Source organism: Moschus berezovskii, chromosome 11, assembly GCF_049115385.1.
Source record: "Moschus berezovskii isolate FMDL1 chromosome 11, NW_MosBer_1.0, whole genome shotgun sequence".
Classification (NCBI taxonomy): domain Eukaryota; kingdom Metazoa; phylum Chordata; class Mammalia; order Artiodactyla; family Moschidae; genus Moschus; species Moschus berezovskii.
In genome coordinates this window covers 61,524,808-61,668,986 of record NC_142470.1, presented here as the reverse complement: position 1 = coordinate 61,668,986, position 144,179 = coordinate 61,524,808, and the positions used below count along the sequence as shown (strand labels likewise).

General features: G+C 48.0%; 1 protein-coding gene and 1 long non-coding RNA gene across 10 annotated transcripts in view; both read right to left on the bottom strand.

Annotated features, from left to right (window-relative positions):
- Positions 1–25,757: 25,757 nt before the first annotated feature.
- NCK2 (NCK adaptor protein 2) lies at positions 25,758–140,736 on the bottom strand. Of its 9 annotated transcripts, XM_088841382.1 has the most exons (7): positions 140,162–140,400; positions 74,233–74,409; positions 59,940–60,044; positions 58,407–58,570; positions 51,428–51,669; positions 38,195–38,904; positions 25,758–26,960 (listed from the first exon to the last, which is right to left on the bottom strand). In XM_088841382.1, exons 5-7 carry the CDS (start codon positions 51,651–51,653, stop codon positions 26,766–26,768), a joined length of 1,131 nt encoding a protein of 376 aa, XP_088697508.1. In that variant the 5' UTR covers positions 51,654–51,669; positions 58,407–58,570; positions 59,940–60,044; positions 74,233–74,409; positions 140,162–140,400; the 3' UTR covers positions 25,758–26,765. The 9 variants fall into 9 exon arrangements, with proteins under 9 accessions (XP_088697508.1, XP_088697506.1, XP_088697507.1 ...); XM_088841380.1 differs by lacking the exons at positions 58,407–58,570; positions 59,940–60,044; positions 140,162–140,400 and adding exons at positions 98,014–98,130; positions 140,503–140,735; XM_088841381.1 differs by lacking the exon at positions 59,940–60,044.
- A 1,517-nt stretch (positions 140,737–142,253) lies between these two features.
- Positions 142,254–144,179, bottom strand: part of LOC148776165 (uncharacterized) — a 5,278-nt gene continuing 3,352 nt past the window's right edge. Inside the window, exons 2-3 of the long non-coding RNA XR_016038583.1 lie at positions 144,175–144,179; positions 142,254–142,520 (exon numbers count right to left, since the gene is read on the bottom strand). The exon at positions 144,175–144,179 is cut by the window's right edge and continues 66 nt beyond it. This is a non-coding gene — a long non-coding RNA (uncharacterized LOC148776165). The remainder of the gene's footprint in view (positions 142,521–144,174) is intronic.

Below are 144,179 nucleotides of genomic sequence, written 5' to 3'. Positions count from 1 at the left end.
CTTCCCTACTTTGGTGCAAACTCTCAGATTCTCTCCATAGATTCTCATCCTCAGAACCTTCATAACATGGCAAAACCAGCTCCTGACTGTTGAAGGCAAAAGGAGAAGGGGGCAGCAGAGGAGGAGATGGTTAGACGGCATCAGTGACTCAATGGACGTGAGTTTGAGCAAACTCCAGGAGATGGTAAAGGACAGGAAAGCCTGGAGTGCTGCAGTCCCTGGGGTTGCAAAGAGTTGGACAAAACTGAACGGCTGAACAACAACAAACAGTAAAACCTACTCTGTCCTCCAAGAGGAAAAAAAAAGGTGTAACTTCTTCTGTGTATGTGATTCTTCCATGATGCAAGGGCTGCTGATGTCAGAGGCGATGTCGATGGCTTTATTTTCCGGCAGCTGGAGGTAAGCCCCTGGCATGAGCTCAAAAGCAAACGGCAAGGCCCCTCCTGATACCAGCTCTGGATCCAGGTGTGGGGCCACGTAATTAGAGCAACATTCCTGTGGTTCATCTCCTGTGGCAAGGCAGCTCCCATCAAAACCAGACACACCAAAACAGAGTACCAGTCAGGCTGGTCTCCTTTCAGATGCCAAGTTCTCATGAACACTCTGACCACACATCAGGGAGGTGGACAGGGTACGTCTGGGTGGCCCCAGGTCCCCTGCTGTCTGGGTCTGGTCACAAGAGGAAGAGTCAGGGACACAGGAGGCACAGATGCCCGGGGCTCCTCTGCCCAGCTGCTTGCTTCAGAAGGGCCAGCCGAGGGCACTCCTCGCACCCTGAACACTCTCCCCAGAGCTCTTCCTCTGTCACCAGGATCTGAGAGACTCTTTACTCAGAGAATGGCTAGGGAGTCAGGGCTCCGGGGGGCAGCATTTATGTCATAAAGATGATCGAGGTTGGAGGTGATGTGATGAAAATGGATGTCAAGGAACAACAGGAGGGAGCCCTTTCTGTGGATCAGTCTAGAAAAGAGACAATAAAACTAAGTATTTCCATTCCTAATCCCAGGTGGACATGACAGACTTTTCCATTTTACCAGAGTGCGTTGCTGTGGACAGACAGATGCTGAAAAACTTGCCCCAAAACTCTTGAAATGTAAAACTAACTCAGACCTTGTGTCTGAGGCTGTGAGGACAACGGAGCCATTTCTCTGCCAACTCTGATGTCCTGGTGAACACACAGCATGGTATGGTGAGGTATAGGGGGCATAATTCGCACCATTTCAGAAGACAGGAAACTGGCAGTCAAAGTCTTGGTGGGTGCCCTTGACACAGGCAAGAGAAGCCTTCGGTGGCGCAGTGGTAAAGCATCCACCTGCCAATGCAGGAGACACCAGAGACTCAGATTCGATTCCTGGGTCAGGAAGATCCCCTGGAGAAGGAAATGACAACCCACTCCAGGATTCTTGCCTGGGAAATCCCATGGATAGAGGAGCCTGGTGGGCTATAGTCCATGGGGTTGCAAAGAGTCGGACATGACAGAGCATCTGAGCACACACATGCACACACACTCGACACAGGCGAAAGAAGACTTGGGTGCAATTTTGAAAGGTTTGACAAATGCAAATGAAACCTTCCAGAGGCTGGCCACGAATTTTGGGTAGAGGGAGAAAAAAAATTTTTTAATCAAATACAAGAAACTGGTTGAGAGGAGCAGATGTGTTACTAAGAGTTGCAGTTAATCACTTAGCCATCATTTCCTGAGGACACCTAAAGCCTCTGCTTATAGGTTAGAGATGCACAGATCATCGACCTCAGGAGGAAATGCTGATTCAGGGTAGATTCAGTCTAAGTTGATTCTGAGTAACTCCAAGATCCAAGGGCATTTTAAACACCACACTTGCGTCACTAACTACTCAACAACTTTCTACCGCCTTTCTAAGTTTTTGAGTACCTTTGTAGCTTCTCACATTTCTGATTTACCTGTATTTTAAGAAAAAATAGTATTTTAAAGATACTCTGTTCTTTCTTATCATCTTAAAAATATCTTTCTTTCCCCCTCGAGGCTGATTTCGTTTCTCTAAGGTCACCAGGGAAAACCCTCTGGATTCTGAAAGCTCACTTTGGAAAGCCAGCCCGTGGTGCTAGTCCAGTCTCCAGGTGCAAGACCCACACAGCCAGGAGGCAGGAAGGTCAGACACCCTCACAGCCTCTCTGATTGACCCTGTGCCTCGGGGGGCCCTTCACCCCAGCGTCAGTGTGAAGTGAGGATGGTCCATCCTGATGCCTAGCCAGTACCCACAAATATTCTTGGGCCTGATGAATCTACCTGTGCTTTCCTGAAAGGTAGAAACCAGCTTCCACTCAGGGACCCCAGAGGTGAAGCAGGAGCCTGGTGGGGTGTCCTATAGCAGAGTTATATGCAGACAGCATTTTTCTAGCTTTCTGATTCTCAATAATCATTATGCTGCTGCTAAGTCACTTTAGTCATGTCCAACTCTGCGCAACCCCATAGACGGCAGCCCACCAGGCTCCCCCATCCCTGGGATTCTCCAGGCAAGAACACTGGAGTGGGTTGCCAGTTCCTTCTCTATTGAACAAATGATTAGGCATTTTTCACATCTCAGGATATAAGACCAATACTGTTAAATGGGGTCACAAAGAGTTGGACATGACTGAGCGACTGAACTGAACGGAACTAGACAATTTCAAAACTATCCTGGGACTTCCCGGTGGTCCAGTGGTTAAGACTTCACCTTCCAGTGCAAGGGGTGCAGGTCTGATCCCTGGTGGGAGAGCTAAGATCTGAATGCCCTAAGGCCAAAAACCCAAAACAGAAAAAACCAGAAGTAATATCATAACAAATTCAAACAAGACTTGAAAAATGGTCCACATCAAAAAAATTTAAGAAAAAAAGCCCCTCCTGGAATCTCTACTTTTCTTAGTTCCTTCTTATGGATCCATCACTCCAGAATTTGTCTAGAATTGTTAAAGCAGATGAATCTGTGAGCACACTGCACCTCATCGACAGGCCAGCAGGTGTGGATGGAGAGGTGGGGCTGTTCTGTGTTCCCCTGTGCCCTTTGCTTGCCCCGAGTGTTCACCCAAAACCAGGCACCAGCCACGTACGGCCTGGAATCGCTGCATCCTGCATCTTCTCCTTGTGAGGTGCTAGAGACCCCTGTTTTCCTCCCAGCTTCACAAGTTCTGGAGCGTCTGTCCCCAGGATGCTCCCTGCAGACCAGAGCTGCAGGTTGGTGCTGTTCCTCGCCTCCCTTCCCAGAGCAGAAGTGTCGGAGGGAAGGAGGTCTGGAGTCTGGCCCTGTCCACATCGTGTTGTGAGTCCCAGTGCTCAGCCTGGCCAGGCGTTCATTCAGTCAACGTTCTAAAGTGGTGTTCAAATGACCTGCCACCACTTCCCCCACTACTGCTCCATCCGGGCATCTTATCTGAGCTCCTTAGCATGTCTCCAAGTCCAGGAAATAAAGAACAACTTCAGTATTTCCATTGTCACCAGCTAAATCCATCTGTCCTTCTGCTCCTCGTCTGAGTCACCTCCATCCTCAAGGTGAGGATGGGCACATCTGGCAACTCTGGAAAATGAGCCCCCAGAGCGCCTGAGGCTGGGTCCAGTCAAAGCCCACAGCTCAGGGATTCCTAGTTTCTTCAGGACAAATCAGGGTCTGGAAAAGCCCTTCTCATTCTCCTGCAGTCTCTCCAACCTTGACCTTGCTCACCAGCCCCCAGGGGCTGGTTGCCCTTGGCATCTTGTACTTCCTGCTCAGGGTGTTTCCATTCTGTCTTCCAGAATACACAGCCTTGTTCCTTCCATTTTTGTTTGTTTGTTTGTTCGTTTTTTAAGTGTTCTTGACCTTACCCTTGCTTTCCAGCGACATTCCCATTGATCTTGAGAGATGGGAGCTTTGCAGATCACACAGTCCTCTGGTGACATCAGCAGGTGCCTGGGTCTGTGGGAACCTGGGACATGCTGACACCATGTCAGTCCCGGGGAAGCAGGAAGGAGCTCAGAGATGGACACAGCTAGCTTGAAGCAGGAGGAAGGGGAAAGGATAAGACCTGCTTTCCGGGCCACGTGCTCCTCCAGAATGTAAGTCAGGGGAGGGAAGGGAGGTGATGCTCTGGGATGAGGACTGGAAGATGCAGGAGCCGGTCTGGCCCCTCAAGTGGAGAGTCACAGGCTTTCCCTCCCTGCAGTGAGCAGGTGGCTGGGTCTCCCCTCTGAGCCCCCGTCCCTGCATCCAGCAAGGCTCTGTTTGCAGAGACAAGGGCCCCTGTGAATCCTCGAAATGAAAGTGGAGAGGGGGCCTGAAGATCCTTGCTCAACTCGAGGTTTGTGCAGCTCAGCCGTGGATCCAGGCCTTGACCCAACCAGGCAGAGTTGGTGCTCATTAAGGTGAGGAGGCAGCTCCTCAACCCCACGCTCTCAGAAGACAGGAAGTCACAGAACGCTGGATATTATGTTTAAAAAACCCCATGGAAATAGCGACCTGTCATATCGAAAGTATGAGTGTTTGATGAGAAGATAAGACAGATAGTGGAGGGTGGGGCCTCAGCTGCCACCTTCCCGCTCCACTCAGCCTCTCACCAGTCACCAGCAGGCTGTCCCCCAAAAGGCACGGAGCCCCCTTCCAGGGTCCAGCCATGACTTTGACTCATCTAAGTTCACTTCCGCTGAAATAAAGTTTTTTTTTCAGATGTTAATTTGAGACTTGTCACCTAGCAATCTCTTTAAGCCTGTCAGATGGCAGCTGTGATGCTGGGCAGCCCTTGCCTCCATTTCCTCAGACTCCTTTGAGAAGGCTCGAAAAAAACCAACAAGAATAAGAGAAAAGTGGTAACTGAGGCAGGGTGTGAGCAGAGGGGGCAGCTTGGGGCTGGTGTGCCTGGGGCAGAGCAGGCAGGAGGACCAGGCTCCCAGGGCTTTGGGGACCCATCCTGAGAGCTGCGAATGTTCTTGGTGCTTTGAAGTCCCCGGACGGTGGTGGGTCCTTGTGCCTCGGTGGGGAATCAGATCACATAGCAAGTCGAGCTCAGGCCTGTGGGAGTTCAGAACTGTAGGCACCTGGCTGGGCTTCTCCAGCTGCTTGGACAGCTGACCTTGTAAAGGGAACACCTTTAAGTCCATCCCATGCCACTTTAGGGCTTCCAAGGTGGCACTGTGGTAAAAAATCCGTGTGCCAAGGAAGGAGACCCAGGAGACACAGGTTCGATTCTTGGGTTGGGAAGATCCCCTGGAGGAAAGCATGGTAACCCACACCAGTATTCTTTCTTGGAAAATCCCATGGACAGAGGAGCCTGGCAGGCTATAGTTCAGGGGGTCGCAGAGTCAGACACGACTGAGCATGTACACATGGCGCTTTCACTCTGGAACACAGAGCAGGAAGGGCTTGTTGGAGGTCTTGCAGCCGGGACCTCACTGCCCAGGTCATGATACCTACCATCAGGCCTGGCCTGATACCTACCATCCCACATTGCCCTGAAGTGATTTCTTCTGGGTCTTCACATGTTTTTCTCCAGACAGCCCTGGAAGGTTGGGACCTTCTGCTGCAAAAGGAAATCAAGATAAATTGATCAGCAGCTTGGTCTTGTAGGATCTTGAGGGAGAGGGTGTCCCAGTGAAAATGACAAAGAGCAGTGGGTGGGGAATGGGAAGTGTGGCTGGGTGACCCCCCTCCCCCGCTCATGAGACCTCCAGCCCCCAGGAGGAAACAGTGAGTGGTAAGAAGGCAAAAATGCAGAAGGAGGGGTGGGGGAGGCACTGATTCTTTTCTCTTATAGGTTATTACAAGATATTGAGCACAGTTCCCTGTGCTGTACACCAGGTCCTTGTTGGTTATCTATTTCATATATAGTAGTGTGTATCTGTTAATCCCAACCTAATTTATCCCTCCCCCATCCCCTTTGGTAACCATAAATTCACTCTCTGTGTTTCTGTTTTTGCAAATAAGTTCGTTTGTATCATGTTTTAAAGATCCCACATGTATATGATATCATATGGTATTTGCTTTGTATTAAAAAACAGAGACATTGCTTTGCCAAAAAAGGTCCGTCTAGTCAAGGCTATGGTTTTTCCAGTGGTTATGTATGGATGTGAGAGTTGGACTATAAAGAAAGCTGAGCGGCAAAGAATTGATGCTTTTGAACTGTGGTGTTGGAGAAGACTCTTGAGAGTCCCTTGGACCAGTCCATCCTAAAGATCAGTCCTGGGTGTTCATTGAAAGGACTGATGTTGAAGCTGAAACTCCAATACTTTGACCACCTGATGCAAAGAGTTGACTCACTGGAAAAGACCCTGATGCTGGGAGGGATTGGGGACAGGATTAGAAGGGGACGACAGAGGATGAGATGGTTGGATGGCATCACCGACTCGATGGACATGGGTTTGGGTGGATTCCGGGAGTTGGTGATGGACAGGGAGGCCTGGCGTGCTGCGGTTCATGGGGTCTCAAAGAGTCAGACACGACTGAGCGACTGAACTGAACTGATTTACTTCACTTAGTGTGATCATCTCTAGGTCCATCTGTGCTGCTGTAAACGGCATTATTTCACTCTTTTCTGTGGCTGAGTAGTATTCCATTGTATATATGTACCACATCTTATTGTCCATTCGTCTGTTGATATGCTGCTTCCATCCTTGACTATTGTAAATAATGCTGCTATAAACTCTGAGGAGCATGTATCTTTTTAAATTAGAGGTTTTATCTTTCCCACATATCTGCCCAGGAGTAGGATTGCTGGGTCACATGGTAGCTCTTGTTTCAGTTTCTTAAGGAACCTCCTTGCTGTTCTCCATAGTGGTTGTACCAATTTACATTCCCACCAACAGGATAAGAGGATTCCTTTTTCTTCACAGCCTCTCCAGCATTTATTGTCTGTAGATTTTTTTGATGATGGCCATTAACAGACCACCTGTCTCTTGAGAAACCTGTATACAGGTCAGGAAGCAACAGTTAGAACTGGACATGGAACAACAGACTGGTTCCAAATAGGAAAAGGAGTACGTCAAGGTTGTATATTGTCACCCTGCTTATTTAACGTATATGCAGACTACATCCGGAGAAGGCAATGGCAAGCCACTCCAGTACTCTTGCCTAGAAAATCCCATGGATGGAGCAGCCTGGTAGGCTGCAGTCCGTGGGGTCGCTAAGGGTCGGACACGACTGAGCGACTTCACTTTCACTTTTCACTTTCACACATTGGAGAAGGAAATGGCAACCCACTCCAGTGTTCTTGCCTGGAGAATCCCAGGGACGGGGGAGCCTGGTGGGCTTCCGTCTATGGGGTCGCATAGAGTCGGACACGACAGAAGTGACTTAGCAGCAGCAGCAGCAGACTACATCATGAGGAACGCTGGGCTGGAAGAAGCACAAGCTGGAATCAAGATTGCCGGGAGAAATATCAATAACCTCAGATATGAAGATGATACCACCTTTATGGCAGAAAGTGAAGAGGAACTAAAAAGCCTCTTGATGAAAGTGAAAGAGGAGAGTGAAAAAGTTGGCTTGAAGCTCAACATTCAGAAAACAAAGATCATGGCATCTGGTCCCATCACTTCATGGGAAATAGATGGGGAAACAGTGTAAACAGTGTCAGACTCTATTTTTTTGGGTTCCAAAATCACTGCAGATGCTGATTGAAGCCATGAAATTAAAAGACGCTTACTCCTTGGAAGGAAGATTATGACCAACCTAGACAGCATGTTGAAAAGCAGAGACATTACTTTGCCAACAAAGGTCCGTCTAGTCAAGGCTATGGTTTTTCCAGTGGTCATATATGGATGTGAGGGTTGGACTGTGAAGAAAGCTGATTGCCGAAGAATTGATGCTTTTGAACTGTGGTGCTGGAGAAGACTCTTGAGAGTCCCTTGGACTGCAAGGAGACCCAACCAGTCCATTGTAAAGGAGATCAATCCTGGGTGTTCATTGGAAGGACTGATGCTAAAGCTGAAACTGCAATACTTTGGCCACCTCATGCGACAAGTTGACTCACTGGAAAAGACTCTGATGCTGGGAGGGATTGGGGGCAGGAGGAGAAGGGGATGACAGAGAATGAGATGGCTGGATGGCATCACCGACTCGATGGACATGAGTTTGAGTGAACTCCGGGAGTTGGTGATAGACAGGGAGGCCTGGCGTGCTGTGATTCATGGGGTCGCAAAGAGTCGGAAACGACTGAGTGACTGAACTGAACTGATGAAGATAATTTTTACTTAGAAAATTTCAAAAAAAAGAAAATATTGGGGATTTCCTTGGTGGTCCAAGGATTTTCTTGGTTAGGACTCTGCTTCCAATGCAGGAAGGATTTTGAGTTCGATCCCTGGTCAGAGAACTAAGATTCCACATGCCGCCAAAAAAGCAAAATAAAGAAATAAATTAATTTTAAAAAATAAAAAGAAACTAGGTTTTAAAAAAGAAAATATTTCAATGATAATTTTTGGCTACATGTTGAGATAAAATTATATTGGTCTATTGTTTAAATATATTGTTAAAATTAATGTCAAATGCACATGGCTACTGGGAAATTTAAAATGACATCTGTGCGTTGCACTGTTGTCTATCAAACTGGCCCTGATCTAGAAGGAAACTGAAGATCCCCATTCACGACTTTTTTGAATCTAAGACTCCAGCAAGGAAAGGCCCTGGGGGGCTTCCAGATTTTCCCTGGAACCATCAAGTCCTTCTGGTGGTCCAGAGTCAGAGACACCCAAGCAGGTGCTCCTCGACTCAAAAATGTGCCTCCCACAGGGGCCCCTCTCAGAAGGACCTTGGACGAGGCCCCCTCGCAAAGCCCCGAGCCTGCCTTCCGGTGCCTGGTTCTCCTTGTGCTCTGAGGTGTGTCCTGCAAAACCATGCTAGCAAGCTCCGAGGGGGCTTCTCCGGGTGCGGGAATCCTCAGGGCTTTTGTACATCCACCGTCATTGTTGTTCAGTCTTTCAGTCGTGTCCAACTCTTTGTGACCTGCAACACACCAGGCTCCCCGTCCTTCAGTATCTCCCAGAGCTTGCTCAAACTCGTGTCCATGGAGTCCGTGATGCCATCCAACCATCTCATCGTCTGTCACCCCCTTCTCCTCCTGTCCTCAATCTTTCCCAGCATCAGGGTCTTTTCCAATGAGTCAGCTCTTCACATCAGGTGGCCAAAGTACTGGAGCTTCAGCTTCAGCATCAGTCCTTCCAGTGAATATCCAGGGTTGATTTCCTTTAGGACTGACTGGTTTGATCTCCTTGCTGTCTGAAGGACTCTCAACAGTCTTCTCCAGCACCACAGTTTGAAAGCATCAGTTCTTCAGTGCTCACCCTCCTTTATGGTCCAACTCTCACATCTGTATATGACTACTGGAAAAACCATAGCTTCGACTACATGGACCTTTGTTAACAAAGTAATGTCTCTGCTTTTTAAAATGCTGCCCAAGTTTGTCATAGCTTTTCTTCCAAGTGTCCTTTAATTTCATGGCCACAGTCACTGACCACAGTGATTTGGGAGGGATTGGGGGTGGGAGGAGACGGGGACAACAGAGAATGAGATGGCTGGATGGCATCACCGACTCGATGGACATGAGTTTGAGTGAACTCCGGGAGTTGGTGATGGACAGGGAGGCCTGGCATGCTGTGACTCATGGGGTCACAAAGAGTCGGACACGACTGTGTGACTGAACTGAACTGAACTGAAGAAAATAAAGTCAGTGTTTCCATTGTTTCCCCATCTATTTGCTGTGAAGTGATGGGACCAGATGCCATGATCTGTGTTTTTCGAATGTTGAGTTTTAAGCCCGCTTTTTCACTCTCCTCTTACACTTTCATCAAGAGGCTCTTTAGTTCCTCTTCTCTTTCTGCCATTAGGGTGGCGTCATCTGTGTATCTGAGGTTGTTAATGTTTCTTCCGGCAACCTTGATTCCAGCTTGAGCTTCATCCAGCCCGGCATTTCACATGATGTACTCTGCATAGAAGTTGAATAAGCAGGGTGACAATATACAGCCTTGATGTTCATGATCATGGGAGATCTCAAAAAATATGTGTAATTTGTGTACCGGGAGTACGAGAGGGAGACTCATAGCAAGATGCCTAATTAATTTAACTCAGGGAAAATAAAATCAATTTCCAATAGGCAGCTTTAAGACTTTCAAAGTGTTGGATTGAGGATCTTACTCAGCAATCATCTGTATTATGTCATATCCGGGCTCTGGGCCTTCCAGAGTTGGGGGGTGGGGAGGATAAGGTCTGTGGCTGGAGGATAAGGGGGCTGCCAGCGGACTGGGGCTGTTCGGCTGGAAGGGACCCAAGAAGTTCATTTCCTTCCATCCATTTTGCTAACAGTGGCTGCTACGATGTTCCACCCGAGTCCCTGCCCTCCGAACCCCCTACCACTCAGATCCCTCCTAAAGGCTCCATTTGGACTCAGAGATGCTTACAGCTTCTGCTCCCAGCTTCTGTCATCAGGATTCTACATCTGGCCCATTTTTTCAAAAAACAAATGCCACCTTTGTGGCAAGGCTGGCCTTGCCACTCCAGGCATTTTGTTACTCTTAGTTTGTTACCCTCAGCTTTGGTTTCATCATCACTTAACAATCGTTTATTAAAAGAGCAGGCACAGTCTGCACCCACTCCAGTATTCTTGCCTGGAGAATCCCATGGACTGAGGAGCCTGGAGGGCTCCATGTCACAGTCCATGGGGTCACACAGAGTCGGAAACGACTGAAGCGACTTGGCACACACAATCTGCACTCGCCTTCTGAGATGGCCCACACTATTTCTCTCTAAATAAATCCACTCCTCACCTAAAAATATAAAATAAAAGAGCAGGTACATGTGCCAGGCTTAGGGCTAAGTGTGGGCCAGGAAGGCAAGCTTCTTCTGGGTCTGCACATGTGGACAAAATTGGTTGATTTGGATTTTTAATAAAAGCCCTCATTGGTTGAATTCATTGTTCCTTTTTGTTTCTTTCATCTTCATGACAACTGAGTGCAAGTCCGGTCCTAATTCATGCTGGACCTCATCTGCCTCCAGCACCACATCACTTTGGAATCTTTCCCCACGGTCCTGAGATGGCGGTACCCAGCCTTGGAGGGTCTGCCCTTCCTTGTCCTTGGTGTCCAGTCCCAGAGCAGGGCTATGGCCAGACACACAGCTTCCTCTGCCTCTGAGCAGGCCTGTGGCCGTGTGGATACAGCAGAGACCCAATTTCAGCTGACAGTCTCACTCTGCAGGGCAGGAAACAAAAGAGTGATTCAGTTCTTGCAAAAACTGGCCAGATTTCTACCCAATCGTTTTCCTTCTTGAAATCACTTTTCATGTTTCCAACCCAGAAATGAATTAGAAGGAAAATGAGTTGTTGCGGGTGTGTTTGGCATGGCTGGTCCCCCACAAGTAAGTGCGTTTCTGAGTGAAGCTATTGATTTCCGTTTCTAGGGTTTTCAGATGTAAAACAAATGTTTGATGTATTGTGTATAATCTGCCCTGTTATAATTAAACAGCCTCTCACTGCTTTAATTGGAGAAGTACTTCATGGACTGGTATATACAGGATCCTTGGGAAGCTGCTTTTATGTAAGTTTGACACAAGAGAAAATGGTCATGAGCCTTTGTTTGGATTTCTTGGTGCCTGTTCCTCCCTGCCTCCAAGTTCCAGTAACTGCTGCTTCTTGCTGGCTTTGAGGTGATGGCCACGTCCAGTGATGGCCCAGCACACATGGGCATCAAGATGAGTCTCCGATTCAGGTAAAATAGCAGATTCCACTCTGTTCTTCTGTAACACCATCCTGGGCACAATTGACTAAGAGCCACATATGTGCCAGAAGCTGGTCACAGTGGTTAAGATGTGACTTCCTATAATTCTAAATATGCTTTCTATCATCTACTTCTTTCTTTTTAACGTTTTATTTTATACTGGAGTATAGCAGATGGGACTTCCCAGGTGGCGCTGGTGGTAAAGAACCTGTCTGTCAGTGCAGAAACATGGGTTTGATCCCTGGGTCAGGAAGATCTCCTGGAGGAGGGCATGGCAACCCACTCCAGTATTCTTGCCTGGAGAATCCCATGGACAGAGGAGCCTGGTAGGCTCCAGTCTATGGGGTCGCAAAGAGTGGGACACAACTGAAGCGACAGCCCTCATGCACGCATAGCTGGTTTACAATATTGTGATAGTTTTAGGTGGACAGCAAAGGGACTCAGTCATAAACATATGTGTATCGATTCTTCCCCAAAGTCCCCTCCCATCCAGGCTTCCACATAACACTGAGCAGAGTTCTGTGCCCTATACCACAGGTCCTTGTTGGTTATCCATTTTAAATACAGCAGAGTGTGCATGTCCATCCCAAACTCCCTAACTATCCCTTCCCCCCATCATTCTACCATGGCGACCATAAATTCATTCTCTGTGAGCCTGTGTCTGCTTTGTAAGTAAGTTCATTTGTATTATTTCTTTTTATATTCCCCACATGAAAGATGTCATATGGTATTTCTCCTTCTGTCTTACTTCAGTCAGTATGACTCTCTCTAGGTCCATCCATGTCGCTACAAATGGCATTATTTCATTCTTTTTAATGGCTGAGTAGTATTCCATTGTATATATGCACCATCCACTTTCTTCTGCAGCAAAATGGGGATGCTGGATTCTGGCCAGGCCTAACCACCTGGAATTCACTCTCGCGCAGCTCAGAGAGGCCCAATTCATGCTTTTTGCCCAAACATTGGTCCGTCCAGGCCCATGTTTACCAGAACCCCAGGTTAGGCCAGGCCTGAGGTGGGACACCTCTGCAGTCATCATCCCACTGACCCTCTGGTCTAGCCTCACCACTCAGCTGCATCTGGACATCGGCTTCTGCCTTCGCTTCCCAAGACGATGCTCACACTGCAGCCGTGTTCCTCAGGGTTTGCTGCGAGACAGAGCCCACATGAGCTGGTTGAAGCAAAAGGGGGTTATGACAGGCTGTGAGGTGGCTTTCAGGATGCTAGGGAGAGCAGGAGCAGACTCCAGGAGGAGCAGATCTCCAGAGCCGCCCAGCAGACCCAGCTGCATCCATGGTGACCAGGTGGGGCTGCAGGGCCAGTGTTCAGCCCACACCTGCTGGTCCCAGTCCACCCACCCACTCTCCTCACACAGCCATGGAGGCATTGTGGCCACCTGACTGGTTCCAGATGAAATCTCCCCACTCTGCATCAGAGGGTGGACCCAAAGTGATGCCAGCTTCTGGCCGGATGTGGCCAACAAGAGGCACTGGGGAAGGCAGAGGAAGGAGCCCCAGGCCTGCCTCCAGCAGTGGCTTCACCCGCTCTGTCACCACCTCCTAGAAGCCTGCCAGTTGAGCACAGCTCCCTCATTCTGTAACACCTCCTCCTCTTAGATCCCAGATAATGGAATTGCCTCACCAGAAAACCTGATGGGATTCACAAAAAAGCTGTTAGAATTGATCAGCTTAGAGAAGCTGCAGCATACAAAATCCAGACAGAAAAATCTTATGTACCTATATCCTAGGAACAAACGATTGGAAATTGAAAACCAATTTCATTTAATATCACGTCAACTATATTAAGTACTTACCAATACATCTGACTGAATATGCAAAAGATCCATGCCCTGAAAACTACAAAACCTTGCTGAGGGAAATTAAAGAAGATTTAAATTGATGGAAATATAGACCTTATTCATAGGCTGGAAGGCTTGATTATTTTCAGTTGATCTATACATTCAAAACAGAGCCAATCAAAATCCAAACAAACCTTTTTTTATTTTCGTAGAAGTTAACCAGGTGTTTCTAAAATGTGACTGGAAACACAAAGGACCTAGAATAGGCAGAATAACTTAGAACAAACTTAGAGAATTAGTGCAGCTGCGCTGTGCTTAGTCACTCAGTCATGTCCGACCCTTTGTGACCCTGTGGACTATAGTCCACCAGGCTCCTCTGTCCATGCAGATTCTCCAGGTGAGAACACTGGAGAGGATTGTCATGCCCTCCTCCAGGGGATCTTCCCAACTCAGGGGTTGAACCCAGGTCTCCTGCATTGCAGGCAGATTCTTTACTGTCTGAGCTACCACGGAAGCCCAAGAATGGAGTGGGTAGCCTATCCATTCTCCAGGGGATCTTCCCAACTCAGAAATCAAACCAGGGTTTCCTGCATTGCAGGTGGATTCTCTACCAGCTGAGCTACCAGGGAAGCCCAAACTAATGCTACCTGGTGTCAATAATTATTACAGAGCTACTAGATCCCGTGGAGGAGGAAACTGCAACCCACTCCAGTATTCTAGCCTGGAGAATTCCATGGATGGAGGAGCCTGGTGGGCTATAGTCCACAGGGTCACAAAGAGTCAGACATGACTGAGCACAGAGCACAGCGCAGCATACTAATTACTATACTGATTATTACAGAGACAGTGTGTTACTGGCATAAACATTAGCAAACAGAACAGAGTTCAGAATAGACCCACCATATACAGACACCTTATTAATAATCTTGACAAAGGGGCAGAGACAACCTGCATTAATGTGGTTATAAAACACAGCTCGGAAAATGCTGACAAACTTCTTTTGAGAAATGGAAATTCCTTTTTAATGGAGTTGCATTTGTCTACTATTTACTTTAAGATTTCCACATTTTACAAAATTTTTTCCACTTCAAATTCACAAAAATATTGTTTAAGGTATCCTCTAAAAGCTCTGCCTTTCACATTTTTCTCTTTATTTTGCCTGGGATTGTATCTCCTGTTACAAGAAAGGGATAGGGGTCTGGGGTGGAGGGCTGGCTGGTCTGTCCCCTTCTTGGATTTGCAGTGCCCTCTCCTTCTTCTCTCCAGATGAGAATCTAGCAGCTCTTCTGGACCTAATATCTGCATAATGTGGGAAGACTGCTCTATTCTGGGTTTTCAGTTTTTAACATTTTCTATCAACTTCCTGTGGCAACAGACCAGCACCCTCTCCTCCATCTCCCTGACCTTGGGACCTTTTTTCTCCCCTTTTCATAGTTTACTGCTAGTTCCCCTTGTACATCTTATAGTTTTCTTATCTCTTTCCTCCATTCTAGAAGATTTTCTCAAACTACTGCCTAGCCCCTCTGATAAATTTTTTAATAAGGACACCTCATTTTTTACTTTCCATTCCTGCTCTGGAGTGTCCTGTCCCTGTCAAGGCCACACTGCACTCCGAGGACAGAATTGTTCAGGAATGAGAGCGGGGCAGGGGCTGGAAGGAGACAGAGGGACCCAGCTGGGGGACCTGGGGAATTCAGGCAGATAAACAGCCCAGAGCAACTCTGTCCCATAAGATACAATGCGACCCAATTATGTCATTTTAAATTCTTTCATAGATACAGTTTAAAAGGGGAAAAGGAAGAGGTTGGAATTTACTTCAATACAGCATTTTCTTTAACCCACTATATCCAATACATTTCATTTCAACATATTATACTATTACCTAGACAGAATTTCAATGTATATTATCAATATAGAAACATATTAATGAGATTTTTTTCCATTTCTCAGTGTGTCTTCACAACTGGGTGTGTAATTTACACTTCAGCACACCTGGACTCTCCACATTTCTTTTGTTTTAAACTTTTTATTTTATATTGGCGTAGAGCTGATTACCAATGTTGTGATAGTTTCAGGTGGATGGAAAAGGGACTCAGCCATACATATACATGTATCCATTCTCCCCCAAACCCTCCTCCCAGCCAGGCTGCTATATAACATTGAGCAGAGCTCCCTGTGGTATACAGGAGATCCTTGTTGTCACCCATTTTAAATATAGCAGTGTGCCCATGTCCGTCCTAAACGCCTTAGCTATCCCTTCCCTCCATCATTCCCCCTGGGAACCATAAGTTCATTCACTACGTCTGTGTAGACTCATGACATTTCCAGTGCCCTGGAGCTGCATAAGGCTAGTGCGGGCCAGGCTGGGCAGTTCAGGTCAGCTGCAGGCTCACTTACTTCAAAGCTGCCCTGGCTCCCCCAGAATGCCGTCCTGTCTTTGTGGAACTCAGCCCCAGCTCTGGCCCCCCTCCTGGACTATCACTCCTTCCCAGACCCCTGTCAGTTGGGCCTGCCCACCCTGCCTTGGACACCATCTGTATCAGTGCCCTTGCTCCGAGTTTAAGCCCTTTGAAGGCACTGGCTCCCCAGGGCTCACCCAGTCGGTCTCTTTACCAGGTCTGGTTCTGACTGTTATCCTTGGGTTCCCTGTACACCCCAGCCTCACTGTCCCAGCCTCCAGACTTTGGGCTGCTGCACAGCTGCCCAGTTGCTCAATCTGGCTAGAAATGCTGTGGCCTGAAGGTTTCAGGAAAGGCCGGACGGGTCTCAGCCCTAATATCCTGAGCCTGGACCTGGCAGGTGACCAGTTTCTGCCCAGCCTCTAACTCTGGTGTGGGGCCTCCCAATTCCGGTCACAACTGGCTCAAAAACTGGGGTGGGCTGGAGGCTGTTGTGTCCAGGGCCTGCACTCTGTCCCTCAGTGCTGGTGGAGGGAAGCCAGAGTCTGGAGGAAAGCGGCAGCAGGAGGTGGGAGAGGTGGCCCCAGGCCAGGCATGCAGGAAGCCCCGCCCACCCAGGCTCTGAGGGAGGGGCCAGGCAGGTGTGCCTGATGACTCAGCCCTGGGCCCCACTGCCCTCTGGATGACTTATAGCTCACACAATAGACTGATTGTGTCACTGCCTTTAACTGCGACTTCCATTGCTACCCAGGGACTCAGCCCGGCGAGCTCGAGGGACAGAGAGACGGCTGTGAGAGAAGCCTTTGTGTAAATCTGTCCTCAGGAAGGACCCAGGGTCATGGAGAACAGAGATGCCGGGAGGAAGAGAAGCAGGTCTGACGGCTGGTCTGTGAGTGTCCAAAAGTAACCGGGAAAGCTCATCCAGTCACTGTGGATCAGTTGTACATTTTAACTGGGTTTTCAGACAAAGGACCTTGAAATCTGAAGTCTAAAAGAGGTTAGCAAGGTCCCAAGATACTGCAATAATTTTTAACCTAGTGGATAATTTGAATGTATTTCCCGTTTTTTTCCCCATTGTCATGTACAAAGGCCTACTTGAGACTGCCCCTGGGAAACCCTACAGGGTCTTGCTCTGTTTTAATTTCTTTCAATTTTTAAAATTTATTTTAAACTTCTAATTTTGTATTGGGATATAGCCGATTAACAATGCTGTGGTAGTTTCAGGTGAACAGCGAAGGGACACAACCATACTATACATGCATCCATTCTCTCCCACACTTCGCTCCCATCCAGGCTGCCACATAACATGGACCAGAGTTCCCTGTGCTGTACAGTAGGTTCTTGTTAGTTATCCATTTTGAATATTTGCTCTGTAGGGTCAAAAAGAGTCAGACATGACTGAGCAACTGAACACAAGCACAAGGTACAAGATGCCCATTTAAGGGTGTGGCCCTGGCAGGACACGGGTGGGAAGAGGCCCCTGCAGAACGGGCCACTTTGGAGGTTGGCAGCTCTAATAAGGTGGAAGCCACTAGAAGTTTCCAGGAGCAGAGAAACAGTCACTGGGCCCCTGGAGTCCCTAGGAGCACTGCCTGGGAGGGGATAATGGCACAGCAGAGGTGGAGCTTAGACCCGTTCACCCACAGGGGGTCTCAGCTGGAACCTAGTCAGTGGATGTCTGGGCCGGGACTTCCCCCATCATATAAATCCCCCAGTTCAGTGAACCCAGATTCCTCTTAGGAAAGTTATGGCAGCATTCTTAGGGATGACAACGATTTCTTTTCTTAAGCCTAGGAAGATTTTTGAATTAAATATGTGTATTTGTTTATTTTTATTTATTTTGGCTGTGCTGAGTCTTCATTGCTGCACACAGGCTTTCTCTACTTGGGTGAGCGGGGACTACTCTTCACTGCAGTGCACAGGCTTCTCATTTTGGTGGCTACTTTTGTTGCAGAGCGTGGGCTCTAGGTCAGCAGGCTCAGTGTTGTGACTCACGGGCTTAGTTGCTCTGCAGCATGTGGGATCCTCCTGAGCCAGGAATGGAACCTGTGTCTCCTGCATTGGCAGGCTGACTCCCAACCACTGGACCGCCAGAGAAGCCCAAACATATAGCTGTTTAATTGAATTAAATTATAGCATTACTATTTTTGAAACAAAATCTGTATATATTGGGTTTATGTATTTACAAAATTTGAGAATTTGGCCTGTTGATTTAAAATGTATAATTGATTTTAGACTTTTGAATTTAGGGTGGAGTCAATGGCAACCCACTCCAGTGTTCTTGCCTGGAGAATCCCAGGGATGGGGAAGCCTGGTGGGCTTCCGTCTATGGGGTCACACAGAGTCGGACACGACTGAAGTGACTTAGCAGCAGCAGCAGCAGCAAATATATAAACAGAGCATTTAAGAGAGCTGAGGGATTAACCATATTTATAAGTTTAAATAATTAGATTTTCAAGGATTACTTAAGTATTTGGAAAGGTTTGCTAATTATATAACTTAAGCACTTAGAAAAGGAAATTTAATTAATAAACATAAATGCAATTTAAAATACTTAAAGTTTATTTAATTCAATTTTTTAAATGAAAATAGACATTAATCAAAGTAATTAAAAGGAATTGCTCGATATTGAGTTTGAAAACAGAATAAGATTTGTAAGTTGGATTTTAAAATTTAAGGAAGAACCAGGATTTGGTAACTATTTCTTTCAACTGAACTAATTTCCTTTTGAATAATCTTTCTTTTCTATATTCAAAAGCCTTAAGAACACAAAAAATCTCCCACTGTGAGCCTCATACTTCTTAGGGAGACGGGAGCCACCATGCAGACATCCTATCGCTATTTGGGTCACCAAATCTATGTACCAGCTGTATCCACTGTTCCCTTCTCTTTCCAGGTACCAACAGAGTCTGGTTCCCTCATCATTGTGCAGTCACCCTCCCCTGCTCACTTTACCCTCTCTCCACTGGGGGGACCTTCCCCACACCACCAGCTCTGCCCTAATCTATACACAAGCCAGCACAGGGGCCAGCATGCAATAATTGGTAAACTGTATTCTATGCATTACACCCATGGATTAAGATACATAAAAATTAATCTTTCAAGATAGTGTAGTGCTGAGTGTTCTTGTAATTGCCAATGAGGATATGTAGACACTGAAATGTAAACTTCCACGGGCAGTTGTGGATGTGAGACCAAATTCTAATAGTGTGGCATTTTCTCCAAGCCTTATAAAAGTGTCACAACTGCCATATGGATTAGGATGGCTGCTATCAAGAAAACAGAAAACTACAAGTGTTGACGAGAATGTGGAAAAAGACTTCCGCCCTGCAGATGAGAATATAAAATGGTACAGCCACTGTGGAAATAGTATGGAAATAGTTCCCTGCCAAATTAAAAATAGAAAACTATCTGACCACATGATCTGACAGTTTCACATCTGTGTGTGTGCCCCTGAGAATTAAAAGTGGGATATTGCACACCCATGTTCATAGCAGCACCATTCACAATATCCCAAAGGTGGAAGCCACCCAAGTGTCCAGCAACTGATAGACAAATAAAATATATTATAGACACACAGTGGAATACTGTTGCTCTTGCTCAGGTGCTCAGTCATGTCCCCATGGACTTTGCGACCCCATGGACTGCAGCACGCCAGGCTTCCCTGCCCTTCACTATCTCCTGGAGTTTGCTTAATGTCCATTCAATCAGTGATGCTATTATGCAGCCTTAAAAAGGAAGGAATTTCTGACACCTGCTACAAGATCCATGAATTTTGAGGACATTATGCTGAGCAAAATAAGCTCACAAAAGGACAAATACAGCATGATTTCATTGTTATGAGGTCCCGAGAGGAATCAAATACAAAGAAACAGAAAGTAGATGGTGGGGACCAGGGGCTGGGGGAGAGTTTCAATTTTATATGAAAAAGAATTTCTGGAGATGGACGGTGGGAATGGCTGTACAACAATGTGAATGTATTTAGTGTCACTGAGCCAAAGACTTAAAAATAGTGAGGTTGGTAAAGTTATCAGTATTTTACCATAATTTAAAAAAAACTCACAATGGTCACAGGCCACATTTAGTGCCTAGTTTAAAGGATTTTCTGGGGCTTCCCTGGTGGTTCAGACGGTAAAGAATCTGCCCACACTGCAGGAGATTCGGGTTCCATCCCTGGGTCGGGAAGATCCCCTGGAAAAGGGAATGACAACCTACTCCAGTATTCTTGCCTGGAGAATTCGGTGGACAGAACCTGGCAGGGTCATGTGACCATGGGGTCACAAAGAGTCAGATACGACTGCGTGACTAACACACACTTAAGAATTTTCCAGAGATCCTGTGGGGATTAGATAGGTATGAAATAATAGCTCTACTGAACGAGACCCTGGCTTATTCCCAGATGACATGTGATCTTATCAGAGATGGAGACACAGGGGCCTGATAGTCTGTCCCATCCAAGGTTTGCATGAAATCAAAGTACCCCTGGGACCTAGAATACACTCTCTGGCCAGCAAGTGACTGTGCCAAGGCCTCCCTTTGGGTATTCTTAAGGTGCATTTGGTTTAACTCTCATTACACCAGAGAGAAGGACGTGACCTTTATATTTTATTCTTGTTGTTCAGTAGCTAAGTCCTGTCTGACTCTTTGAGATCCCATGGACTGCAGCATGCCAGGCTTCCCTGTCCTTCACTATCTCCCGGAGTTTGCTCAAACTCATGTCCATTGTATTTTATAGGTTCTCTTTTTCTGTTAATCAATCAACAGATATTTGCTAAGAACATAAGACATACAAAGAGCACACTGCTAAGAACTTTGAGAAAAGTTTTTAGGTTGAACCTTAAGACACTGCCAACATTCAACCATTTTGATCTGTGGGGAAGAAAGGCAATTTCATATGTTAAACCTAAACTAGTCTGATGGGAGAGAACCGATACAGAGACACAGAAAGGCTGACTGGCAGCCTGCAAAGACAAACCTGAGATCTTCCGAGAGGGGCTTTTTGACCAGGAAAACAGGTGAGCTTGGGACAAGGGTCCGATGGGCAGTCACTTGAGTTACAAAACACGGTCGCAGAGGGAGGCAGAGTGCCAGGTACAGGCTGTGTGTGGAATTGTGAGAACGCAGTTTGGATCAGGAGATGCTGAGGAGCAGAGAGTCGAGGGCAGTGGGAGCACACCTGGATCTAGAGTCTGGACGGCCATGGCTCCACGGGGAGGAGGGAGTGGACGGATCCAGGAGTGAAGGGAGGACATGGAAGCCCATGTCCAGGAAGGATGGGCGGTTGAGGGGAGGAATTAGGGAAGTCAGAGAGGCTAGCAGTTCCCACTTAGTGCAGCAGAGCACAGAGGGAACAGGGAGTAGAGCGTCATGTGCCAAGGAGAGGGGAGAAAGAGGTGGTGCGGGCCGGAGTGGGGGTGGCATACTGCCCGAGAAAGGCAGGAGCAAGTGATTCAAGTGAGGAGGAGGAGGATAGGAGCAGATGGAGTAGGGCTGGGTGTGCTCAGTCACTGAGTCATGTCCAACTTTTAGCACTGAGCCACCAATGTCCTCTTTCATTAGGACCATTTAGCAAGTTACACAAAGTTTCTCAGCATTTTACATTATTGTGCAAAGCAGCTCACCTTCTCTACATTAATGATGTTTATCAGTTATAAGATCTCCCCTAAATGACTGACAGCAGCTCTGCACGTGCAAAGATTTTAGGACTTGGCAAAGATCACACCGCTGGAGTGATCTGGGTCAGGCTCAGGCTTACATCCAGTGTGGACACCAAGGTCGTAGGTTTCAAAGAGCAGGGAGGGAAGACCGCTGCTTCCTTGGCCTTGAGGCTTCCACAGGTCCTGACCTGTTCTTGGAAAGCCCCAGGTCCTCAGCCATCAATGGGAGCTCAAGTACAAGGCTCTGGTCCTCTGGTTCCCAACTTTGGTTTTAGAACCCAGTTCCCAAGCTGAGGTGACATTGCTTAGTTACTCAGTTGTGTCTGAATCTTTGCGAATCCATGGACTGTAGCCCACCAGGCTTTTCAAATGCACATCCCTGGCCAAGGAGGCCATGCATTTTAAGACGCTGTCACAGTGAGTTTTTATATAACTGTAGGGCTCATCCGTCTTCAGCAGTGACTTATGGTCAAGTCACAGGATCCCCCAAGGAAGGAACACAGACTCTCCAGTTCGCTTGTGAAACTCAGAGCTGAGCTGGAGAAATGAAAGTGGAGGGGCAGGCAAAGAGGATTTTTTTTTAAAGCTCATTCTCGAGTCCACTGGCCTAATCATGGGCCATGACTTGTGTCCTCACTGGACTGATCAGCCTTCTGTCGATTTACTTTGTGGGGTTGGGGTTAGGCAACCATCCCAGGGAGTGTGTAGGAAAAGCATATCAGAACTCCTATTTTTTAATTTCACAAAAAGAAAAACTTAATTGTACTAACATTTAGTGTTGTTTGCTATTTTTACCGATATTATTAAATATTGTACAATACATGTAAATGTGTAAATAAATATACACAGTTAAAAGAAAAAGCCCATTCTAGTCCTGATGATCAGACATTTCTCTCTGGAGGACCCCAGAAAGGGCAGGCTGTAAGGCAGCAGGTGTGCACACAGGGTCGGGGGTCAGGACAGTACCTGCCCTGCAAGGCCCCACCCTCCGGGAAGGTCCGGGAACCCCTGCCCTCCAGGTTGGAACCTTAGCCCTTGAGGAGCCTGATCTCCTGGCTGGAGCTGTCACCCTTCAGGTCTGAGTCACTATATCTGGCCAGGGGTACTGTCTGCTGGGAGAGGGTGTATCACCCCCGCTTTGATGATGGCTCAGATGGTAAAGAATCTGCCTGCAATGTGGGAGACCCAGGTTTGATCCCAGGTTAGGAAGATCCTGGAGAAGGAAATGGCAACCCATTCCCGTATTCTTACATGGAGAATTCCACGGGCAGAGGAGCCTCTGGGGGGCTACACTCCATGGGGTCGCCAAGAGTCAGACATGAGTGAGCAACTAACACTTTCCACTTTCAAGTCAACATCTACCCCATGTCATGGTGTCAGGAGGGTGGAGCCCTCACGAGCACCCTCGTCAGAACAGCCTGGGAAAAGCCGGCTTTCTCTGCCATTGGAGGGTTCAGGGTGGATGTCTGCAAATGAGCAGGCCCTGGCTACAGCCTGACCGTGAGACCTGGTAACCTCAAACCTCCAGCCTCCAGAACTGTCAGGAATAATTCCGATGTTTCTAAGCCACTCGGCTGCAGCATTTTGTCACAGTGACAGGAGCTGAGACTCAGCAGAAGTCTTCAGGACATTGGTTTCAACTTTTGCCTGACCCTTGATGGCTACGGTGCTATCAGCTCAGGCTGAGAAGGGTGGGGGGCTTCATCCCACACAACAGAGAGAACAAAGGGGTCTCCGCTCAGGAGAGGGTGACTTCCAAGGGTGTGGGCTCGCCAGTCAGCCGAGGTGAGGACACAGGGTGAGGTCAGGATCAAGCATGGCTCTGGGCAGGAGGGGCGGTGGCTCCAGGATGCAGAGTCAGCTGGAACCTTCTTGAACACTGGAGAAAGCTGAGTTCTAAGCCGAGGTGGGCTGGCTCCAAAACCACGGAGTGAGGACTACGCTCCAGAGGGCCTCCTGGAGCCAGGGCTCTGGATGGGGCTCCCGAGGAAACTGACAGGGATGAGGATGAGGACGGTGCCACGTGGACCACTTGACTCAAAGAGGCCTGACTGGTATCTCCCATGGTCCTGGGCACACGGGACAATCCCATCCCGAGCGCCACACCAGTCAACCCCGCACAACCCCGTGAACTAAAGAGGTGAAAGCAGCCCTCCTGACTTGTGAGCCAACACTCAGAATGGCTGGATAATGTGCTTAAAGTCACGGGGCCAGTAAGGATGGCCTGGCCCTTCCTGGGACAGGAGATGGCACCTGGGCCAGGTGTTAGAGCAGAAATACTACATACACGAGTCACAAACTTGCTGATGAAAAACACTGGATTCTAGGGAGTAGCTGGCCAAAACCAGACCCATATTTATTGAAAAGTAGAATTTTAAAAGACAACTTTCCAACTTTGTTACACTCTCTGTCTCAATTTTGGCATTCTGGTGCTGGGTGGTAGGAATGGTGAAAGATCAGATCATGAACCAGTCAGCACATGGAAACCAAAGACACAGCGGTACGGCACCACAAATGCTTTGCAAACGTCAGATATTCAAGAGATATCAAGGAAGGAAACTGCAAGAGTTGTCCAGTTAAGAGTTTCCTTTGAGAGGCACTTTGGGAGAGCAGATGGACAGCTTGAGCACCCAAGAAACATGAATCTGTGGCATTCTGCAGAAGCCACGTGTGGGGATCCTGGTGGCTCTAGACTATATGTCACAGGCTCTTCCTGGAAAATAAAGACACATTTAACGCAAACATATGAGCCGAGTCACACAGACCACAAACCACCAAGTGTTACTGTCCTCCAATGTCTGTGCAAAGAAGGGAACTACAAAACTTGTCCAGGGAAGCTCTGGGTGTGCAGAAAGGTGACAGCACAAATGTACCTGGACAGACTGCTGGTGATCCACACTTCAAACCACGCGGGGCCCTGCTGGACACCCCTAACCCCCTCACGGAACCTCACAGATGCAAATCCTGATCCACCCCAGGGCCCTAGAGATCCCCCCTCAGTTGTCTGAGATTAAAAATAGTCCATTACAACCATAAGCCTTAAAGAGGTTCCTTAAGCCAAAACTTGTGTTTGTAGTGTGTCCTTTATTTCTTCCTGAATGGCTGTGTGTATCAGTATTTTGGTGTCCAGGCACTCTCAATATAAAGGGACTCCTGCATGAGGTCAAGGTGGAACTCAGGACGGGAAGATCCAGAGCTGGGAGGAAGTGGGATTTCCCTGACAAAGCCCAGGATCTACCTGTTTTGTCTAAGGTGATGGTCTGCCTCACTCACCTAGAGGTCCATTCTTATGTAACTGGGTGCCCCCAACCTCCGATTCTTTAGTTCCTAAGTCACGTCCGACTCTTTTGAGACCCCATGGACTGGAGCCCACCAGGCTCTGTCCATGGGATTTTCCAGGCAAGAATACTGGAGTGGGTTGCCACTTCCTTCTCGAAGGGATCTTCCTGACCCAGGGATCGAACCCACATCTCCTGCATTGGTGGGCAGATTCTTTATCACTGAGTCACCTAAGCCCCATCAATTTCAGGTACCAGACACCAAATTTCTAATTTATCATCAAACGTATAACAAAGGCAACAACTAGAGATACAATGAACTCGCAGAGAGGAGCCTCCCAAGGCCGGCGTTGTGGGGGGTAGGTGTGGTCCTGAAGCCAGACCCTGGGCTTGCCACCTGCTCCAGGAGGCAGCAGCCACACCCTCGGTCAATCATCTGGTGACTCACCTTCTCCATCTGTGTGATGGGTATGATCGCAGGACCACCTCAAGGAGCTGGGACAAGGATGCTGAGTCCAGCAAAGAGAGAGAGATGAGCACATGTCTGCTGCAAGCCAGTGCTCTCTGGCTGTGTATTCCCAGTGCCCAGCACTCAGAGGGGCTGGACAATGGCTTTCCCAGTGCACGAAAGGCAGGCAGGAGAGGGGAGAGGAAAGCTAGAGGAGAGAAGGCTAGCTGGTAACAGTCTGGTGACGCATATAATTTCCAAAGAGTAATTTTAAGACCAAACTTGAGATTCTGGCTTCTCTTGGAGTCATGCTAATTAAAATTTATTATTTCAAGATACAAAAATGCGGTGGTAGAAAAAGAAAACACACAAGTAATAAGCTTGTTAGAAGCCCTCCCTCAAAACGGTCCCCTGGGGACACTGAGTGCTCAAGCTTATAGGAACCCCTTCCCCACTGCTCAGTCCAGGCTTGCCAAAAGATGAACACACACAGGGTCTCGTCATAATACTTTTTTATTACAATATCCAAAAAACTGAGTATGTAGTTTAGGAGGTCTCAAGACCCCTTCCTCAACTGTAGGAATGTGCCATCTCAAGACTGTATATTGGAACTATAAAGGAGTTCAGATGTAAAGAGAAAAGAAAATGCAATTTCTTCATAAACATTCTGTGTCTCTTACTACCAATCACATATCCTTTTGTAAACCCTGAAAAATTTCCCTGTAAAGCAATTACTATATATATATATTTTGTGTGTGTGTGTGTGTGTGTGTGTGTGCGTGTGAAGTGTGGGTCGCTCCCCTCCCCAAAGATCACCTGTTTTCCTTAATCATCTGCATTAGTGTCAACAAATGGCTACAGGTACATATGACGTTGAGAATTAAATACATCACTGTGAGATTGAAACGAGCCGAAGGGCACGAGGAAAGAGCACTCTGCTGATGGCACGTCAGGGGGAAATTTCCGAAACCACCGTCTCCCCCGGTCTCTGGCCCCTCTTCTGCAAACCAGCACTCCGGGACCTCTTCTCTTTATTGCAAGCGCAGCCCCAAAGGCACTGGACAGCATCTTCCCTCCCGTCCCGCCCGGGGGTTCCAGTATTGCTAAGAGCACCCGGGGTTGTCCCCGGAGAGCCTGGGAGCCATGGGAGCGCAAACGACACAGATGGAGGGCTGCTGGGGTCAGGACTGCGGGTCCCCAGGCAGGTGCCGCCTGCTCTGTGGCTCACGGACGTAAGGGCGGCTCTGGTGTATCTGCATGGCACCCGAGGTCTGTAAGGGGGTCTGCTGGCGCGAGCGGTGTGAATGGACTAAGGCTGTCTCCCACGGAGGAGGAATAAAGTGAACCGACTCGCTCTGTCCACCTCCCATCACGAAAACCAGCCGGGAGGGCCCGGGATGGCAAAGAGTGGGGCGGGTGGCAAATAACCAACCTGGACAAAGAGGGGACCAGGCGGAGAGAACAGGGCCTGCAGGAGAGCCCGGCCAGGGCGCCTTCCCGGGGCGTCACTGCAGCGCCCGGACGAGGTAGAGCTTCTCCCCATGCTCACTGGTGAAGATGGGGGCCTTCTTATAGTGCTCCACCAGCTCGTCCATGGTGTGGAAGCGCCGCTGCCCAATGCAGTAGACGTTGTCCACCAGCTGAACCTTGAAATGCTTGTTCTTCCCTGATGCTTTGAGAGACACGGAGAAGTCACTGGGCTGTGGGGGAAAGAGAACACACACAGGTTACCACTGGGCTCTGTGCACCGGTTGGGAAGCCTGGGCTCCGGTCCACACCCAGGGCAGCCACCTCCTGATGTTTAGAACCACCCGGAGGCTGGTGAGATGCTTGTATTCTGGATCGAAGAAAACTGACACTGTACTTAGTATTTACGGTGTAAAATGTACTTTCGCTATTTGAAAACTGGAGGCTTGTTCTGAAATGTACAGCACCGATGCTAACCAATGCATGTTTTTTCATTTCCCCAGCTAGTTCTTGGATTTGTAGAAAGTGGTCTGTACATAGGCTGCAGCTAGAAATATACTTCCTCTGGCTTCCACCACTATTAGGAGCTCAGCCAACAGCATGGTGCTGGCCCAACTACAGACACCAAGTTCAATGGAGCAGACAGATGAATGAATACAGAAACCGTGGTGTGTATATATGCAATTGGAATGTTACTCAGCTATGAAAAAAGAATGCATGCAAATGAGTCCTAGTGAGGTGGATGAACCCAGAGCCTGTTACACAAAGTAAAGTAAGTCAGAAAAGGAAAGACAAATACTGTGTATTAACACATGTGTATAGAATCTAGGAAGAACCTATTTGCAGGGCAGCAGTAGAGACAGGCAGAGAACAGACCTTTGGGCACACTGGGGTAAGGAGAGAGTGGGAGGAGCTGAGAGAATAGCATGGAAACATACACATTACCATATGTGTACAGGAGCCAGTGGGAATTTGCTGTATGACACAGGGAGCTCAACCCAGTGCTCTGTGACAACCTAGAGGGGTGGGATGCGGAGAGAAACAGGACGGGGCCTCAGAAGGGAGGGGACATATGTATACCTGTGGATGATTCATGTTGATGCGTGGCAGAGGCCAACACAATATTGTAGGGTAGTTATCCTCCGATAATTGTATTTTTTCTATACTTCTCTATACTGTACAATTATAATCTTTGATTAAAAAAAAAAAGTCAATGGAACAGAAGAGAGAGCCCAGAAATAAATCCACACTCTCGGGGTCAATTAATCTGTGACAAAGGAGGCAAGAATATACAACAGAAAAAAGACGGTCCCTTCAATAAGAAGGGCTAGGCCAGGTGGCTGACCACAAGTAAGGATTGAGACTGGAACCTGACGGGTGACACAGACCCAGTCAATGAGATGGAAGGGTGTCCCACCCTGCCCCCGTCCCACTGTCACTCCTGTTCTTGCCGTTTCTGAGCCACCCTCTGTCCCTCTCCCTGCTCAACCATTCCTGAGGGTCTCAGAGCGCAGAATGGCCACGTGGAGATGCCTCTGCATCCCCAGACCGGATAAGCTCCACTCTCCTTGGCTGTGTTGTTACTGTCGCCCAGTCGTGTCTGATTCTTTGCGACCCCATGGACCACAGCCCACCAGGCTCCCCTGTCCATGGGATTCTCCAGGCAAGAACACTAGAGTGGGATGTCATTTCCTTCTCCAGGGAATTGTCCCAACCCAGGGATCAAATCCACGTGTCCTGCAGTGGCAAGTGGATTCTTTATCACTGAAACACCTCCTTGGCTACTGTTCAGCAGAAGACATCCTGACACATCTGTTGGTCAGGGCTGCGTCTAATCCATGGCTGTGTCCACAGAGAGCTCAACAGATGGTGGGAACTGTATGATCCAGGTCTAAAATGAATTCTGAGCCCAGACTTTCACCCTTCCCCAAACCAGGAACTCACTGCTGGTGACGACCCACCACCAACCCAGCCCCTGCTCACAAGTCTCCCAGCAGGACAAAACCAACAAGCATCCCTTCATTAGTTTTTACACTGACTCTGCAAATGTTTGATCAAAAGTGAACAGATCTTGCAAAATGAGAGACAACTCCATATAAACCAATGACAACTCAGGGAAAGGGGTGTCTGGGAGAACCCAGATCTGGGGTGAGCCGCTGGCCCCCAATAGTCACAACCGTCAGCATCACAATATTGTAAAGTAATTATCCTCCAATTAAAATAAATACATTTTTAAAAAGTATCACAGAGCTATACATATTCAGTTAGTTAGTAACTGTGTGTCCCTTTGCCCAAAATAGACCAAATAAATCTTTGAGGGGAAAACCTTATCTTATCTCTATACTAAAGCCAGGGCCCAAAGCCTTTGGGGAAGCCCAGGAAACACTGGGGGGATAAAATTTCAGGAAGAGATGGAAAGATCTAGATCCGTTAGGCTTTGGGTTGTGTGTTTTTTTTCCAGAATCACAGCCATTAGAGGATTAGGGGCCTGCAGGGGGTGGAGAGGGGTATGCAGAACTTGAAACTTATTCCCCAAACTTGATCTCTTATGCCCCTTCCGCCAAAAAAGAAATGAGTCATCATGAATGATTCATCGGATCAACCAGCCATCACTGTGCACACTGCTATGTTTAAAACAGATAAACAACAAGGACATACCATATAAAACAAGAAACTCTGCTCAGTGTTATGTGGCAGGCTGGAAGGGAGGGGAGTCTAGAGGAAAATGGATACATGTATATGTATGGCTAAGCCCCTCTGCCATGCACCTGAAACCATCACAACATTGTTGATTGGCCATCGTTGTTTAGTCGCTAAGTCGTGTCCGACTCTCTGTGACTCCAGGGACTGTAATCTGCCAGGCTCCTCTGTCCATGGGATTCTCCAGCCGAGAATACTGAAATGGGTTGCCATATCCTCCTCTGGGGGATCTTCTTGACCCAGGGATCAAACCTGAGTCTCCTGCATCTCCTGAATTGGTAGGCGGATTCTTTACCGCTGAGCCACCAGGAAAGCCTCATTAACTGGCCATACTTTAATACAAAACAGTTTAAATAGTCTAAAAGGCACAGAAGGACGTTTTAAGTAATCAATTGCACAATTCTCAAATCAGTGCTATTTTCACATTTACACAAGACTAATCAAGATGAATGTGAGCTGGCCCCAGTGTTATCAGTATTCCCACCCAAGCTGGATGCTGTGTATGGTTCTGAAAACAGAACAAAGTAAACAGGTACTGCCCGACAGGTGCTCTGCACAGGATGGCCTGAGCATGAGCCCCTTGGCCCAGTCACGTGGCAGTCAGTTCTGGTGGGTGAAGACTCGAGCAGTCACCATGCCCTGTGTCCAGCAGTACACACATGTTAGGGACCACTCAGTTTTCTCTTGCGGCTTCCAGTTTTCAAGAAGCAATGTGTAGTTTCAAGATTTGTTCATTTTTAGAAACATATACGTTCTGTGCCAAAAGCCTGTGCCTTCTGATAAAGATAGAAGGCAACTTCAGTTTTACGTTTAGGACCAGCCAGGCACTGAGTTAGTTTTAGAGACTCTTTAATCAGTTTATAGACAAAGCGGCATCGTACGGAGGGCGTGCGTGAGACGGCGTCACTATGTGATAGACTCAATTTTACTTATGCCCCACAATCAGCAGATGACTTTCTGCATTTGCTTTTAATTTAAGTGCCTTAATTTAGCCTCCTGATGTGTCTCCTGTACATATGCATTACGGCAGTAAAACTGGTCGCTGTATCAGAGACAGTAATTTTTAATTTTGTGGGCTCCTGAGCAGAAACCTTGACATTAAGGACATGGGAGGAATTAAGTTTACACCAAGCAGTGCGTGCCGAACCTTTGGAGAACTCTCATTCCAGCATCTCTGTGCTTCTGATCGATGTGCTAAAATGCACTGTTACACGTCACCAAGTTCTAAAGGAAGCCTGAGGATGAACTGGGCCAGGGCTTCTCAATTTGTGCTCCCAAGTCCAGTAGCATCACCTGGGTGCTTGTCAGAAAAACCAAATTCTCAGGCTCCACTGCAGACGCCCTGAATGAGCAGCTCAGGGGCAGGGCCGTCAGGGGCTTCAGATGCAGTTTGAGATCAGGTCTGAGAGAACCACGCACAGTGCTTTCAAGTGCTCAGGGCCATGAGAACAAAACAGGAATGTGATTCATGTCCTAAGACGCTCCTTGAAGGAGATGGCTCCACGACAAAGCCCACCCCCAGGCTGGGGAAGCCTATCTGACTCTGTCCTGAGGGGTCAGACCTTGCTTTAGATTCTCCATGCAGGGGGCCCCCTGGGTGGCACAGACAGGATTCTCAAGAAGCCAGCCCCCTGGATCTGAAAAGAAAAGGGGCTGCTCCAGAGGTGGGGGGTGGGGAGCGGATCCCCGAGAGGTTGGCGCCACCAGTCTTGGTCCTTACAGGCTCGTCTTTCCCAAAAGCCGTGGGGAAGTCACGTGAAGGATGGAGCCACACTGGTCTGCACTGGCCATGGGCGCTGGGCAGGAAGACTCAGCGACACTCTGAAACTAAGCGTGTCACAGAAACTTAACGGGTGTCTGCTGGCTCAACCACACTGAGAAGAGGACTGAAGCCCACGAGCCCAGCAGCTGGGGTGGGACTGACTTGCCGTCACAGGTCCCGAGAGGTCGGTGAGACGCCTCAGACACCAACTCCGGTGGGCAAGTACTTTCCTCGCCCGCATCTTGAGACCAAAATGTGAATACTTCTTGCAGAGTTTCTCCTGCAAGTCGAGAAGGAACTGTTTTCAAAGGACAGGCAGTAAAGACTCCTGGCGGTGGAGAGAAGAGGTGGTCTTGCCGGCCTCCAGGAAAGAAATGTTTACTGAGAGCCGAGCGGAGCAGAAGGCAAACCTTCCTCCCTCCATCCGGGCTCCTCAGCTCATCTCATTGGACAAGGTGTTTCCCCTTCACTGGCGGAGAAACCACAGAAAAGTGAAGTCGTGTCTGACTCTCTGTGGCCCCATGGACTGCAGCCGCCAGGCTCCTCCGTCCAGGGGATTCTCCAGGCAAGAATACTGGAGTGGGTTGCCATTTTCTTCTCCAGAGGATCTTCCTGCCCCAGGGATCAAAGCCAGGTCTCTTGCACTGCAGGCAGATTCTTTACCATCTGAGCCACCAGGGAAGCCCCCGAGAAACCACAATCAGGGCAGAAAACATTCGCTGGGAGGGCCGGAGTGTGCCTACTGGGGCTGCGGGCCCCCCACCCCTCACTCTGGGTTTGCCTGTGCCTGTGTGCTGTTAAAAACAAGGGATACGGTTCAAACAAACCCTAGCAATTTCTATGATCTTTCCTTCTTGCTAACTGACTGCAGTGATCAGCAGATTACTGGGAGCAAAGCCTGAATTACCTCTCTTCTATAAATGAAATGGAGCCCTCCAGCCTAGGAGACAAGTCTGTTCACAGTCCTTCTGCAGTTATGGCTAACAAGAAATGGAGTAGGAAGACGGAAAGGATTACACTGGTGCTATTAATACATGTGCCAGCTGTACGCACCTTTCTCATATATTAAAATTTATTAGATCCATTTCTTTTTTCTTTTTAACATTGATTTATTTGGCTGCTCTGGATCTTAGTTGCAGCATGCAGGATCTAATTCCCTGATCAGGGATTGAACCTGGGTCCCCCACATTGTCAGCTCGGAGTCTTAGCCATTAGACCACTAGGTAAGTCCCAAGATACGTTTTTGTTTTTTTTTTTAATTTCCACTACAGCTTTTAATTCTTGGGGGGAAACATTTCTAACAGGTACTTGTGAATTTACATGAGAGCAGTATATCCATAAAGAAGGCTGAGCATCAAAGAATCGATGCTTTCAAACAGTGGTGCTGGAGAAAACTCTTGAGAGTCCCTTGGACTGCAAGGAGAACACATCAGTGAATCCTAAAGGAAACCATCCCAGAATATTCATTGGAAGGGCTGATGCTGAAGCTCCAATACTTTGGGCCCCTGAAGTGAAGAGCTGACTCATTGAAAAAGACCTTGCTGCTGGGAAAGATTGAGAGCAGGAGAAGAAGGGGTGACAGAGGATGAAATGGTTGGATGGCATCAACTCAACAAACATGAGTTTGAGCATGCTCCAGGAGATGGTGAAGGATAGGGAAGCCTGGCATGCTGTAGTCCATGAGGTCACAAAGGGTCAGACACAACTGAGTGACTAAACAACAACAGCAAGTATATCAATAAACATTTACATCAAGAGAGCTAATGATCTGGAGGTTTTTATGAAAATGTTTCTGAATACTGTTCAGTTCAGTTCAGTCGCTCAGTCGTGTCCGACTCTCCACGACCCCATGAATCACAGCACGCCAGGCCTCCCTGTCCATCACCAACTCCCGGAGTTCACTCAAACTCATGTCCACAGAGTCGGTGATGCCATCCAGCCATCTCATTCTCTGTCGTCCCCTTCTCCTCCCACCCCCAACCTTTCCCAGCATCAGAGTCTTTTCCAGTGAGTCAACTCGTCACATGAGGTGGCCAAAGTACTGCAGTTTCAGCTTTAGCATCAGTCCTTCCAATGAACACCCAGGATTGATCTCCTTTAGAATGGACTGGTTGGATCTCCTTGCAGTCCAAGGGACTCTCAAGAGTCTTCTCCAGCACCACAGTTCAAAAGCATCAATTCTTCGGCGAATTTGACAGTTTTCAGGTGGCTCAGTGGTAAAGAATCAGCCTGCCAATGCAGGAGATGAGATGCAGGTTTGATCCCTGAGTTGGGAAGATCCCCTGGAGTGGGAAATAGCAACCCACTCCAGCATTCTTGCCTGGGAAATTTCACCAGAGAAGCCTGGTGGGCTACAGTCCATGAGGTTGCAAAGAGTTGAACAGGACTAAGCTACTGAGCATGCACACACTCACACTTGCACTCTAGTTTGAAAGAGCTGTTTTTCAGTTCCCACTGATTTACTGGACACTCATCTCTCTTCATGTTACACTTGCAGCCTGAAGGGAGATTGTCTGGACCCCTGGTACAGCAATCCTGAGCCAGAGGCCACCAAGTCTGACTTGAGTTCACAAGCCCAGGGGTCAGTAGGCGCAGAGGAAGCGTTGGGCATGCTGGCACCTCCTCTGGCTGCTGCTGGCCCCCCATCACTCTGAATCTACACACACATGCTGGACAACTGCATCATCAGTGAATGTGGAGAATATTTTCTAGGGTCTCATGCAGTGCTGGGATTCAACGGCCGACAGAATGACACACCATCCACTCCAGTGCTGACCTGGCTGCCATGGCGGCAGCACAGCCATGTATGAAGGCGGTTACACCTGTGAGCACAGGCCTCATCGTGGGACCCAGGAGCACGGCTCATGGAGGGTTTCCAGATGGAAAGGAGGAGGAGTGAGGTGTGAACGGCGTGTGTGCCTAGACTGGGCAGGGAGGGGGTGTTGGGGGGATGGGGGCAGCTGTACTCTACAGTTTTCCAGATGTGTGCGAAGGTCCACAGGAGGAGAGAGCAGAGTCTGGGCAGCATGCAGGAGAGGGCGATGGGAGGTCTCCTCCATGGACCAGGAGGAGCCACTGAGCCGCCCTCGGCCACATGACTGGGATTACCCCAGGGCACCCAGTGACACAGCCCAGCCACCTGCACCACCTCCTCCTGCTCTCGCTACAAATCAGGTTTCAGGTAACAAGCAGCCCTCTGTTCCACTTTCTACAGCATCTCCCTCCAAAAAAGGGGATTCAGCACTCTTCACCTTCTTTTACACATAACACAGCAGAGATAAAACTCCATCCAAAGCCCTTCATAATAAACAACACAAAAACACAGGGACACAAAATATGGGGAAATAGATGATCTCTTTGGGATCTTTAACATCTTACAAAGGAAAACGGCTTCCTACACCACAGGCTGATGTTTTACAGACCTCAACCTAGTTGTAAGCTAGGTTTCTACAGCCACTAAAAAAATAAAACACTGACAGTTTACAGAGTACACAGAAATTTAGTTACTGGTGAATGTAACAGTTTCCTAGCCGCATCCACAGAATAAGTCTGAATAAATACATAAGGATTTACGATGAGCATTAGATGAGAAGGCAGGTAGGAATTTTGAATTTTCTAGATTTAATGAGATCTGGATGGAATATAATGATTAAATACAAAGAACTGACACTGTTTCATCTTTAGCTGCTAAAGGTAAATGACAATTAGAGGCGAGGGATGAGAGCAAGAGAGGGGAAGAGAGAAAACTCGATACTGAGATGCAAGACAGAAAAGGGCCAGCGCAGGGTCATGTGGTTCACTCACTGGCTGATAAACCATGTCTAATACACGCCTCTGAAATACCCACACATCACTGACCCCGGATATTGTAGGATATGCCAATGCTTTGCTTGTTGTTCTGAAATATGTCCATCAGCTCCCCCGCCGCCCAAGCACAGATTTCCCAGAACTCAGATCTTTTTACTTTTCAATACAGAAAAATACGGAATATTTTAAAATGCAAAGTATTAAGCAAGAATCTTGCTCATTTATACTGAACTCGCTCGGGATATTTAAAAAAATGAAACGCATCTTGAAAAGGCACTCTAAAAAAAGCGGCTATGCTTACTGAGGAGTCACAGGTCCTGCAGTGACCAAAGGTGAGCCCTGAGCACAGGGACCTAGAAGAAGGAAAAGGAAACTGAATGGGGTGCCTGTGGGTCCTGCAGAAACGGGACCCCGAAGCCGGGTCAGGCTGTGGAGCGCCGGCTCACGCAGCTTTGAACGGTAAGCTCTCACCTTAGAGATGCCAGAGTGAACAGGAAAAAGACAACACATGGGCGGAAAGAAGATGGGAAGGTGCTGGCAGGAAGCAGAGGCAGTGGAGGCAGGAAACGGACAAGCAGACTTGTCCATCTGAACGGCTCCTCACAGTTGCAGAGGACAGGTGGGCAAAGACCTGGTTACGAGCATGAAGACAGTGCAGCCGGCTCGCCCTGCCATCAGGAGAAGAGCAGCAGCACGCCTGAGAGTCCCTGAGCATCTCTTTGGCACAAGACAGGCACATACACAGCAGATAGCACCACGGGTAACAGCGGGTTCCAGCCAGACAAGCATCCAGCACACCCTTGGGCCACATGGCAGCCTTCAGGCCGAGCTGGGGCCATGGCAGGGGCAGAGCTAAGCAAGTCCCAGAGAGCCTCTTCCCCACCCCGAGAGCCAGTGGCCCGGCACACAATGAGCTGTCATAGCTCAGTTTTCTAAATTAAAACAGAAGGAATAAAATGTGGAAAGACTCCCCCCCATAAAATGGTTAAAACAAACAAGCAATACTTTAGTTATTTAGAAAAGGCTTTCTCCTCTCATAACCCGAGACAAATGTAACACTGTTGCTTCCTCAAGTTCCTGGGGGTGGAGTACAGATAAGAAAAGTACCCTCCTCTACCTCTAAAAGGACCTGGTCCCAAGGTCTGACAGTGACCATGGCCTGCCTGTATGTGCTTGTTTCATGGACAAGTCACAGGTTTTCTCTAAGCCAGTGATACTCTCTGCCTCCTGCTAAAGACTTTCCCGTTCCCTGGTCCCATACAGAAGAACCTGGGGCACTGTCTCCACTCTGGGGGGCTGCTTTTACCCCTCTCCTTTCTAAGAAGCCTCTTTAAACCCAACGTTCCTAAATCAGGACGCGACTCCTTGACTATGAAGCATCCTTGTCCCTCGATCACCTCCTACTGTGATGGGGTTTCTGGTGCTTTCTTTGAGTTTCTGCTCAGGGGGGTTGCAAGTGCTCTGGACCCGATTCTCTGAAGCCTCCTGATCTGTGCATGGAGCAGACCTCATATGAGAACAATTTAATGTGATGTCCTGCCAGAAACCATTGACTCTGGATGAGAAAAGCTCATTGACCAGATTTCAGATGCAGCTACTGTCTAGATCCCATGTGCTCACCACCACGAGCTGCTGCCACCACTGGGGGGCTGGTTTTCACCCCCATCACAGCTGCCCCTCTCTGTCTGAAGGGAAACCACTTCTGTGGGCTTGAACTCCCTCTAGATCAGTCAATAGGAATCTTGACTGTGCACTTAGTAATCGTGGTATCAACCTTTTCAGGGGACAATTACAGTACATAGCATGGGCTGACTAGTCTTACAGGTTGCATTTATACAATTAAACTGAAGTCTATAGGAACCAACAGAAAATGATCACACTGGACTCCATCCTCAAAACTTTTGCTTCACTCTGGCAGGTGTATTTGCAAAGACTGATAAAACCAGCTTAGTACCTCCACAATGAAAACACAAAAAGGTACCTGGAATGACAGCTCAGTTCCCCCAGACAGACTTGGCCACACACCTGAAACACAGACCCCAAATCTGTGCTGGAAACAGGTATGCTCCAAGTCGAGAGGCCTCATACCACTGACTCAATTTGTACACACAAACCCCTCTCTTAACAACTGTCCTTTTCCATTTTAGTTCTGTTCCTGAGTGCTTTAGAAGCTTTTCAGAGATAAAGTCAGTGGTGCCTGTGGCAGAGACGTACTGAGGATTACACACTTTAAAAAGAAAAACACACCAACCAACAAGATTGTTTCAGAAACAGGGCGTCTGCCTTGCTGAGAACATCTGATGCATCTCAGACCCACAGAAGAAACAAGGTTGGGTCATCAACACAGGAAAACCAGGGGAGAAAATGATGTTTGGGTCTGCAGGACAGAACAGGGGTGACCCCACTCAAGAGGCAGCAAAATCACCAAAAGCTGAGACACTCTGTATTTGCCATCTCACCTACAAGAATGCACCTTGTGGAGCAGAGGTGCAGCCGAGGCTGGGCAGTCCAAGTGGATGTCAGCATAAGGTGGGGCTGGGGCCTCAGGACACAGGCTGTATAGAGCATCTGTGTTCATCCTGCATAACATGAGCCCCACATACCACTGCTGTCTGAGGTCATTCACACATCTCCACACACTTTCATGCTCTCTGCTTCCTTCCTGTGCGCCACCCACCCACCGAGGGTTCTCTGTCCTGAGGAGGAAGCCATCCTGCACAGCCAGTGCATACCCACACATGTGTACACACCTAGATGTGTGTATACATGCACACCCAGATGTGCACACGTATGTGTACACATATCCACACCTCTCCATCCACCCCACCCCACACTCACTGAGTATTCTCTGTCCTTGTAGCACACACACCGAGATGCACACCTGTGCACACCCAGACACGTGTACACACCCCTTCACCCACCCTGCCCCACACTCATCAATGACTCTGTCTTGATGAGAAAGTCACCCTGCACACCTGGTACACACATACAGAGATGCATACACACATGCACACACACACATGTGCAGACGTGCACACCCCTCCACCCACCGTGCCCTGTACTCACTGAGGACTCGCTGTTAGGCAAGAAGAAGTCGCCCTGTATGCCTGGTGCACACACAGAGATGCCCACATATGTGCACACCCAGACACATACACACGCACAGCCCTCTGCCCACCCACCCCATCTGGCACTCACCGAGGACTCGCTGTCCCGCACAAGGAAGTCGCCCTGAACGCCCCGCGCGTTGAGTGCGCACTCGGCCTGGTGGCGAGTCACGTTCCCGTAGTACCACTCGCGGCCCGCGAACCGGCCGGCACGAGCAGGCCCCGCGGGTCCGGAGCCAGCGTGCGGGGCCGGGCCCTCGCTCAGCACCACCACGTAGTTCTTGGGCACCAGGCCGACCTGGCCACGCGCGTTGCGGCAGCGCCACCACTCGGGGTCGTTCTCGGGCTTCTCGATCACCTCCATGGTCTCGCCCTTGTCAAAGTTGAGCTCCTCCTCAGTGACCGAGCTGAAAGGGTACAGCGTCTGCACCACCTGCAGCGCCCGCGCGCCCTGCCCATTGCTGAGCGTGGCGCCGGGCCGCAGGCTTGAGCCCCCGGGCGCGTCGCCGGCTGCCTCGTCCAGCTCCTCCAGCACGTAGTTGGACGGGAACCAGCCCACCTGGCCGTTGTAGCTGCCCCGCCACCAGCCGTCGCTGCACTTCTCCATGACGGTGACGCGCGAACCCTTCACTAGCGACAGCTCGTCCTCGCGCTCCGCTGCGTACGCGAACTTGACCACGGCGGGGATGCTGAGGTCGTAGATGCGGTCGGCGCCGCCACCGTTGGCGGGGAACTCCGCGTCCGTGCTGGGCGTCGGGGAGGCATCGCGTGCGCTCGTCTTCCGGCGGGTCCTTCCGAGGCCTGTGGAGAAACAGCAAAGCTCAGCGCAGGGAACGGGTTCAGCAGAGTGGGACCCCGCAAGGGCTCCACGCAGGGCTCCACCAAAGGGGCAGCGCCTGCACACTGATGCAGAACGGACTTGGCCGCCCTGGCTGGTGACCAGCCAGTCACCAACAGAGATAACAGTGGCCAAATGCCTGAAAGCTGGGAATTAACATATCTGATCTCTGCTTTCCTCGGAAAAAAAAAAAAAAAGCCAGAGCACCAGCAAACTAAGAGGATAAAACAGTGTAAATGAAAATGATAAGAGCAGCCATATGCCACTAGGAGGAAAACAAACAAAAAGGCATCTGTACAGAAATATCTTCTGCATCAGGACAGAGGTACCTTCTGTGTTGTGGGTGGGAAATTGGACCAAATGACCTTAAAGACCCTCCCTAGCTCTCAGACCCCTCAAGCCTGTCCTGCTCTGCCGGCCACCACCTGTCCTCCACTCTGGGGACACTCGGCATCCTCCCAGGGTGGCAACAGAGCAGTAACTCTGGGGAGAAACCCATACCCTTCTCCTTCCTTCCCTTCTTTCAAAACTACACAGATTTCGCACAAGTAGTGATGAGTGATTTAGAAAAAAGAGCGCATGCAGTAAATTTAAGGCAGAATTTTTCATATTCTGGTGGCAAACCCACAAGTGGATCAGAAAATCAGTTTAAGGGGGTCTGAGCAGCCTGTATGTATGCACTGTCTTCTTTTTAAAAGGAAACAAGACAGAAGATGTCAGAGTGCATCAAACATAGAACTGCTGCTTCAGTTACATATGTGAGTCTGGGCCAAGGTGTCACCCGAAACATCACTTCCTGTGCATGAGGAACACAGCTTGAAAAGCCCTAGGGTAAAAATGATTTGACCTGCTTAAAATGCACAGAATCCCACAACCTTTTAGAAGTGAGCCCAGGGAGGAAGGCACGATGCCCGAGTTGGGGACGTGCCCCTGGACTGTGGGGTTGGCTGTGCTTCTTGGGCTTTGAGAGGTGGCCATTTGCCCACCATGCCTCCGAGCTACACCAGCATGGGAGCTTCCACAGTAGGGAAACTGTGGCCACTGGCAGATCTTTGTTTTTTTCCCAAAAGGACACCAAAGCATGTCTATGGATAGCTTGTACTTCTTTCTCCCTAATTCCCTGCAGTAAAGACAGTTTGGGCTTCCCTGGTGGCTCAGTGGTAAAGAACCCACCTGACAATGCAGGAGACTTAGGGTTAGATCCCTAGGTCGGGAAGATCCCCTGGAAGAATGGCAACCCGCCCAGTATTCTTCCCTGGGAAATCCCACAGACAGAGGAACCTGGCAGGCTACAGTCCATGGAGTCGCATAGAGTCAGACATGACTGAGGGACTAAACAGCACACAGACAGCTTGGTCCTGAGAATTCCCTTTGTTCCTACTCCCCTGTCGGGTGGGGAGATCAAAGGAATAAAAGGAGGTGTCATGATGGCCTGAACCATGGGGAGCTGGGCGCTGGCTTCCAGAGTGGACCCACCTAGGCTGGCATTCTCTGCCCCAGACACATACTCAGCTCAGCACCGCTGTCACTCACTCGCTAGGTGCCCTCCCTCCAGAGGAAAATGGACTGATCCCTGGATGTGCTCAGCACCAGACCCATCAGCAACACCAGAAGCACTGTGAGGTCCTCCTCATGGGCGACTGGGGCCCCAGGCCTGCGGAGCACACACCCACCTGCCCAGCGCTCTCTCCCTTTGCTGCACTCAGCTTCTCGGGGCCTGAGGCCTGGCTCAGGGCAGGCACTCAGCTAATGTTTGCCTGGTTAACAAGCTCCATTTTCTATCTCACCATCACAAGTTCATCTGCCTCATCAGTCCTTGAAGACTGATCTCTCTTGGGATACACACCTGGGCTGCCAGGAGAGCTCAGGGTAATTAGGAGCAGCCTGATACCCACCCCTGCCCCCCACCCCCAAGTACGTACTGCTGACCCCTCCATATGCCTTGAGATCCTCCCCTGTCCAGGCACCACATGTCTGTAAGCCAGCAACTCCGCAGCCAGGGCAGGAGGCCCTACTCTAGCCAGGCTGTGTCCCCGGAAACTGAGGGCACCATTTCCTGACCCTCTGTGCCCCCACTCTCCCAAGTTGCAGTAAACCCTGGTGGTTTTACTTTTTTTATTCCCAGGCATGTGGACCTTAGGCTTACACCTTACCCTGCAATGAAACGTGCTATTATATGCCATATGGAGCCCCAAGTTCAGGAAGGGGATGTCCAGGACCGGAGGGAGGAAGGAGAAATGGATGGCTGTCGGATGGATGGGACCCCCTCATCCCTGTGGTAAAGCCACATGGCCTGGGTCAGGCTGACGGGACAAAGGAGCAAGTCACCATCCATGTGCCCTTTCCCGTGGGCAGACTTGCCAGGAGCTGGCACAGAGGGAGATGTGTCAGGGCAAAGCACACCATCACAAGGATCCACGAGTCCAGAAGCAGAACTTCCATTCCTGCTCCTAAGAGAGCCTGTTCCCCCATGAGCAGGCAGGCAAATAACATTCACTGAATGTGTAAGCCTGAAAAAAAGAACTGGTTCAGAAGCACAGGATTTTCTTCCAAATGTGAAAGTCAAATGGTAGCACAGATGCCAGGGAGAAGAATTTTTGAAAGGTTTTCATTATAAATTGTAATTTAAAATACATATTTAATACCTCTCAACACATATACCCGATCCATCAGCACGAGCATCTCTGAATGTGACGTGCCTTGGGGAGTGGGGCGGTGGTTGGGAGGTGGCGAGCATTCAGTATGACCTTCTGAAGCGCCACTTAGCGTCTGTCACTGGCAGAAGCGCACAAGAGCAACTTTTTGAGCCCACACCTGCTCAGTAAAATGAAATACAATAACAAAGAACGGAGTGCCCACAGGGTCAACACATCTGTGGGGTGAATGGCTGGCATACAACGGAACCCCGGCTCTGACCAGGCTCCAAGCTCAGCTCCTGCCCCACTGGCTTGTAGCCTGGTGGCTCTGCACTCTCTCTACTGGGTATCTGCATCTGTAGCACGAGGGTGTCAGTGGCCCTGCAGGGGTGGGTGGGGCAATCGTGAGGGTCCGAAGTCTGAGGAAAGCATGTGTGCAGTGACCAGCGCACAGTAGGAGCTGTACAACTGTGGCCGTGGTGTTTACTGCTATTATCAGTCCATACGCTGTTTTCCTTTCTGGGTGAGGACGAAGGTCCAGTCGAGAAAACAACAGATGGTGCTTTCTCCAGAGATGTGCACGTGTCTATGTTTCCCTAAAATGCTCCTGTGGGGCTGGGTGGGTGGGAGGTGCACAGTTGATCAGTCCTGCCTGCTGGGTTGGGAGCTGCTGAGACACAAGGGCCCCTCTGAAGTGTCCAAGGAAAAGATGCTCCTCAGTGCAAAGTGGGCCTTCAGGGAGGGAGTAAAAGAGACACCCCATCTCCCAAGGCTCTCGGGCCACAAGCCGCTCTGGACGAGGCACACGCTGGTGACGAGCCACACGCAGGCTCCAAGAGGGGTCTTAAGGGGGCTGGGCTCCAGACCCCAATTCCCGCCACCCACCCTGGCCCGGGGCTGCTCCCAGCTGTGCCGCGAAGCACTGTGCTACCCTGGACAAGTATGTCAACCTGTCTGATTGTCACAGAAGAGCTCTGGGTCAGGTCAGCTCTAGGGTCTTGCCAGGACTCTACAGAGACACCAAGCTGTCAAATGAACCTCACTTTCCAAACTCAACTGTACACACTATGCTACAAGAAACAGCCACAGAAGAACTGTAAGTGGTCCACCTGGCTCCTACGGCCAACTCTTGTCACTAGAGTTTGGCTGAGCATGTGGGCTAACATGACAGGACCATTACCTCACACCAGTGCAGAAGAACACCCCGACCCCTTCACCACCAATTCACGCTCCACTATAAATGCCCACTTGTAAATTTCCCAAGTCAGACACTCAACTGTTTTGCTCCTGAAAAATCAAAAATACAAAATCGATGAAGGTTGCCCGCAAACAGCCACCCCAGGACAGCTGGCTTCCAGGAGGAAACGTAGGCACAGCCCCAGCCTGAACACTCCCCAAGACATGACCTCCAGAGGCCTTCCAGCTGTGAGAACCACTAGGACAATCCAGACGCTCACAGAATCCATGAGTTCAGAAGCAGAGAAAGGAAGCTGAGAGTTGAGAGAAAGTGACAGCAGCCTGGAGAGATCAGGGAACGACTTGGAGACAAAGATGACGTGAACAAGTGCTCGGTGAGGAGCAAAGGAACATCCAGCCTGCCCAAAATCACTCATGCTCGACAGTCAGACCCTGACCAGCTCAGGTCAGCAGGAGCCCTCCAGATGCCCACCTGCCCTCCCATACCTAGAGCAGTGGTGGGTACAGGGCCGGGTGTGCAGGAGAGAAGGGGCCTGCTTGGCCAGCAGCCCAAGGGGCTCTGCAGTCAGCTCCATGGAACCCGCCCTGAACAATGTCCCCCGCACCCACAGTGGCCCCCGGGGACAGGCGTGAATGTGTAATCGGGAAAAGGAACGTTTGAGACATATGCATGGGGTCTAAAAATGAGCCAGGCCATATGGGGAAGCACAGATAGAAACACGGCAAGAAGGCTTTACTGAAACTCACTGCATTTTTAGTCAACGTTTCTTCTAAAACTGAAGGCTCCCACTTGAGTAACTTGAGTCAAGAAAGGGTGCTCTGTAGAAAAATGATTATTTTAATAAGAAGCAACTTAGGTGCCAGTTGCTGGGAGAGAAACTGGGAAATACCTTACCTGCTGTCCTCATCCCTCCTCCTGGCACAAGGGGCCAAGGGATGAGGCATCTGGTTTCGCAACCCCTGTGTCACCGCACACCTGCATCTCCCCGGCCTCTCAAGGGGGCAGCCCCTCCTTCTTCCCACGGCCCCTCCTGGCCTTCCTCCCATTAGCATTCTTCTGAACAATCTGTCTCTATTTTCTCTCTAATTATCCACCCACTGATCTGTTGTGAGTTGTTTTACATTTTTTGTTCTAAATACTTGGACGCTCATGATATACGGAAACAAATCCAAGTTTATTTTGGGTGCTGGCACCACAGTGTCTGTAGACGTCTCCACTGTCTGTGGGCACTGCATTTGGCAGGTCATTTGTACTATGAATGATCTCGTGAGACGGAAAGCTAGAGAGTTCTAAATTATGGCACGTTATATGTAATTCAGGTTCGCACAACTGTATAGATTATACAGCAGAGACTGAAGAGGTAAACCTCAAGTGTTAAAAGTGGCTCTGAAAACCCAGAGTCCTTGCTATAACATGGTAAAGAGATGATAATTGGAGAAGCTGGCTGTTGAAAATCAAACTGAGATCTCTCAATATTCTTTGCACGCACTACATACAAACCTAGGGGGTGGTTTGTTGTTGTTCAGTCCCTCAGTCATGTCTGACTCTTTGTGACCCCATGAACTGCAGCACACCAGGCTCCCCTGTCCTTCACCATCTCCCGGAGCTTGCTCAAACTTATGTGCATTGAGTCTGTGATGCCATCCAACCATTTCATCCTCTGTCGCCCTCTTCTCCTTTTGCCTTCAATCTTCCCCAGCATCAGGGTCTTTTCCAAGGAGTCAGCTCTTTGCATCAGGTGGCCAAAGTAGTGGAGCTTCAGCATCAGGGGAGTGGTTTGGTTTTGTACTTTTTTGAAATGGAAAAAAAAAAAAAAAGTACTTTTTTGTACTGGTTTCTTAGACGGTGACTTCATTTAGGAAGTTATGTTTAAATGACAGGTAGAAAGAATATCAGTAATTTTCTTCTCCTTTACGGACATTCAACCTAGAAAACCAAACTACTTATAAGACAAATGTAAAGAATCAGCTTCTCCTCGTAGGGTGTTTATAGAAAATACAAAAACACTGAGCATCCTGGCCACTGACCAAGCAAGGAGGCATGGACCAAACTCATACAATAAACCTTTTCCAGCATGTGTTGAAATCAGGCTTCGGCAGAAAGGGCAGATACTTGAGCACCAACTGCCTGGTGACAGCCAGTACTGATTCCAGCAGGAAGTCCTCTCGCAATCTTATTTTGACTCTACGTGTGTACTGAGCAAACAGATGCAAATACCAACAGTCATTACTTCTGGGTGGTAAGATCACAGGTGATTTCTGTTTTATTCTATTTTCCAAAAATGTTTAAAATAAGTATGCCTTCCTTCAATGAACAGTTTGATAAAAGACAGGCGTTTCAAGGAGATGACAATTCTGAGGGCTACCTGAGTGCAGAAATCATGTTGTACCAAAAGCCTGTGAATGGCAAAGACAAGAGAATGTGCTTGCTGCCAATGAGACTGCGGCCAAAATGGAAAACAATTTACAGAAGAGGAGGAGGTGTACTCCTGGGACATTTGGCTGCTCAATCATTTTCATTAACAGCTCCTGCTCCCCTCCATGTTAAAGGAACCGGGCTGAGTTATTGATAAGTGAGTCACTCGGGGCCAAGAATAAAGGATGCTCACGAAGTAGCTAGCCCTCTATAGTCCCAGGGGACAGCACAGGTGGGAGAAAACCAACACAACCTTGCAGATGGGGCCAGGGGTGAGTGGATGCACCAGTGCTTCCAGAAGGATAAAAGAGGAGCCGAAGGGCACTGTCCAGTCCTTTCCAGTGGCCCACGGGGGACAGCACCACTGTTCCAACGAGCCCCACGCATCTGGGCCAGGGTTGCTCCTCCTCCACCCACACTCAAGACCCAGGGGCTGAGCGCTACCCTTCCTTCCGTCCTGCTGGGCTCCACTCCTGACGTGCACATAGCCAAGGACACAAGACTGGTCCCACAGCACGTCTACACCTATCTCAAAGCCTTTGGCTATTGTTCCCAGAGGTGACTCAGCAGGAACCAAGGGGCTTAGAGGGACTTCCAAGGGACAGAGAGAGGGAGGGACAACTCCAGCTCAGCCTGAGATAATCACGGACCACGGCATTCCTTGCCCCGGACTCATTTGGACAGACCACCTGCTGCCTGCCTTGCTCAGACCTGCCAAGGATGCTTGTGACTACAGCAGAGACCCACAGACCTGCGGGGCCTGAAAGGGCACCTCGAGGCTGCAGCATCACAGAGGTGGGGCCCCGAAGTGCTTTCTGACCATCTTTCTGTCCTGTTTCTGTTGTAACAAAGATGTGCTTATTGAACTGGCTGAAGCAGCCTGGACTGGTCTAGCAAGAAGCAAGATTCCCTCACTGCTGCTGCAGACCCAGAAAGGACTGCTGGATGATTCCAGAAAGTTGTGAGCCATGGCCTGGGGTCGTTCTGGAGCACGTTCACGCCCAGTGGCAGACGCGCTTTCAGGTCTGATCTCAGTAGGTGCTCGGTGATCCCCTGAGCTCTGAATGGTGGTGGTGTTCAATCACCCAGTCACGTCCGACTCACTCTGCGACCCAGGGACTGCAGTCTGCCAGGCTCCTCTGTCCATGGGATTTTCCAGGCAAGAATACTGGGGTGAGTTGCCATTTCCTTCTCCGGGGGCTCTTCTGGACCCAGGAATCGAACCTAGGCCACTTGATGTCTGCCCATTTGGTTTAATGTTTGGTAAAGTTGTAAGAATAGCACAAAGGATGTCTGTTTCCCTGAGCTCTCTGAGAGTAAGCTGCTAGTGTCCTGTCCCATTACCTCAATACCTCGTGTGCATTTCCACACACAAAGACAGCCTCCTCCTCAACACAACCCTGCCATCAAAACCAGGGCGTTAACACTGACACATGTTCACTGTCATACTCACACACCACTCAAGCTTTATGAATAAGACCCTGGTTTTTCATCTCTAAAATAAAGAGCCTCATACCACTAGAATTTCCTTTTAACAGCCTAGCTGCTTATCTCTGCCATAACGTCCTGTCAAATGCCCACCCAGTTAAATCCTGATATTCGAGTTGGTTAAAAAAAAAAAAAAGTTTACCTACATACAGCACAGGGAACTCTACTCAATGTTACGTGGCAGCCTGGATGGGAGGAGAGTTAGGAGGAGAATGGATACACGTATATGCACGACTGAGTCCCGTTGCTGTTCACCTGAAACTACCACAACATTGTTAATGTTATCAGTTCAGTCGCTTATACTCCAATATAAAATTAAAAAGTTTAAAAAAAAAAATCCCAAGTTGTCCCATCTGTGCCTTTTCTTGCAGAAGTAAGTCGCTCAGTCAACACCACATGGATACGCTTTGGGGAACCTCGGGAATTTCACTCCCAGGACCAGCGCCTCTCCAACCACAAGCCTTAACCCAGACAGCAGTAGGTGTACTTCAGAGAGTGAGCAGTGGTCCTTCAGCAGCCTCTCTCTGCTCCCGGGGCTGGCATAACTCAAGAGAGGTGGAGTCTTGGTGCTAACCACCGGCAGGTGACTAACTGGCCTCAGGTTATGTCACACAGAGGCCAAGGCTAAGGAACAGCCCTGGTGGCAGCCCACTGCTGGTTCAAGACACCATGGGAGGCAGTCAGCAGTGGACATGTGGGCCTTGGAGCCAACCCTCCACTGGTGGCTATTAACAGGTTATAATGGAGCCGAGGTTCTCTAGGCAGCCTGGTCAGTACCTGGGCTGCCTAGAGAACTTAAGTACTAGTACTTAGGCCCTGGTCAGTACCTGGGCCTAAGGTGACCACTGAGAAGACAGCTAACCTCTGGGGCTGCAGCAGGTACCAGCTGCTGTCGAGAAGCAGCAAGAAAGATAGCTCTTTGATAAAATATCTCCCCAGCTAAGAAGATTTAGCACATGGCTTGGCAACACCTCACCTGCATGGTTTTATGAGTCAGGTCATGGAAATACCAAGGCCAGGTCGGAGCCCAGGGATGTGCTGAGCCTTTAAAACATTACCTGCACTCTGCTAGGAGAAGCAATTCATAAGGACGGCTCCTTGTTATCAGTGGAAAAGTTCTCTTTGACTGTTCATGATCATGAGCTGAATATGTGAGATCTATGGTTGCATGTATGCATCAATGCACTGCCTGTATGCAAAGAAGTACTCATGTTGTTTTACTTAATTATAAATTATTAAAAGAAAAGAAAGAATGTTATTTGTTTCTTAAAAGAGTTCTTTGGGGGGAAGGCACTGCTTTTTGTCTAGGGGCTTCCCAAGTGGCACTTGGTAAAGAGTCTGCCTGCCAATGAAGGAGACAGAAGAGACTCAGGTTTGATCCCTGGGTCGGGAAGATCCCCTGAAGGAGGGCATGGCAACCTAGTATTCTTGCCTGGAAAATGCCATGGACAGAGGAGCCTGGCGGGCTACAGTCCATGGGGTCAAAAAGACTTGGACACGACTGAGCACGCCTACACGTACTGCTTTCTGTCTAACAAAGGATGACAAGGGATTGAATTAAACTGGCGGCCAACCTCAACCCAGTGTGGGAATGTAAAAAAGCAAGAGAGGCTCTGTGGATCACAGTTGTCTGCAACTAGAGATGTCAACACACATGTGGTACACAGGGACTTTGCTGGGAAGTCTGTGCTGTTTTGTCCCAAGCCAGGTGTCTGCCGGGGAAATCTTAATCTGGCTTTAACCACAGCAGGAGAATCACAAACGTGGATGATGTCATGAGTAGCTATTAGAAGGCTGATACATGTGGTGTGGTTTCTGAGCCTGTTTTCACTATTTCTGATGCACAGTGGAGAGAAAACCCACTGGCTCCGTAATCCATCTAGGATCACACTGGAATTCTGACAGCACGCAGGTCACAGCGATTTAAACAGGAAGCCTTGGAAGGCTTAGCTCCAAAGACCAGCAGGAGGCAGGAGAGGATGGGGAAAGTCTTTGCACCTTCCTTCTCAACACTGATGCTGTGTCAGGTCTGATGATGGAGAGATAAGTCACTCCACCACGGTGACCTCTAGTCGGGCACCTCCCTTTTCAGTGACACTGCTTGAGGGGTTGATGGAGGACTCAAGCCAAGACAACAAGGTCTCGTTGTCCAAGAAAAGCAAGGCTTTGGGTGAGCAGGGTAAACACATCAAAGCAAAAAAGACCAACCACGAAGAGGGGCGTTTCTCCCAGGCGATGGGAATACTGAACCCCATGAGCCGTTAGAGCAGGGGTCCCCAATCTCTGGTATCTAACACCTAATGACCTGAGGTGGAGATGATCTAAGAATGATAGAAATAAAGTGCACAATAAATGTAACGTGTTTGAATCATCCTGGAACCATCCTCTCCCCTCCAGTCTATGGAAAAATTGTCTTCCACGAAAACAGTCTCTGGTGCCAAAAAGGTTGAGACCACTGCTTAGACTATAAATATTAACTGCTGTGGATAGATACGGATGTTCAGAACATAACTTTGTTGGTGTTTTTACAGTAAATAACGGTTGGTGCAAATGTTTCCAAGGCCTGACAGGGGAGGAAGGGTGAAAAGGGCGGTCAGTCCCCAGAAAAGGAGCACGGTTCCCCAGCACAGCTCTCGAGTGCCAAGGAGAGCCACGCGGAGAGAGTTTCAGAGGAGCGAATGTTGATTCTATTTAAGGAAGAGCTTTCTAGCAATCTGTGTTCTCCCAAAATGGAACTGGCTGGCTCTGTGGAAGGAGACATGAGCCTGCAGAGCTGGGTGGCCATCTGTTGGGGCGGGGGAGAAAGCCTGGCACTCCGCACGTGAACAAGCTGGCTGAGTGATGCCCCCTGAGTCCTGGGAGTCCCAGAGACTGACCATGGCTCGTGGAAAATTGAACCCGAGCACAGATGTGCTTCACAGCTCAGCTGTCTTCTTGTTCTAAAAGCTGAAGGGAGGAAAGACAAGCTGTTCAAGGGGATTTGTGGGTAACTTGGAGGGTTACCTTCACCTTATTTCACTCGCTAGCAATCCATCCCATTTCTGGGTGTTTCATTCTTTATTGGACTTCCCCAATGGCTCAGTGGTAAAGAATCCACCTGCAAACGCAGGAGATGCAAGTTTGATCCCTGGGTCGGGAAGATTCCCTGGAGGAGGAAAAGGCAACCCACTCCAGTATTCTTGCCTGGAAAATCCCATGGACAGAGGAGCCTGGCAGGCTACACAGTCCATGGGGTCACACAGAGTCAAACGTGACTTAGTGACTAATCAACATCATTCTTTACTAGAATCTTGAGAATATATTTTTAAAAAAGGATAAGAAAGAAGACAAAACAAATCAACAATGTTGAGCATCTCAAAAAAAAAAAAAAAGGGACTTGAGTGGATGAGGAAAAGAAGAAATAAAACTAAGTTCAGGGCACTTACTAAAGTATTTACCTAGTCATGCTTTAAGAAATTCTAGATCACAGTTAATGAAGAGTTATACGCACAGGACAACAGTGTTTCTTTCAAATGACAAGCTTGGAAAAAAAGACAAATGGGTGTCACTTTCACGGAAAAGAATCAGATTGCTCATGAAAAGCGGAATTTCTCTATTGGGCAGAGTCTACAATAGCTGATGTGGTCCACACGCAGGCCAGTGTCTCATTTCTCTTTCAGAGTCATGGAAATAACCTAACCCATGACACAAAATTACTCCCCAGTGGGTGAAGGCTTCGTATGGTTTCAAAGAAAGTCAGTGGACTCTTCAAGATTGCAGAAAATGAAAGATGAATACTTTGCAACAATCACGCTCAGAGCTTAATTTTCCTTTCAGTTTCCCTACTTGTTCCCCTCCCTCAAATGAAACTAATTCTCAGGTTAGAAATAAAAAGGAAAACTTCAAGGACATGTAACATGGGTGAAAGCACTGACCTATTTTGAGAACAAACTCTCCCGTGACAGCCAGTGGTCTCAGGGGCCACTGTATGGTGCTCACGGAAGGATACACCACAGACCTGACATTCAGGAAGTTAACTCTTACTCCCTCTGCAGCCGTGACTACTGCAGGGAAGCCTGACGCCCACACGAAGGTGAGACTGGACATCATCTACTCCACTGGACCCAGGCGGCCTCTCTCATGTCTAGACACCAGGGAAGGGGACAGGCGCATGGCAAGAAAGCCAGGTGCCCAGCTGGCCCCCTGTGAGTCAGCCCGGCAGCCTCGGCATCGTACCGCCCCCTCCGAGTCCCCACCTTAGCTGCCACTGTGTGCAACTGTGGCATGAAATGCCGCCACTTCAACAGAGGGAAACAATTTACCAGGTTCCAGGTGCTTTTCACCATCTTCTCCTCTACTCCAAAGGTCCCGTGCACAGGATTTTGTGGGAGAAAAGACTGGATGGAATGACCCGGGTGGAGCTGTGGACGTGCCTGGAGGGGCTAATTCCCATCTCAGGCCCCTCCAGAACATTGATGCCAGAAGACTGAAATGTGCAGGGGGGAGGTGGAGGTTCAAAACACACGGAAGGGTCAGCTTACAGAATCCTCCAAACTTGAACATCTCGAGGAAATGACAAACCAGGCTATTTCTGCACTGCATCTCTCAAAGTCCAGAGACTTTAAAAAAAAACAAGTAGAAAGATGCCCTTTTTTCCTCAAACACAAATGAAAATGACAACCCCTCCAACCCCCTGCCCTGAGAGTGCCCACCCTCCGGGCTGGGCTGGGCTGGAGTCCAGCCCAGGGTCCCACCACGCCCACCACTCACCGAGCGTGTCCTTGATGTTCTTCACCAGGGAGCCCTTCTTCAGGCTGTTCTTCCTCTCCACGTAGTTGGACGGCACATAGCCTGTCCGGTTGGCTGCGTTGCGTACCCGCCACCACGTCTTGGAGTCGTCCAGTAGCCACAGGCGCTCGTTCTTCTTGATGTCCAGCTCCTGATCCTGCTGGGCCGTGTAGTCCCACTTGGCTATGACGATGACCTCCTCTGTCATCTTTCATGGAGTACTTCTGCCAGCAAAACATTTGAAGAGAGTCATTAGAGCCCTGGCCAAACACCACTGCCTCCACTTGGAAAACTACACCCTGACAACTTTTATTACAACTTGGCAACCATCAAAAAGAATGACGTGACGCCATCTGCAGTCACATGGACGGACTCAGAGATTATCATACTGACTGTGGTAAGTCAGACAGAGGAGGGGAGACTGTATGGCACCCTGATACGTGGAATCCAAAAGGACATGATACAGATGAATCTTACTTACAAAACAGAAACAGACTCAGAGACTTAGAGAACAAACTTATGGTGGCCAGGGGAAAGGCTGGGGGAGGGGATAGTTAGGGAGCGTGGGATGGACATGTCCACACTGCGACAGTTAAAATGGATAATCAACAGGGACCGATTGTAGAGCACGGGGAACTCTGCTCAATACCATGTGGCAGCCTGGATGGGAGGGGAGTTTGGGGGAGAATGGATATATGTGTATGTAGGGCTGAGTCCCTTTGTCGTTCACCTGAAACCATCACAACATTGTTAAGTAGCTATACGCCAATACAAAACAAAAGGTTTTAAAAAACAAGTCGGCAACTGGCTATCTCTGGGGTTTTGAAAAAACCTTAAGATGACCTTCCTTCAACAAGCTTTAGTATTTTGTTTAGAAATGACTAAATGCTTGACCTTATCAAGCAAATCTTAATTTTGCACAGTGGGAACTCTGTATGCTTTGCTTAAAACAACAACAAAAGCTTTCCAAAATCTTCTCCATAAAATAACTGTATCATAATTAAATACATTCAGTTCAGTCACTCAGTCATGTCTGACTTTTTACAACCCCATGGATTGCAACATGCCAGGTTCCCCGTTCATCGCCAACTCCTATAGTTTATTCAAACTCATGTCTATTGAGTCAGCGATGCCATTCAACCATCTCATCCTCTGTTCATTGGTTAAGTAACACCAGATTCTTATGGCTGACATCGTTACATCCATTTTCTCAGGATAAGCTGAATTTTCTGAACATATTTAATGACTGTGACACACCCAAACTGAAGTGTGGTATCCTGGACTAAATCCTCAAATATGAAAACTAGTGAAATCCAAGTGAAGTCTGGGGCTTCCCTGGTGACTCTGAGGTAAAGAATCTGCCTGCCAATGCAGGAGACATGGGTTTGATTCCTGGGTCAAGAAGATCCCCTGGAGGAGGAAATGGCAACCCACTCCAGTATTCTTGCCTGGGAAATTCCATGGACGGAGGAGCCTGGTGGGCTACAGTCCACAGGGTCACAAAGAGTCAGAAGTGTCTGAGTGACAAATAACAATAGCAACAAAGTGAAGTTAGTCAATAGTTTACCACTAACCAACTCTTACTTCTGACAAATGTCCCTGGTCAGGTAAGACGTTAGCACTTAGAAAACCAAGTGAGGGATACTTGGAACTGCACTATCTTTGCAGCTTTTCCATAAACATAAAATCACTCTTGGAACCTGAAACACAGATGTTTATAGTGGCTTCATTCATAACTGCCAAGATTTGGGAGTCATCCAGCTGTCCATCAGTAGGTGATGGGTAAATCAACTACGGTCCATCCAAATAATGGAATATTATTGATTGCTGTTGTTTAGTTCCTGAGTTGTGTCTGACTCACTGAGACCTGCCAGGCTACTCTGTCCATGAGATTTTCCCAGACAAGAATACTGGAATGGGTTGCCATTCCCTTCTCCAGGGGATAATCCCAATCCAAAGATTGAACCTGCCTCTCCTGCACTGGCAGGCAGATTCTTTACAACTGAGCCAGCAGGGAAGCCCCAGTGAAATATTACTCAGTGATAAAAAGAAATGAGTTGTCAAGCCATGAAAAGACATGGAGGAACTTCAGATGCATACAAGACTATGTGGAAGAAGCCCACCTGAGCAGGCTGCAGACTGTGATTCTCACAAAGACTCTTTCTTTGACCAAACTTGAGTCAGACGCCTCTGAATTCTCTGCGCAGACTGCACATCAACTCTGCACTCTAGCAAGAATCCTGCTGAGTTGCTGGGCCCTTCCCGAGGGGACGACTCTTCTCAGGAGGTGCCCTGTGAGGTCAGTGCAGCCAGAACGCCCTCTCACCTCTGACGCTTCCTCACGCGCTCCCCACCCCTCACTCCTGGACTACAAACTGCCCCCTCTTGCCTCCTGTAGGTGGGTGTGAGCCCAGTCTCTCCCCACTATGGCAACAGTCCCTCAAAGTGCTTTCCTGAGTAAAGTCAGCTAAACCATGCTTTAAGAAGTGTCATGCTTTATTCAATAAATCCAAGAACATAACATTCCAGAAATGGCAAAACTACGGAGACATTGCAAAGACCAGAGACAGAGGGAAAGATGACCAGGTGGAACACAGGGATTTTTAGAGCAGTCTGACAATCATCGCAAAGAGTCGGACATGACTGAGCGACTGAACTGACTGACTGACAATTCTGCACGATACAGTGATAGTGGACACATGTCGTGACACATTTGTCAAGACTCACAAATGTGTAATACCAAGAGTGAACCATAATACACAATCACTCCAAAATTAAAAGTTTAGTAAAACAACAGAGAATTCAGTATACTACATACCTCAGCAGGTCAGTTCTGGAAGCAACGAATAGTAAAAGTGTATCTGAATGACTACAATAATTATGGTTACTGTTTAGTTCTTCAGTCATGTCCAACTCCTTGTGACCTCCATGAACCATAGCCCACCAGGCTCCTCTGTCCAGGTAATTCTCCAGGCTAGAATACTGGAGTGGGTTACCATTTCCTCCTCCAGGAGATCTTCCCGACCCAAGGATCGAACCCGCATCTCCTGCATTGGCAGGCAGATTTTTTACCACTCAGCCACCGGGGAAGTTCCACAACGACTATAGTTATGAGCTATTTCCTAACTTCTCAGGCAGAAGACGGGCCAGTATGTTTGCAACAGAAAAATTCAACATTCAGTCCTTTAAATGACTACACGTTCACTCAAAACTAGGAAGACATGAATAATGGAAAGACTCCTGACTCAAACCCTCTCCTCTGCTGACAGGGAGGAGTTCTCATTATTTACAGGGGCGACTTCAGGATGACAGAGGGGACTCAGCCCACTGACTCCACAGAAGAATGAATCCCATTTTTAAATAACACGACACTCTCTGCTGCTAGATGCTAAAGACACTTATAAATAATACATGTTCTCCTCCTTCATGAATTAGCTTCCAAACTTACAAATAACAAACCTTTGGGGAAGGAGGGGATGATTAATAAACCTTATGCATGATGTACACAATATCCAGGAAGACAGTTTACACAAAGCTCATTTCCAAGCTGTAGGCAATACTTTTACCTACTTTCAGAAAATCTCAAGTCCATGGGAGTCTCCATATGTACTGAACTCACTGTCAGGTTTGATTTTTGAAGGTCATGGAGGTCGTTTCTCTTTTTTCAGTCGTGAGGGGAAGGGCCCAAGCAGTAAAAGGAATGGGGCTCAGACAGTATTTTATTGGGATACCAGGTTTGTGTCTTAATTAAAGTTGTTTTAAAGAGAGATTTTAACAAGAACAGCACATCACTTAAGACCAATCAAAGCAATCTATAAATTTTCTGCACAATTTAACTGCATGAAAAAGCTGGTAAGTTAAGCTCTGGCTGTCATGGTAGGTTTCAGTGCAGGATGACAATCACAGGGAAAGGAGCCTAGAACATGCTGTGCCTGGCTCCACCCCCATCAGTCACCTGGAACCCCTAGGAGCGGGGGCTGAACACCCCTAGCGTATCATAGGCCTCAGGTGACTCCGACAGCCCTCCTTGAAGGTGCTCCTCCTGGGTCTGGAGCAGGGACTGTTGGAAGTGAGTGCTCAGTCTAGGGGAGGACACTGGCATGCACAAGGTGATTGTTTAATCTCCAAACACCCACCTCTGGGGGAAGTGTGAACTTTAAGGAGAGAGACAATCAGAGATTCAATGACTTGCTGAACAACAGAGCCAGGACTTGAGCCCAGGGTTGTGCTCCTGTGCTCACTTCTTGCGTGAGTGATCACAGCCCACCATCAACCACCACCTCACCCTAGCAATCACAGCTCTCCATCAACAACCACCTCACCCCAATGACCACACTCCCCCATCAACAACCACAGCAATAACAACCACGCCCCCCATCAAACACCAATCACAGTCAGTGCACTGGTCTACCCACCCCACCCACCAGCACCCAGGCCACAGACCCCACTCTGCCTTCCCTTGGCCATTTGGGCTGCAGAGGCTGCTGGCTGGATGGCCATCCTGGAAGGAGCTGTTGGTAAGGGTAGTGGGGTGAGAGTGGGGGTTCCACCCAAAGTCCTGGGAAATTGCTCCAGGAGGCCAGGAGGAGCCAGTCCTTCTGGTGATGAGAAGTCTGCTATGAGTGTAGGATGAACTGTGTAATAAGAAGAGGCTGGCGCTGAATTAAGATTATTCCCCAATATAAACCAGATGTACAAATTGACTTAAATTCCTAATACGGAAAAGCCATAACAGAAGAAAGTCTGAGGAAGTACCTTCTAATTGACTGCAGAAATTTTAAGTCAGAAATGGAACTCTGATGTGGTCTAGGACTTACCGAGGTCAGATACAAAGCATAGTGCACATTTACCCCTCCAGCTTGGGCAGGTCAAGAAAATCAAATTTTTACCTTCATTCACTAAGCTAGTATTCACCCACCTATAGCCAACAGAAAGAAGAGCCACAAAGTTAATATTTTGCAGCCAGATCATGTTTCATGTCATGCGATCAGTCATACAATTTTAAGAGTTAGTGATACAGATTAGCAAGAAAAATCCTATTTTATACTGAATTAAAGAAACTCAGAAAATCTAACATGCTAAGCTGCTTTTTCAAGTCTTGGGTGGAAGAAGATTAAAAAAAAAACAACAAAACCCCAAACAGACTGGAATAGTTATAAAACTTTCTTGGCCCGGCGGTTGCCACTAACTCCTAAAATAATATCAATCCTATTCTGGGACTCTCTAAAAAGGAGCCTGTTAACTGCAGCTTGCTGCTTTAGGGCTGGATTACATAATTCTCAGAACAACCAACACCCCAAAATGCTCATGGACACTCCCAAAGGGGTCTCGGGGGCCAAGCTGAACCACTCGGTCATAACTGCAAACAGAAAACTTGAATAAAGAGTCTGGGGTTCAGGATTTCCCAGGTGGTCCAGTGGCTAAGATTTCTTGCCCACTGTGCAAGGGGTCTGGGTTCGATCTGTGGATAAGGAGCTAGATCCCATATGCAGCAACCCTGATTTCACATGCTGCAACTAAAGACCCCGCCTGCCACAATGAAGATCAAAGACCCCACAACTAAGACCCAGCTAAGCCAAGCGAATAAAAATAAACATAAGAAACAATAATCTGGGGTCAATGCTCAGCTGGGCCTTCTGTGCATCCCCCTGGACTTCCTCTCATTCTGTAGGATGAGAGAGCAGTACCTGCCTCGCTTCAGGAGGTACCCAGACCCCCGGAAGCAGCCCAGTGATGTCGTGATTAAGGGGCGAGGTTTCAAGTCATACAGGCCTGGGTTGGAGTCGGCTGTGCACCTCAGCCCAGCTGCCCTTCTGTCGTGTGGGTTCAGGAGTTTGTGAAAACAGCTCTGAGCCCCCTGCCCACACACAGACTCAGAACAGGAATCACAGTCAGCATGAAAGCACTGTGCATGCTATAGCACTGATGGTTAGTGTCAGAGGGCCAGGCGGCCAAAATCTCCTGCCCAGTACTCTAGCAAATAAGAGAGGACAATGGGGGATGCTCAGGCTTTGGGATGACACCCTTCTTGTGGGTTTGAATCCTGGCTCAGGCACCTTCCAGCCTGTGGGTGTAGACAGGTTATCTTACATCTCCAAGCCCCAGTTTCATCACTCATTCAGTGTCTCTGTAGATCCATCGTCTCTGCTTCACAGGGTGATTGCAGACCTGGGATGAGCTCACAGTTAGGAAACAGCCCCATGGACACCAGGGGAATGCTAGCAGCTCCTCCTATGACTGGGCTTCCCTGGTGACTTGGCAGTAAAGAATTTGCCTGCCAAGGCAGTAGACATGGGTTCTGATCCCTGGGTCAGGAAGATCCCCTGGAGGAGGAAATAGCAACTAACTCCACTATTCTTGCCTGGAGAATCCTATGGACAGAGGAGTCTGTCCATGGCGGGCTACACTGCATGGGGTTACAAAGTTGGACAAAATTTAGCAACTAAAAACAACAATCTTTGACCGTGTGCCCCTCCCCATGGAGGAAGGCGTGCCAAGCCCGTTCTGTTGTTTATTTTCTCTTTTACATGTAGTGTATTTTTGTGCCTTAGGGAAGTGGTAATACCTTGACTCTCGTCATGGCTTAATTAACTTGCTGAGAGCTGGAGCAGCATGAGATTCCAAATCGTGTCCTACTTGAAGTTGAAGTCTAGCAGTTGTAATTAGTGATACGCTTGCAGAAAGCCACCAAGTGGCCTTTCTGTTCCCCCCAGGGCATCACAGGCTCCTGCCAACTCCTGTCAAATGAGTTGGCATCTGGCAAGTCTTATCTACCACGCAACCTGAAACTTTAATAAAGAATTTATAAGGTCTTTTAAAGTTGCTTCTGACACCATTTCTCTGAGTGGGTCTCCTTAAAGCAAGGGTACTATTTTAAAGTATTTGCAGAATAAACAAAGGGAGGAAAACAGTGTGATAAATGAGAGAAAACAATGAAAGTGTTATTTTTGTTTGGACTGACCTTGGCATGGTTATTTGTGGCATTCTTTTTCCGTGGGCTGCTGAAGGAAATGGCAACCCACTCCAGTGTTCTTGCCTGGAGAATCCCAGGGACAGGGGAGCCTGGTGGGCTGCCATCTGTGGGGTCGCACAGAGTCGGACACGACTGAAGCGACTTAGCAGCAGCTGTAGGCACATGCATAGACTTAGTGGCTTAAAACAGCCCAAGTTCATTCCCTTACAGTTCTGTGGGGCAGAAAGTCCCACCTGGGTCTCACTGGGGCTGAGTCAAGGTATGGGCAGGGCCATGTCCCTTCTGGAGGGTCCAGGGAAGAATGGTCCTTATGTCTTCCAGCTTCTGGGCACTGCCCTGGTCCAGGCAGGCTCCTCTCTTATTCTTCTGCCTCCTCTCCTGCTCATAGGGCCTCTGTGGTCACAGAGGCCTGCAAGGGTGTTCCCTCAAGATGAGCTGATCAGTAACCTCCTTTCCCCTACGTTTCCCCACGGAGCCTGACAGATTCACAGGTTTCCAAGGAGGAGGATGTGGACATCTTTGGGGGCCAGGCTAACATTCTTCCTACTTGTTTAGTTGCTAATTCGTGTCTGACTTTGCGACCCCATGGACTGTAGCCCTCCAGGCTCCTCTGTCCATGGGATTCTCCAGAAAAGTATACTGGAGTGGGCTGCCATCCTGAAAACCTCTGAGTGAATTTCTATAATAATTGGTTGACCACATTGAAGGCATGAGCTCTTATAAAGAAAAAGCCTTAAGACCCACATGGAAGTAGATTACTTTATTGGACTAATTCAGAATGTATGTTGAAAATCAAGGTAAGGATGACTGTTTTTCCCCCATGTAGTCAGTCTCTTTTCTTACCGGTTGCTCTCTAAACCAATTACCTGCTCATAGCTCTATATTTGGATACGTCTATATCTATGTGTGCACACAGGTATTTTTCTGAAATTACAGGTTAATATGCTAGAGGTAAAATATTACACTTGTTTTGTTGGTCCTTTTGTCTCTGTTTTGAATTGAATTTAATAAATTATATTCCATCCATGTAAGGTTTATTTTACACAATAGGACTGGCAACATTTTAAAGTTGTTTATGACCCTGGTCTTCTTTGAGGCTGGCTAGATCAGTCATGGGCTTCCCTGGTGGCTCAGAGGTTAAAGCGTCTGCCTCTAATGCGAGAGACCCGGGTTCGATCCCTGGGTCGGGAAGATCCCCCGGAGAAGGAAATGGTAACCCACTCCAGTATTCTTGCCTGGAGAATCCCATGGACGGAGAAGCCTGGTAGGCTACAGTCCATGGGGTCGCAAAGAGTCGGACACGACTGAGCGACTGAACGGAACGGAACGGAGATCAGTCATCGGAGAAGGCAATGGCAAGCCACTCCAGTACTCTTGCCTAGAAAATCCCATGGATGGAGGAGCCTGGTAGGCTGCAGTCCGTGGGGTCGCTAAGGGTCGGACACGACTGAGCGACTTCACTTTCATTTTTCACTTTCACACATTGGAGAAGGAAATGGCAACCCACTCCGGTGTTCTTGCCTGGAGAATCCCAGGGACGGGGGAGCCTGGTGGGCTTCTGTCTGTGGGGTCACAAAGAGTCGGACACAACTGGAGTGACTCAGCAGCAGCAGCAGATCGGTCATTCTGTAGAAGGGTGATGAGGCAGGTGCATATTAACCTTGAATCATCAGTGCCTTTCCTTGACCTTCCCATTAGGCCGGGCTGCTGCAGCCTCAGCAGCCACTGCCAGCACATTACGGGCTCCCCCACACAGTGAACAGGTAACCTCAGGCGAAGCAGTGATCCTGGGGAAGGAAAGCCTCGTCTGCGCTGAACAGGGCCCACCCTGCTCTTCATGAAGGAACCGTCCTGTGGTCACTCCCACTTCTCTTGGCTGGGTCATTCCTCTCTCTCCTGGATTGTCTTTCCTGCCTGCTGACGGCAGACACTGTCCACATTAATCACTGAAGGGCCGCCCTTCACTCCGCTCCCTGGAGCACCCAGCCCTGCTTCACTTTCTCCCCTCCTCTCTTACAGGCACCTCCTCGCGCTTCTGACCTAGGCTGTCTGGGGGCCTCGACTCCATCCTTTTGCCCCCTCTCTAAACAAGTTGCTCCCAAGTGCAGCCTCCAGCCCTGTTCCCCCAGACATAGACCTCCCCCACCTCTGAGACATCTCCAACTGTTCTCCAAACTCATCCAAACAGAACTCTTCACCATTTACATCAAACCACAGCAAAAGAAAACCAATCAAAGAGTGACCAAAAAATCCACCCCCTCCGTCTTCCCAGGCTCCCTCTGAGTCCATGAGCATAGGATGAGCATCTGTTCAGGTGCCCACAAGGCAAAAATCTTGGCACGTCTCACAGAATACGCACACCCCATTCATTTCATCAGCAAACCCGTCGGTTCGCCTTCAAAATACTTCTCAAATTTTCCCACCGTCGGACCCTCCACTGCCCAGCTTCAAGCCAGCCCCACCTGGGCCCAGATCACACAGTTTTTCCCCCCGCTGGTCTGCCTCCCCAGCAGCGGCCTGTAATGCTCCTAAACAGACAGTAGGTTGTGTCTCCTCCATTGAAGCCTCGCGCCCTTCCCATCACAGGAGAACACAATCTGAGGCCAGCTCTTCCTCCAAGCTCACACTCCCTGCTCCTCTTGCCTCCCCTGCCCCCTCTCCCTGCTTCCCAAATTCACAGCCCACCCTGATGAAACCAAGTCTCTGTCCAGCTCATCTGAAAGAACCGCTGCGTCCACAACTACTCCGCCCCCCACACACAAACACATTTTCCTGCTCTGCTTTCTCTCTCCCCGGCACTTACTGGGACCTCACATACATTTTTATTGTCTGTTTTCTCGCTGAATAAGATTCCTCGCAAACAAGGATTGTGTCTTCTCATAAACCGAGCACTTAGAAGGTCCTGAGCCTGTGTACCCAGCGAGCACGTGAACAGCAGCATGGACGCTCTTTGCCAGCAGCTGTGTGGCCTCCAACACCAGACTTCTCATGGACACAAGACACTGAGATGCTGCTTCCTGTGCTCAAGTCCTGATGTGCAGCTGGATTCACAATTAAGGAGCGTTATTTAAAACAATCTCACCTTAGATAGGGGCTTCCCTGGTGGCTCGGTGGTAAAGAATCTGCCTGCAATGCAGGAGACCCAGGTCTGATTCCTGGGTAGGGAAGATCCCCTGGAGAAGGGGATGGCAACCCACTGCAGTATTCTTGCCTGGGAAATCCCATGGAGAGAGGAGCCTGGTGGACTACACAATCCCTGGGGTTGCAGAGAGTCAGACACAACTGAATGACTAACACATACTTTCAGACTCACCTTTGATACCATCATTGTTATTCTACATAATAAGGGCTCTTTATTCATGAGGGAAGCCATGGAATAATCTCAATTAAAATTTAAAATTTTGTGTCATTCAGCTACTTTGAGTAAAAGGGGAAAAGTACACAGAATACACATAAATATTCATGAAATACAGATCAATAATGAAGGGTAAAATTCCAACTTTTTCTGACAACCGATGAGAGCAGTGACAGAAAAGGAAAGATGAAAGTTCAGCAAAGCTCATTAAACTACTGAGGAGGCAGTGTCTCAGACCTGGAGATATACTAGTCAATAAAATGATAGTATTTGAAAACTTTGCATTTATCTTTATCAGCCCCCAAATTTAAAAACAGGATGTTGAACACTGAAGCAACACAAAGCATATATATAATCCTTCCAGCAGAGCTGTAAGAATATAAGACTCCCTTTTATAGGAAAGCATTGAAGTGTATAAATAGTGGTATGCATAGCTGGCACAGTAAAAGATCATTCTAGTTCAAATAAATCTCGATTCTCTAATGGGAATTACCAATCCTCCCAGATCAAAATATGATGAAACTGGCAATTTGTATGGAAACACAAAAGACCCCAAACAGTCAAAGCAATCTTGAGAAAGAACGGAGCTGGAGGAATCAATCTTCCTGATTCAGACTATACTACAAAGTTACAGTTATCAGTATGTAACATACAGACAGTACGGTACTGGCACAAAAACAGAAATATAGACCAACGGAACAAGATAGAAAGCCCAGGGATAAACCCACAGACCTATGGACACCACCTTATCTTTGACAAAGGAGGCAAGAATGTACAATGGGGCAAAGATAGCCTCTTCAATAAGTGGTGCTGGGAAAACTGGACAGCTACATATTAAAGAATGAAATTAGAACACTTCCTGACACCATACACAAAGATAAACTCAAAATGGATTAAAGACCTAAATGTAAGGCCAGAAACTATAAGACTCTTATAGGAAAACATAGAACACTCTCTGACATAAATCACAGCAAGATCCTCTATGACCCACCTCCTAGAGTAATGGAAATTATAACGAAAATAAACAAACAGGACCTAATTAAACTTAAAAGCTTTTGCACAGCAAAAGAAACTACAAATAAGGTGAAAAGGCAACCCTCAGAATAGGAGAAAATGATAGCAAATGAAACAACTGACAAAGAATTAGTCTCCAAAATATATAAGCAGCTCATGCAGCTCAATACCAGAAAAACAAACAACCTAATCAAAAAGTGGGCAGATGATCTAAATAGACATTTCTCCAAAGAAGACATACAGATGGCTAATGAACACTTGGAAAGATGCTCAACATCATTCATTATTAGAGAAAAGCAAATCAAAACTACAATGAGTTTATCACTTTGTTCCGGTCAGAATGGCCGTCATCAAAAAATCTACAAACAATAAATGCTGGAGAGGGTGTGGAGAAAAGGGAACGCTCTTGCACTGTCGGTGGAAATGCAAATTGATACAGCCACTGTGGATGTAGACTGGAGGAGATTCCCTAAAAAACTGGGACTAAAACTACCATATGACCCAGCAATCCCACTACTGGGCACATACCCTGAGGAAACCGTAACTGGAAAAGACACATGTGCCTCGATGTTCACTGAAGCACCACTTACAAGAGCCAGGACAAGGAAGCAACCTGATGCCCATCAACAGATGAATGGATAAAGAAGTCGTGGTATACATATATACAGTGGAATACTCTCTATAAAAAGGAACGCATTTGAGTCAATTTTAGTGAAGTAGATGAACCGAGGGCCTATTACACAGAGTGAAATAAGTCAGAAAGGTACAAAAATATATATTAATCCATATATATGGACTCTAGAGAGACGGCACTGATGAGCCTATTTGCAGAGCAGCAATGGAGACACAGAGAACAGACTTGTGGACACGGTGGGGGAAGAAAAGCGTGGGACGAACTGAAAGAGCAGCATGGAAACATACACACTACCATACGTAGAGCAGATAGCCAGTGGGAATCTGCTGTGTGAAACAGGGAGCTCAATCCAGTGTTCCGTGACAATCACAGGGGTGGGATGGGGAGGGAGGTGGGACAGAGGTTCAAGAGGGAGGGGATAAATGGATTCCTATGGTTGATTCACATTGATGTGTGGCAGAAACCAACACAATGTTGTAAAGCAATCATCCTCTAATTAAAAATAAATAAACAGAAAAAATATGATGAAATTGGGACTTCGTTGATGGTCCAGCGGCAAAGATTTCACTTTCCAATGCAGGGGGTACAGGTTTGATCCCTGGTTGGAGAGCTAAGATCCCACATGCCTCGAGGCCAAAAAACCAAAACATAAAACAGAAGCAATATTGTAGCAAATTCAATAAAGACTTCAAAGAATGGTCCACATCAAAAAAAATATTTAAAAAAGAGGATATTTGTAAAGAAACCAGTACATATAACCACAAAGGACTGGTTCCCAGAATATATAAAGAGTCCTGCAGTTCAAGAAGCAACAGAAACAACAACTCAGTTGAAAGCAAGTGGAGACAAAGTCACTGATTGTCCAGAAGGACAGCACAGATGATGAATCAACTCAGAAAAGCTCACTGCATCCATGAGCCAAGACCACAGGGGGATGCTTTTTAACACTAGATGGACAGAAATGGGCCAGGTCGATGATGTGAGCATCAGGGAGGCTGGGAGGCAGTGGAGATCCTCCTATTGTGCCAGGACAGGAGGAAGACAGTTCGGCCTGGGAAAATGATGTGGGGCTGACTGGAAAGCTGGATACTGACACAGTACCAGGCAGTATCTCCATGCCTCATCCACAGCACAGAGAATGCACTCGGTCCAGAGCAACCCTGCTTCTGACAGTTAAAGAGGGGCTTTGAAAAAGTGCAAGTGTCAGTCGCTCTGTCGTGTCTGTCTCTTTGCAACCCTATGGACTGAAGCTAGCCAGGCTCCTCTGTCCATAGCATTTTCCAGGCAAGAAAACTGGAGTAGGTAGTCATTCCCTTCTCCAGAGGATCTTCCCAACTCAGGGATTGAACCCGAGTCTCCTCCACTGGCAGACAATTCTTTAGTGTCTGAGCCACCAGTGAAGCCCACCACACCTGGGGGTGGGTGCCAAATATTCATTTTGATCTTTGGTCCCTGTTTTTCTTGGGTTATATGTATTTTTGATACTGAGTTGCTTGTTGCTGTTATTGTTTAGTAATTAAGTCCATGGGGTTGCAAAGAGTCGGACACAACTTAGTCACTCATGTCCACTGAGTTGATAATGCCATCCAACCATCTCACACTCTATTGTCCCCTTCTCCTCCTGCATTCAATCTTTCCCAGCATCAGGGTCTTTTCCAATGAGTCAGCTCCTCCTGTCAGGTGACCAAAGTATTGGAGTTTAGCATCAGTCCTTCCAATGAAAATTCAGGGTTGATTTCCTGTAGGATTGACTGGTTCGATCTCCTTTTTGACCAAGGGACTCTCAAGAGTCTTCTCCAGAACCACAGTTCAAAAGTGTCAGTTCTTGAGCACTCAGCTTTCTCTATTGCCCAACCCTCACATCTGTAAACGACCCCTGGAAAAACCATTAGCTTTGACTATCTAGACCTTTGTTGGTAAAGTGTTATCTCTGGACACGTCACAAAATCTACTGTAAGAACTCAGGTTAAGAGCACAGGCTCTTCGTGCCCAATCCCTCCAACCAAAGTGAGGCTGACCTGGGGTGGGAGGGTCCTCAAATTCCCTGCATTTCCCACTCATTCCCCGAGTCCTGGACGGTGCTGGGGGGTGGGGGTGGCGGTGCCAGAAAGAAAGCAGCATTCTACAGAAACGCCCCCTGTGGATGAAGCATTCCACTTCCCCCGGTGAGCGGGGGGCTGCCCTGGGCTGCCCCTGACCATGGCCTGCCCACTTGTGCCTGGAGAGGTCTGCACACAGGTGGGAGAGCCAGGGCAGGCCAGAGAGCCTGCACCAGCTCCATCAATTCACGTGTCAATGTGACTGTCGATCAAAGTCGACTCCGAGAGGCTCAGAAGGCAGGTGTCACTTCACAGTGAGATGCGGGGTTGGCCCCCAGTTGGGGGCCAGCAGGTAGACGCGGTCACCCCCTCAGCAAGCACTGAGGGCTACCGGCCTCCACTCAAAACCGCTCCTGCTACTGTCCTGCTCGTTAACACAGCACCAAAACCACTCCCCTTAAACGGATCTTTCATGGTCTCAGTTATTCATACCCTTTATTCACCCCTTTCATACCAGTTACGCATTCGATTCATACCACACCACTCAATACGATTTTATAACCATCTCAACATCTGGGAGTCAAACAGTTTCCGTAACAGCCAACAGCAAAGTCGATTCTGATCAGCAGAAACCTAAAACTCAAGGAGCTTTTCCCCTCTCTGCATTGAGACAGGCCAGCAACAGGAGAAGGCAAGACCCCCAGAGCCACCAGTGACCCTCCAACTGTGTTCCTGGACCACCAGGCTGCTCATTACGGTTTTCTACACTTCAGAAAAAGTGTAGGAAAAAAAAAAAAAAAACCCTCCAGACTGACACACACTGCAGTGGGTCCATGCAGGAATTCTCATCCTGTCACGGCAGTTCAGCGTTTCTCAGCTTCACTGACGCACACTTAGAAGTGACACATATGAAATGTGTATAGGTGGATGAGTTTGGACATATGCATATACCCTTGAGCCCCAAAACAAGGTAATAAACACACCCACTACCTCCAAAAGATTTACCCATTCAAGGTCTAGTTTGCTTTTGAAAAGCTGACACCCCTACCCGGCAACAGACACAGGACAAATATGCTTTTGCTTTTCTGGAGGAAGGATGCCAAGAAAAACTCTTCACCTCTCCTAATTTTGGAACCTCAAGTGCAGCAGCGCTCCATTTAAAGCTCCAAGTGGCTGGAGTGGCCTGTTTCTTAGAATTGTACACACGCGGTCCAGGGACGCTGAGACTAAGACAGCGTGTGTGTGGTCAGCACCCCCATAGTCCCCCATGCAGCCCTGAGTCAGGCGTCACCATCTGCTGGGCTGTCCTGGCAAATGAAGCGAACTCTTCAGGCTCTTTTCCACCTTTTATAAAATGGGGGGAGACAGCCACATCAGCTGATCTTAGAATTTATATGTAAATTCATTTGCAAACTATAAGGTACAATTCAGAGAGTAGTGAAGACATGACTGCAAAGCTATGAATTCATTTCTATAATCTTTCCTAAGGAAAAGAATGGGGGCAACAGGAGTAAGGGTTTGCTCTTTGTGTTTTTAATTTGGCCACCTTTGATGTGAAGAGCTGACTCACTGGAAAAGACCCTGATGGTGAGAAAGATGGAGGTCAGGAGGAGAAGGGGGCAGCAGAGGATGAGACGGTTGGATGGCATCACTGACTCAACGGATGTGAGTTTGAGAAAACTCTGGAAGACGGTGGAAGACAGAGAAGCCTGCAGAGATGCAGTCCATGGAGTTGCAAAGAGTCGGATATGATTTAGAGACTGAACAGCAACAATCTGTGTCCAGCCTTCGAGCAAGTCACATTGATGGGGCATGTTGGCTGTGACAGAAAAGGGAAATGCTTGCCTAAGCTTTGACCATCACCTCAACCAGCAGAAAAGGATGATTTCATGTCCGCACAAAGAAACAATCAATCTTGATTTTCTGTGGCTTTGCTCTTGACACAGGTACTATGGAAAACGCGGGGGACACCTGGGATGATCACGCCCATAGGAAGGGTAGGAGGTCCCTCTGCCTCCACAAATGACTTCTCTCAGAGGTCAGATGGTCAACTGGGAGCCACACACAGTGACACCTGGGATGGACACAAGTGCAGGTCCGAAGACTGCTGAGCTGGCCCTAGGGTCTTCAGGAGGAATGTAAGCCTCTGGAGATTCAGGTATTGGCTCCCACCCTCAACCCCTTCCAAAGACTTCCTTCATGCATTCCTTGAGATTCCAAAGGGATTGGTTTTCAAACCAACCTTTGTTGCTGGAGATTTTGTGAGGGAAAATAAAATTCACCGTCGAGCAAGAATGAAAGGCTTTGGGTCAGAAAGATGTGGGTACACAGCCCACTTAGTCCTATGAGCACTGGGTTGTGGCCAAGTTGTTTCATCTCTCAGAGTGGTGAGGGGTCCCTGGTTTAAGGAAAGCACTCCAATACCAGTCTCCACCATGGCATTTCTGTGGGATGTCAGAGACAGGAAGCAGAAGGAATACCAGCTTGGAAGCAGTGGACCATGGGCAGGGCAGAATGCTGCTGTGTAAGTTCCACTCTGAGACCCTGGGAACCATCTTTGTTCAATGTCTCTGCCTATGCAATAGGGGGTAATAAGACCTGTATTTCAGCCACAGATAGTGTCCTGGAGGGGCCAAGCCCGAGCCAAGCCCCTGGTAAGTGCCTGGTACTTTATATCTGCCTCCACTGATTCACAAGTAGGTTAACTGTAGTAGAATCAACACTATTTTTTTTTTTTAAGCAACATTCAGTACTTACTGGACAATTATTTAAACCAGTTATTGCAGCTCTAGCCACTACATCTACTAGAACATCAAAGGCTACAGCCAACCCTAGACACCGAGTAACCCCTAATGCTTTCAAATTGTGGTGCGAGAGAAGATTCTTGAGAGTCCCTTGGACTGCAAGGAGATCAAACCAGTCAGGCCTAAAGGAAATCAACCTTGAATATTCATTGAAAGGATTGATGCTGAAGCTGAAGCTCCAATACTTCAGCCCCTGATTCCAAGAGCCAACTCATTGTAAAAGACTGGAAAAGGTTGAGGGCAACAGGAGAAGGAGGCAAAGGAGAATGAGATGGTTAGATGGCATCACTGACTCAATGGACATGGATTTGAGCAGACTCTGGGAGATAGTGAAGGACAGAGAAGCTTGGAGTGCTACAGTCTATGGGGTCACAAAGAGTTGGACATGACTTAGTGACTGAACAACAACAAATATTTCAAGCAAATATTAGCAGACCTAAAGGGAGAAATAGACAACAATATCGTAATAGTAGAGCACTTCAATATACCACTTTCAACAATGGATAGATCATCCAGACAGAAAATCAATAAGAAAATTTGTACTTAAACTACATACTAGACCAGATGGACTTGACATTGACAAAGCATTTCATCTAACAGGGGTAGGCAGAATACATATTTTTATGAAGCACACATGGAACATTCTCCAGGATATACAGTATCATATATTAGGCCAGAAACAAGTATTAATAAAATTATGAAATTACATCTCTTCCCATCACAATAATCAGCTATAAGAAGAAAATTGGAAAATTCATAAATAGATGAAAATTAAATAGCATGTTACTGAACAGCCAATGGGTCAAAGAAGAAATAAAAATATATGAGACGTTAAGAGACACAAACTACCATGAATAAGCAACAGGATGTATTCTATAGCACAGGAAAATATAGCCGTTATTTTGTAATAATTTTAAATGGAGTACAATGTATAAAGGGCTTCCCTGATAGCTCAGTTGGTGAAGAATCCACCTGCAGTGCAGGAGACCCTGGTTCAATTCCTGGGTCGGGAAGATCCGCTGGAGAAGGGATAGGCTACCCACTCCAGTATTCTTGGGCTTCCCTTGTGGCTCAGCTGGTAAAGAATCTGCCTGCAATGCGGGAGACCTGGGTTCGATCCCTGGGTTAGGAAGATTCCCCTGGAGAAAGGAACGGCTAACCACTCTAATATTCTGGCCTGGAGAATTCCATGGACTGTATAGTGCACGGGGGTCGCAAAGAGTTGCACCGACCGAGCAACTTTCGCTTTCCCTTTCACAATGTTGTACATGTGAAACTAAGATAACATTGTAAATCAAGTCTACTTCAATAAAAAAATATCTTGAGACAAATTAAAATGGAAACACAATAGACCAAAACTGATGGGATGCATTAAAAGTAGTTCTAGCAGGGAAGTTCAGAGTGATAAAAACCCACATTAAAAAAAAAAACAAGATCCAAATAAAGAAAACTTTACAGTTCAAGGAACCAGAAAAAGAAGACCAAGTGAAGCCCATAGTTAGTAGAAGGAAGGATAGTAATCAGAGAAAAAACAAATGAAATAAAGACTAAAAAGATAACAGAAAAGGTCAGTACAGTGATGCCCATGCTAACATTTACACCCTGGGTATGCACATCAGCAACTGCCACAGCATGAAGTCCAGTCTGGACGACCTTTCTGTGCCCATATGTCTCCTCATCTACGCACCATCTTGCCGCATAACACCCACGTCCTTCCACACATTAGACTGCTCTCAAGTAGATTCTCAAACAATCTTCAGCACTACATATGAACTATTCACATCCTCCATCTCCAAGAAATACCAGCCAGCCTCCAACAATAGTGAGTCACTGTCAATGCTGAGTTATCCAGGGAATAATTAAGGGAAGACTCTACACTGTTAGGTTCACTCCAGTGGAAATGGAAGGGGTTTGTCTCCATGCTCCTCCCATGATCTCCGCTCCCCCCAAATCAGGCAAAGTCAAGGTCAGGGAGTTCTCAGGACCTGACTCCTTAATTTCAACATGGGAGGGATGGTCCAGGGGAGAAAAGAAGACAGCTCAGGGACTATAGGCCCTGGATACAGGGGGCTCGGTGGCCCCCTCAGGTCACCCAGAGATGCAACTGACATCCCTCCTCAAGACTGATCCCCTCAGTCCAGCCCCAGGGAAGGCTAGCTGAGACGGCACCAACTTGGGGTGCCTAGTAATGTGGAAATGTTTCCGAGGCTGACTCCTCACTTAGCACCTTACCAGGTTGGCACTGTTTTCTTTCTCTCCAGGACAAGGCAAGTGACAGGCTGACCAAAAGGTCACCTTTCCCGTGGGAACATCAAAGACCACTGACCCAAGAGCATATGCCAGTCCCCACCTGTTACTGCTTAAATGATGTGCAGACTGATTACCATGGGCTTCCCAGGTGGCTCAAGGGTAAAGAACTGGCCTGCCATGCAAGTGGGCTTGATCCCTGAGTCAGAAGACCCCCAGGAGTAGGAAATGGCAACCCACTCCAATATTCTTGCCTAGAGAAGCCCATGGACAGAGGAGCCTGACAGGCTACAGCCCATGAGGTTGCAAAGAGTCCAACATGACTTAGCAACTAAGCAGCAGCCCTGTGCCTTAAGACCCATGATGCCCCTGCTCCAAGTCCCCTTCTTTAAAATTCACTCAGTTTCCCTGCCTCGGGCACTCAAGACTTGCTGTAATAACCTGACATAGCAGTCATCCCAAAAGCAGAGCTGTCAGGGTCACACGTCATCCCACAAGGCCATGAGAAAAAGAGTCTGGAACAACTGTATTCCATTTATTTTTGTAGCTGCTAAAACAGTCACTGCAGGAAGAGTAGCCTAGAATCCAGCTGTGCTCACAGTCAATATTTATTACGTGAAAGGACAGATCTACCGATTTTCCCACTGGACAGTTTTCAAAACCACAAAAGCAATTCTTAATAAGAAAATCATGGTTTTGCTGTGTCTGTCATAAACTTAAAAGTCTACTTAAAATTACACGCATACAAATATTTTTGTAAGTATCTTTACATGATAATCTGCATATAACTGTCCACCGGGCATCACCTCTTGTTTGCGTAATAATAACAGACTCAATGGACATGAGTTTGAGTGAACTCCGGGAGTTGGTGATGAACAGGGAGGCCTGGCGTGCTGTGGTTCATGGGGTCGCAGAGAGTCGGACACGACTGAGCGACTGAACTGAACAGACTCTCGCTGGGCACTTATGCAGAACACATCAACACTTCCTCAATTAGGCCTGTGATTTCCCCCTGACTTATGACCTTCTCGAAGAGGACCCTGACAGTCACTTAGAGTCTGCTAATATCACCCATGACCAAGCTTCTAAAGAAGTCATGTCAAAAAAAAAAAAAAAGAAGTCATGTCAAGACTCCATTACTGATGAATCACTAATGAATTCTATTGACCAGAATCAAGAATTTACACTAATTTCTAGCTCATATTCTCATGAAATCTAACAAACCGATTGATACATGACTATACTTATAAATGAACACATTTTAATAGGTTTCCCTTCAATGACTATTTAAAAAATTGAGTGGTCATAGCTAAGATTTTTTTATGAAAAGGAAACCTCCCGGGATTGGACATGAAACACCCAATGCCGTCCACTCACATAAGGTCTGGAAGAGAAACCTGGGAGTGGCTGTTCACTGCCCAGGAGGACGTAAAGCCAGAGAGAGCCAGCAATATCCTGTGGGGAAAAGGGAGTCTCAGGGTCACTTATACGGACACAGAAAGGAGGAGGGCTTGGGTCAGCTGCTGAGATGAGCTCCAGGTTCTCAATTCCAAATCTGCACCTCACCTGGAAATCACAATGGATGCCCCCACCTCTTCCCCAAACAGGTTGGAGAGTGTCACTTGCTCCAAGGAAATAGTAAAGCAGAATTCACCATCTTACTCTAAGAAACACAACATATTGACTCCATGCCCTTCTGCTGGCCACACATCAAAGGGGAACTTAACTGAAATCCAGGTGGTTCAAAAACAAAAAGGGGGTTGAGGAGAAAAACCTGACTTACAAAAAGTTTAGTAACAGTTTTAGACCAAATTAAAGAAAACTCTAATTTATATTAAAGTAAGAAATCTACAACACTCAAACCAAGAGATTTTGTAGTCCAAAGTCACGGGTTCAAGAATAGTTTAAAGCCAAATTTATGATTACCAAAGAGGAAAGGTCAGGGGGAGAAATAAAGTAGGAGTTTGGGGTTGACATGTATACACTACTTAATATAAAAATAGATAATTAACAAGCACCTACTGTATAGCACAGGGAACTTTACTCAATATTCTGTAATAACCTAAAAAGGAAAAGAATTTGAAAAACTGTATGTGTGTATTTATATAAGTCTGAATCACTTTGCTGTATACCTGAAACACAGCATTTCAAATCAATTACATTCTCTAATGTAAAACAAAACTTTTTAGAAAAAGAATAGTATAAAGGAATTTGTGAATAATAGAAGCAAAATAAGACTTGAAGGGAAAGCTCATAAATTGGGTGTTATTCCTCCACAAACCTAGACAGTGTGTTAAAAAGCAGAGACATCAGTTTGCTGACAAAGGTCTGTACTGTCGAAGCTATGGTTTTCCCAGTAGTCATGTATGGATATGAGCACTGGACCACAGAGAAGGCTGAGCACTGCAGAACTGATGCTTTCAAATTGTGGTGCTGGAGAAGACTCTTGCGAGCTCCGTGGACAGCAAGGAGATCAAAGCAGTCAATCCTGTGCTGTGCTTAGTCACTTCAGTTATGTTCAACTCTTTGCGACCCCATGGACCCCTCTGTCCATGGGGTTTTCCAGGGGAGAATACTGGAATGAGTTGCCATGCCCTCCTCCAGGGGATCTTCCCAACCCAGGGATTGAATCCAGGTCTCCTACATTGCAGGCAGATTCTTTACCATCTAAGCCACCAGGGAAGCCCAGTCAAGCCTAAAGGAAATCAATTCTGAATATTCACTGGAAGGACTGATGCTGAAGATTAAACTCCAATATTTTGGCCACCTGATGAGAAAAGCCAACTCACTGGAAAAGACTCTGATGCTGGGAAAGATGGAAGGCAAAAGAAGAGCGTGACAAAGGGTGAGACAGTTGGATGGTATCACCAACTCAATGGACATGGATTTAAGCAAATTCCGGGAGATGGTGGAAGACAGGGAAGCCTGGTGTGCTTCAGTCCATGGGGTTGCAAACAGTTGGACACGACTGAGTGAGTGAACAACAACAAACCTCCACTTAGGAGACAACACTCTGAAGGTGAACTGGACTTTCTCATAAAGCTCTTTAGTGCCCAGTCAGAGCCGGGACCCCAGAGGAACTGACTGCCAGCCAGCCTCTTGTATCATCTAAATCAAATGGTCCAAAATCATGTTAGGGCTGAGAAATGCCTATTGTAGAGACACTCTTTTGTCCAGTACCTGTTATTCCGGGAGCTCTGAATCTCAATCCATATGCTGTGTCACAAGTATGATTTTAACACACGAGAAGAAGATTTCTCATAGGAACACATAAACCCTCCCTCGGAATCCTTACCCATTTGATGTTTTGATGCAACCTTATCTACCCAGCATCCAAGTTAGGATGAAGCCTCACGAGATGGAACTCACCCTGAAGACAGCTCCTACGTATCCCGGACACCGATCCCACACGACACAGAGAAGGCCCGTCTCCTACAGACACAAGACTACCTGTCCATCCAGGAGCTCAGGCGCCGGGCATCTCACAGGTTGGAGGCACCCACGGTCCTGCCTCCGAGCTTACCTGCTGCCACCATGCACCAAAGCAGGGTCTAATTTCTGAACCACATTCCTTGGCAACTTACACTTTACAAGGCTCAACAAATCAGAGCTACATTTACTGCCGTTTTATTAACGTAAAGCGTACTCTCAGTGCAACATGGACATCTAAGGCGAAAGCAGTCCCTCCTCCTGCCTGTCTCAGGCGGAAAGCCACACTCACCTTCGGCACCCAGTTACGAGAGGTGACACACAACGCAGAGCTCCTCAAAGGGTGATTTCCTCAGCTGACTGCCCTGAAGTCACCAAGCTTCTGGAGTTCTCCAAATTCTATCTAACTAAAATCTCAGCAGAGAGTGACCATCCAGGAAGTTGCTCGAAGAAAAGGGACGTAGGAAATCTGAAAAGAGACAGAAGACACCGTTTATCAGGGCAGCTTGCTTGTTGGATTTTAAGTTACTGCTTGAGAAATAACTGATTATTTGTTTGCCTGAAACCAATACTATTACTTGTTGTTTAGTCACTCAGTTGTGTCCAACTCCTTGTGACCCCATGGACTATAGCCTGCTAGGCTCCTCTGTCCATGGGATTTCTCAGGCAAGAATAATGGAGTGGGTTGCCATTTCCTTCTCCAAATATTTTTAATAGACCCCAGGAAAAAATGTGCTTTATATTTACTGACCTCAACCCAAACAAAAACTCCTTTGCCCTGCTCTACTTCCCAGACCCTGGGTCAACATGGAGGCAGAGGGTAGGTGGGGACCCCCTTGGGGATAACCAAGGGACCCAAGCTCCCAGATCTCTTCCAGCCCCCTCCCCACAACACCGCTGCCCACTCCCTCCAATCCTGCTGAAAACAAAAGAGCAGCTGCCAAGTGGAAATTCAAAAAGCCCGTCTGGGAGCCTAATTAGGGAGAAGAATTGCAGAGCATGGATATCATGTAGAGATTTCATCTCCTGTGCAGACCATTCACTGAGAAAGGCCCCGCCAGACCCACAGCTTCGTCCTTATCGGGATGAACACACACACACTCTCTCTCTCTCTCTCACTACTGTATATAAAATAGATAGCTAACAAGGACCTACTGTAGAGCACAAGGAACTCTACTCAATACACTAATGACATATATGGGAAAAGAATCTGAAAAAGAGAGGCTATATTGTATGTATATGTCATGTGCATGACTGAGTCACTTTGCTGTGCAACGGAAACTAGCACAACATTGTACATCAGCAAGACTCCAATAAAATTTTTTAAAAAGAAAATATCGCTACAGGAATCTGAAGACAGCATCCTGAAATTACAGAGGAGGAGTCAACAGAGGGGACCTGCAACCCCCTCCCTCCCGGCTGTGGGACTCGGCTGTGGCCTCATGGCCCCCACATCTGGGTACCTATTTTCAGTCCTGATTTGTCCTTTGAGGTGACCCTGAGGCACTGTGGACTCCAAGGGGGTTCACTGGCATCTTTAATTATGCTTCAAACCCAGAAGGGATCTGACTGACCATTCACTTGTATTAGATCTATTAATTCATCAAACCATGATGATGACTCACAACATTATTAAACACCCCACAGAAGAGTCGAGTTCTATTTTAGTCAAATAGAAAAGGATAATTCAGGGAAGGCATTCATAAAAATGTTATAAGGCAAGTTCATAAATGTTGATTAAAAAATGAACTCCACTTATGCATTCTCTGGTATTATTTTAAGGGCTTGAATGATTTTTGTTTTGTTTTAATGTATGATTTAACACAAGGAAAAGGTGCCAGGCAGACATACCAGGGATAAGAGACCTGGGCGAGATCTTAGACACGCACCAGGATGGCAGCCTTCTCTCTGCCGAGTGTTTTCAGAAACAAGACAGAAAACAGATGCTTTGCTATCTGGACTCCAGTCCTGACGAAGGATTCCGATTTCTTACTGTGGGTCTGACACATGCCACTTACTGGAGAAACCCACTGGCTAAACACAGCTGTGTCTGCAAACACCACCTCTGTATTAGTATTTTCAGGGGTTCTTCTGGACATAAGTTGTAGCTTTAGAATTTTCATTGAAAAGTTAATGTGCCTGGAGTCAGAGCTCAAGTCAAGGCCCTTGGGCATCTGGGGGAGCTGTCTGAGTTTCCCCCTGTGTGCACGATGCTCTCATGGTGTGTGTATGTGTGTGTGTGTGTGATTTAATCCTCCCAGTAACCTCCTGGGATGGATACTAATATTCACTTTGCCACAGGACTTAATGTTCTCAGAGAGGCAGAGATTCTCCTTAGCAGGCTTGGAGTGAGGAACACAGGCCTCCAAAGCTGAACCTACCACACCAGCAGCAAGCCTGGTGCCAGAGAATTTGTCTCCCCTCCCAGTTCACCAGCACCACGGCCTGGGTCTGGAAGTCTTGTCCTCTGACACTCGCTGTGGCCATCCAGGTGGATGCCCAGGATCTGAGCCAATGAAGGGGTTCCAACCAGAGCCTCCCTGGGAAAGATTTAGGGTAGGAGGAGAAGGGGGTAGCAGAGGATGAGATGGTTGGATGGCATCATTGACTCAATGGACATGAATTTGAGACAACTCCAGGAGACAGTTGCGGAGCCTGCAGTGCTGCAGTCCAGGGGGTCGCAAGGAGTCAGATGCAACCGAACAACAACAAAGATGGCCTGGTCCCCTGAGATCCAAGTGTGTGAGAGGGAGGGGTGGTGCTTTCTTCAAGAAAAGCCTCTCACGGACCAAGCGTCAGTGCACAAACCACACACCTTCCTCGGAAGTGAACACAGAGAACAAGCTGCTCCCTTGCTGGGTTTCCATCAAGTCCATCCACTGCCATGTTTAACATGGACTATTCAAAGCCTCTATTAAGGACGAGCACTTCAGATCAGGTCTTCAGTACAACCTGTGATAGAATCAACCAGGAAAGCATACACTTTGTAGAAAACCATCTCTGACTGCAAACACTGCCAGGTTTAAGGTCACTGGGGTCAAGGTGGTCACTAGAGGACATTTCAGCCTGCTCAGGCAGGAGGGGACAGTGCATGCTTGTCTTTAAAGGCATTTCCCCACAAGCACCACTTATGGTGCATCTCTATGCATCTCCCCACAGGAATTAAAGACATGAGGACAGAGTAGAAGGAAATTAACACAAATACTAAATGCACCCCTTTCTCCACAATGATCTGGACCCCGATCATTCTACCACAGCAAAACCAAAGGACTATCTGAATTCTCTGCAATACTGAGGTTTTCTTTTTCTCGACTGCGTTTTGAAAAGCCTGGGTCCAACCTGGGGTTTTTCCCGGTCTCGGGGGGCATTCAGCCAGGACACCAACGAGGGTGCTCAGGTCAGGTGGCTGCCCCCCAGCAGCCCAGCCGGTCCCCACAGGCCTGGCCTCTGGACACCCAAACCAGCTGTCCCAGCCCCGCCTGAACTCCAGGTGCCCCACAGCGACTGCACCGGCTGCTATTCTGGGCCACCTGGGCGGTTTCCTCCGAACCTCAGTGGACGTGGCCATTCAGGGCTGGTGTCCATCACTGACAGGCTTCCCTGCAGTAGAGTCTTCAGGATTAATGAGAGGCTCATGGCCTTCCATTGAGGCCAAAGGCTGGGCCCCCCTCTTTGGGCAGGATGGACATGCAGCCCTGCCTACTGCCCAGATAACGTGAACCCCCTAGAGGCTCCCCGGGAAGACCAGCACTCCACTTCCCACCCCGCAGAAGCAGAGAAGCGACTGGACAGGTCCCAGGGACACTGTGTTGGTGGCTCCACCTTCACTGCAGCCTAGGAGACACACCTCATCATCAGCTCAGGAACCAAACCACCAGACCCTCAGGCCCAGAGCCAGGATTCAAATCCAGGCCCGCCTGACTGCAGAGCCCCACTGGACTCTTTCTTCCCACATGGATCACCACTAAAGGGCCAGAACCTCCAGACATGGGCAAAGGTCATCTGTCACCGCCATCAGTCTGGAGTGTCTGCCACGATGGGAGCCAGGCTTCTGCCTCTCAAATCAAGGAAGAACAGTATCATAGTTTCTAAGACGCAAGCCCATGACCACACACGCCACCTTAATCTGAGAACAAACTTGTGGTTACCAAGGGGTGGGATGGGGGTGGATGGGGAGGTTGGGGTTAGCAGATAAAAGCTATTATCTATAGGATGGATAAACAACAAGGTCCTACACAGGGAATTATATTCAACATCCTGTGATTCAGACTTAGAGAATGAACTTATGGTTGCTGGAGGGAGGGATGGGGGAAAGGGATAGGTAGGGAGTTTGGGATGGAAATGAACACACCGCTGTATTTAAAATGGATAAGGAACAAGGATCTACTGTATAGTACAGGGAACTCTGCTCAGTGTTATGTGGAGCCTGGATGGGAGGGGAGTTTGGGGGAGAATGGATACATGTATATGCATGGCTGAGTCCCTTCACTGTTCACCTGAAACTATCACAACATTTTTAATCAGCTCTACTCCAATATAAAATAAAAAGTTAAAAAAAAAATCCTATGATAAACCATAATGGAAATAAATATAAAAAATAACATATATATGTATATAACTGAGTCACTTTGATATACAGCAGAAATTAACACAACATTGTTAAAATTAATACATAAAGTATATACATAAATAAAAACAAAGGCACTATTTCTCTTAGATGTCCATGCAGAAAAAAGTTACTAAGTTACACTGTTTGACTGTTGAACAATGCACATAAGCTCAAGACTCTTGGATTATGCCAGATGAGTATCATGAACAAACCTCACAGTACATAAGTATATGAGATAAACATGCAAAACACACCCAGTGAACTGCCCAGACCCCTAATCTGCAGGACAAGCTAAAAGCAATTTTCTTTTTTCTTTTACTAAAAAGAGAAAAACAACACTAATGCTTCCAGGGCCGGGACCCCGCTTGCTTCTTATTACCCCGTGCACAGTGGCCCTGCCAGTGCTCAGTGCTGACAGTCAGATGCGGGGTCCACATTTCAGAAAGTCCCATCGAATTTGGACTTTTACTCAAGATAAAACTGTCCTGAAAAAGAAACCACCAGATTTTTCTGCCATGGGCTGGAACTGATTTAAATGATAACACTGGTTATCAGTGGACTGCATCTGTGTGAGGATCATAAGTCCATTAATGAAAATGGGGCAGAAAGAGCATGAGTTTCTAACTCTGAACAGCCTCAAGGAGATACCATATGTGGCTGGGGAGGTGTGGGGAGCAGGGTCACTGGTCAGATGCCAAGCTCTGAGGGTTCTGTGTTCTGAAATAATGCAGACATCTTGCCTGCAAGTCTTCTAGAACTGAGACGAGAACAAAACTGCCGGCAGTGGGTCGACCACACATGCCATGACCAAAAGAAGTGGCAGGAGCCTTGGGTCCCAGTCCTGCTCAGCCCCCACACGCCCCTCCCACCTTGGTCCTGTTCCTCCATGTCCTCAGTTTTGACGAGGTCTCGATGCTCCTAATCTGCAGCTGTGAGCTCAGCACACGGGAGTGGATGTGAGAATTACCCAAAATTGATGATGTGGGACCAAAAATGTATTAATACATTTACCTAAAATACCATGACAAGGAAGTAATAAGGCAAATCTTAATATGGACTTAAATTTTATGGTAGCTGCCTCAGAATTCTAGCAGATAGGAATGACATAAGTAACTCCTGTTCTAATGCTTTGTAAGATTCTGTGTATATATTTGATGCTAGCCTCTTAATACAACAGTCCCCATCCTCCAAAAGGCATCATAGGTGTTTCTCCGAAGCTATTTCCACCAACCCAAATCACAGTTTTCAGAGTCAGCATACATGTAGGTGTATGTATACAACCCTATATACACATATCTGTGTATATATACACATCTCAATGCTGTAACTGGATAGTCCAATTACACAAAATATTTTGCAAAGGGTCACCTGCATTCTTTACAAAGTGTCCACCGGATTTCATTGTGGTCCAGGTAATTACACCATAAATAAAAAGCAAGCTGACCAAGATAAACCTTAAACACGAAAACACACTATTGAATAAAACCTCTTTTGTTGAAAAGGGCAGAAGGAAGGAAAGACAGGAAAGAAGGAAGACATAGAGACTGAACTCTCATCTGAGATAACTTAGACACACAGGTGATCTAAACGACATTTCTAACTGTATGTGGCTAATGGTTTAAAAAAATACTTTCAGAGAACAAACTCATGATCATGCCAATTGAATGTGAATTTTAATATCATTGTTTTTAAAGTATATTTAGCTGCTTTTGAATATTCTGAAAATGGTCAACATGACTCACCCACATTTTCCCCAAATGCCAGATACTTTCCCACTTTTGAGCCTTTATGTCTATTTCCTCCACCATCCAGGAAGAGATTCATACCTGCATTTTCCCAAAACCACTGTCCAGCCAAAACCAACTCATCCAGGAGGAATGAACCCAAATGTCCCCTCTTCTGGAACATTCTACAGGAACGTCCTTCATTACTGTAGTGATTGCTCTTTTATAACCAAACTGCCCCCATTCAAAGGCAACACAAGTGCCTCCAGGAAGGGACCTCCACATGCTGCCATCCATATGGCTCAGCCACATGGCAGGCTCTCGGCAGAATGACTCTTATCAGACATTCATCATCTAATAAACTTACACTTCCTCAGTGATTTCTACAGAATCTGCCACAATGGTGCAAAAACCTAAGATCATGGCATCTAGTCCCATTACTTCATGGCAAATAGATGGGGATAAAGTGGAAACAGTGACAGACTACTTTCTTGGGCTCCAAAATCTCTGCATCCATGAAGACACTTGCTCCTTGGAAAGAAAGCTATGACAAACCTAGACAGTATATTAAAAAGCAGAGACATGACTTTGCCCTCAAAAGGTCTGTACAGTCAAAGCTACAGTTTTTCCAGTAGTCATGTACAGATGTGAAAGTTGGACTTTAAAGAAGGCTGAGTACCAAAAAATTGATGCTTTCAAACTGTGTTGCTGGAGAAGACTTTTGAGAGTCTTTCCTTGGACTGCAAGGAAATCAATTCTGTCAAACCTAAAGGAAATCAATCCTGAATATTCATTGGAAGGACTGATGCTGAAATTCCAATACTTTGGTCACCTGATGCAAAGAGCCAAGAGCCAACTCACTGGAAAAGACTCTGATTCTGGGAAATATTGAACACAAAAGGAGAAGAGGGCAGCAGAGGATGAGATTGCTGGATGGCATCACTGACTCAACAGACATGAATTTGAGCAAACTCCAGGAGATAGTGAAGGACAGAGAAGCCTGGCATGCTGCAGTGCATGGGGTTACAGAGTCAGACATGACTTAGCGACTGAACAACAATGGCACCATTCAGTGCTCCAGGGTTTAGAAGCCTCTTCTCCCAAATTTTAAACCAAGAGACCCTGAATTCCTTACACACAGCCTGATCCAGCTCTTGAGTGTCAACACGGAGCCTTCAACACAAATCAGTGCACCCGTGCCAAAACTGAATGATGGTTCTGCTAACTAACCACATGTCTTCATTTTATTGCTATAAATTTATTTTTCTTGAGTATGTCATTGATCAGATAAACTAGCAAGAAGCCAATGAGAGAGACTGAATGAATCAAAGAGGACTTGCAAACTCTCAGGCTCAAAAATGTATAGATGACTTCCCATGGCAACGGCCCAATGAATGCCATCCATAAAGCCATTCAAACGCTGTGTCTGGGCTGAAATCCAATTAAGTCATTTCTGTCCGAATATCTCCAAAGAGTCTCCCGCTGAGCTCCAAGTGGAAATAAACATAAAAGCCAGATTAGCTGTGTAAGCACTTTCAGAGCTAAAACTCAACAAGAGCATGAAAATCTACATGCCCAGCCTTTCAACTGGGCACAGAGGAAACACATTTCAACGGCCACCTGGCAAAAAGAAAACCCACTTCCTCCTACAGCCAGGTTTCCTCCAACAACCTTCATCCACTGTACACTTCAAAGAAAAGCTGAGATCCATTCGCTTACATGCACAGAGAAATAACGAACTGGGCTCCACGATGCCATTCTGTGCAAAGGAAATACTCAGGACATGATTTCAAGCCCTCTCAGAATTCAACGTTTCCCTGGTCTACTCCTTAAGGAGGATACTTTGAAATCAGTAAATCCGGAAATATACCACGGTCTCCATGCATGTAACTTGTTCCGTGAAAACGTGAACAAGATAGAACAAAGAAAAGAACAAAGTTAGGGAACGAGTTAAATCTCCACTGCACCTTGTGATTCATTTTTCAAATTTACAGCTCAGCAAAAGACAGTGTAGTAAAAAACAGAGACATCACTTTGCTGACACAAGTCAGTATAGTCAAAGCTATGGTTTTTCCAGTAGTCATGTACAGACGTGAGAACTGAATCATCAAGAAGGCTGAGCACCAAAGAATTGATGCTTTTGATCTGTGGTGCTGGAGAAGATTCTTGAAAGTCCCTTGGACAGTAAGAAGATCAAACCAGTCAATCCTAAAGGAAATCAACCCTGAATAGTCAACAGAAGGAATGATCTTGAAGCTCCAATACTTTGGCTACTTGATGCCAAGAGTCGACTCACTGGAAAAGACCCTGATGCTGGGAAAGATTGAGGGCAGGATGGCATCACCCACTCAATGGACCAAGAATCTGAGCCAACCCTGGAAGAGAGTGGAAGACAGAGAAGCCTGGAGTGCTATAGTATATGGGGTCACAAAAAGTCAGACATGACCTAATGACTGAACAAAAAGACAAAAATTATCTTCAGATGATGTGTAAGAGCTGAAATAGGAGTGTTCTAACCACACATTTCAGAAATGGAAGGGTTCCCCTTCCCTACTGCCTGTTCATTGCACACAGAACCCACTGAGACCTGCTGAATCAGACCACCTGCAGCTGGTTATGACATCAGCCCCAGGTAAGAACAAAGGGCTGCAAAGGGAGAAGAGAAAGTGAGGAGGACAGAATCAAGAACACTTATCTCCAAACCCTCAGCATCTGAACACCAGGCCTGTCTGAAAGAAGGGGCACCCAGGTGATGAGGCTGGCCACACCTTCACATGTGACAAAGGACACAAGGACTCTCTTCCAGGGGACGCACAGCCCAGTGTACATCTTACCAGCTGGGCACTGTGTGTGTGCTTAGTCACATCAGTCGTGTCTGATTCTCAGCGACCTCATGGACCACGGCCCGCCAGGCTCCTCTGGCCACGGGATTCTCCAGGCAAGAATACTGGAGTGGGTTGCAATTTCCTTCTCCAGTGATAAAGTATGAAGTGAGTGACGTGAAGCTGCTCAGTCATCTCTGACTCTTTGCGACCCCATGGACTGTAGCCTACCAGGCTCCTCCATCCATGGGATTTTCCAGGCAAGAGTACTGGAGTGGGTTGCCATTTCTTTCTCCAGCTGGGCACTGTAGCCATTTAGCCTCAGACACTGGGTTTCCTTGAAGAGAGTATCAGTCACCTCATTGATATAAATAAATGGAAGTCACACTTACTCAATGGAAATGTGACACATATCTGCTCTGCGCAGACACTGTATGTAAATAAGGCACAACACAGATGCCATCCTTCTTAGGGGATTCAGTCCAGGGAGGGACCGAGGTCAGACACGAGGTGACATGGCAGTGCTGCTTTATCTGCTGCAAGAAAACTTGCCTAAAAAAAAATTCAGTTCAGCTTTTCTAGGTAACTTCTAAAACAGATGTGTCCCTTCCAAAGTACCCATTAGTATCTACCACAGAATTTTAAAATCTCTAAAGGAGACGAGTGAGCAGTGTCTTATATGAAGATAATAGTTTTACATAAGGGTGGTTTATGATGGACTAGAAAACAGGTCTCATCTCTCCTTCCTGAGACTAACCTCCCGACAGTGAGAGGAGCTGCAAGGTCCTTTAGGGCCTCTTCAGCAAGCAAACCCTTCCTAAGACAAAAAATGACAAGTTTCCTACAAGTTCTCTCTTCTGGACAGACTTCAAGATAAATCCCTCCGCAAGTATTTCTGAAGCCCTCTGAGCACTATGCGGGGTGCTGGACATACAACAGACAAGACAGACGTAGGCTTCACCCCCACAAAGCAGACAGACAGAGGAGTGGATGCCAGGGGCTCAAGCGAGGACCTCAGGCCCCCGTGGGCCACCCCCCATCATCTCTGCACACGGCATGTGGCCTCAGCAGGGATGTCCACTGCAGAGAGTGGACATGCCGATGATGCTCTGGACATGAGAATGCTGGCGGAGACTCTGTGCCCCACAGGCAGCCTCACACCTGCACAGCCCCTCTGGCCCCTCACACTACACTTGGCAGGCGGCTTTCTGAGGAAGCAGAGACACCCGCCCCTGGTGACCCTCCTGGTCCACTCCTCCACATCACCTGAGGTCCAGCGCTGCAGGTTCTGAAGAGTTCTCATTCTGTTTCTGGCCTGGACAGACCACCCCCCTCCATCCACTCCTCACCTGCAAACCCCACACACCTGTCTCCAGGCCACCATCCACGCTGTGGTACAGACCGTGGCCAAGGGCAGGACGCACCTGACACCTTCCTTGGGGAGAATCAAACTAACAGCCCACACTCTGGGGACACCCGTACTCCCAGCGATCACTCCCCAAAATGGCCCTCCACCCAAGGGGACAGGCATGGCTCCACCAGCAATGCAGGTAGGACATGTCAAAATGGACAGAAAGGATATGGCTGAGATGCTATCGGAGAGGAACAGCTTGATTAAACAGCACAAGACACTGAATGACAGGGAAGTCCCAGGTGGCTCAATGGTAAAGAATCTGCCTGCCAATGCATTAGATACCAAGAGACATAGGTTCCCTGGGTCGTGGAGATCCCCTGGAGTAGGGAATGGCAACCCACTCCAGTATTCTTGCCTGGAGAATCCCATGGACAGAGGAGCCTAGTGGGCTACCATGGGGTCACAAAGAGTAGGATAAGACTGAGTGAATACACATTGAAAACTATCCACTTGTAAAACAAGACAGATGTCTCTAGGTTCTAAATAGACAGGACTTCAAACTTATATTCTCAACTCAGAAAAGTAAAGTAAGGACATTTCAGATTCTTTTCCACACATGCATTTATCTACGAAGAAACTTAACTACCATTTTGCTGCCTGGTTAAGCTGCCTGCAATTACCGACCCGCTGTTCACCCTCCTCATGCTGAGATTCATCACCCCAGTGAACTTATCTATGTAGCAGGAACCTTGGCAGGCTCACCACAGGCTCCTCCTTCTAAATACTCCACAAAAATATGTTTTTAACCCAAGCTGCAAAGATCTTTGGGGAACCTCTCTAGTCACCTCTGATGACATAAAGATGAAAGTATTCCACTCTTCATCTTTTCTCTCCAAATCAGTCCCCAGACTCTAAGGTTGCTGCTGCTGCTGCTACTGCTAAGTCACTTCAGTCATGTCCGACTCTGTGTGACCCCATAGATGGCAGCCCACCAGGCTCCCCCGTCCCTGGGGTTCTCCAGGCAAGAACACTGGAGTGGGTTGTCATTTCCTTCTCCAATGTGTGAAAGTGAAAAGTGAAAGTGAAGTCGCTCAGTCGTGTCCGACCCTTAGCGACCCCACGGACTGCAGCCTACCAGGCTCCTCCATCCCTGGGATTTTCTAGGCAAGAGTACTGGAGTGGCTTGCCATTGCCTTCTCCGGACTCTAAGGTTACTTTTTATTAAATTGAAATGCAATTCACAGACCATAAAAATTCACCAACTAAAGTGTACAATTCAATGACTTTATTTTTTAAAAGTAAGTAAAGGAGAGATGTCTTTGTATTACAAGAAGAACAAGTGAGGGAAAAAACAAGAAGAAAGTGAAATGACCTGAGTAAAACTGATAGTTGGGTATCTGTAGTGGCTCAGACGGAGAAGGCAATGGCAAGCCACTCCATTACTCTTGCCTAGAAAATCCCATGGATGGAGGGCTACCAGGCTGCAGTCCGTGGGGTCGCTAAGGGTCGGACACGACCGAGCGACTTCACTTTCACTTTTCACTTTCACACATTGGAGAAGGCAATGGCAACCCACTCCAGTGTTCTTGCCTGAAGAATCCCAGGGACAGGGGAGCCTATGGGGTTTCCGTCTATGGGGTCACACAGAGTCGGACACGACTGAAGTGACTTAGCAGCAGCAGCAGCAGCAGTGGCTCAGATGGTGAAGAATCTGCCTGCAATGCAGGAGACCTGGGATAGATCCCTGGGTCTGGAAGATCCCCTGGAGAAGGGAATGGCAACTCATTCCCATATTCTTGCCTGGAAAATCCCACGGACAGAGGAGCTGAAGTTAAGCTGGTAGTTAGCTATTTCCAGAACACTGGATGTACACACAAGAAGCAGTGGTCTTGCTCCAATGAAGTCATGTGGGTGCCTGAGACAGGAGGAAGGCTTCCCTTGATGTTAGGTTTCAGTTGTTTTTTAAAAAAAATATATGCAGTAAAAATTTTCCAACAAAATAATAACAGTAGATAGAAGAAAACTGAAGAAAGCAAAACTTAACAACGAGCTATCTTTCACCCCTTTGTCTTTCATAGAATATGAAAATCCCACAGATACTTAAGTTCAAACATACATCTTCTGGAGGTAGACGATAATTTAATCCTGGCTCTGAAATAGATGGATTACAACCGTAAATTAGTGAAAATGGGGTTGTAATTGGTTCCCCTAGGAAATGAACTGAATCAGATGAACACAGCTAGTCACCCTGCAGTCAGCCCTGACCGAGGGTGATGAAACCACTCGGAAACCTGCAGTTAATGCCAGAGCCTTTAGCCAGTTATAAAACCATAAACTAACGAGTCCACACGGCAACACTGAAAGGTTTTCAGTGACAGGTTTCTGATCTGGTTTTCTTCTCTAGAAGCACCCTGTTTCTTTTTTGTCGTGTCGTTCCATTTTGGCGGGGGGCGCTATTCTTCACTGCAGTGCTCAGGCTTCTCATTTCGGCGGCTCTCTTGTTGTGGAGCATGGGTTCTAGGGCACACTCACTGGTTGTCCAGGCTTAGTTGCTCCACGGCACATGGGACCCTCCCAGACCAGGGATTGACCCAGAGTCCCCTGCATTGGCAGGCAGATTCTTATCCACTGCACCATCAGGGAAGTCCCAGAAGCATCTTGTTTCTATGAGAAGGTAGACGCCAACAGAGTTCTGCAGTTTACAGCCCTTTGCTTTGTCTTAACTGATTATGGTTACAAAAGGCTTGGCACTTGCCCATAAGTCCGATCACGGGAAGCTGATGGTGAACCCATGATGTCTTCCTTCACTGCTAGTAGATGCCTCCCCAACCACCGGGCAGGAATCCTGCAAGGCCAGGACCACCAACCCTGTCAATCCTGAAGCCCAAGAGGCTGGCTGTCCAGAGCGTGGCCACCCACACCTGCCCAGGAATGGTTAAGAACTGCCTTCCACCTGTCCCCATCAGAAGGCCACCTGCCGCTAGAGGTGCCTGCTTCTCCTCTTTAGAAAGACATGGAAACCACTTTGCCCTACACCCCGAATTCAATATCCACCACTCAAAAATAGCACAAACCATTTATTTCTGTGCTGAAAAAATTAAAAAATGAACCAAGGCTTCAGACCTCTGTCAATATTTAAGGGCTTCCCCCAGAGTTAGTAGAAGTGCTGAAATAGAAGTGAGCCCTTCACGTTCTTAGTGTCCAAGGCTTATAAGGCTCTCCTTGGGAGGCAGGGGAAAGGCTGCATGAGGAGGGGAAGTGGTATAAGACTCCAGTCAAGGGCCTAAAAAGGACAATAAATATTGTGTCTTTGGGCCATGAAGTTAAAATCAAAAGGAATTTTGGTGACTTGGGCTCTTTCTGCAGGACCACCCCATAACCATCACAGGGTGCTCTCCACCCGCATGGGTCCCCTCAAAGCAGTCACAAGAGTTGAAGTTCACAGGCAAACGTTTAACAAAATGATCAGATAAACCCAGCTCCCCACGGCTAAAAACCTGTGAGCTGTCACCTTAGCGGCTAACTTTCCTAAAGACACTTCTTTCTTTCCACAGAAAACTGTACTGCACTCTCTTATACCATAGACACATGCTGACCAGTGACTTTTGCAGCTGGGTGAACTGACCTGCTGGAGTGTGGGTGGTACCTGGGGAAGAGCAGTGATGTAGAAGCTAGAGGAAGGGCACCACACACCTGCCTCCTCCATCATCACAGGCAGAAAGGATGCTAAGATCCGAGGCCAGCGAGCCTATCACTGGACCAGATACGACTGCCTCCAACACCTGCACACAACGCCCTGTGATCACACTCCAGGTGCCCCCCTCTAGTAATGATTGGGGACAACCAGGAACCTTGCTGATACTCCTCAGGGTCCCCGATGTAAGAACACGAGTGAGCCCCCCACCCACATCACGTTAAACCACACAGAGGTAGGACCACTCACCCTCTTTGTTAGTTGAAAATAAGCATCTCATAGGACTCTATGGAAAGTCCAGAGACGGGAAAGCAACCCCCAGAGGAATGCAGAATGTTGTCAATGACAAGAGTATGTCCTAAGAGGCACAGAACTGCCAGCTACCCACTGCCGCCCACACCCACACATGCCTCTGAGTGGTCATCTTTCTAAGCGGGCAGCACGTCAGGATCCACCGTGAAGTCAGTGCAGTGCTGTCAGCACATCACAGCCTCAACTTCAAGCACTGCTGTCCTACAGGTGGTGGTCCATGTGCCTGCACCAAACAAGACATCCCGTCTTCCTGAGACCCCACCCCCACCCCAAAGCAGAACCAGCTTCCTTCAAAGCATGTGGTCACACATGGGATTTACACCAGACTGAATGGAACGGGGCTTCCTGTGCTGGACTCTCTGCACACGAGGTGGTAAAGCACAGTTGTTGGTGTCCTTCTGGCTTCTCTTTGTGAACGGTTTTCCTGTACTCCTAGATGTAAAAATCTACTTTTACTGGGAAAGAAGAGAGAAAGGGGAGGAAAAGGAAGAGAGGGGGAGGAAGCAGGGAGGGAAGGGGGAAGGGAGGCAGAAAGGGTAGAGGGACAAGGAACAGAGGGAGGGCGGGAAGGGGGTGACCCACGGTCCCAAGGCCCCATCCCTTGTGCAGGGCTCTGACCAGAGGCAGACACAGGGCTGATACTTCTTGGCAGGGGGAGCTCCCCATTCACTGCAGGAGCTGAGGGTTCCACCCGCCTGAAGCTGCAATGATCAAAAACATCCCCAGACTTCTGAGATGCTGCCACACGTCCCCTGGGGATGAAATCACTGGGGCGAGACCCACTGAACTAGAATATATGTAAATTAAACAGACCAAGTTTCCTTTTTTTTCTTCAACAGCAAAAACAAGACAGAAATATTCATGTATTTTCTAACTATTAATATTTTGGATTATGATTAGAATGTTCAGGCAGCAGTTGCTGTAATTGTGTATGCTCAGTCATGTCCAACTCTTTTTGTGACCCCATGGACTGCAGCCCACCAGGCTCCTCTGTCCATGAGATTCTCCAGGCAAGAACACTGGAGTGGGTTACTATTTCATTCTCCAGGGGATCTTTCCCACTCAGGGATCAAACCTGCATCTCTAGTGTCTCCTGCATTGGTAGGCAGATTCTTTACCACTGAGCCACCTGGGAAGCCCTAGTTGCTGTAAGTACCCAGTCCAAAATAACCGAATTGACAGGCATACTCAGTTTAACTCAAGGTCATGGTTAACTAAGCTACAACTTGCCTCATCATTAGAAGACAATCTTCCAATTCTAGTTTGGGGTAAGTGTGTAGACTGTGCTATTGTTTATCTAAGAAAACATCAAGTATTAAAAATAAACACTATTGATACTATCTATAAAATAAATAACAAATAAGAAACTACTACAGAGCACATGGCATCACCAACTCGATGGACATGAGTTTGAGTGAACTCCGGGAGTTGGTGATGGACAGGGAGGCCTGGTGTGCTGTGATTCATGGGGTTGCAAAGAGTCGGACACGACTGAGCGACTGAACTGAACTGAACTGACAGAGCACAGAGCAATCAACTCTATGCTCTGTGGTGACCTCAATGGGAAGGAAATTCAAAACAGAGGGGATATATGTAAACCTACAGCTGATTCACCTTGCTGTACAGTAGAAACTAACAGAACATTGCAAAGCAACTAAACACCAATAAAAATTTAAAAACAAATATCTAACTTATGAAGACATGTTAGTACTTTGCATTACAAGGCTATAAATAAAAGGAGGGAAAGAAAAATAACCCTTTTAAAAATAGTGATGGAAGGAATAAGAAGAGAAGACAGAAACACAAAGCAGACCTCTCTGCAGACACCTCTTTTGGCTCTGGAACCATGAAAATGGTTTACATAATTACAAACTGATATTAATTTTTTAAGTTCTAAAAATCAAAAGCAAGATGGAAACACATTAACCAAATTATATACTGAAGTGGTGGCATGAACACACAGGGGAATGGTTCCGGAAGACTCTGAAACACAGTCATTTGGCTGCAGTTTCCTAGTAGGATAAACCCTGAGGACAAAAACATCTTCAGCTGTTTCCACTACTCACAGTGTGGGTAAAAATATTGGTGGAGCTATTCTAAACATTTCTATGGGTTGTGTATAAATAAAGTGGGATAATTAAGCAAATAGGTAATTATGTTCATGTTCCCAGGGACAAAAATTTTCAGCCTAAGAGAAAAGAGATATAAACATAAAATCAAAGAACTAAAACACCTTGTAATTCTAATTTTGAACTAGAAATAGTGTGAATTTACAATAGATTATGTTAAAAAAAAATCAAAACAAACAAATAAATGAAACCACCTTTGAGAAATTTAAGTATTTCCTGCCATATCAGTAAAGCAGGATGTCACAGCCACTGGGGCAATTCCAGCCCTCCAAATGTGAATTCCTGAGTTTGGAGGGTGCCCAGGAAGGAGGACAATACCTGCTATCCAGCAGCTACTAGGCTGCAGCCACTCCCTATGAGGAGCTCTGAAGAACTCAGGTTGTGAAAAATGAAGCATGTTGGCCCCAGATAGCTGAGATGCAGATGAAAGGAAAGATTTCAGTGAGCCCAGAATCTTACATACTCCCATACACAGAAAAGCACTAAATTCCTTAACATGAGATACCTGGTTTTCTTTGATTCACAAAAATAGTTTTGATGTTCAGACTATCTGCCCTTTGTTGCAAACTTCTCTATAACCTGACTCCTACCCCACCTCCGTGGAGCAGTTCTCTTGGGGTCACTTGAGGTGATATCTCCTGAAGTCCTAAAAACTCCCCCCAGAATAAAACATAACTTTCAACTTTTAGGTTGTGACTATTTTTTAAGTTTACACTTTTAGCCACTGAAAAGGCCCAGATAAAATGCCCAACTCAGGAGTACTGAGCATCCATGTCTCCTAGACTAGGGTCCCCAAATTCCATCTTCTTCTGAAGGGAGCCCCAGCTAGGAGGGGAGGCACTAGTGGAAGGCACCTGGAGCCCCTCAACTCCTCCTCCACCAACCCTGGGCAGCAGGCCCTGGCCACGGCTGGGTGTTCCCCATAGTAGCAAGGAGGTCAGCTTGTGAAATCACAGCTCCTGATTTCTCTAAAATCAAACAGAAACCTCTCTCATGACAATACTGGGGAAGCAACACCACTTGTGAACACTGCCAAAAAACGGGCCAACCTCCCTGCATAACAGGCCCCGAGACATAGCTTTGTGCTGTCCAGATGGGCTGGTGTGCGTGCATGGGACTCTGGGCTGAGCGCCAGCATCCCATGGGAATGATGAACCATGGATTGAGCCCAGACCGCCACACCTGCCCTCTCCCATATACCCCTGATACCCAGCAGGTCCCTGCGGGACTCCTGGGCAGGAAAGTCTTCTGTGTCCCCCACTTTCTTGATTCTTGATTACAGGAAATAGGCTTCATTCAGCTTCCAGGTCTCCCTGAGTTCCAATGGGCAAGCTCAAAGAGTGGCTAATCAGGGAAGGGAGGGGATGCAGAGACAAGGGAGGAGCAGTCAAGAAACAATAGGGCAGCCTTGGGGCAGGTCCCGGTTCCCCTCAAGGGACACACACAACAATACCTTAGAGCTGCTCTGCAGACACTGAACCCCCCACCAGCTGGGAGAGGTTAACTGTCTGCTGCCCACAAGCAAGGAGACCCCAGACCTGCTGGAACCACAAGGCTGATGACGCCGACTCCCACTTACCTCACCACCCGCCAGTCAGAAGAACGTCCAGAGCTGATCACGCCCTCTTTGAACCAGGATTACAATACTCCTCACTACCTGCTCCAGGGCAGGACACACAGTTTTGCGGACTTTAGCCCGCTGTGGCCCTCTTTGCCTGGTAAAGCGATAAAGCTATTTTTTTCTACTTCACCCAAAACTCTGTCTCCAAGATTTAACTCGGTATCATGGTATAGAGGCCAGATGCAGCTTCACTCCAACAGGAGCACACACAACGTCACAGAATCATCTTGCCAAAATCGGCTCTCCATTGTGGTCAGCAGCTTCCAGGACACAAGGGCACACAGGAGAACACTAACCGGGGGCCTCTATGCCAAACCACAGGTAGGAAACCCAAAGTGGGGACAAAAGACCCATTTTCCCCAACCAATCAAACCACAATGAAAAAAAATATATATATGAGAAGGCAGAGAAATCAATAAATAATTCCACTGTAATGTATGGACATGAATGCCAAAGAATTGATGCTTTTGAATTGTGGTGCTGGAGAAGACTCTTGAGAGTCCTTTGGACAGCAAGATCAGACCAGTAAAGCCTAAAGGAAATCAACTCTGAATACTCACTGGAAGAACTGACGCTGAAGCTCCACAAGAAGAGCCAACTCATTGGAAAAGACCTGATGCTGAAAAAGACTGAAGGCAAAAGGAGAAGAGGGCAGCAGAGGATGAGATGGCTGGATGGCATCACCAATTCAACGGACATGAACTTCAGCAAACTCCAGAAGATAGTAAGGGGACAGGGAGGCCTGGTGTGCTGCAGTCTGTGGGGCTGCAAAGAGCTGGACACAACTGAGTGACTGAAGAACAATGAAGATTTATAGACCTTGTTTGGATCTTGGTTTGAACAAGCGAATTTTCAATAAAACATTTGAGATGGCTAGAAAACTTGAGTACCAACTGCCTACTTGGTATGATTAAGGAATATTTGGTATATTTTCAGATGAAAGGATATCTGGGGTCTGCTTTAAATAAAAGTTGCTGGAGAGGGTGGCAGTTGAGATGAAAGGAGACTAGTCATTAACTGGTGAGTCCTGAAGCTGACATATTCATGATTCCCTCTCTGATTCTACCTTAAGAAAATTACACTGAATTGACTATCCTGTTAACTAATAAATCCCATGCTGCAATGAGCGAGAATGAAGAGAATCTGAACATGCGAGAGCTTGAAGGGCCTTCAGAAACTTCCAGGCCACTCTCTATACACGAAGGCCCTCAAAGCTCTGGGACAGAGTGTGCTGCTGGTAGGGCCACACGGGGAACCTCCTTTCCCTCCGGGTGTCAAGGCCTCACTGGGTAGAGGAAGAGGCTGGGGAGGCTGCAGAGGAATCTCAGAGCCTTGCACACACTCGGAAGCTTGGCTGTTTACAGTCTGCTAAGACACTAAGGCCTTTCTGTCTGCTGCTGAACATACTTCCAAAAAAAAAAAAATGTCTTTTTAACAGGTTGAACCCCTCCCTAAACTGAAATTAGTTCATTCAACAGCCTTAAGAATTTACTTAAAGGCTGAGTATACAACAAATATTAAAACATCTAGTTAACAGGACAAGGAAACAACCGAGATGTCCATCGACAGAAGAATGGATAAAGAAGTTGTGGTACATATATACAATGGAATAGTACTCAGCCATAAAAAGAATAAATTTGAGTTAGTTCTAGTGAGGTGAATAAACCTAGAGCCCATTATGCAGAGGGAAGTTAAGTCAAAAAAAGAAAAACAAATATCATATGTTAACACGTGTATGCGGAACCTAGAGAAAAGGTACAGATGAACCCATCTGCAGAGCAGGAATAAGACACAGACGGGCAGACGCAGTAAGGGGAGGGGTGTGCATGTGCTAGCCGCTCAGCTGTGTCCGACTCTTTGCGACCCCACGGTGGCCTGCCAGGCTCTGCTGTCTGTGGATTCTGTCTATGAATTCTCCAGGCAAGAATACTGGAGTGGGTTGCCATTCCCTTCTCCGAGGGATCTTCCCAACCCAGGATTGAAACCCTCGTCTCCTGCATTGCAGACAGATTCTTTACCACTGAGCCGCCAGGGAAGCCCAGGGGAAGGAGAGGGTGGGACTAATTGCGGGAGCAGCACTGAAACATACACACTATCATATGTAAACTAGAGAGCTAGTGGTAATTGGCTCTGTGACACAGGGAACTCAACCTGGCGCTCTGGGACAACCGAGAGGGGTGGGATGGGACAGGAAGTGGGAGGGAGGTCCAAGAGGGAGGGCACATATGTGTACCTGTGGCTGATTCATGGTGATGTATGCCAGAAACCAACTCAACACTGTAAAGCAATTACCCTCCAATGAAAAAACACTTTATTAAAAACATTTAGTGTCCTATGGAAACAGCGACTAACAGCAGCTGTGTTCACGTTCACACCGATCAGACTCTGCCCGCTCCTCCCGGTCACAGGCTGCAGCAAGGATGCCAGGCACTGATTTCTCTGAATCATAAAATTATAAAGATGAAAACCTACATGAAGCCCTTCCCTACAGAGGTCACTGTGATCAGCTCAGACATTAAGTGATCCAGTCACGCATGCTCCTTAACCTGGAGACGTTCACCTTATAAAGCAAAGTGATACAAACATACGATAAACACCACACATGATTGCACAAGTAAAGCGTAAGGACATCCCAGGGTCTCAAGACACCACTGCTGGAAGCGCTGGCTGGTAAGGACGTGAGAAGGATAAAGGGCATTCTCTGAGCCCACACCCCACACACCCTCACCCCCTGCCGGTCCCTCAGGACAGGCATCCTGAAGTCCACATAGCTCGCTCCTAGTCCAGGGTGCGAAGGCAGACGAGGTAAGAGGGAAGAGAGGAAAAATGGCCAATTCCTTACAGTGTGGCTGTAACTGACGCTACTTCCCCAGGCTCCGCCAGACGAAATCGACGTTCTCTTACAAATCGTGCGTGTGTGTGTGCGCTCAGTCACTCAGTCCTGTCTGACTCTTTGTGGCCCCATGGACTGTAGCCCGCCAGGCTCCTCTGTTCATGGGATTCCCCAAGCAAGAATACTGGAGTAGGTTGCCATTTCTTCCTCCGGGGAGCTTCCTGATCCAGGGATGGAATCAGTGTCTCTTGCATGTCCTGTATTGACAGGTGAATTCTTACCACTGAGCCATCACTCTTAGATTTAAATCTAAGGAAAGGATGAAAACGCTTCTGCTCTAAGCCCTTCCTTTAACCCAGGAGAAAAGGTAGGTGCAGGACAGGTGAACCCCAGGCCACAGCGTTTCAGGGTGGCTCACACGGTATCAAGAGTCTTCCAGTTATGGTCACTTTGGTCCAGTATATTTCCAGAGCCCCAGGGTGTCCTGAGCTGTAGGGGTGACACCAAGGCAGAGTCCTTCACCTCCTGCCAAGCTCCAGTGACAAGAGAACCACCCTCAGGTTCATATCTGTGTTGATGCAAAAGCAGGACTGTTGGGTTCTAACCGATTCTTTGTGAACCCCTGTGGACACACGGGCATGGGCTAGCTGGCTAGACCCCTCCTGGGGCACAACTCAAGAGGTCAAAGCTGAAGGGCCAGTCCTCCAACCACACCCTGACTGCATACCAGCTGGCAGCACAAGCCACCTGGAGTTACAGAAAGGGGCCAAGCAGCTGAAGACAAACTCCACCTGGCTCCACCTCCATCAGCTGTGCCCAGAACAGAGGTCAAAGGTGCCTGCAGCGCACCTGGTGCTGAGCTGTCCCCTAAGAGTGAAGATGGGCTGGAGGGCAGCGAGACCCCCATCAATGGAGACACTCCATGAGCCTTGCCCTGAAACAGGGGCCCCAAAGGGCTCCTCTGGTGGCAGCCTGGGTTGGGGGGAGCAATAAGGGGCCAGCAGAAGTGGTGGAGCTCCCAGGCCCCTTGCTCAGGGATCCACTTTCCAGTAGGCCACCTCGCCCGTGGCAGCCCCCGGCCTCACTCGCCTAAGAGCCCAGCCCCCTGCAGACAGGGCACCGAGAGGCAGAGCCTGGCATCAGTTCCCATTTTGAGTCAGCAGTGCCACTAAAAATAGGAGGTGAGCGACTATACAAGCTGCAGGAAGTGAGGAGACAAGAGCCTGTCACTGACATAGGATCGACCAGTTTTCATGACAGAGCAGTTTCCTAGTGGCTACTTTTATCAATCCATGCAGGCCCTCCTGTGGGCTCCAAGGAAGGAGAACTGGGTGCCATGTATTTAGCTCACAAATCAACTCTTAACTCCTCCCACCGCACCAACAGGAGATAACACTTCACGCAGCAAAAGCAATAAATGCCGAGGTGTCTGAAGGCCAGCCAGTTCTGTTTCTGTGCATTCAAGGGACGCCTAAGGACATTATGATTTAGACTCCGAGCAGACACCCCACCCCCATCAGAGCAGGGAAAAGGCAGAGCCGATAGCCACCTGGGCAAAGTTGGCTTTTCCTCCTTATATAGGGGCTCCACCCACGCCCCAACCAGGAGCAGCAGCAGCTTCTTAGAAATGCAAATAACTGGGGCCACTCTAGACTCCTGAGACAGAAACAAAGCGGGGTGGGGGTTGAGGGGTGGCTTTCTGTCTTAAAAAGCTCTCTGGTTAAATTGGGACAAATTTAAGAACCTCAGAGCCTGATCCTCAGAAGAGACTGATGGACAATAATGCTTTACCCATTGTTTCTCAGACCTTTCTACTGGCCATATTAATAGGATAGTATTAACAAATTCTGGCAGGAGAATCATCTTCATCAGCCTGATCCTGGGAAACTTCTTCAGTAGAAAAGAACTCTCTTATCTGAATCGAAAGAAATATTAATAGGTTAATTTTTTTTAAAGAAGGAAGTTATTGAACACCTGGGGTCAAGTGCACCCTTGGCTTGGTCATCACCCCATAGAGAGTTGGGGGGAGGGGAGGTCCCGGTCTATCAGCTGATGAAGGGGAACAATTTCAATCTTTGGACCAGCCTGAGAAAAGGAGCCAGAAGGCCTGGAGGAGGGGCAGATAGGCAGATAACAGGCATTAAATAGTTCACAGTCATCGTATACAAAGTAGGAATTTGTGTCTATCCACTGAGAACTCTGAAATGATGAAATGCAACGTGAACACACTTTTAAGAATGCAAATCAGTAACCAAGAGACCCACGGGCTCCGCTCCTCCTCCTCCGTCAAACACACACAGAATTAGTACAGACGGCTTTTGTCTCAAAGCACAGAGCACTGAATGGCAATGGTTTATGACTGATGCAAGCTACTTTAGAATAAAGAAGAGGAAATGGGAAACTAGTGGGGGGAAAGTATGCATTTTATGGGAAAAGAATATTGAAAGACGGACTTCCCTGATGGTCCAGTGGTTAAGACTTTGCCTTCCTTTGCAGCTTTATGGGTTCGATCCCTGGTTGGGGAGCTAAGTTCCCACATACCTCGGGGCCCAAAAGAAATCCCAATATAAAACAGAATTAATATCATAACAAATTCAGTAAAGACTTAAAAAATGACCCACATCAAAAAATATCTTAAAAAAAAAAAGAACACTGAAGGACAACAAAAAAAAGAAAGTTCTAGGAGAAGACATTTGGGGGAGGTTAGTAGGCTCTGCATTGGTCAACAGAAGAGTCTGAACCAAGCTGCACAAACTGTGATACATGCTGCAGCTATTTAAATACATAGAAATGTGAAACAGTATGTTCCTGCTCTTACTCGACAAGCGATGAGGACGAGCAACGGTAGTTTCATCCTTTTAATGGTAGTTTCATCCCTGTTAAGGAGAAAAGTTAATCCAGGGAGACAGCATGCACAGGGCAGCAGGCAGGTGCCAGGTGCTTTGCAAGGTTTAATGAACTTTCACTAAACTTACCTGAGCAGGAGGAACCCCCGAGAACCTCATGTCCAGAGAGGAGCAGGAATGGCCCACAATCGGAGAAGCTCCAGCGGCTTCCACATCACCAGCGCTGTGGCCAGTCTGACCTCTCCCCTGCGCGGGACAGGAAAAGCCACTTGGGTCTGTGTGGAGCATGAGCAAAACTAAAGCCCAGCTCTCCACCAGCTGCCTTTTGACTTGAGTCCCTTCCATCTTTTTTGGGATAATAGGAATTACATCCCCTATGTCTCTCCCCATGACCACACAATGACTGCTTTCTCCCAGGACATCTCAGGAGAAAAAAAACTCATCAGGGAAACAGAAGCTGGAAGGGGCCAGGAGGGATTAATGGCCCGACAGGTCACAGAGGGAGTGCTAGCACAGTTTCCCTTGTCTTCAGACACCTAGCGTGTGGTACTTTGTTTCCAAGGTCCTAGGAAAATGATACAGTTAGTATCTGGGAACTCAGGGATACCTCTAAGACCAGACTGTGGCCGTTATTCTGAAAGACTCCAGCCTTGGGACTTCCCTGGTAGTCCAGTGGTTAAGTCCACCTTCCAATGTGGGGAGTATGGGCTTGATCCCTGGTTGGAGAGCTAAATCCCACATGCCTCATGGCCAAAAAACATAAAACAGAAACGATACTGTAACAAATTCAAAAAGACTTTAAAAATGACCCACATTAAAAACAAAAACAAAAACACCTTCATTTCAGTTCAGTTGCTTAGTCATGTCCAACTCTTTGCAACCTAATGGACTGCAGCACGACAGGCTTCCCGGTCCATCACCAACTCCTGGAGCTTACTCAAACTCATGTCCATTGAGTCAGTGATGCCATCCAACCATCTCATCCTCTGTCACCCCCTTCTCCTCCTGCCTTCAACCTTTCCCAACATCAGGGTCTTTTCTAATAAGTCAGTACTTCACATCAGGTGGCCAAAGTATTAGAGCTTCAGCTTCAGTCCTTCCAATGAATATTCAGGACTGATTTCCTTTAGGATGGACTGGCTTGATCCCCTTGCAGTCCAAGGGACTCTCAAGAGTCTTCTCCAACACCACAGTTCAAAAGCATCAACTCTTCGGCGCTCAGCTTTCTTTGCGGTCCAACTCTCACATCCACACATGACTACTGGAAAAACCATAGTTTTGACTAGACAGACCTTTGTCAGCAAAGTAATGTCTCTGCTTTTCAATATGCTGTCTAGGTTGGTCACAGCTTTTCTTTCAAGGAGCAAGCGTCTTTTAATTTCATGTCTGCAGTCACCATTTGCAGTGATTTTGGAGCCCAAGAAAATAACGTCTCTCACTGTTTCTATTATCCCCCATCAATGTGCCATGAAGTGATGTGACCGGATTGCCATGATCTTAGTTTTTTGAATGCAAGTTTTAAGCCAGCTTTTTCACTCTCCTCTTTCACTTCCATCAAGAGGCACTTTAGTTCTTCTTCGCTTTCTGCTATTAGGGTGGTGTCATCTGATATCTGAGGTTAATGATATTTCTCCTGGCAATCTTGACTCCAGTTTGTGCTTCATCCACCCCAGCATTTCTCATCATGTACTCTGCATATCAGTTAAATAAGCAGGGTAACAATATACAGCCTTGCCATACTCCTTTCCCAATTTGGAACCAGTCTGTTGTTCCATGTTCAGTTCTAACTGTTGCTTCTTGACCTGTACACAGATTTCTCAGGAGGCAGGTCAGGTGGTTTGGTATTCCCATCTCTTTCAGAATTTTCCACAGTTTGTTGTGATCCACACAGTCAAAGGTTTTAACGTAGTCAATGAGACAGATGTTTTTCTGCAACTCTCTTGCTTTTTCTATGATTCAATGGATGTTAGCAACTTGATCTCTGGTTCCTCTAGCTTTTCTAAGTCCAACTTGAACATCTGGAAGTTCATGTTTCACATACTGCTGAAGCCTGGCTTGGAGCATATTTGAGCACTACTTTGTTAGCATGTGAGATGAGTACAGTTGTGCGGTAGTTTGAGCATTCTTTGGCATTGCCTTTCTTTGGGAATGGAGTGAAAACTGACCTTTTCCAGTCCTGTGGCCACTGCTGAGTTTTCCAAATTTGCTGGCGTATTGAGTACAGCACTTCCACAGCATCATCTTTTAGGATTTGAAATAGCTCAGCTGGAATATTTTATGGACTTCCCTGGTGGCTCAGATTTATATATTTACTTTAAATAAAACGAACTTTAATAAATTTTATTTTAAATAAATAAATTATGGAATTCCAGTCTCGATGGCTGACACCCCACAGTCCAGTGACAACTAAGTGGCACCAAGGAGCCAAATTTGATAAAGAACCAAATGATTTTCTCTTCAAGTTTAATAATTTGAGGGCTCTGAATGGCTGTAAGGGACTTCCCTGGTGGTCCACTGGTTTAAGAATCTGCCTTACAATGCAGGCGACACGGGTTTGATCCCTGGTTGGGAAACGAAGATCCCACACGCCTTGAAGCAACTAAGTCTGAGGTGCAAGGAAATATCCCAAGTGACAGAACTAAGACTGGAAGCAGCCAAATAAATAGTGTAAAAAAAAAAAAAAAGAAAAGAAAAAATGGCTGTAAAACCATACATAAAACACGAAGCACTCTCTTTTAGAGATTGATCAAAGAAATTAAAAACACCTGGGACCAGACAGCGATCTCAAATATCCAAGGAAAGAAAAACACTGCAATAACCACTCAACTCAGTGACCACAAAACAAAGCTCTTTGGAATTTATAATGCTCTGAGGCAACACCAAAAGAAGTGTTTGATCATTCACTCCCACAAAATAAAAGCTTTAATAGGAATGAGTCCAGAAAAGCACCTCCAGGGGGTACGCGTGAAAAACCAGATATCAACACTGACCAAACAGTAACGTTGCCGGGACCAGCAATTACTAACCTGCATCTTCTTATACACACAGCAGACAGAAAACAAAGTACTTCACGGATTACCAAGCACCCTTCAGAAGTGATCAGGGTTCAGGCAAACCCCATGCCCCAGTGGTCCTGAACCATCAGCCAACAGCATCACAGGGGACACTGTGTTCTTCCCCTTCCTGCCCAAGCCATCTCCACCCACCTGTGGGAGAAGAGATGCCCGTGGGGAGGGAGACATCCCAGGATGATGTGGATCTTATTTTACCATCTCCCTCTGCCTCCATCCTTGGCAGACAGAAACGTACCCGCACGTGCCTCCTCGTTAAACAGTAACAAGATGTTCCCATAAAACACAAACTCAGGCTCTCAGTTTAGAAAGGATCTGAGTCCCCAGGCGGTTGATCCCTACAGGAACCACTGGCATTTCTGAGCACAGCCTCCTTGGATCAGGGGCTGACCAGGAGCTGGAGACGCTGTATACCATGCCATCCATGCCCCCGGACTTGGGACACCCTTGTTCGTTCACAACAAACCCACCTGCAAGAAGGGACTTAGGGAAGCCTCCTCCAGTGAGTGACAAAGCACAGGCTCCCCGGGGGGGGGCGGGGCAGGAACTGGGGGCCAGCCAGGCTCAGGCAGCTGACAGAGAACCCAGGAGGCTTCTTTCTAAACAGCACTTGACACACTCTCGACACCCTGCTTGTTCTTTCTCAAAGAACATAGTTGAAAGAGAGCCCAGGACTTCCCTGGTGGTGCAGCGGATTAGAATCCACATGCTAGTGCAGGAGATGCGGGTTCAATCTCTGGTCTGGGAAGATCCCACATGCCATGAAGCAACTAAGCCCATGCACAACTGCTGAGCCTGTGCTCCCCCAACAAGAGAAGCTACCACAATGAGAACCCTGCCCACCACAGTTAGAGAGTAGTCCCCGCTCACTCTAACTAGAGAAAGCCAGTGCCCAGCAACGAAAACACAGTGCAACCAAAAATAAATAAATAAAAATTATTAAAAAATTAAAGAACAAAGAGAGCCCAACGTGAAGACTTGCTGCTGTCTTTTGGGTAAGTTCAGCAGCCACCGAGACCCAGGCTTACCCTTCCTAGGGTGCATTGGGGAAGATCCCAGAAGGAGACAACCACCTCTCAGCGTTCTGCCTTCCACTGGCCAACAAGACTCAGGAAGGCAGCTTCCCATCCGTGGATCAGAGGCACCCACCACAGGCTGGAGAGCTCACTGCCTGTGCTCATGGATCGGTTGCAAGTGGAGCTTGTTATGCCTTGAAATAAAGGGGCAGTTTATACCCCACCCACGGATGCAGCACAGCGGTCAGCATTACTGCCCCATCTCCCACAGAAAATAGCCTTCCAATCAGGAACATCAGGGATGCTGTGTTAGCGCAGGTGACCTGAGGTCAGCTCTGGGGACGCCTGCTCTGTGGCCACTAGTGCTGAAAAGAGGCATAACTTCTACACTCCCCACCCCCACCAACCCCGGGCCCTGGCTTCTCCCCAGACAGGACAGCTGCAGCCAGACAATTTCAACAGGCAGGATCCTCCAACGCTAAGAAGTTACCAGGCTTTAACATTAGACATCATATGAGTTGAGCTAAATTGGCCGTGAAAATGAAACTATTCTAAGGAAGTAAAAAGAAAGCGAAGTATGGAAAGCAGACACTACCTACTAATAAAGTCAGGAGTGGGCAGACAGGAACATGGGATGTTACATGCAGCAGGCACTCCCTAGGAAGATTTTGAGTAGGATTTGCATTAAGTTCAATAGTTAGGAAAAGACTGCTTTTTTCTTCCTGAGTCCTCAAGAAGCCTTCTTTCCAACCATCACCTGAGCGGGAGACGTGGCACCGGGAACCCGGGTGGCAGAGGGACTGGCCCCTCCTGGCTGTGCCTGGGGAGCCGAGCAGGAGGGCCCAGCACAAGCGCCCAGGTGCGTCCAGCCTGCCTGCCCACGACCAGTGCAGGAAGGCAACCTTCCCACTCCAACCATCCCAAACCAGTGATGCATCACTGGATCCCTGTGCTGGACACCTGAAACTACCCAACACCGTAAACCAACTATACTCCAATTTTTTTTTAATTAAATTTTTAAGAAATGCTGACAAGGGAGGCAGAGGAAGAGACCATCAAGTGGGACCCCCACAGCAGCCCATCCCCAGCTCACAGCTCACTCTCTACAGCGGATGAGGCTCTTCCTTACAAGCCAGTCGTGTCACCGGCTAGCATGTGGTCACCGCTCCCTGCCCCTCCCACTCCTGCCCCCAGTTTCCGGGACACAGGACACAAGGGGAAGGGGACAGACGTCCAACCTGGGAAAGCAGCTCTCTGTCTCGTCAGAAACCCTTCCTCCGCTCAAGGGATCAGTTGGCCTCAAGTCTTCAGGTCACTCAGATATGCTCACATCCATAGCTGCACGTGTGGAATCTCAACTCAAGGTATTTGCAGTAAGAAACAAATAGGGAATAAAATACATGTACATATATATATGCGGTTTCCCAGGTGGCACAGTGGTAAAGAACCCGCCTGGCAATGCAGGAGATAAGGGTTTGATTCCTGGGTCGAAAAGATCCCCTGGAAGAGGAAATGGCAACCCACTCCAGTATTCTTGCCTGGGAAATCCCATGGACAGAGGAGCCTGGTGGGCTACAGTCTGTGGTGTCTCAAAACAGACACGAATTCACAAAGTAACTCAGCAAAGCCTTCGAGCCTGATGATGCTCCCAGAGTCCCTACACTCACACAGACAGCAGCTGGAGAAATACACATATGTAGGACGAGCACTGCAGAGAGAGCACGGCCACCGCTGGCCACGGACAGCACCACCTGCAGGGTTACTGCCTGCTGAGCAGCAGGCTCTCTGAGGCCCTGCTCTGCATAAACCTCACAACTATCCCAGGAACTAGCTACTACTATTGTTCCCCTTTCTCAGATGAGAAAACGGAGGCACTAAGAGCCTTACCAGCCCAAAGTCAGTGCCAAGAGGAGGGCCAGGATCCAGGTCAGGGGACCAGACTCTCAGCACACCGGTGCCCACTTCCCAGGAGACGGAGTGGGGGCATTAGGAGATGATATGTATTAACCGGAGAAGGAAGGCCCGGGGGTCATGCAGAGCCTTTGAAGGGGAGATGCCATTTTAGGCCCACAAGGAGGCGGTGAAGGTGGGCAAGGCGTCGGGAACTGCACCTGCAGAGGCCAGGGGTGGGCAGACGCTTCCTGGCTGGGAATGACCACTGTGGAGCCCCACCAGACAGGTGCTACCGGTGGACGATGAGGCGGAATCTCATGCTAAAGGGAGCCCCTTGACTTGGGGGCCAGTGAAGTAAGTGTCTGTATCAGCAGGTCGGCCCCAGTGAAGAGGCTGAGGAGAGGGAGAAAGGTCCGGAGCAGGAAGACACAAGAACACAGCTGGCAAGAGACAAAGGCCCCGTGTGGATGATGGGAAGGGAGCGCCCGGCTTCTCAAGACTCTGGTGACCTCAGCCACCTCTGCTCTGTGGCCGCAGGCTCAGCACCCTTCCACTCTCAAAGGGGTCCCCATGTAGACAGAAACATGGTCATCTTATCCATCCCATTTGGACAGGTTGAGGGGCACGGGAGAAGCAGGATATGTGGATGGACATAGGAATTTAAAGCCGGAGACCAAATGAAAATAAGGGTGTGTGTGCATGTGTGTGTGTGTGCATAAACTCACACACATGAAGCCAAAGTACAAAACCACGGTGATGGATATCTACATGCTTATGACATCAGGCCCCAACTTATCCTAGAGGCTGAGAAGCAAAGGTTTAAATACTGAAAATTTCACTTCTGAAACTTATCAAATATTCTACAGTAAAACTCATTCTTCTTGATTAATCATGCAATCAGAACATTTTTTCTATTAAAAATCATATACCTAAAAAAAAAAAGTACACCTGGTTTCTCGTGCATTCAAAACATGCTTGGTTAAAATAATGTCATGTCATACGGGAAAAGTAAATAAACAGAAGGAGGAGTCATTTATGAAAGTCAGAGTAGAGCTGAATTAAATCATTTCAGGACCGCAAACACACAAAGCCCAGAGAGTCCTCAAGCACCAAGTGTGTGGGCACACGCATGACATGAAGAGGCAAGGGGGGGTCTGGCCACACAAGGGCCCCCGGACGGTGCTTCTCACGTGCTGATTTTCTCACACCAGTTCCTCATTTTCTACAGCAAAGAAAATTAACCCCCTCACACAGACATACAAGCTCCCCGAAATAAACATTCTGCCCAGGATGTGTGTGTGTACGAGTGTGTGTTTTACTTCATGGACTCATCAAGAGATCTGGAGCCAAAGCTGGTTCATGCTCACTCAATCCTGTCTGACTCTGTGACCCCACGGACTACAGCCCTCCAGGCTCCTCTGTCCATGGGATTTCCCAGGCAAGAATACTAGAATGATGGCCATTTCCTCCTCCAGGGGACCTTTTCAATCCAGGGATTGAACCCAAGTCTGCTGCATTGGCAGGCGGGTTCTCTACTGCTGAGCCAGCAGGGAAGCCCATCAAACCTGGTTGGTAAGATAAATCAGAGTTCTCCACCTTCTTCCTCCTGCACCCCCACTCCCTTGGGGTGGGAGTAAGATTCCCCTCCTGCCCTCTCCCACCCCCACCCCATCCCCGCCTCCTGCATTGCGAGCTGGATGACAGCTCGCAGCGTGTCCTCCACGGCGTCTGGACTCTGGGATGGAACTCTGTCCAGGATGCCCAGTTGGGCTGTGACGCTGCATCCTCCCCTGGCAGGGGGTAGAGGGGACGCTGCCACACTCTGACAAAGGACAATACAGTGATTAGAAGAGAACTATCCTAAAGCAGGCTCCGCTGGTGGCTCAGCAGTAAAGAATCTGACTGCCAATGCAGGAAAGGAGGGTTCAGTCCCTGGGTTGAGAAAATCCCCTGGAGAAGAAAATGGCAACCTACTCTCTTATTCTTGCCTGGAGAATCCCTTGGACAGAGGAGCCTGGCAGGCTATGGTCCACAGGGTCACAAAAAGTCAGACATGACTGAAGCAACTTAGCACTAGCAAAAATGAAAAAGTCCTGAATGCTGGCATTTTTGTCTCTTCAGGAGGTATTCTGATAAACACTAACTGATCCTAATAAAATTATTTTCAAAAATTGCTCAATTCAAGTATTCTAAAACCAGACTTCCACATTTAGAAGACTATATTCTTAGAGCATATTCGTAAAGCTCTTTTAAAAATAATCTTTATCCCAGTTTACGTGCATAACCAGTTACAAAGACATCCTTCCCTCCCATCCAGCAGCAGGGTACAAGAACTCCAGCCGAGCATGCAGACTCCACCAGGACGCTGCCCGAGCCCACACTGCCCTCTGCCCTGGGCTGCTCTTCTCCCCATCCCTGCACATGGTTATGACCTGGGCAACCATCCGGTCAGACTGCACTCTCCACCTTGATGGGGTTGGTCTGCTGACTGCCCTGCCTGAGAGGCAGGCTTCAGAGCAGGGTCAATGCCAGACACACACCCCTCATGGCCAGCGGAGGCCACTTCCCACCATGCACACTGGGAAGGGGACTGAGGCAGGGGCTTACTTCACCCCTACAAGCCCTGCCCTGCACCGGGTCCCCTGCCAACATCCCTTCACAAGACACCTGCCCCCTGACAACTTCCTGTCTTGCTCAGGGAGCTGGAGAAGGCGGCTGTCACCTCCCTGAGCTTGCTGGGGAAGACAGCGGTGCAGGTGCCCACAGGCTGGGAGCCTCACAGAGTCTGGCCTGAAACAAGCCAGCTCCTCAGGTCAGAAGGGACCCAGAGGTAGATGGATGAGGAAAGTCCCCTGCCCTGGTTTGATCCTCATGACCCCTCACCCCAACCCCTTCCCTTCACTGAGAACGGGGGACTCAGCATCCTCTGGGCACCTGAAGCTGTTTCCTGTCTGTCGCTGGTGAACTGTCTGCACCAGGGCTTCAAAGACAAGCTTGTCCCTCTACTCATCATGTGATATGCCAGGGCAACCACAGGCCCCCGAGTCCTCACACCTGGCACCCAGATGAGAAACATGCACACTGACGCCCACAACCTGCTCCCCAAGCCCAGCCACACTGGAGCAGCGTGCAGTCACCTGTCAGCCCAGGCCGGCTGTGCCAGCCCTGCTTTGGCTCATGAGTCCACACCAGCCAGTGAGCAGGGTCTGCAGATGAGTGGACCCTCCACCATCTTTGCTGACCCCATGGAGGAGACACACGGCAGCCGCCACCCTTGCCCACCGCAGGCAGGTGCACTGGCTCACTCGCTCCACCCACACCTCGAGTGTCCCCCCAGGCACGCGTGGCCTGCTGGTGTCAGGATGCAGGCATCGGCCACATTCTGTGCTGCCAGGACAGAAAACCAGAAAGCTGTGTTCCCCAGGTCTCTGCCAGCCGGATTCTGGTTAGTTCTGCAAGACAGCAGCCCTGCTGCAACATGGCCAGAAAAAGGGCACATTTGCTGTCCCCACCCCCGCTGCCACTTAGGGAGGCTCCAGCTGCTTCCGGGGCTGGGGGCGTGGGGGCTGGCTGGCCCACAGTTCTGCTTCCTGCTTAGTGACCCAGGGCATGGGTCCTGGACTTGCTCCCAGACCAGGGACAGCAGCAGCTTCTGGTTTCCATCTCTGGGTGACTCTTCCTGCCCCATGGCTGCTGCGGTCCTTTACACATTCCATACACATCCCCCGTCCAAAATACCCAAGAGATTCCCGTTTCCTAGAAGAACCCCCAGAGAAGAACCCCATGGCCTGGGTAGAGCAGAGGTCACCTGGAAAAGGGAGACAGCAGTGGTGACTCCCAGTGGAGTTGAAACAGAAAGAGACCAGGAAGTGTGTCACTCTGCACCTGTCACCTGTGATCTGATGGCTAAGATCCCTGGAAACTGGGAAAAGATGATGTTGCCCTGCAGGACAGGGGTGCCAGAACCAGCTTTGGCAGTGGAGGGGGCCTGCAGGAGGGGGCCATGAGAGGGAGGCAGTCAAACAGCATTGGTCACTCAGTGGCCAAATGTGGAGAAAATTCGCAAGTTCCCTTCCCTAGTCAAGTTCCAAGTATCAAAGTTCCCTCTCTGGGCCAGAGGACAGCAAGGACACCCACATGCTCTGTTGGGTGGGGGGGAAGGGGAGGCGCAGGAAGCAGCCGGCAACCACAGCTGGGTGGCCCTGCCCCAGCCATATGAATGGCCCACCGGCCAAATGCCCAGTGAAGTGACAGAAGATCCTGACCTGCCCCCAAAATTTCTTTGACTGCTTCCAGAGGACACTGAAACTGCAAGATATTTGGAATGCTTACAGAATGAAGGGAAAACAGTAGGAAGGGAGTTTGCTACAGAAAATCCAGGAGGTGTGGCTGTTATAGCTAGAACAGAAGCAGGGCGTCTCCCACTCCCACCCAGGACAGGAAGGGGAAGCGAGAGCTACGGGTGACATCAGGCAACAGTGCAGACCCTGGGGCTCCCAGGGGAGGTGGGCCCTATGTGGCCTCCTCCCCCATACCCACCTTGCCCAGGGTCACGGGCACCCACAGCGCTGTGCCGAACAGGCCAAAGCAAAACACCACGGGCCCACTCTCCTCAAACCGTGTCCTGGGTGGGTGTCATCAGTTCCCTAAGCAACGTGGGGTGGGGGTGGGGGGAAACCATGCCTCATACTGGTTTTTGTTGCTGTAACCACAAAACCAAATGGGAACTTTGACAACCAGCTAGCCCACCTCATTCTCAGACGAGGAGATTATGAGCACGACAAGCGTACAAAGAAAAAACATTCCCATTAAAGACTGCCAGTGAATCAGCGCGGCTCATGAAGCTCATATATGCGGAGGGGGTGGCACTCTGGTTAGGCCAACCAGGCATGGGGGTCACAGAGGGAAAAGAACTAGTTTTCAACAGGGTGTAATTAACTGATTATTCTTCAGTTGAAAGGTAGCCTGAGATAGACAGCTCCTTTGTCTACAGAAGAAGCTATTTAAATTAAGCCATAAACCCATAAATAACGTTTAAAACCCAAAGGAGACAATGAAGAACATAATATAAAGGGGCCATCCTGACGTGTGAGAAAAATAAACAAGTGGGAGGAAATAGAATTAATTTCAAACAAAACAATTTGAAATAAAAAATTACAGTCTGGTTAAAAATGTATCAAATGATATGTGCCTGGAGTCCACTTTACAATAAAGTAACAGGAATATGATGGTGGGGAGGGGCAGGAAGTGGCAAAAATGGGACAAGAGTGGTCCCCAGAAGGTGACCACCGGGGCTGAGTGGCTGCTGGGATTTACTACTCTCTGTAGTTCAAAACGGTCTCTTAGGACTCTCAACACCAACCAAATTCTCATTAACTGTGTACCCCTGCACCACAGACAGTGCAAATCACTTAGTGCAGGATGGTACATACACACTCCCACCCTGCGCCTGAACATCACTGATTAGTATTTTCACGAAATATAGTTAAGTCAAAATCAGACCACAGGGTATTGGGACAGTGGGACATTACTTAATTTCTAAACAGTTCCAACTGGTAGCAATTTTAGAAAGTACTTTTTTCGATTACACATCATATAAAACTTTGTAACCGTGTTACATTAGATAATCACACAATTCCAAAGAAAAGTTGCTTTACTGATGATATACTGTGTATCAATCACGGGGTTTCCAGGCTGACTCAGCCATAAAGAATCCACCTGCAATGCCGGAGACTTAGGATCAATCCCTGGGTCAGAAAGAAGGAAAGGAAAATGAGAGAGAAGGAAATGGCCACCCACTCCACTACTCCTGCTTGGAGGATTCCATGGACAGAGGAGCCTGGCAGCCTGCTGTCCATGGGGGTCACAAAGAGTTGGACACGGCTGAGCAACTAAACACACACACATAGGATCAAATAAGTAAAGTGCTTGGCTTGTACCCAGCATTTAGCAAGCACTCAATACATCCTAGGGATTCCCTGGGGCCTCAGAGGGTAAAGTGTCTGCCTGCAACGCAGGAGACCAGGGCTCGATCCCTGGGTTGGGAAGATCCCCTGGAGAAGGAAATAGCAACTCACTCCAGTACTCTTGCCTGGAAAATCCCATGGACAGAGGAGCGTGGTAAGCCCCAGTCCATGGGGTCGCAAAGAGTGGGACACGACTGAGCGACTGCACTTTCACTTTCAATATATCCTACCCAGACAGGCCACCAGATTCTGATTCATCGTCAGCCTTATTTTTGCTCAAACAGAAAAGACTGAGCGTCGGTCAGAACATCATCACATAGGGCAGACGGAGGGCTGCTGTGGGGAGGACCCCACACCTGAAGCCTCCTTCACGCAGACACCTGTCAGGGTTCCTGGACATGGGGTTCATTTCAGGCCTCTTGTACTTTTCTCATGATACAAATCAGGGTTCTTTTTCCTAAACAAACAGAACCAGTTAAACAAACGATCATCGAACTACCCAGAGAAGTCCACACCACCACCCACCTCGGAGGAGCCAGGCGCAGGCCTGGGGAGCAGAGCATCTCCTCCCCTTACAGGATGCCAGAGCCTAGAACAGTGCTCAGCAGAGAGCAGATGCTCACACATGTGTCAAACAGGAGACTGAAGCACGGAATCTTTCAAGGGAAAGATAACCACATGCTCAGAAGCCACAGTATATGATTCATGAACCCTGATGTGTCCCCCAGATTCCTGTGCAGAACTCCTGATCCTCAAGGTAACGGGACTTGGGGCGGGGGGCAGGCTCTGGGAGGCAATCAGGTGGTGAGCATGGAGCCTCATGAAGGGGTTTAGTGCCTTAAAAGAAGGCCCCAAGGGCTGCCGGCGCCTGCCACCAAGTGGACACAGGGCAAGGCCCTTGCTGACCAGCTGGCCCCAGGATCTCAGATGTGCAGCCCTCAGGACTGTGAGAGGTAAACACCCGTGTTTATAAGCACCCAATGTGTGGCATCTCACGATACCTGCATGAGCTGAGCCAGACGCTGTGGTTGGGGTGCTATTATAGGACCGGGAAGCAGGGGGAGCTGTAGGTGTGACAGGGCACAGATCTTTCCACTGAACCTGGCTGCACACCCCTGCTCTGCAGGCTGCACACACATCACAGGGGGTCATGAGCAAAGCACCAGAGACGAGGGGCCGCCATCCGAGGAGGGGTGGGGTGAGTGAGGCAGGATGGGCCCTGGCCGATCCCCAGACGTGGGGGAGGCAAGGACCGAGTGCATCCCTAGAGAGGGACATGCCGGAATGAAGCCTGTTTCACGGGGTCTGGGGGCCCAGAGATGCAGGGGCAGAGAAGGGAGGCTGCGCCCCAAGATGACCTCTCTGTGACCACGGGCGGGGGTGAGGAGCTGACTCCAGAAAGGAGGAGTCAGACGACAGAACTCAGAGGCCCCACAGCTGCGCCGTCTCCTGCTGTGTCCTCTGCAGGGAGGGCCCCAAGTGGAGCCCCCAGCGACACATCCAGGCTCAGGGTGGCTGGGCATCCAAACATGAGGCTGGCCCTGAGCGGGAGTGGGTGGTCCACGCCTGGAGATCAGGCCTTCCTGCAAAGTCTGGGATGGATGGCTGACTGCATGATGGATACAACTGAGGACCACAACGCTGCCCACACTCACGGGAGAGAGCAGGACACCTTCCTGTTTCTAGGCGTCACGTTCACCAACCACGGACAGATGGGTGGGACACAGTTGTGTTCGTGTCAACAGACCAAAGGTTCTCTCTGGGGACTAAGCAGAGTGTTTGCTGGGCCTTCAGAACATTAAAATCAACAGTCTCACTCTAGGTTCTCCAACCTGGGGCCAGAAAAGACAAGCATCTCCAACAAGCTGAGGAGAAACTGCTCTATAAGCCCCATGAGCATTCCCAGCAGGACACCTCCCCACCAGACACCTGATGCAGGTGAGGAGGGCTTCCGGGCGAGGCTTCAAACAGGGGATGGTGCACCTGCTTGATCTCCCCAAGGGTTCAAGCTGAAGTCCTGCATGCTCCCGCAGCAGCGGGTATCTGGAGGGTGGCAGGGAGGGGATGGAAAATTAGGCCCTCCAGCTGCCCCAGGAGGGAGCGAGTCTGCCAGAAACCCTGGCAACAGCTGCAGGAGAGGCACAGAGTTCAGAGGGTGGGTGGGCCTCACGGGAGAAGGGAATCTCTGACAGCAGAAGGGCTTTCAATGAGACGGAAGAAAGTAACGTTAGGAGCAGTGGCAAACTGTGTTCAAACACGTGTGTAAAGTGTTAGTCACTCAGTCCTATCTGACTCTTTGTGACCTCATGGACTGTAGCCCACCAGCCTCCTCTGTCCATGGAATTTGCCAGACAAGAATACTGGAGTGGGTGGCTACCCGCCAGGCTCTTCTGTCCATGGAATTTGCCAGACAAGAATACTGGAGTGGGTGGTCATTTCCTTCTCCAGGGGATCTTCCTGACCCAGGGATCGAAGCTGAATCTCTCACATTGCAGGCAGATTCTTCACCATCTGAGCCATGTCTGGCTTGTGTTAAACCAAGGCCCATGCTTTTTGTAGAAAGGGTTATGAAGTCACAGCAAGTCTCAGTAGCTCCTGTTAAGACTGAATGTTTGTATCTCCCCAAAATGCAAACACTGAAGACCTAAGCATCAGGGTGATGGTATGTGGAGGTGATTCCAGGTCTAGATGAGGTCATGAGGGGGAGGCCCCTGACGGATAAATGTTCTCAGAGGAAGGGGATGAGGCCAAAGCCCTCCCTCCACCTTAGGAGGACACAGAAAGAAGGAAGAGACTACCCTGGTGGCTCAGACAGTACAGTATTTGCTTGCAATGCAGGAGATGCGGGTTTGATCCCAGCTGGTGGAGGTGATGGAATTCCACTTGAGCAATTTCAAATCCTAAAAGATAATGCTGTGAAAGTGCTGCACTCAATATGACACCAAATTTGGAAAACTCATCAGTGGCCACAGGACTGGAAAAGGTCAGTTTTCATTCCAATCCCAAAGAAAGGCAATGCCAAAGAATGCTCAAACTACTGCACAATTGCACTCATCTCACACGCTAGCAAAGTAATGCTCAAAATTCTCCAAGCCAGGCTTCAAGAGTGAACCAAGGACTTCCAGATGTTCAAGCTGTATTTAGAAAAGGCAGAGGAACCAGAGCTCAAGTTGCCAACATCCACTGGATCATAGAAAAAGCAAGAAAATTCCAGAAAAATATCTACTTTTGCTTTATTGACTACACCAAAGCCTTTGATTGTGTGGGTGACAACAAACTGTGGAAAATTCTTAAAGAGATGGGAATACCAGACCACCTGGCCTGCCTCCTGAGAAATCTGTATGCAGGTCAAGAAGCAACAGTTCGAACCGGATGTGGAACAATAGACTGGTTCCAAATTAGGAAAGGAATACATCAAAGCTGTATATTGTCACCCTGCATATTTAACTTATATGCAGAGTACATGCCCACTCCAGTACTCTTGCCTGGAAAATCCCATGGGCGGAGGAGCGTGGTAGGCTGCAGTCCATAGGGTCGCTAAGAGTCGGACACAACTGAGTGACATCACTTTCACTTTCCACTTTCATGAACTGGAGAAGGAAATGGCAACCCACTCCAGTGCTCTTGCCTGGAGAATCCCAGGGACAGGGGATCCTGGTGGGCTGCCATCTATGGGGTAGCACAGAGTCGGACTGAAGCAACTTAGCAGCAGCAGCAGCAGCAGAGTACATGATGTGATATGCCAGGCGAGATGAAGCACAAGCTGGAATCAAGATTGCAGGAGAAATATCAATAACCTCAGATATGCAGATAACACCACCTTATTAGCAAAAAGCAAAGAACTAAAGAGCCTCTTGATGAAAGTGAAAGAGGATAATGAAAAAGCCGGCTTAAAACTCAACATTCAAAAACCTAAGATTCTGGCATCCAGCCCCATCGCTTCATGGCAAATAGATGGATAAACAATGGAAACAATGACATTATTTTTGGGGCTCCAAAATCACTTCAGATGGTGATTGCAACCATGAAATTAAAAGACACTTGCTCCTTGGAAGATAAACTATGACTAACCTAGAAAGCATATTAAAAAGCAGAAATATTACTTTGCCAGCAAAGGTCTGTATAGTCAAAGCTATGATTTTTCCAGTAGTTATGTATGGATGTGAGAGTTGGACCATAAAGAAAGCTGAGAGACGAAGAATTGATGCTTTTGAACTGTGGTGTTGCAGAAGACTCTTGAGAGTCCCTTGGACTACAAGGAGAACCAACCAGTCAATCCTAAAGGAAATCAGTCCTGAATATTCACTGGAAGGACTGATGCTGAAACTGAAGCTTCAATACTTTGGCCACCTGATAAAAAGTACTGACTCATTTGAAAAGACCCTGATGCTGGGAAAGATTGAAGACAGGAGGAGAAGGGGGCGACCGAGGTGAGATGGTTGGATGACATCACCAACTCGATGGACATGAGTTTAAGCACGCTCAGGGAGTGGGTGATGGACAGGGAAGCCTGGCGTGCTGCAGTCCATGGGGTTGCAAAGAGTCGGGCACGACTGAGCAACTGAACTAAACTGTGTGGGGAAGATCCCTTAAGGAGGAAATGGCAATCCACTCCAGTGTTCTTGCCGGGAGAATCCCCCATGGACAGAGAAGCCTGGCAGGCTACAGTCCATTGGGTTGCAAGCAGTCAAACAGGACTCAGCAATGAACACTTTCACTTTTCACAGACCAGGAAGTGGGTCCCACCAGGAGTTAAATCAGCTGTTCCCTTGACTGTGGTTCCCAGTCTCCTTCCAGAAGGGTGAGAAACACAGGTCTGCTACTTAAGTATCCCCCTCCCCTAATCTGCAGTATTTTGTAATAGCTGTTTCAGCTAAGACAGCCTCTACTGAAGAAACACTAGCTTTTAAAAAATTATCCTTGCCTCACAAGAAAATAACATTTAAAATAAATCACCAAAGCCATGTGATGAGAAAGAATGGGAAACTGCTCTTAAAATATCCACCCGAAATATAACTCAGCTTTGTGTTTCTTCCTATAGAGTCAGAACGAAAACTGTGGAGGAGGATAGAGACAGTGATATTAACAGCAGGACTGTCAACACAGAAAACCGAAATTATCAGCCATCTAAAAATCTACTCAAGGCACTATGGTTCTGCTGTTGTTGCTCAGTTCCTAAGTCATGTCTGATTCTTTGTGACCCCATGGATTGCAGCACGCCAGGCTTCCCTGTGCTTCACTACCTCCCAGAGTTTGCTGAAATTCAAGTCCATTGAGTCAGTGTTGCCATCCAACCATCTGGTGCTTCAGACAGTAAAGAATCCGCCTGCAATGCAGGAGGCACAGGTTCAATCCCTGCGTTGGGAAGATCCCCTGCAGAGGCAAATGGCAACGCACTCCAGTATTCATGCCTGGAGAAGCCCATGGACAGAGGAGCCTGCTGGGCTGTGGGGTGGCAAAGGGTCAGACACGCTTGAGTGATGAGCAATATAGCTTACTTCCCCGAAATGATTTTCTTGAATATCTGAACAAACAAAAAGGCTAAAAATATGTTCTTCCCTGTTAAAATTAAGGTGTCTGAAGTAAAATAATGAACTGAGACTCCTAAATATCAACATCCATATCCTAGGCAGGCAGCCCTCTGTGATGTGACAGACAATTCAAACAATAAAGCAGGTCCTCCCCATTTCACCAATCAGCAGCCCTTGTTTCTGGAGTACACGCTTTGGAAATGATAGACGTTCTGTAGCCTTCTATCCACAAAGAAATTGTTTTAGATGTGATTGGATCACACACATACATTTTACAGTTTCAGTACTTCTCAGCTATGGAGAAACACTGGATTTGATCACTGATGTAGCTGTAACCCTCAGAAAAATAAAAGCCAGATACAAATACCGCTCTTTAAAGGTCTTCAACATTAGAGCTTAGTACTAGGTCCACTTCTAACTCATGCTCCAATAACAGAAAGTTTAATCATGCCCTTAAGGCTTAAGGAATTTCACCCAAGTCACATGTAAAATATTACATTTTTTTTAGTGCTGATTCTTAGAAATTTCTTTAGCAATTGTGTTCAACTCACACAGCTCCTGGACTTCCACTTTTGCTCATTTTCGTCTCCACAACAACCCATTTTCCAGCGCAGCCTCTCCTTTCCTCGAGAGGCAAGACCACAGGCCTGAGACACGGTCCTCCCGGGAGACCAAGATATGAACTATTTCCCGAATCCTGGATTTAAAAACCTTAAGGAAGAGCTAAGAAGTGAACATTAAGAATGCAGACACGTCACACAAGGAAGGCAGACCAAAGCCTACGTGAGGAATAAAAAGCCCAGCTTTCCTCTGCTTTTCCTCCTAAACCAGCTTTCCTGGCAATGACCCTGTGCACACGGTCCTCCCACCCAGGGAGGAGCCTGACTGCCAGGTTCCTGGGACGGGAGCTGCCCGGACTGAGATCTAATTGACCCCAGAGTTCCACACAGAGCGGATGGCATGGTAGCTTCTCCATACCTCCCATGTCTCAGAAAACCTGCAGCCACAGCCCCTCCACAGTTTAATGATTCTTCTTCAAGAAGCAGAGTCACAATTCCTGTGCTGCACTTATCTCTGAGCTTCCCCAGAAATGTTACTATATTTTTTCTTGCGTCTGCTTCCTGAGAACCAAGAAGAGGGTGAGTGAGAGGCACGGTTAGTTCAGAGGGTGGAGAGGAATGTGACATAAGCCATGTCAGCTGTTCCACAGAGGAGGGGTGTTCTCCAAGGGGGCATGGCCCCGGGGAGGAGGGATGGGAAGCAGTGCGGGGCATCCTCACGTCACTCAAACACAGGCGTGGCCTGCTCCCAGCACAGAGCCCCTGAAGGTGGGCATGTCCTCAGCCATGGGGGTGTCTCTGGTAACCAGCCCCCATGCCACAAGCTGATGCTAATGAAGTGGCCCAGGGCTGCCCTGTCCCACCACCCACAGTTGAGCATGGGGCCTGGCCAGGAAAAACCAACCTTGAGATTGGAAGGTGGGACACCAGGGTGAGGAGGGGGCTGGAGACTGGGCTATGAACACTCCAGAACCAGACCTAGGTGCCCATGGGTTGGCCAACACCCTGATGTGCTGGGAGGGCTGTGTGCCCAGGGAGGGTGCCTGCACTCTGCCTCACCATCGCTGCCCCCCCAACCAGCACCACAACACCTGGCTCTGTGCCCCTCTTCCCTCTGGCTGCTGCTGAGACGTAGTTTTGTAATAAACCATTGATAATAAAGTGCCTCCCTGACCGTTTGTCATTATAATAAATTCTCAAACCTAAAGAGGAGGTCATGGGAACGCCGAAATTATAGCTAGTGGGTCAGAAGCATAGGAGGGTCCAGACTCAGCACCTGGCCCATAGGGTCGACGGATAAATTGAAGAAAGTAGGGGAAATCACTAGGTCATTCAGGTATGATCTAAATCAAATCCCTTACAATTATACAGTGGAAATGACAAATAGATTCAAGGGATTAGATCTGATAGACAGAGTGCCTGAAGAACTATGGACGGAGGTTTGTACAAGAGGTCAGGATCAAAACCATCCCCAAGATAAAGAAATGCAAAATGATTGTCTGAGGAGGCCTGACAAATAGCTGAGAAAAGAAGATAAGCTACAGGCAAAGGAGAAAAGGAAAGATATACCCATATGAATGCAGAGTTCCAAAGAATAACAAGATGAGATAAGAAAGCCTTCCTCAGGGATCAGGACAAAGAAATAGAGGAAAATAATAGAATGGGAAAGACTAGAGATCTCTTCAAAAAAATTAGAGACACAACGGGAACATTTCATGCAAAGATGTGCACAATAAAGGACAGAATCGGTATGGACCTAACAGAAGCAGAAGAGATTAAGAAGAGGTGGCAAAAACACACAGAACTATACAAAAGATATTACTGACCCAGACAACCATGATGGTGCCATCACTCACCTAAGGCAGACATCCTGGAGTGTGAGGTCAAGTGGGCCTTAGGCAGCATCACTATGAACAAAGCTAGTGGAGGTGATGGAATTCCAGTTGAGCTATTTCAAATCCTAAAAGATGATGCTGTGAAAGTGATGCACTCAATATGCCAGCAAATTTGGAAAACTCAGCAGTGGTCACAGGACTGGAAAAGGTCAATTTTCATTCCAATCCCAAAGAAAAGCAATGCCAAAGAATGTTCAAACTACCACACAACTGTACTCGTCTCACATGCTAGCAAGGTAATGCTCAAAATTCTCCAAGCTAGCTTTCAACAGAACATGAACCAAGAACTTCCTTCCAGATGTTCAAGCTGGATTTAGAAAAGGCAGAATAACCAGAGATCAAATTGCCAACATCCATTGGATCATAGAAAAAGCAAGAAAATTCCAGAAAAACATCTATTTCTCCTTCATTGACTATGCTAAGGCCTTTGACTGTGTGGATCACCACAAACTGGAAAATTCTGAAAGAGATGGGAATACCAGACCACCTTACCTGCCTCCTGAGAAATCTGTATGCAGGTCAAGAAGAAACAGTTAGAACTGAACATGGAAAAACAGACATGGAACAACAGACTGGTTTCAAATTGGGAAAGGAGTACATCAAGGCTGTATACTGTCACCCTGTTTATTTAACTTATATGCAGAGTACATGATATGAAATGCCGGGCTGGATGAAGCACAACCTGGAATCAAGATTGCCGGGAGAAATATCAATAACCTCAGATGTGCAGATGACACCACCCTTATGGCCCGGAGCAAAGAAGAACTAAAGAGCCTCTTGATGAAAGTGAAAGAGGAGAGTGAAAAAGCTGGCTTAAAACTCAACATTCAAAAACTAAGATCATGGCATACATCTCCATCACTTCATGGCAAATAGATGGGGAAACAATGGAAACAGTGACACACTTTATTTTCTTGGACTCCAAAATCATTGCAAATGTTGAGTGCTGCCATGAAATTAAAAGACGCTTACTCCTTGGAAGAAAAGCTATGACCAACCTAGATGGCATATTAAAGAGCAGAAACATTATTTTTCCAGCAAAGGTCCGTACAGTCAAAGCTATGGTTTTTCCAGTAATCATGTATGGATGTGAGAGTTGGACCATAAAGAAAGCTGAGTGAGTGCTGAAGAATTGATGTTTTTGAACTGCGGTGTTGGAGAAGACTCTTGAGAGTCCCTTGGACTGCAAAGAGATCCAACCAGTCAATCCTAAAGGAAATCAGTCCTGAATAGTCACTGGAAGGACTGATGTTGAAGCTGAAGCTCCAATACTTTGGCCACCTGATGTGAAGAACTGACTCACTGGAAAAGACCCTGATGGTGGGAAAAATTGAAGGCAGGAGAAGAAGGGGGCGACAGAGGATGAGATGGTTGGATGGCATCACTGACATGACAGACATGAGTTTGAGCAAGCTCCAGGAGTTGGTGATGGACAGAGAAGCCTGGCATGCTGTAGTTCATGGAATCACAAAGAGTCAGACACGACTGAGTGACTGAGCTGAACCGATAGCACCAACCTCTATTAGCTGGTATCAGAATTCAACTAAATTACAGAACACACAGCTGGTGTCAGAAAACATGAGACTCATCCATTCTCTAGCCTCTGGCTACATGGCTACTGAACGCTAAGATGCAGTCAGTCTGCTGTGCCCTGCTCTAGGGACTCACCAGGTTCCAGAGACGAGACTGAAAGAGAAACACACACACACACACACAAATGTAAAAATCACCAATCCCACTAGTCATTTTCATAAGCTAAAATGATACTGTGCTAGCTGAATTAATATATTAGAAAAATTAATCTCTTCCTGCTTTCTTAATGGGATTACTAAAAATTTAAAGTTCCCAGGTGGCAAAGTGGTAAAAAACCTGCTTTCCAGTGCAGGAGATACAAGAGACCTGAGTTCCATTCCTGAGGTGGGAAGACCCCCTGGAGGAGGAAATGGTAACCCACTCCAGTATTCTTGCCTGGAAAATCCCATGGACAGAGGAACCTGGTGGGCTACAGTCCATGGGCTCGCAAAGAGTCGGACATGACTGAGCACAGGTATTTAGCTCATGTTTGCGGCTTATATTACAGTTCTAGTGAGTGTGTGTGTGTGTGTGTGTGTGTGTGTGTGTGCATGTGTGTGATGCTATTTTTAAACGCCTTCATTTCTGAAAATTCAGGGTCTGGAATCCTCTGGGCATCTCCAATCTTCACACGTAGAAAGAAAGTGGCTACCAGGATGGGAGGCTCTGAGTAACACAGGGAGGAGGAGCTGACACGGACTCAGTGTTTGGAGGTGATGTGCTGGAACCCCCCAGGCTTGTGGGGCAGTTTCACCCCAACCCCACTCCCCCACCCCTACACACCCCCTACCCCCCAACCCCCCAGTGACAAGCATCCCTGTCTCTTATCACAGGAAAAAGCGCTGGGCTCCTACCAGCAAAGTGACAGAGGAAGACCTCCGATCCCACCTCACCTCCCTGTCTCCCTGTCCACAGGCGGGTGGACTTTTTCTGGAAAAGGACCAGATAAATATCTCAGGCTTTGGGAACTAGTTTGTAAGACAATGACTCAGCCCTGCCTGGAATCAGGAAGAGAACCACAGACCACGTGTAAATGGCCAAGCCCGGGCAGGTCCTAATATGACCACTCACAAGACCAGGTGGGGGAGTGGGTTTGGCACCAGGGCCAGAGTTTGCCAATCCCTGCTCTATGCTGTTAAAAACAAGACCACAGCCCTGAAGTGGAATCACCTAGTGTAAGCCCCACATCACCAAGCGGAGACTTACTACAATTTCCACTCTCCCAGAAACAGAATCTGAACTCAGTCCATCGGGGATTGTGGGACCAGCACTGGTGAGGTCACCTGCCTGGCAGACCCCTGCTGTCCGTCCCCCACAGGAAAGTGACCTTAATAACCAACCCGCTCTGTCCAAATTGACCTGGTCTCTGCTCCCTTCTGCCCATAAAGTTCTTCATCCTGTCCAGTTCCCCAGGACTCCGCTCTGTCTGCTGATGGAAAGCTGCCTGACACATGAATCAGTGAATAAAGCCAATAGGATCATTAACACTCGTTGCTGCTGTTGTTCATCATATCCAGTTCCTTGCGACTCCATGGACTGACACACGCCAGACTCCCCTGTCCTTCACTATCTCCTAAAGTTTGTTCAAACTCATGTCCATTGTGTAGATGATGCCATTATCCAACCATCTCATCCTCTGTCACCCTCTTCTCCTACCCTCAGTCTTTCCCAGCAACAGGGCCTTTTCCAATGAGTCAACTCCTCACATCAGGTGGCCAAAGTACTGGGGCTTCAGCTTCTGTCCTTCCAATGAATATTCAGGGTTGATTTCCTTTAGGGTTGACTGGTTTGATCTTCTTACAGTCCAAGGGACTCTCAAGAGTCTTCTCCAGCAACACAGTTTGACAGCATCAATTCTTTGGCACTCAGCTTTATGATCCAACTTCTACATTTGTACATTTGTACATGACTAAACAGACCTTTGTCAGCAAAATGATGTGTCAGATTTTAAATACACCATCTAGGTTTGCCATAGATCTCCTTCCAAGGAGCAAGTGTCTTTTAATCTCATGGCTGCAGTCACCATCTGCAGTGATTCTGGAGCCCAAGAAATGCAGGGGGGCTGGGTTCAATTCCTGGTCAGGGAACTAGATCCCATACACTGCAACTAAAGAGCTCGTGTGCCATAACAAAGACCTGGCACAGCCAAATAAATAAATGAAAACCATTTTTTTTTAAGAGTTAGTACGTTGCCTTGATTAATAAAAGAAATCCCACAAAAAAGAAGAGTACCAGAAAAGATAAAGTCTCCGAATGTCAGGTCTTACTCAGCATGTGTGTGTTCAACCTGCACTTTCAGATGGTTATCTGTCAGTGTCACAAATCCCCCTGGGGAGACCAGAGCAACTGACCATGGTCATACAGTTCCCAGGGAGGGGGCAGCCAGGAGCTGGAGGCACAGCAGCGTGGCGCCCTTGGGGATGCGGTCCTGGCAGCCCACAGCCCAAGACCTGGGGGTGCATTAGGGATGCAGGTGTCTGCCCCCAACTCACCTGCCCAGCGAAGACACCCAGTCAGCCACCACCAAGGGTCACCGCACGCACGTTCAAGTATAACACACCCACATAGGAAAATGCTCCAGAGAGTCTGCCAGGACTGCACTTGGATAAATTCCCTGTTTACATAGGGATGAGGCAGCCTGCAGGGGCGCAGAGAAGATCAGATCAGACGCAGCAGATGGAACGTTAGGTAAATATCAGTGGTTGTCACTGCCTTGTTCAGGCTTGAGGAAGGTTCCTCCACACCACCCAGCAGCTGGCATTTACAGCTCCATGCTCCAACTCCTTTCCCCAACTATTTCTAATTTTGTAACAAGAAAGTTAAAGTGTTCATTGCACAGTTGTGTCCCACTCTTTGCAATTCCATGAGCTGTAGCCTACAGAATCCTCTGTCCATGGAATTCTTCAGGCAAGAATACTGGAGTATATAGCCATTCCCTTCTTCAGAGGATCTTCCCAACCCAGGATTGAACCCGGGTCTCTGCACTGCAGGCAGATTCTTTCCTGTCTGAGCCACCAGGGAAGCCCAAACTTTTCCCAAACTATTTCTAATTTTATATTTCTTCTAAATATGAGGTCAAAAACTCCAAGGACCATTTTGCTGTAACCCCTGAGAACCAGAAAGTCCAACTCTTTCATGCAAGAGATTTTTAAAAGTCACTGACATTTTCCTGATACCAGAAGTTACTACAAATCCCTAAGTCCCAAATCCACAATCCAAACCAAACACTAGAATAGTAAATCAACACAAATCTCACAACACTACTTAAGCTTTTTTAGATAATAAACTGATATATACCTTCCCACTACAACAATTTAAATAAATTTACAAAAGCAATGATTAGGCTTTTTATTGAATTTAAAATTATTTTTGGATTTTTCTTATAGGTAATGGATTTTATGATATGCACGGGGCGGGGGGGGAATCGAACCCGCATCTCCTGCATTGCACACAGATTCTAGATATGCACTGCATGACTAGAGGGAGTTCCATGAGGCAGTAAAATTAAATTACATTCTACAATGCCCGTGTGGACCGTCTCTGGCCCAAGGCCTGGGTCCCAGCAGTTCCAACATCAGACAAGACAGCACCCAAGACCCACCAGCCTGGCCCCTCCCCCTGCCACAAACCCCATCCCATGTCAGGAGGGGAGGCTCAGGTCCTCCTTCTCAGGATGTTTTGAAATGGTTTTCACTTTATGCAACTGTAGACAATTCTGAAGTATTATTTAAAAGAAGAACTGGAGACGTCGAAACACATGTGTGCGGGCTTAGCTGCATCTGACTCTTTGCAACCCCATGGACCGTAGCCTACCAGGCTCCTCTGTTCATGGGATTCTCCAGGCAAGAATACTGGAATGGGTTGTCATTCCCTTCTCCAGGATATCTTCCCAACCCAGGATCGAACCTGCATCTCCTGCACTGCAGGCAGACTCTTTACCACTGAGTCACTGGGGAAGCCCCTATAGTAACACGTGCTCCTTTATTAATACACTGGCCCAGAGGGTCTGGCAGGTGTAATAAAGGACGATGAGAGCAGCCTGACTCTCAGCCTGTCTGCACCCACCACAAGGTGAGAGAAAAGCCAGTTCTTTCTCAGAAGCCCGTGAACCGAGGTTGTGCTGTGTACAATCCCAATGGAAGGAAACACAATTTCAGCTAATAGCCAGTGAAGATAGAAATGTGAGTTTTTCACCCCAAGGTCATAGGCTTCCTGAAGTCCATCCTGTCTGGGCAGGGCCCCTGGATTAAGAACAACTCTGGAGAACCACTCAGAATGTCACAGGATGTTGTGAACTGGGGCCGTCCGATTCAACAAATTCCTAGATTTCAGACTCAGGTGGGGCTGCAGGGGCACCCATCAGAGCAGAGGCCCCTGTGCTGCTGTAACAGGAGGTGCGGAGGCAGCTGGACCAGCCCCCCGGGGCTGAGGCTCTGCCACCCACCTGCTGCCTGCTTCCGGAATCGGGCAAGGCTTCTTCCACCAAGCGGAAGAGATCACCTTGTGCACCCCTGCTCTTACACAGGAAGGATACTTCCAGCAGACTTGCTAGGAAGAAAACCAAGACCAGCCAGTTCCTTAAATGTTTCCAACGAAGTGGGAGCACTCATGGTCATAATTCCTCTGCGCACAGATGCCGACACTCACAGAAACAACGTCGGTCAAAGCAAAAACTCAGCAAAAGGGTTTAAAAAATGTTCAGAAACCCACAGGTCAAAATGGAAATTGTAAATTATATTTTAACACAGAGGCATGGGATTAAAGAAAATAACGCCCAAAAAGGTCACTGTAGATGCTTATTTGTAGTCAATTTTAATGAACAAAATGCACCAATACAGGTATATTTATGTGAATAAATGTAAGTGACTCTCTCTAATCAGAGTAGCTCTAGGGAGGGCAGAACAGTAAGTAGAGTCCCCACAAGGGGCCTTCCACCACCCCTCCCCAGAATCATACCATCACTAGGGGGCAGGGAAGGGGCAAACAGGAAAGTGAAATAGGTTGCTGCCTTTAACCCTGACCTTTTCTGTACCCAAGAGAAAGGTTATTCCCCTGATCAGCCCTCCCCAAGCCAGCTCCCAGGCCCACACCTGCTGGCATGCACACTTGGAGCTGTGCCAGGGCAACTGGGCAGGTGGTAGGGGCCACCCGAGAGGCTGAGTCCACAGAGGGAGCACACCTGCCCTGGGCTGAGACCTCAGCGGGAGCTCCATCACCACAGAGCACGTCGTCCCTCGGAAGAATGATCTCAGGACCCCATCCCACCAGGGGTCGACCTGAGCACAGGATGGACCCAAAGGACCCAAGAGTTCGTCTCAGAGCACCAAGGATCGGGCGTGTGCTGAAACCAGGAAGATCTGCTGGTTTTTATTTGCCCAAATTGGACAAAGTCCACAGACATTCTGTCACACACACTCTCACTTGCTCTCACACATGTGCAGGGAGCCCAGCCTGGTGCTCTGTGGCGACCTAGAGGGGTGGGGTGGGGGAAGGGAGGGTGCTCAAGAGGGAGGGGATATATGTTTAATTATGGCTGGTTCATATTGTCGTACAGCAGAAACCACTACAACACTGTAAAGCAATTTTCCTCTAATAATAAAAAAGAAAATACCTATTACAATAACATGGGGGGAAAAAAAAAACATTTCAGATGAACTTGGCCTCAAAGACCTCCCTCCTCTGGTCCTGGCTGATATGTCCAGGGCAAGGTTCATGGATGTGACCCCACTTCCTTCCATCGGACCTCCGAGGGCATCAGGCTTCCTTCCCAAGACTTCAATATAGACAGGGAAGTACCCAGTCACCCCTCAGAGGACCCACAGTAGACAGCCTGGCAGACACAACCTCAGCCAGGGGTTCAGGGTCAGTGAGGATAAGCCTCGATGATACCATGCACCCTGACAGGATGCAATAGCCCATAGCCCAGTTCAATCATGAGAAAAACACTGGACAGACCCCAACTGAGGAGCATTCCACAAAACACCTGACTGGTCCTCCTCGACACTGAAAAGGCCATCAGAAGAAGTAAAATCTAGAAACTGTCACAGCCAAGGGAGCCTCAGGACACACCACAAGTAAAAGCAGTGTGGTTTCCACAATGGGATTCTGGTGCACAAGATAACATTAAGGAAAAATTAAGAAAATTCAAAAAAGTATGGACTTTGGTTAACAACAAAGTACCAATCTCGGTTCATGAGTTATAACCAATGTACCAGAGTAATGGAAGATGCTATTTACAGTGGAGATGGGATGGTGGTTGTGGAAACTCTGTACTCTCTTTGGAATTTTTCTATAAATCTAAGTCTTTTCTAAAATTAAAGGTTTATTTTTAAATATATATGTACTGTACATATTATTGGGGAAGGAAGTGGCAACCCACTCCAGTATTCTCGCCCAGAAAATCCCCTGGACAGAGAAGCCTGGCGGACTACAGGCTATGGGGTTGTAAAGAGTCAGACATGACTGAGTGACTAAACAACAGCTATACATACTATATATAATCCATACATACAAAGCGTAACATGAATACTTTTGAACAATTACAAAGTGTCCTTCGGAAAAGTTAATAAAAACTGTACTCAACAGAAGGAGATAAACACACTTACTGATTAGCTTAACACAATAGAATAATTATATGGTTGAATTTCTGTACAAGTATTGTTCTTCAGAGAATACCTTGTGTGTACTTCTATAAATAAAACAATAAATGTACTACAAAGTGTAAAATAATAAATACACAAACTGATAAACAAAAGATCTTGCTCCCTTGAATGAGACTGAAAAAAAATTATTTGGCATGCATTAAATTCTCTCCTATTAAGGTCTCTGAGAGCCAGGAATCAATATTTCCAATCAATTTTTAAAATTGCAACATAAAATGCGTATTGCAAATTAAATTCTCTTTATTCTCAAATTATGTTTATTTAAACAATAAGCATTAATTACAGTGTATCACAAATTAATTACAGTATATCACAAAAACTATTTTACACTAATCTACATCACCAACAGTGAAAGGACCTATAAACGGGTTCAGTGTGAAACAAAAGGACAAATCACTAATTATGACTTGGACTGTTTTGAATGCTAAGGATTCAATTTCCGGATGCTAAACAGACACACAGAAACTGGTCCACCACCTTACTGTCAACAGGGCACAACAATCTGGTACTAGATGCAGCAGAGGTCAACAAATAGAAACACTGCATTTGAAAAAGATAAAAAAAAAATCTATAAGGAAGTAAAATACAGTTTACATTTCAAAAGAAACAAACTAAAGAATCACTTTGAACAGACTATCAGGATAAAAAACAAACCTGCAAAATGCCTGATCCGAGCTGACTTATTACAGTATTCATTACGCATCCAGGCAAAGGAGTTATTTAACTAAATAAATCTTTCCTAGGTTAAAATGTAATGGCATACTGCATTTACAACATTATCAACTTAAAAAAGGGAATTACTAGTATCAGTGGGCTTCCTGACCCCAGCATTCCACTAAAAGCAGCAACAAGTAGTTTTGCTATTTTTTTAGATAAAAGTCTTCAGCAAATAAATCACATGTAAGCAGAGTTTATATAATCTGCAAATTATGGACTAGTTGACTCCAAAACCATCTGTTTATCCTAAGTAAACCGAAAGCATAGCCTCAAGCAGACTCTGGATGACAGCACTATCCTAGGAAGGGTGGATGGAGGGGGGGTGGTCGATGAAGGACGGGGTGCTGACCAGCTACAGCAACCACAGAGCTTTACCACTGGCAAGTGAAACAATCCCTGCTCAGCAGACACCCTATGGTCTCAGGGCTGTCTCACTCCCCCTGAAATATTTGAAGTTTTATTTTTAAAAAAAAATTTTTTTTTAATTTTTTTAATTTTTCTGCTGCGCTTTGAGACATGTGAGGTCTTAGTTCCCCCACCGTTGATTGAACCCACAATCCTTGCAGTGGAAGCATGGAGCCTTAACCACAGGACCACCAGGGAAGTACCTTCCTGGGGTATCTGAAATGAATTCTAACTGGCCTGGAGACTTTGCATGGGTCTTCCTCACACCTCCCACAGAACCCCACACAGAGGCACAACACTCATCTTGGATACACGTTAACTGAGATGAAAGTCAACCATGAAGGGGTAAAGTTACCGGGGCTGGCTGACAAGCTCCCTGAGGGCTGGTCTGTCTGGTCTCCCTGTGTGTTTCTGTAGCTCCTGCCACAGCTCCTCTCCAGCCGCCTCTCAACAACTTAGTGACAACAAACTGAGGCGGGGGGGGGGGGGGGGGGAGGGGGGGGGCGGCGGTAATCTGATCTGAGAGTCAGCTCAGGATGCAGAAGGCAGCTTTGTCCTCAACACGCGTGGTCCTCCAGCCAGATTCACAAAAAGGGAACAGCATCTTCAGTTTACCACGCAGGCTAGCTGCTCTGAAGACCCTTCTTGAAAAAGGAACTGCACAGTTGCAATTCCTAGACAGGGTATGCAGAGGCACAGACACACACACAAAAAAAATCAGAACTAAGCTTCTGCTTCCCAGAACACAAAACAGAGGTGGAGAGGAGTTAGAAATGAGCTGTGCACCTTGGACAAGCTAGCAGTGGGGGGGCGGCTTCCCTGATGGTCCAGTGGTTGAGCATTAGCGGGGACAGGGGTTCAATCCCTGGTGGAGGAACTAAGATCCCACATGCCGAGGGGTACCTAAGCCCATGCAGCACCACAGCTAGGGTCTGTGCAACACACCGAAAGATCCTGAGTCCCACAACTGAGACTCGATGCAGCCAAATAAATTAAAAAAAAAAAAAAAAACTACTAGCAGGTGGAAAAGAGCATGCATACCTCTACTGCTCGCAGGAAGCCAGGTCTTTCAAGTTCACATTTAGACTAGCTATTTATGAAGTTCAAGACGAGGCTGTTTTAACCCAGTCTGTTATAATTGGGCTTCCCAGGTGATGCTAGTGGTAAAGAACCTGCCTGCCAAAGCAGGAGACCTAGGAGACACAGATTTGATCCCTGGGTCGGGAAAATCCCCAGGAAGAGGGCATGGCAACCCACTCCAGTATTCTTGTCTGGAGAATCTCATCCCAAGGACAGAGAAGCCTGGTGGGCTACAGTCCATAGTGTCGGATACCACTAAAGTGATTTGGCACACACTGTTATAATTAAAAGTCAAGAAGTTACTACATTCAGGCAAATGGTTTATTTGAGGAAGGAGGGGATTTCAGTACTGTAAATGCAAAGCCCTACAAAAGTCCTGCATCTGTAGTTCTAGAGCTGGGGCATCACATGACAGCAGGACTCCTGCAGCCAATCCCTATGCCCTGGGCCCCTCACCTTCCCCTCTCCACAGTGGCCAAGTAACAACACTTGCTCCCTCCACCAGTGTCAGAACTGAATGATACAATGACACACAACAATGAGATACACACAATGTTACCCAGCCAGCCAGCACACCACTGCAAAATTTCCAAGCTTGTCCAAAGAGTTATTACCATGACTGTCTAAGAGGTCTTTCCAAAGAGTTACTACGACTCTCTCAGAGGTCTTTCTCGGTGCCCACAAGAATGGGAGGTTAAGGAAAGAAAAGACTGATTGTATTTTTAACCACCTCCACCAAGAAAAGTTCAAAAACGCCCTGCGTGCTGATTCTGTGTTTATCCTGGTAACAGAACAGGAAGAGCGCAGATAAGAGGCGACCAAGCAAAAAGGAAGAGCAAGGCAACAGGAAATGATTTACAGAAAACAGATCAAGATTAAGCCAAGAAAACTTCTAACTGGCCGCCCTCTGGATATCTAGGCTTCTCTGACTTTCTCAAGTCAGGACCCGCTCATAATGAAAAAAAAAAAAAAATGTACACAGAACATCACAGTCCAGACTAGGCAGCTAACAAGCAGCTCTGCCCTGAGCCAGACCCTGAGACTCAGAAACTAACAGCCAAATTATCATTTTCCCCTTCCTTTTCCCTGGATAACGTCTAATTTGTGATATTTTCATTCTCTCTCCCCTGAAGTTTATTTTAGATCTTACAAAAAAGGAAATTAAGCATTCAAAAGCTAACACATGTGACTCGCTCAAAGAGTAGGCTGAAACTAGAACCTAATAACCTTTAGTGATAACAAAATAATTTTTTTTCTATAGACCATCACCAATTGTAAGGATGCTGAGCCTAAGTAAATGGATGTATTTCACCAAACCAAACTCTGAAAATCAATTACTTACTACAAGCAATTGATAGGGACCCCATTACTTTCCTGTTAGTGGATATTCTAAGGAGAATGTGTTGTCACCACAGTTCAGCTAGATTTCCTAATGCGTCCTACAAAATCAGCATTTCATATTTCTATGGTCCAAATGGAAGTAGAAATTTAAAAAACAATGCATGCCCTACTTTCCACCAACCATGATATGCCAGTTAAAAGTTTCTTTTTATATTTAACTACAGAGACGCATAAATACTTTTCAGCTTTCTGTTGTTGCTAAGTCGTGTCTGACTCTTTGCGACCCCATAAACTGCAGTACACCAAGCTTCCCTGTCCTTCATTATCTCCCAGCGTTTGCTCAGATTCATGTCTGTTGAGTCAATGATGCTATCTATCCATCTCTTCTTCTGCCACCCCCTTCTCCTTTTGCCTTCGACTTTCCAAATAGGTATTATTTTTCATGTTTATAAAAATTCCGGGGATGGCGGGATGGGGATGATCTCCAAGAGGGCAACTGTATGAAAGAATACATGGGCCATTAACTGAAAGGTTTAAGCCAAGTACAGCAGTAGTCACTTAAAATAAGGCTGCTGAAATACTGACATCTTTGGATAGTTAACCCTTTGAAGTCGGGACTGTAATGTGCATTGCCAAGATGGGCCAGTATCCCCGGTCTTGACCCACTGGACATCAGGACCACTCTCAAGTCTGGACAACTGGAAAATGTCCCCAAACACTGCCAATTGTCCAGAAGGGCAGAACCAACTCCAGCTGAGAACCACTAATTCATATACAAGAGTAGTGGGTCAGAAAAATCCCGTGGACGGAGGAGCCTGGTGGGCTGCAGTCCATGGGGTCGCTAAAAGTCGGACATGACTGAACGACTTCACTTTCACTTTTCACTTTCATGCACTGGAGAAGGAAATGGCAACCCACTCCAGTGTTCTTGCCTGGAGAATCCCAGGGACAGGGGAGCCAGGTGGGCTGCGGTCTATGGGGTCGCACAGAGTCGGACACGACTGAAGCGACCTGGCAGCAGCAGCAGTAGGTCAAGTCTCAAGTTTCTTTTTTTAATATCAACATTTGAAAAGGTATTTTTAATTTGTATTTGCAAAAGTGAATCACTTATTTCTCCATCCAAACCTAACAGCTAGGAAAATCCAAACACAGATGGGAATTTGCACTATGTCGCACTCTGGGAAGATGCACTATGTTGAAAACATTTTCTGCTCTTGATGATAACAACCCTCTCTGATCTGAGATGTGAAGAAAAAGAGGATCTCCTTCCTCTAGAAAGCAGGGCACCCTTCCCTCCCCTCCCCTCCACTCACCCCTGAGCTTGGGGGTGCAAGGCACAGACAAGTTCAAGCAGCAACAATTAAACACTAGAATCCTCACCTGACATCCTCAACAGAGCCTCAGTTGCACGAAGGCCCCCATCAGCATGACAATGACAACAGCAGAGGGTCTGCTGTCCTTCCCCTACTTTTTTTTTTAAAGAGGCTAATTTCTTTGTGGTCACTTCTGAGTCTTATCTCTTGAACCACATGAAAGAGACCTATGAAGGAGACTCTAAGATGGGAAATGAAGCAGCAGAGATGGCTTAATAAAGGGAGGAGAGCTTGTACGTACAAGCCAGGCTGGTCCACGGAAGGCGGTAACTGTACTAAAGAAAAACCATCTGAGTGCAGGTAAGGAAGGCAGGTGCCTGAAGTCACACCGTCAGGGTGGGGAAGTGAAGTGAAAGTCACTCAGTCGTGTCCCACTCTTTGTGACCCCATGGACTATACAGTCCTTGGAATTCTCCAGGCCAGAATACTGGAGTGGGCAGCCTTTCCCTTCTCCAGGGGATCTTCCCAACCCAGGGATCGAACTCAGGTCTCCTGCATCGCAGGGGGATTCTTTACCAGCTAAGCCACCAGGGACACAAACATGAAATACACAGAAAAGAAACAAAAGAAAGGAAAAGTCTTTTTTTATATCCGTCTTGCTAGATTCTGTTCCTAAATATGTTCCTTAAAAAAAAGCAGTTTGATGAAAACTCACTATTCACCTAGATCCAATGTCCAGAAACTGTTTATAAAGTAACTCCCTGAATCCCTTGGTATTTCTTGGTCTCTTAAAACTACTCAAGCAGCTTGTGGTTTTTAACACCCATGTCTCCAAGCTGATTCCCGTCACTCAGCAACAAAAGAGCGCTTCATCACCAATCCGGCGTGTCCCCGCCCCCAACATACACAGATTTGAAAACAGGGACATGAGCTTTTAAAGAGACTGTCCTTAAAATGAACACAGCTGGTGTTCTAATGAAGCATAATATATATCTTATTAGAAACATTTTTCTAATGAAAAATGAATACTTTCCATCAATCATATTTTATAATTAGTTACATAACTAGTAGGCTATTGATTTGTATAACTTAGGTCTGTATCCAGTGACCTTATTAAACTCTTGTATTAATTCTTAAAAAAAAAAAAACGTCCAACAACAACAAAAACAAACCCAGCTGGAAAGAGGGATAGAGAACTGTTCTTTTCTTCTTTAGCCAGGCTCACAAGTAACATCATTAAAACACCTGTTGACTTGCAGACAACCTTAAATGCTTAGCCAAAACTCACAGGCTACAAAGTAAGGCACATCCTTTAAGGAAGATGGATGCAGATGCTGAAGGGCTTGTCCAAGGAGTCAGCCATTGGCGCCTTACTAAGCATCTCACGCCCATCTCTCCCTCTTGGAAGGTTCCTCCCCAGCTGGCCGCCCCCACCGCAGCTGGGAGAATTATTAAGCTTGTTTAAGTAAATAAATCTTTGCTGCTACTCCTCCTGGAACATGCCACAGGAGCAGCAGCTGGACTGCAAATCTAAGCCTGTGAATTAAGAGCGCCTGCCTGCTTTACAGCCCATTTGAGACCACAGGCTTTCTGACCTGCGAACAACTAAGCGAACACACAAAGAACCAGACTCTCAGTTATACCTCAGTTCCATCTGCCCCGAGGGGAGGCTGCCCAGCACAGAGGGCCACAAGGGTCCTCTGACAACAGAAGGGAAAGTTTAGGATGGTCTGGTACTACAAGCCTCGCCTAAGATGGCAGTCAATGTCAAGGTTCCTACCAAGACCTTGGAACATCAGGCTTCCAAAACTCCAGGGCACCTGAGAACTCATGAGAAAAGCAAATTCTCAGGCACCCCTCACACTCCAGGGGGTGGGTCCAGTCATCTGAATTGGAAGCTTTCTGGGGCGGGGGGGGCGGTGGAACTGCTGAGACCCAGCTCTGAGCTGGGACCATCTGGGGCTCCCTGGCCTGTGGTGCTCAGGAGGCAGGCTGGGGGAGAAGCAGCAAGGCCGGGGATGCTCTCCACTGCACCACCTCCAGAGCACACCTGCCAGGACCACTGGAGCAGCCGAGGTTGCTCGTATGTCCTTCCAGAGTCCAGGGCTGATAAGAGGTCCAGAATGAGTGACACCCAAGCTCCACCCACTGTTGTGATTTTCCATTATGTTTCTCCAATCGTACACCATCATAAGTTTACAGCTCTGTTTATGTCTTTTCTTTTAATGAAGAGATGGTGGCCTGGCTTAGGGGATAAAAGCAAAGACAGGGTGCATTTGAATTCGAGATCTGCTGACCAGCTCTGGAACCTTATGCAGCCTAATCTGCTAGGTCTCTCTAGTCTCATCTCTGAAGAGAAACACAGCAAGCAACCACACTCAACTCCTGTGAGAACTGAATGAGCTAATGTTGTGTGTAACACGGTTAGTACCATCACTACAATGTGTCTGATGTGTCTGTGATAGGGAAGAACCCAATGATCCCTAGAATACTATGATTTTAGGACATCCCTGGTGGCTCAGTGGTGAAGAGTCCACCTGCCAATGCAGGAGACATGGGTTCCCAGCTCTGGTCTGGGAAGATCCCACATGCCTCAGAACAACTAAGCCCATGAGCCACAACTACTGATCCTGTGCTCGAGAGCCCAGGGACTGCAATTACTGAGCCCATGTGCTGCAGCTACTAAGTTCAAGAGCCCTAGAGCCCATGCTTTGCAACAAGAGAAGCTGCCGCAATGAGAAACCCTTGCACCAAAGACAGAGAAAGCTGGAGAAGCAACAAAGACCCAGGACAGCCAAAAATAAATACATAAATAAATATTAAAAAAAAAAAAAACTATGACTTTAGATTCTGTACTTAGAAATTAAGTACCTGACATATATCAGAAGTACACTGAAAACTAACACCCCAAAACAGTTATTTCACATTGAAAATTTAACCTCTAGAATTCAAAATACACTTTAAAACGTTTGTAAAATATACAAGCATTCTGATTATAGGTAAGCAAATCAGGTTCTAGTATTCTAAACTTGCCTGAGTACATGGAATATTACAGTCTTCCTTAGCATGACAGAGATTATACCTTTCCGCTAAAGAATAATAATTACCACGATTATGATTCCAGGTTGCTCTCACTACGTCTTCTTAGCTATCTCAACTTAGGAAAACACAGACTAAATGAAGCTTGAATCATGAAAGTGCACAGACCTGTGCTCTCCCACACAGAGTCACCGGTCTCAAGGGGCCAATAACACCCCAATGTGGGGAGGGAAGAGGCATGCCACGGATGAAGAATGCACACAGGCTTTCACGGCTGCACATGAACAGGAGAATGTGCATCACCTCATTAAGAGGGTTTTACGTTGAACACTGGGAATAAAAGTACTGTGGCTCTACTGGGTAAAAGAATACATAGTGAAAATTAATTTTGCTTGCTTCTTCTTCCATCTTTAATGTGGTTACTGCTGTTACTGTTTATTCACTCATTCATGTCCCACTCTTTGTGATCTCGTGGACTGTCCCAGGCTCCTCTGTCCATGGGATTCTCTAGGCAAGAATACTGGAGTGGGTTGCCATTTCCTTCTCCAGGGGATCTTCCCAACCCAGGGATCCAACCCCTGTCTCCTGTACTGGCAGGCGGATTCTTTCCCACTGAGCCACCTGGCGAGTCCAATGTGGCTACCAGACATTTAAAATCCCATCTGTGACTCACATGTGTATATTTGAAGGGGACAGCACTGCTTTTAACAATTGATTTCTTCAAGGGGTGTTTGCAGGAAATACCCCATGTTTAAAAAGACATAGCATTTTTGGCACCAGCTTCTCCTCCTTCCTTAAGGGTCCAGCACAGTTTTGGGGTACAAAGCTGCTGTGTGTCACGAGGCTGTTATTACAAGAGTAGCAATGAATCAGCCCCGAAATACACAAGTCTTTAAAAACAAGCTGACAATAAACGCTGGTATTCTGTTATCACAACTAGCAGGCTTTCACTCAGTGTGTACAGGGGTGGGAGGTGTACGCAGAGGCTGGGGGAGCAGGGAAGAACCCATGGTGCAGGCCCATGCTGAGCACTGGTGACACCAACCTGAGGGCAATGGAGAGTCAGTTCTGGGACCAAAGCCAGGTTTGGGTACCAGGGCACAGTGATCAGGTGAGTGTGGTAACAGAGGGGTCTGCTAGCGCCAGTGAGAGAGGAGTAAGTACCTCAGGCTCAGATGGAAGAGATCTTCAGAGGTAAAACTGATAACATGTGGGATCTGGGAGGTGAGGGAGAATCCAGGATGACGCAGTGAGGCAATGCTGGGGACATTAACCCAAAGGCAGGCAGGTAAGGAGATAGTACTCACAGCCAAGATGTTCAGACTTTCCGGTGGAAATGAGCGGGGAGATGTCGCATGATTCACTTGAATGACCAAGTGAGTCATGAATGGACAGGTCTGCAGTTGTGGTTACACAGGTAACCACCTGGAACAGCTCAAGCTGGCCCTGGCCAGAAACAGACATGTGATGGGGTGGACATTACCAAACCCGCCTGCACCTGCCTGGTTCCCAGTGAACCCACAGTCACAGGGCAGTCCCAGTGATGCTCCCAGCCGTGGGTTCCATCCACAGGAAACACCTTCGACTCCACACAAAATTCAACACGTGCATATAGCTCCTATTTGATGCTGATCCCAAAACCATGCTGCAGCTGAGCCAACACAGGCTAAGGGGAAATGTCCACAAAGGGCATCGGTCAGGGCTGTCCTCTGTCCTCAAGACCTGAAGCATCTGGTCCTGGCATCCGCCTACCACAGCAGTATGAGGCTTTGTGAGGGAAACTGAGCTGTCACCCCTCCCCTCCTGCCCCAGTGGTATCTTCAAGCACTTGGGAGACAGAAGCCATGAGATGCCCTAAAAATCATCAGCCTGGTTTTGAAGAGTGACTGTCGTGGACAGAACTGTCCCCATACTCAAGTGTTGAAGCCCTCACCACCCAAGTGACTCATCTGGAGACAGAACCTCTGCAGCAACTAAAGTTCAACAAGGTCAGAAGGGTGGGGCCCTAACCCAAGAGGACCAGTGACCTCCTAGGAAGAGGGACAAACACACAGGGCACCTGAGGACACAAAGTGAAGGTGGCCAATGGAGCCTGGAAGAGAGCCTCACCGAGAACCTAGTCTGCCCGCACCTTGATGATCACTTTGCAGCCTCCAGAATGGCAAGAAATCAGCTTCCTTTTGACACTCAGTCTGTGGATCTGTGAGGACAATCTGAGTGGATATGTATATGCTAAACCGGGACAAGCACCCGTCAACACACGAAGACCATCCAGGCCGACAAGGCTCAGACACTGAAACCAGGACATGAGGTCACCTACTGACCCTGCTCCCACCAGCAGCCAGGCAGGGGCCACACACTTGGTCCCATTGGGACCTGCCAGCAGATCCACAGCCTCCCCAGGACCACCTCACCCAGCACCTTTTGAGGTCACCTCCTCCTCCTGAGCAGGACAGGGGGCTCTGTCACCCTGCCACTATCCCTGGGCTCTGGGGTCCTCACACTGACGTCAAGGCCAGAGCCCAGCTCTCCACGTTCTCTTAATACTAAATATGGTGGCGAATGGGAAAGTAATTGGTAAACTGTAATCTATCATCAGAACATCAGTATCTATTATTTTTACCTGACTTTGGCATTTCAGATCTACATTAACCACCGACCAGCAAAAACATCCCACTTTCCAAAACTGTCTCAAAAAGAGAAACTGCAGTATTTCCCTTCTGAGTACACTTGAAGCTTCTTTTCTGAAAAACATGTAAAAACACAAACAGTATAAAAAGAAGTAAAAGGACACTAAATGACCAGCTTCCCCAGTCAGGATAACAAATGCTCTGCCCAGAGTTTCCAGTTCAGGTTAACATGCACAGACACTATTGAAAAGTTCAATATTCAGTCATCCCACCAGGGGGTCATGCAGTTGGGTTTGTTTTTCATCTTGCCTTTTCTCTTTTTTTTTAGTTTTAGGTTCAGGACTATAAATGATTCATTGGACAGAGAACTTCTCAAATAGAGAGGCCACCAAACCAAATCCTCCCATTGTCTGGACCTGGATGCAATGGGGACAAAACCTTATGAACCTAGAGCCTTAATGACTGACAGACTCATAATTCAACATTCACGTGCTCAATCAGTATTTTCTGGAAAGAACACAAAGAATCCACAGGGCCGACTATGACAAATGTCTGTGTGCCTGTTGTTAGGGCAGGGAGAGGGAAGCAGTTATAATTGACAAATGTCAATAACACCTTCAGAAACTGACATACTTTGGGATCCATTCAAAGTGAAATGCAGGAGAAGAAAACAGTCTAATTTTCAAAACAATGCCACTAAAATAGCCTAAAGAAATAAACTATTTTTACTTTGGCTGCATACTTTCAAAACTGTTAAAAGGCTGTCCTGACCTTCTAAGCTGCCTTAACTCAAGCATTTAACAATATCATCATAGTATCACTTTGAGCCTCTGAAAACATGGGGTTTCCATCACTCATTTGAGGAAAGAGAAACCATTTGGAAGTGCCATTTGCCACTCATCTGGATGGGAAAATTAATTTCGTAAGCCTTGGGGTTGAGCTGTGGGGAGTTTCCTGTCCATTTTTGAAAAGTCAGCTTACTAGATTTCCAAACATGGTCCATTGCCCTGCCATGCAGTTCTAGGGAGCAGCCTTCAGTTCCATTCTTCGTGTGGGACAAACACATGTGGCCCTCACCCTCGGCTCAAGCATGCATATCCTGGAGAATTGTGTAACACAGCCTCGTCCAGTTGGAGCAACTGAAGTGACCAAGAAGAGGATCTGGTCATTCAAGACAATCGAGAAGACTTTAGGGTATTTTAAAAGGTTATCCAGGGCTTCCGTGGTGGCTCAGAGGTGAAGAATCTGCCTGCCGATGTAGGAGACACGGGTTTGATCCCTGGTTCAGGAAGATCCTACATGCCGTGGAGCAACTAAGCCCACGTGCCACAACTACTGAGCCTGTGCTCTACAGCCCAGGAGCAGCAACTACTGAGCCCACACACAGTAACTACTGAAGCCTGTGTGCCTAGAACATATGCTCTGCATGCTTCCCATGCTCCGCAACAAGAGGAAGCAGTGGGTGGCAACAGAGACCCAGAGCAATGAAAAATAAATTTTAAAAAAAAGTTATTCAGTTTGTATACACACAAGAAAAATTTTGGGTATGTTTAACATGGATAATAGTGCACTTCTCAAATACCGTGTACATATGATGCATTTGCTGGAAAATCTCAGTCATCGCCTGATGCAAATAACAGAGGCTGGGAAACATCACAGCTTCCAAGAGATGAGGGATGGAGAGACCTGAAGTGCAGGGCATGTGATAAAGAAAACCTCAAAGCCTGACAAGTGAGCACTGCTACTTGAAATCACCTTAATTGGGCCCCACCTTAAGTGAGGAAAGAAGGTGCTGGGTCAGTCTGTTCTCTGGACACAGTTCACCACCCAACTTCATCCCATGTTCCAGGACCAATCCCGTAGCGTGTCTAGAGAGCAGCTGAGAAGCTTGGAGCCCAGATGAGGCCTCTTTGTTACCATCAGCTTACTACTGCTCTAAGTTTCCAATTTCAGCCTCAGCTAGCTCAGCCAGAGGACCGCTAAGATCTGGCCACTTTCTTCAATCAATGCTGCTGCTACTGCTGCTAAGTCCCCTCAGTTGTGTCCGACTCTGTCCGACCCCATAGACGGCAGCCTCCCAGGTTCCTCTGTCCCTGGGATTCTCCAGGCAAGAGTACTGGAGTGGGTTGCCATTGCCTTCTCCATCAATCAATACTACATCTAATCAACCTGGAGAGGAGAAACATCAATGTAGGATTTTCCCTCCGGGTCACTGCTTCAGAATCATGGTTAACACCTACGTCTGGGGAAATCCCTGTTCCAACCATCTAAAAACCTACATGGCCAGCTCAGTCTCCCAACTGAACCCAGTTCATCTCCTCTGGCTCACAACTGCCCTCCTATTTATTAAACCCTTGGCCCTGGCTCCATTCCTGTTATTAATTTACCCGTTTATTAATATCTGGGGACACCGGGTAAGTGAATTACGGGCAGTGTTTGGAAACAAAGTTTAGGTCTGCTGTGATAACTCAAAACACCCAGATTGATTTCATTTTCAGTCGCTTTTAGCCTTGAAAAGCCCTGTTGCTAATGATACCTGATGCAGAGGAACAAAACACGCCCCAAATTACTCTCATTCCTGCCAAATCCCTTCTGCGAAGCCAAGTAGGAAGCCGGGCCGGGACCAGGCGGGGACTCCCCTACTTTTGGGTTCCCCACCCCCAGGCCACACTCCGTAGCCTCTTGGGGGTTCACTTTCTTTGGGGTCAAGGGCAGGAGTGGGCCTGCGTGGGCCCAGCGCTGAGGCCTGCTCATCCCCTGCGCAGACCCAAACTTGCCAGGCTCAGCCCCAAACCTGTTGGCAAAATAAACAAAGGCAAACACAGGGGACCCGACCTGGCCTGAGTGCCAGAGGCAGCCCCGCGCCGGCTCCCGCTTTGTCCCCACGCGGACGAGCTGCCAGTGAGCCCAGAGCCCCGGCACGCGCGCAGCCCTCTCAGGGCGACCGCCACGGTCCACACGCGAAAGCGCTTTGCAATCACGCCCCCAACTCGCTCCACGCCGAATGCGCTCACGAGGGAGTTACCGTCTACGCCTACAATCACACACCGAATTCTTACAGAACCGCTGGGTGGTTCGATCGCCCAGAATAAGCTACCAGGGCAGCGCGATCGTGAGAAACTTTGTTTCCGGGGCCGGCGATCCCTGGCCGGACGCGGAGCCCGGCACGAAGCGCCCCGGGCCGCGGGAAGCCTCCCGGAAGCCAAGTGACAGCAGCTCCGCGCGGGGTCGCCAACAGTCCCGATCCCAGAAGTTGTGCGGGCCGCGGTCGCCTCCCGGTCCTGCCTGCGCGGGGCCGGCGATCCACGCGGTCCTTACCGGCTGGGAGCCCGGCCTCCCCGGTCCCCGCTCCGGGACCACCGCGCAGGCCTGCCCCGCCCGCCCGACCTGGGGAGGGGGCGAGCCGGAGGTGCGGGCAGCCGCGAGGCCAGGCCGCGCAAGGGACCCGGCCCCCAGCCCCGGCTCCGACCCGGCGCGCCCCGCCCCAGCTGCCCCGCAACTCCGCGAGCCGCCCAAGTTGGCGGCCTCCGCCCCACCCCAGCCCCCGGGCCCAGACCCCCGGGCCCCAGCCCCGGCCCCCGCTTACCTCGCGCGCCGCTCGCCGAGGCCGGGGCAGCGGCGCGGGTCCCGGGCGGCGGCCGCCCTGCGCCCGCCCAGGCGCCGCTCTTTGTCTGCTCCGCTCGCTCCTCCCGCCGCTCGGCCGACGCTCCGGCCCGGGCGGACCCCGCGGGCCCGGCCGACCCCCGCCGCCGAGCCCCGCGCCCGCCGGCCCGCTCGGCTCCGGCCTCGCTCCCGCCGCGGCGCCCCCGCCCCTCCCGGCTGCGCCCGCCGCGCGCCCTTCCTCCTCCTCCTCCTCGTCCTCCTCCGCTCCGCCCAGTGACGCCGCCGGGGCCGCCCAGGCCCGCGCGCCCGCCGCCCGGGACCCACCTGGGCGCGCACGGCGGCCCGCTCGGGCGGCGCCGGGACTGGCTCGAGGCTCAAACGCGGGCGCCGCCCGGCCCGGAGGACCCTGCGCGGGGCCGGGCCGGGCCGTGCCGGGCGCCGAGGGGAGGGGAGGCCCGGCTCCGACCCTGCGCTCCCGGGAGCGAATAGGAAGACGGGAGAGGCGAGAACGGCAGCAATCCGGCCTCGAAGGACCGGCGGGTGGTCTGTCCATCCCCTTTTTGTTTGATTTTCTTATCGGGACGCCCTGGGGCTTGGCCACCGCCCCCTCTCCCGGAAGCCTTCCCACGGCACCCTCGGCGGAGCAGGCCTGCGGTCCATCAGAAAAGTGACTTACAGAAAAATGTCACTTCCTCTGTGTAGTTGCTTCTGGGCATTTTTATTTATTTGCCTCGTATCTATTTACTTTCCCAACCAGACACTTTTTGACTCCCTCGTTATCGTCGGAAGCAGTTCTTAAAAGCAGAAGAGGAAACCACGATGTTTGTGCCCGCCTCTGTGTCCAGCTCGAACCCTCCCACGGGGCGAAATACTGGATGGAACTGCAGGAATGTAGGTCCCAGGAGTTGTCACTGGTGGTGGGACTGTCCGGCCAAATGGCCACATGCTTACCTGTAAACACACTTGGAAGATTGAAACCCAAGAGGAGGAGCAAGACACAGGTTCCTTAAACACATGTATCCAGATGCCTGTCATCCATCTCCCCCCACGTGGCTTCCCGAAAAGAAATCCTACTATTCAAATGATTCTGATATCCTGGTGGAATAGCCCGGATCCGTGTTAATGAGGGTCTTCCTTAGGCTTCTGGCCTCTCAAGCAATCATAGTTTACCCCAGGTGACAAGGTGATGTCACTGAATGAATGCCTCTTCCCCAACACAAGTACCCGAGGAGGGTCCCTGGAGCCAGTATAGCTTTGAAGTCCCAGTTGAGTGTTTGACTGCTTCTTCAACTGTGGAACAAGGGTTTCTTACCCTATCTAAAATCTATCCAACATGGAGATAATATTTGCCCAGCTCCTCTGGAAGTGCCTGGCATGCTTCCAGGCGGTAAGAAGCACTCAGTGGCCAGTGGCTGGAGGGGATCAGGGCACTGAGCCACCATCAGTCCAAGGTCAGGGTGTCAGAGACAGCCACCTGTTCTACATCCTTGAGAAAGAAGCTCCCTCAGTCTGTCGTTTTGTGAAAACTTTGTTTTCCTAAGAAGGAAAGCAGAGTTTATAGTAAATGGTCTGGCCCAGTTCTAAATTAGTTTACTCAAAATAGGTATAACAACATTGACCCAGTTTTCTGCTACTCCTCTGCTTTGTAACCTTCACTGAATCGAGAGTTGAACTCCTCTTCCTTCTCTGGGTCTTTGTAAACTCACCAAGATTCTCTGTCTGAAACCCAGCATCTCTTTCTCGGTCTTTATTGCATGCAGTTTTCTGTGCACATAGTATTTCTGCTGTTTCCTGAAATGCAGTCATCTATCTGTTCATTTATCTAACATCACTACCTTTCTGACTTGCCAACGTCTGTCCTTATCTGGCATGTTCTCCCAACCTCCAACAGTCATATACCCAAATCAAACCTTGGCCCGTTTGTTTTCATTAATACATACCTTTCTTTTTAGAGAGGCTCGATCATTTTTTGTATATTTCCGGTCTGATGTTCGGGGAATAACTCTCAAACCTGCAGCCTTAGGGAGCTCCCAGCTCATCTGCCATCCCTCTAGGCAACTCACCATCTCTTGAGTTTCATCAGGTTCAGAATAAAACTTCCCAACCGAGCTCCTCCTCCAGTGGTCACAGGCAGGGCCAAGAGGCCATCAGGCATCTCAGCTCCAGAGAGAAACCTTGTTGCAATCCGACTTCTTCCTTCCCTCTCCCCAAGCTTGGCCTTGGCAGGACCCAGCGTGGGCTCTGTCCTCAGGGTTCTAAGCTCCAGAGCAGCAAGAATTAAATGTGGGCATCATCGTGGTGCCGGGATAACTCATTTGGTGCCTTTGCCAAAAACTGCTGAGCTGTCAGAAGTTTACAACACTTTTTAAAAATTTTTTTAAAAATAAAAATAGAAGTTTGGAACACTTAGATAATAACTCAAACTGGGATGGTGTGACTGGATGGAAACAGGTCTAGGAAAGTTGAGAGGAGAAACTCAAAAGGAATGGACGGTACTGGATGTGGGGGCAGAAAAGAACAGGCTTCCAGTGTCGCCGAGGGATTTGGATGTTAGTATCGGCCTGGGTCGGGAAGATCCCCTGGAGAAGGAAATGGTAACCCACTCCAGTATTCTTGCCTGGAGAATCCCATGGACGGAGAAGCCTGGTAGGCTACGGTCCACGGGGTCGCAGAGTCGGACACAACTGAGCGACTGAACGGAACGGAACGGATCAGCAAAGAAAAAGTGCCCATATCAGAGAAAGTTGGGTAAATTGGTTTGTGTGGAATAAACAATTCTATTTTTGGTCATTCGGTTACATTTAACTATTATTTATTGCCAACTTACTAAATGGGAGAGTACTCCACAGGAAGCCAGAAATGAGCAAGTCATAGTATTTCCCCTCAAGTGACTTTTGGCAATAAAACTAGCATTAGTGCTGTGGGTCTTCCACCTGTATAATGAGCTTTATTGCCCTTGCATTGTGTCATCCATCTTGGCTCAGATGTAAACAGCCTGAGGGCAGGACCATGTCAGATTCTCTTCTGTGGCTCCAGCACCTTTTCCCATGGACCCAGGACAAGGCAGACACTTAATACATCTTTAGTGATGAATGGAAACTCCAAACCTTTATGAGTTTGTCAAGGAGAACAGAGGGCAGTGAGCATTAGCAAAGAGGACTGAAAAGAGGCCTTTATATCAATAACCTCAGATATGCAGATGACACCACCCTTATGGCAGAAAGTGAAAAAGGACTAAAGAGCCTCTTGATGAAAGTGAAAGAGGAGAGTGAAAAAGTTGGCTTAAAGCTATCCGGTCCCATCACTTCATGGGAAATAGATGGGGAAACAGTGGAAACAGTGGCTGACTTTATTTTTTGGGGCTCCAAAATCCCTGCAGATGGTGACTGAAGTCATGAAATTAAAAGACGCTTACTCCTTGGAAGGAAAGTTATGACCAACCTAGACAGCATATTAAAAAGCAGAGACATTACTTTGTCAACCAAGGTCCGTCTAGTCAAGGCTATGGTTTTTCCAGTGGTCATTTATGGATGTGAGAGTTGGACTATAAAGAAAGCTGAGCGCAGAAGAATTGATGCTTTTGAAATGTGGTGTTGGAGAAGACTCTTGAGAGTCCCTTGGGCTGCAAGGAGATCCAACCAGTCCATCCATCAGTCCTGGGTGTTCATTGGAATGACTGATGTTGAAGTTGAAACTCCAATACTTTGGCCACCTGATGTGAAGAGCTGACTCATTTGAAAAGACCCTGATGCTGGGAAAGATTGAGGGCAGGAGGAGAAAAGGACGACAGAGGATGAGATGGTTGGATGCTATCACCAACTCAATGGACATGGGTTGAGTAGACTCCGGGAGTTGGTGATGGACAGGGAGGCCTGGCGTGCTGCAGTTCATGGGGTCGCAAAGAGTCAGACATGACTGAGCGACTGAACTGGAACTAGATGGACTCACTATCAGAATTTCAGGAACTTCCCTGGTCATCTGGTGGTTAAGACTTACCTTCT

What these genes read in the sequence shown, in the direction of transcription:
- NCK2 (XM_088841384.1), bottom strand. Translation starts at nt 51,653, where the DNA reads ATGACAGAGGAGGTCATCGTCATAGCCAAGTGGGACTACACGGCCCAG. An exon ending in GAACATCAAGGACACGCTCG is followed by an intron (nt 38,905 to 51,427) that starts GTGAGTGGTGGG and finishes GTTTCTCCACAG; the next exon opens with GCCTCGGAAGGACCCGCCGG. An exon ending in TGCGGGACAGCGAGTCCTCG is followed by an intron (nt 26,961 to 38,194) that starts GTGAGTGCCAGA and finishes TTTCCCCCACAG; the next exon opens with CCCAGTGACTTCTCCGTGTC.